The sequence below is a fragment of the Medicago truncatula genome, chromosome 3, assembly GCF_003473485.1.
Source record: "Medicago truncatula cultivar Jemalong A17 chromosome 3, MtrunA17r5.0-ANR, whole genome shotgun sequence".
Taxonomy (NCBI): Eukaryota; Viridiplantae; Streptophyta; class Magnoliopsida; order Fabales; family Fabaceae; genus Medicago; species Medicago truncatula.
In genome coordinates, this window is record NC_053044.1 from 548,339 (window position 1) to 677,738 (window position 129,400).

A 129,400-nucleotide genomic window follows, 5' to 3' on the forward strand; every position below is an offset into this window, starting at 1 on the left:
TCTCAGGAAATTCCACAAGAAATGCGTAAAATTTACTATTAGAGTTATTTGATATTTATCAACCATATACTAATTTAAATTACACCATTTACAATTTCTTAAGCCAAACCCTACGAGCGCGGCGACAATAATAAATTAGGTAGGAGATAATTTCTTAATTCATATTTCAAATCAATGTTTTAAATCATCGATTGCATTTTTATTCCATTGGTTTATGAACTTGATCTTGTTGTCGAGTTATAGAGTATGAAAACAGGAAAAGTGGTAGTTACCTTAGGATTTGCCTGTCATAGTAGCATTATCCGCACCAAAATCCTTAGGTATTCTTGCGCATATTCATTCTCAAGAAACTCTGCATGAAATGCGCTTCTCGTAGTGAATGTTCTCATAATCTTCCAAATTTTATAATCTCGGAGAGGGATAAAATTGTATACTTGAAGATTTTAAGAATGTAGGAGATAATAAATTTTCTTTTGAATAATGTCGTTAACAAAATATAAGTTTGGACCAAACTTATATTTTCTTTTGAATATTGTCAAACCGTTAAATATCCTATTCAAAATGTACTCGTGAGCTTAGTTCAGTTGGTATCGACAATGCATAATATATGCAAAGGTACGGAATTCGAACCCCGGCCACCACCAAAAAAAAATATCCTTGTCAAAATGAAAGTTTCAATATAATATAATTTCTGCTTGTTATTTGTTATTCTTAAGTTCTTAAATAAATAAAAAAATGAATTATCATCAAAAGTTTACTCTATGGTTTAAACTATGTATATAACAATGTGTTTTATTAATTGAAACCATTTGTACTTTATGAACTTCTAGTTGTCACAAATAATTAAAACGTGTATTCCATTAGTGGAGCTTCTATTTCCCCTTCCACAATGCCTTCAGAAATATACTTCCAAACATTTTCTTTGTTTATAGAAAATATGGAGGGAGAAAGTAGTTCCCTTCCATCAATACAAAATATAATAAATAACAATCTTCTAACAAAAGTTATATAGTAGGTCCAAGGTCCAAACACAAATAGTAAGTTACACAATGTACATTAAGCATGCTACTAATTAAACTAGAAAATAATCAACCTCATAGTGTAGATGTTTAAAACACCAATCCAACAAGTATGGTCTTTTTCTAGCAGAGATTCGATGTCGGTCTTGCCTAATGTATTTTGGCAGTTTGTTGACATCCCCTAAACATACTGTGCATTTAATAGATGAAAGATTGATGGCATACAAAGAGTTTCTTTCAAAACCCCACCTTTCAGGGTTTGTCAATGCATAGAAGTATTCACTAGAAGCATATAATAATGCAATGTCACCCAAAGTTTCCAAGTTGACAAAATTCTTGATTGAGAAGTCGATCTTGTACACATTTAATATTTCTTGAGATGTAATATGAATCACTAAAAGTTGTCCATCACAACTAACCAACCTTAGGTGTGAGGTAGATGTTAAATCGGGCATACTCTTCAGTTCTAAAAATTTTATATTTGTGGAATTCAAGTCGAGTACACCTATGTTGGCCTTGTCAGTGACAACATATATAGTATTCTGCAAAACAACAAAGTCAACAACCTTCAATGGATTTCCCTTTGTTGAATAGGTAGCCCAACCAAAATTTCGAGATTGGTAGACATGCAAACTGCCAGAACTTTTACATAAAGCCACTAAGATAAACTCCTCTATGCCTTTGCCAAAAGCAAGTAAGACATGGTAAGCAAAAGTAGAAAATTTTACTTTAAAGGATGATGTATTGATTTCCATCTTTCTTCTTGTAAATAGATTCATTAGCATAAATGAATTATTATGCGTTGTCATGATCAAATATCCACTAGAAGACCCACAATAGGCTAAGCGCCAAAAGTGATTGATTACCTTCGAGTGATAAACTTTTCGGTCAGGTAAGCTGATGAAGGAAAAATATTTCTCATAATGGGAAGACTTTTGAACAAGTAATGGTTCTTCAGATGCCAAGAAATTTCTCCAATAAAATTTATGAAATTCCCTCCAATTCTTGCACACACCAGCAAATTCAAAGAGGTCGTCAAAATCAAGTTTTCTAGAAATCATATCAAGCAAATCCCAAGGAACTAACAAATTATCAGCTACCTTCTTCTTTTTTGACCCTACGTATCACAACAATGACAATGTAAAGTGATATTTATAAGCATAAACTTTTTTTCATATTTCAGAAAGATATGTTGTTTTATCGTTCATCTTGTATTATCATAGAAAACAAGGAGACAAAAAATATTTATTTCCACATTATTAACGGACAAAAATGGAGATCCACATAAAATATAATTATGTACTATCCTCTTTTTTTAATGTCAGTAGTTTATTTTTCCATTTCGGTGATCATGCCCCTTATAGAAAATGAACAATAGATATTCATTTTTATCCTCTAATGAAAATTAACATTCTACCAGAAATAAAGCTTCCTGATATGAGACAGCAACAGAAAAGAAGAAGGTGCATATCCATTTTTTAATTGAAAAATACAAAGAAGCTTGATATAATTGGTTTTGGCAAATGGACATGCGGCTAACGATCCTAAAATCAAGGAAGCTTGGAATGTGCATATAAAGAGGAAAATGATGATCGATAATGGGTATGAAGAAAATTGATGAAGTCTCTCCTCTCTCCCTTTTGGACTTGGTCTTCTTCTATCTTTTCCTTTCTCTTTTATCTACTAAGGACACCAAATCTAATTGGGTTGTCATATACAAATTTTATATTTCATTCAATAATTAATTTGCAATCATCCATTTCTTAGAATGAAACCAGCACTTAAAACTTTGTTCGATTGAAGAAGATGGAATTGAGATTCTGGGTTTCTATGGTTTTGAGAGAGAAAAGATATATGAGTAAAAGACTTGTGTAATTTCATTGAATGAATTGTCATATATTTACAACACATGAGTGAGTATATATACAACTGGACGTTGTAACAAACTCCTCTAAAAAACTAACTACCTTTGTTAACACGCTAACCAAGGTTTATTACTAGACTCTGCTTCTGAAGACATCAGAAGTTGCATATCAGAAGCTGTACTTCAGAAGCTCCACTTCAGAAGCTAAAACTAACTATACTGAATTACTAAACCAATAGTTACATTGTCAATTGTGGGAACTCTTACTGACAATTCGATTATTGACTAGGATATTTTATCTGTTTTAATGTAGAGTTATTCTATTTAGTTTCCTATTATTAATAAGATTGGGATAATAGAATTATAAATTTCAAACTCTTAGAATTTCATGATTTAGTTACATCCCATATCATTATTGTTTGGGATAAAATTATCAAATGATTACTTTTACAAAACTTCGAAGTTTTAGGAGCAGCTTTGTCAAGAATGAGTCTGCTTCTTGCTTTCACTATAGACTCTATTAAGAACGACGCACCTTCTTTCTTTCACAATTTAGTTCTTCAATTATTCAATCTTAGACTTACATATTAAATCAGTTTCTATCAGTTTGTTACATGAAATAATTCTATGATCAGTTTAGTTCTTCAACAATGCTATTAGAACAACAGACCTAGTTAAAAAGAAAAAAAAAACTACAAAAATGCAAACAAAGAACACACAAGATTTGATCAAGGAGTTTGCCAATTATTCCTAAGTCTCTGAGTGCATAGTGAATGCACCTTTCTATTATTCACTTTTAGAGTTACAAATTACAACTTGTGTTTAAATATTACAGTCCAGCTTACTGGAGTACCCGTGTAAACCTTGAGTGACCTATCTGCTTATCAATAATTTATGAACCGAACCCAGCAAATGCGAAATGTCACAATTGATATCTTTAATCGTACAAAACACCATTGGATTAGTCCCTAAATTAGTACTATTACACTCAATATAAATAAATAAGTTTATGGCAGAATATAGCACAAAACTGCATAAATAAATATATTAAAATTTATCAAGATATGACGACTACTAACCAGTGTCAAGCTGAGGTCGAAGTGTGTTTCCATATGTCTTAGGCAAGAAGTTGTTGAATCCCAAAATTAAATCTGTATGCCCTTTAAACAAATCCTTGACTCTTTCCGCGACACCACTTGTATCAATTCTACAAGCCTTGAAATCCTTCATAAGTTTTAAAAACTCGGCATACTTTTTTCTATTCTTACCTAGAAACGTATCTTTTACTTTTTTGAGAAACGATAATGCATCTTTAATCTCTAATCGACGACTTTCGTCATTATCATGATCCGATGGAAGTTTGATTTCATATTCAGTTGTCACGAAGGTGTTGAATCTCAAAATTAAATCTTCATGGCCTTTAAACAACTCATACACTCTTAATTTGACAACCCTAGTATCAATATTTTCACCCTTGAAATCCAATACAATTTGTGCAAAAGATTCATACTTTTCCATACTCTTTTGTTTTACTGCTGCGAATAACGCTAATGCATCACCACGGGTGCGCTTCTTCATGATGCAGGGAATTATTATTAAGAAGATAAGAATAATTCAGTTTAATTCAAAACAAAACTGAAAAATAAAATACATGAAAAGAATATTGCAGTGAGGGAGAAGAGAATAAAGCAAATACTATTAGGATTTCAAAGCTAATTTGACTTGAGTTCGGGTAGAGCTGAGGTTAGGGTTTCAAAGCTTATTTGACTTGAGTTCGGGTTTATCACCGAAGCCAACAAATCTATATAGGCCTCAAACAAAATTTGGAAACGAGACCTTTTAAAATTAAAAATTAAAAACAAACTTTGAGGCTTTTTCAAGCTAAATAGTCTTTTATAATATTATTATTACTATTAATGGAACTAGCGAAAAGATAATGTTTGAAAATTATGAAGGATATATTTTTATGAAATTTTAGTTTTGATTGAAATTAAAAATATAAATGTTTTTTGGTTTCAAATTATAACAAATCAAACTAACTATGCTTATCTATTTCAATGAAACAAAAAATTATAATCTAATTTTTTTTTAATGACACCAACAACAATTTTTGTTATAGAAAAAATTGTTGTTTAAGGATATAATTGGGATAATGAAAGAGTAAATATAAATAAACTTTTTCGTTCGTTACACCTTTTAAATGATAAAGGAAAAAATTGGACATTTGTGTTTGTTACACTTTTATTTTAATATTTAAATTTATTTTTATCTATGTGTTACATGTGTTATTTTTATTGAAATTGAGAGTATTTTTGAAAAGAAAAAAGTAAGGCCAAAAGTGCTAAAAGGGGTGGTTTTCTTTATATATAGTAAAGATAACAATAAGATCTAAACAAATATTTCTCTCTCTTCCCTTATCTAAACCCTAGTCGTCACAATTTTTCTTCTTCTAGATCTATCAAAGACGGGTGACTTACGTTCATTTTTTACTCAAAATCACCCCTCCGAATTATTTTTCTGTGCTTTAATTAAATAAGTGATTTTCACATATTTTTTCATTTTTCATTTGTTTGTTCTTTAGCCTTTGTCGTCTAGCATGACTCTGTTTATTTTGATTTCTCGTCTTTGTGCGGTGTGTTTTTTATTTCTCATCTTTGTACGATATTTATTTGATTCAAGTTGAAATGAAAGATTAGCTATTATCAATTGCAGATTCAATCAATGGTTTTTGCATCGACAACGTTGTAGATCCAAAAACATGATAATTTTAGTAGCTTGAATATCGTCATATATGTAGACATAGGTATTATGATGATTTATACTATCAACCTATGAGCTTATTCACAGATTTATCCTTTTTGTTTTCAACGACTTTGAATTTTTTTTTAAAAGAAGAGACTTTGAATTTTTATTGTATCGATATACTTTATCAACTTGAATGAATAGATATCATTTACTTTTATCAAAAAACAATTAATATTAATTAAATGCCCTTAAAAAAATTAGGCTAAAGTGCACTTTTTCCCCTCTAACTCTCAAAAACTTGCAATTTTGACCTCCTATGTACAAAAACTACAATTTTGGCCCCCTAAGATTTAGCCTATTTGCATCTTTGGTCCATTTGGCCAATTTTGACTAAGTGTACGCTGATTTGGCATGCCACATGTGTAATTAACCATTTTTAAAAAATAAAAATGTAACCTATTAAATTGTTGAATTAAAAAAATGAAAAAGGAAAAGCACGTGAGAGAATTTGTGTTCCTCATTGCACAGGTTTTCATATGAACCAAACAAAATTCTCCTTCAATTCTTCAGCATCCTTTCCAGCCACCCACAGTTGTGATTTTGGCCACCCTTTGACAAATCAAATACATATTATTCATCTTCTCTTCATTCTCTATGTCCTCCTAAAATTGATTTTTACATCTGAGACATTTTTTAAGTTTCAAAACCGCCACATTGTGTTAGATCTTGATCACCACAAAAGGTTTTTCACCAAACCACCACCATATATGTCCTCTCCTTCATATCCCCTACAAAAACCACAACAAAATTCATGATTGGATGACCTTGCTCCGATGACCACCGCACCGGAAAGCATCACCACCGCGTCGAATAGAGTGAATACATATATTCCACCATCAGAGGTTAAAGGTGATAAAAGCAAGTCCGTGTTGTTTGATGCGTGTAGGCTTTGCCAAATCGCTGCGGTCTTTAGAAACGGTGGAGAATTGGTCTAATGTAATGATGTAATAATGAAATTTGGTTAGTAGTTTGTCGCATATGCAAAACCTGGTTGTGTAAGACACTTTAAAATCATGAACAATTGATTACCTTGCTCTCCTCTCTAATGTCCGATCCATGGAGGTCTTCATGTGCAGTATTGTATGGGTTATGGTGATGGTTTCAAATGGGTTTCTCATGTCTTTTAAGTTTGTTTATGTAATGATGAATTGGAAGTCTTGTTGGTAGAAATTACTTTTCAAGAAGAAAAAAAAGGAACACAAAATTTTTGTAATAATTTGTTTTTGAAAGAAAAAAATTTAGATTTTTTTGAAGATGATGAAGATTGATGAAGGTTGAATGAAGTTGTTAAGATGAAGGAGATCAATGATGTTGCTGGGTTTTTGTGGAACCACATGTGCCTCACCTTTTTCCTTTCCTTTTTATTTGTTTTTTCATTTTTTTAATTCAACAATTTAAAATCTGACATTTTTATTTTTTAAAATGGTTAATTACACATGTGGCATGCCAAATAAGCGTTGACCAAGTCAAAATTGGTCAAAATTATTAGGGCTAAATCTTAGGGGGTGAAAATTATAGTTTTAATACTTAAGGGACCAAAATTGCAAGTTTTTGAAAGTTAGGGGTGGAAAAGTACACTTTAGCCAAAAAATTATTATTTAAACTAAATAGTAAACTTAATGCCTAAAGAAATGTGAAGTTCAAGACAGCTTCCTTGCTTGCCACCACTTTGGACCAGCCCTGTACATAATAGCACGCCTATCAGAATATTTACAATTCTGATAAAAAAAAGTTATCATGTTGGCAGCTAATATTAGGCTATGAAACTATTTACCAACTCAACCAACCATAATTGATTAATTTTCTTATTTGTATTAAAAAAAAAAAATAACTTTTTATGGAAACTAGCAAATGAATTATCTTTGAGGTGTGTTATTTGAACAACCAATTGAATGACAACGTTTGTGACAACCACTAATTTACAAAGGAAAGTAGATAATGACGCGGAAACCAAAGCAATAGAGAGAGAAAGTAAAAAAATAATGTGAGTGTGAGAGATAAAGTTGTCACATAGGTTGTCACAAAATGGTTGTCAAAATATCATTTCTCATTATCTTTTGCACGGGCTGATTGTTGAAACGTGGGTTACGCATCAAAGCACAATTGCAATGTTTTTTAGGGATCATCAAAGCACATTTGCAATATTATTTGCATTGAGAAATAAAAATAATAATAATGATAAAAATAGTTTGTTTTTAAATGAAAAAAATAGTTAAATAGTTCTTATTAATTTTTTTTTTAACAGTGAAAATTATTAATAACTAAATCTCTGTACAAGATACACAGAGATTGGCAACACAGAAACTGCATATCAAAAGGCGTCATATACAGATAGAACACCTAAAAAAAAATACATAGACACCGTACATCATAAACACCAATAAAGACACAACTTCACTTAAGGCTATCACCAACACACACCAATAAAAAACAAAACCTCCAAACCCAAAGCCAACACCAAAACCCAGCTAAAACGCCAGAAACCAGCATAAACAGAATAATAACCAGCGAACTGTCGAATCAAATCACTAAGGCACTCCTCTACTCTTGAACCACTAGAGAATCTGCCCAAAAACTTGAAACTAGACAATAACTTCCTACCTCGAAGCAAAAGCGATTGGTCCACCATTATTGAGATGACAAATTGCTAAGTTAGTGAAAAGGTTGAATAGTCATGCAAACCAAACCAGCTTAAAAACAAACCAAAATCGAACCAGCCAAATAAAGCCACAAACCAACACGAAAACCACCCAAAATCAGCACAAGTAAACATCGACGAAGATGGACTTAGACCTGAGGTCACCACAAAACAGTTCGTGGAAACAATAAATCAGTATTGTGAACCACTAAAATGTTGAAGAAAGAAGCCAACAACAACATAACTCCCCGCATTAGCACGACTCCAACATCACTATAAACAGCACCACCACTCCAACATCACCAACCAAAACTTCTCCCTGCACAAAAATTCTCATGTTCCCTCTTAATACTCACGCACAACACCTCCCATATAGCCTCAAAAACATATAGATTCCACAACACTTCCCATATAGCCTCCAAAACACCACAAGCCCAACACCAATCGAAACAAAATTAAATGTTCCGTTACACCAAAACGAGATGTGGAAGCTAACCTCAAGAGTGGAAACAACCCAGAATAAACCAAAACCAGCAAAAACGACCCCGGGTCTGGCGAGCCAGATCACCTAACTAGAAACCACAGACGACGGAAACACACCAGTAAACAGCAAAGAACCATTGTGGACAAAACACAATCGGGATCTTCCAAAACAGGTTCTCAACATTTAACAGCCGTGTAAACCCGTTTTCAGTGGTTGGACACCATTCGACCATCTCTTTGAACCTAGATGGCAAGAACGAAGACTAGGACAATGCTCGTGTATCAGTCTTCAACATGGTTACACGTTGAGGTGTTATGGGAGTATATATGGACCATATCCTCCATTATTCTTGAACTATGGTGGTGCGGAGGTCCATAGCCACTCATCACACCACGCAGAAATCGCTACATCTTAGTAAGAAGGTTTAGACAAAATGAAGAGGGCTGGGAAATTTACTTAGAGAGCACAGATGATAGGTTGTTAGTCTTGTTTGTTGACAGAGATATTTCTTATTAAATATTATAAAGTGGTAAACTAAAAATTTGTCAAAATATTACAAATATTAAAGATTTCATTATTGATAAAGATGACGTTTGATGACAGTCAGTCATTCACTATTTTTAGAGTCTTTTTCATGATATTTTGAGTTCACAAACAAGTTTAAACAGCAAAGAAAACAAGAAAAATAGAAGATTTTGAAGAAAGCAAAATCGTGTCACGATTGTTGAAAACGTGTCACGATTTGGAGCACAGAATGAAGTTCATTCGACATTGGTTAAAACGTGTTACGATGGTTATTTCGTGACACGATTTTAGGGACATATGGCACAAGGAAAGAAATGAAAGCAAGAGAAAATGATCAAAAAGATCGCAAAACGGAAGGTGCAAAAAGAAGAAACAATTGGGCTTTGACCAAAAATTCTTGATGTTGACCCAAGAGAATAGAAAACTATCATGCGGCCAATTAGAAAAGGGAGGAGGAGGTCACTTTGGCATATAAATATAAGAAGCAGCTCCACAAGCAAAAGGAAGTTGGAGATGAGGATTCACATGACGGCACATAAAATTCACGTTTTGTGAATTGAAAACATTCACGCATCACGAGAAGGGAAGAAGGCATATGGATAGGGAAAAACTCATAATCAATAGCGATTGAAAGAATTGAGGAGCAACGTAGAAAACGACGAAACTCTAACGGTTTATTTTATTTACTATATTTTTTATGTATTTAACCATGTCTTTTGCTGTGAAACTCTATTTATTGTGAATGACAATCTAGTTTTTATTCAATTCAATTGTTCTTAATGCTTTTTATATCCTGATCAAATATAAACATGATTTAGTGAGAATGAATTACTACTGACCATAGCTTTCTACTTAGACATAATTGAATTGTTTAAATAAACAGGTTTAGTCTAGCAATGGATATTCGTTTGTTAGTGATATTAGGTTAACGTTCTTAAAACATTCAAAGATTATTAGACCACCTAAGGAATTAGGGGCTGTAGTTTGAGAAGAGGGTCCTAACTCAAGGGATTGATTAGGACTATTTTGTTAACTATCGTGGAACTAGAAAATCATTTATAAGAATAGGTGTAGTATACCAATTAGGGAAACATATATGATTCGAAAGACCTAATCTCATCTCTCTCTTATACTTTCCAAAACTATCTTTATATTCTGTTTATTTAATTTTATGCAAACCAAAACTACTGCCTCGGGCATTAAAATAATTTACACATCCTAAATATTAACCTTATTGCTAAATTGAGATTAACACAGTCCTCGTGGGAACGATATTTTTACTACTTCGATAGTATTTAGTATACTTGCTAAAATATCTATCAACGTTAACGATTATATTCTAAGTGACATTTGAGCTTAAAGCTCCTTATATTTTCTCCCAATGTTAACCTAAGGGGGTGTATTGGATTAGCATTTTTAAGGAAATTTTTGCTTAAAAAAGTCTCGAAGATTTTAAAAGACTTTGTGGATTTAATGACTTTCATGATTTTAAAAGACTATCAAGATTTACAAATTGGATTTCAATGGATTTCCATCAAAATCCAATTTATTAAATAATCCTTCGAAATTTGAATGATTTTGAATACCACAAGACTTTTTTTAAATGATGAAAAATCTTGATTGAATACCTCAAGACTTTTTAAATACCACAAGACTTTTTTTAAATTACAAAGAGTTTTGATTGAATACCACAAGGCTTTTTCATAATTAAAAAATCTTTTAAAATCTCTTAGAACCCTAATCCAATACATCCCTTAAATGTGTCTGATTTTCTAATCTTGGTGCAGTATGTCGACATGTCCAAAACATAGATTCCAACAAAGAAAAGGGATATAAGTTTGGTTAGGTGGATGGGGAGGAAGAATTGAGGAGTGGAGTAGTAAAAGTGATCTTAAGTTTGACTTACACATCCGGCTAACACCAATTAACAATTAAACTAATAACATTGACAGTTAAAAAATCAAATACATCAAAGCAGTTTTTTTCCAGACAACTGTATGAGAAATATGAGAAATAACAATATTCAATATGAGAAATAACAATATTCTAACAAATTCAAATTAAAGTATAATTTAAGAAATTATCACTGTTAGTAATAAAAACTGAAATTATCACTGTTAGTAATTTAACAAATTCAAATTAAAGTATAATTTGAAGCAATGAACCTAATTTATGGTGGCAACAATTCAATATGTTCAGCATGTGGTGTAAGATAGGTATATTTTTGATTCCTATGAACCAAATCATAAGGAGAACAACAAATCTTAAATGAAATGCAGAAGGAGAAAAAATAGGAAATGTTAAACTTTATGCTTTCAAAACAAAACATAACCACAAAAGATGGTACAGTCGTTTAACGATATCAGCATCCATTTCAAAACCATACACCATGACATGTTTTTCAGTCTAGTCAAATTATTGGAAGCAAAAAAAAAAAGGGAAACACAAAGAACATGTTCCAAATACAACAATCACAAGCTACACTGTCTACAATAACCATGTTACTCATCTAGAGAATAATCCACCTCATATTGTTGATGTTTAAAGCACCAATCCAGCAAGTAGGCATTTTCCTTTGGAGGAACTCGAAATCTATCATGCTTAATGTATTTTGGCAGTTTGTTATCATCCCCTAAACACACTTTACATGTTGTGGATGAAAGATTGATGGCATACAAAGAGTTGCTTTCAAAACCCCACCTTCTCGGGTTGCTCAACGCATTGAAGTATTCCCCGGAAGCATAAAATAATGCAATGTCACCCAAAGTTTCCAGCTTGATATAATTCATGGTTGAGAAGTCTATCTTGTATACATTCAATATTTCCTCGGAAGCAATATGAATCACTAAAAGTTGTCCATCACAACTAACCATCCTGAGGAGTGAAGTAGATGTTACATCGGGTGTACTCTTCAGTTCTAAATATTTTATATTTGTGGAATTCAAGTCAAGTACACCTATGTTGGCCTTGTCAGTGACAACGTATATAGTATGATGCAAAACAACAAAGTCAACAACCTTCCATGGACTTTCCATTGTTGAATATGTAACCCAACCCAAATTTCGAGACTGATAGACATACAAACTGCCAGATCTTTTACATGAAGCGACTAAGACAAATTTCTCCATGCCTTTGCCAAAAGCAAGTAACACATGGTAAGCTAAATAAGAAGAATTGACTTTAAAGGTTGATGTATTGATTACCTTCTTTCTTCTTGTAAATGGATTCAATAGCAGAAAAGAATTATTGTCCCCTGTCATGATCAAATATCCGCTAGAACAGCCAGAATAAGCAACCTGCCAGAATTGATTGATCGTCTTGGAGTGATAAACTTTTCGGTCAGCTATGCTGATGAAGGAAAATGATTTCTTATCATGGGAAGACTTTTGAATAAGTAATGGTTCTGGTGATGCCAAAAACTTTTTCCAATAAGTTTTTTGAAATTCCCTCCAATTCTTGCACACACCAGCGAATTGAAAGAGGTCATCGAAATCTAGATCTCTGGAAATGACATCAAGTATATCCCAAGAAATTTGACAACCATCTTCTATGTTATTCATTGCTTCCTCTGTGTATCACAGCAATGACAATATTAGGGGGTTCAAAAACATAAGCTTATTTCATATTTCCGAAAGATATGTTTTTTTTATTGTTCATCTTATATACTATCATTAAAAATAAGAAGATAAAGAAATATTTATTTCCAATTATTCCCAAACAAAAATGGACACCAACATATTAATACAATTATGTACTATCCTTGGTTTTTTAATGTGAGTAGTTTATTAATTATCCCATTTTCGTGATCATGTCAATGTATAGCAATTGAAACATTAGATAGCCATTTTCACCCTCACATGGAAATTAACATTCTAACTGAAAGCATAAAATATTAATTAACATTCTATCAAGAATGACCCGTCTTCCCTCCAGAATAGGTCGAAAGAAATATTTTCACGGTGAAATTACAACTTGTTTTTATTCTAGAACTAGAGACAGCAAGGGAGAAATTGGAGATATGAGTGTCAAATGAATCCTAAGGTTGATATATACATGTAATATGATAAATTTTTTGATTGCAGGTTTACAAAATATTTTCTGGATGCAAGGAGCTTATGCGATATTTTCTGAACTGCAAACCCCTACTTTTAATTCTCCAAAGATATAGCCTTCATCTGTTTGATAAATGAAAATATTTCTATTCTATCATCAACGTATACAACAAAAAATAGAAATACAAAAACGCAAATAAAGAACACCTGAGATTTCATCACAAAGTTTGGCCAATTGTGTGCCTATGTCTCTGACTGCAAAATTGATACTTTACAATTCTATTATTAAATTTCACTCTTAGGGTTAAAGATTACAATTTTTGTTTAAATTAATACTATAGCAAATTTACAAGATTTCCCCTAAGGCAATTTCTATGGTACACTCAATAAAATTGAGTGTACCGGTACACCCATATATGTTAAATGAATAGTTTAATAAGTCATTTTTTTTTAGAAAAAATATATTTTCTATTGGTTACAATTATAATAATTATATTTTATTTCTCAAAAATGTCGGCAAATCAAAATTCAAATTTTTTTAATTTTTAATACCCATAATAGTGAATATTGATTATTTTTTTGGATAAAATGTTAAAAAATTAGTATGATTCTTATAAATGATGAAATGACGTTTTTTCTTATAAAATAATATTTTCTAAAATATAAAAGTTGATAAATATCTCTTTATTACATAAAAATGATCGATAACTTATTGATTTATGAAATAAGTGTAGCAAACTTAATCCCTTAATCTTATACTCACTTCTCTCAATACAATAACTATGGACCATCTTTCAGAGAAAAAAAAACTATGGACCAATTTATTGACACTTTATATAGCTAGATAACTAAGTTTGTGGTAGATTATAACAAAAAACTGCATAAATAAAAATAAATAAAAAAATAAATAAATAATGGTATGCTACTAACCGGTGTCAAGCTGAACTAGAGGTGTGATTCGATATTTCTTTGCCAAGAAGGCATTGAATCCCAAAATTAAATCGGTATGCCCTTGAAACAGCTCATTCCCTCTTGCCGCGGTAACACTTATATCAATTCTTCCAATCTTGAAATCCTTAACAATTTCTAAAAACTCATGATACTTTTCCTCATTCTTACCATCAAACATATCTTTTACTTTCTCGAGAAATGCTGATGCATCTTTTGTCTCTAACATACGACCTTCTTGTTGATCAACATGGTCGTCGTCACGGTCTAATGGAAGTTTGATTTCATATTCAGCTGGCAAGAAGATGTTGAATTTCGAAATTAAATCTTCATGGCCGTCCAACAACTCGTACACTCTTAATTTGACATCCCTAGCATCAATTCTTTCAGCCTTGAAATCCTTCATAATTTGTAGAAAAGATCCATATTTTTCCCTTTTCTCATATCCAAACCTACGTTTTACTGCTGCGAGTAACGATAATGCATCACCAACAGAGAGCTTCTTCATCTTGAAGGGAATTATTATTAATAAAATAAGAAAAAATTAGTTTAATTCAAAACAAACTGAAAAATAAAATACATGAAAAGAAGATTATAGAAGGAAGAGAAGGAGAAGCATACCGTTGTATCTGCGGCGACAGAGCTGAAATGAGGGTTTCGAAGTTTAATTGACTTGAGTCGGGTTCATCACCGAGCCGGCCCAACAAATCTAGAGGCCTTAAACAAAATTTGGAAATGAGGCCCTTTAAAAATCAACAACAAAATTAGAGACTTTTTCAAGATAATTTTTTTTTTATAATATTAAACACACAAATAAATTATAAATACTATCAAAAGATTGATTATTTTTTTTAATAACGAGAATTGAACTAAAAGATATATTTACATATCATCCACCAATTATGCCATGACACAACGAGAATTGAACCCACGACAATGTGGTTTAGCCAACCATCATTGACATTATTTACGGTTTCATTAATTTTTTAGTAAACTAATTAATTAGTAAAATTTATACCATGTGGTCCACAAATTCTAGCATAACTAACAAAAATGTTGAAATTCATCGGTCAACGCACTATGTAAGGTTCAAACTTCCGCTCATGTACTTGTGTGTGTAGCCAACATTAGCCAACCATAAAAAAAAAGTATATTGTATCATAAGGAAATGTAAAGCTCAAGGAGGTTGCCTTACCACTAATACAGATTAAATTATACACCAAAGAAGTTAGAAGTTAAACCACATCTATGATACTACTTACCATCTGAACCCACTTTAATTGGCTAATTAATCAAATCAATTTCAGTTTTTGTTCCCAAAAACTCAACTTGATTATTTTTTGTTATGGGAATAATCAATTTGATTATAAATGCACCAAAGTCATAAGCAATCAACATACTGACAAAAATATTGTGCCAAAAAATACAAACAACAACAAACCTGTATAACAAATAAACAGTAGCTTCTTCTTCATTTGGTCGAGCAAAGAACCAAGTGTCTTTTGCTTTGTCCCTGATTCTAGTTTCTTCTGTATGAATGTTTTTTCTTTATTTTGTTTAATAAAAAGAACAAAGAAATTGAAGAGGAAGATTCTTAAAAGGTAAAGTAAATTCACTCCTTTTTGCATGCAGTAACAAAGTGGTGATAGTTATGACTTGTATCATAAACAATACACGCGTTTTGTCTAGAGCAATCCTATATCTCTAGAAAAATAACACCAAGAATTCTTCAAGAATAAAGAATGATATTTTTTATATCCTAAATAAATATGTAGTTTTTTACTAACTATATATTTTTTTTTTGTCCTTGTGACTTAACTCGGTTGGTTGGGACAATGCATAAAATATGCAAGGTCTGGTGTTCAAACCTCGTCCACTACGAAAAAAACTATTTTTTTTTTGTTAAGCCTTCGATTTCCCGAGAAAAAGAGCTTTGACAGAGTTTGATTCCTATATAGAATAAATTTTGGACAAAAGCCCACACATATAGGGTTAAAACGGGCGCTGACACTAACTTAGCGTCAGACTAGCATCTGGGTCAGACGAGGTTAAAAATATTTAAGCTAATATTTAGCGTCGGCTTATGTGCAAATATAGCGTCGGTCAATCCAAGTTTAAGACCGACACTAAGTTGAGTTAATAAATCCAACATCCAAAAAGTCAAGCAAATCATGTAGAATCAGCAAAACCGACTCTAACTAATCATTTAGAATCGTGCTGACTAACGCTAAAGTCAATTTCATATTAGTCAACCAAATCGTATATAGTCGGTCTCACCGATGCTAAAAATATTCATTTAGTCGGTCTGGCCGATGTAACTTCCCAAATTTTATTCCAAGCTGTTATTTAAAAATATTCATTCTTTATAAAAATAAGTCTATATTTTTTTTTATTTACTATTAGAAGAACACTAATAGAGAATATATCTATAAGAGAACTATTAAATTAAACTAATAGAAAATTATCCTTTAAAATTGATTATTTTTTAACTGAAGAAATCTACATCTGTGTTTTCTAATTAATTGACTAGAAAATATAAAAAACTTCAAAGATAGTTTAAATTACAACTACAATTCAATAAAACTCTTTTTTTTTTCTTTTTCTTTGAAAATCCCAAATTTGTCCCGCACAAGATTCATCACACATCAAGCTTCATATTTCATCTTTGGTACCTAAAGCATTTTATCAATGTAAGGGTCAATTTCCGGTTTCACGTGGAATCATCTAAACTCAGAAAAATGCCATAGATTAATTATAAAAATACTCATCACTAAAAAGGGTTAGAAATTTCCAAAAGAATTAAGTACACAAAAACTATTTTGTAAAAGTTTATCCATGAAGTGTGATGTAGTATTTTTCTATCAATATAAAGTAAGTATTGTATATGTATCGTCTCCACAGGAACTGGTGCAATATTCAAGCCGTTCAACAATCTATACTGTTCCAAGTGATGGAGTGTTGATAAGTTTTGTTTCATAAACTAGAAAACTATGAAATTGTAAACAGTATGAGAGTTAACAGGGAAATGAATATGCTGGGATTAAACTTCATCAACCTAACTTATATGTATTCTCATGATTAATATTGCAGATTCTAGTTATCACTTGATATTCTCATGTATTGCTCGGCAAACATTATTCATGTCTAAATAAGTTTGCGGGTTCGATCGTATCGGTTAATCGACGATTTCTCAGTCTATTATCTAATATGATAGCATTAAGTTTCAATACTTTAAATAACTATCAAACCTAAATCTATGTCTAGAATTTAGAGTTCAATAGACCGTATTGTTTAATGAAACGACCCATAAGCAATAAGTTTCAATACTTAAAATGAATATCAAAACACAAATCCAATTCTAGAATTCATCTTTGATAAATGATTATTTTGACCTAGATTCAATATGTATTTTTCAATAACAAATCAAGTCCTTAAGATTAACATGGAAAACAAGAATAACACCCACATCATGAGATAATATAATCATATAATATCAGAATCAATTAGAATACATATTAGTAGAGTATATTACATTTAATCCCAACAAAAGTGTTTAGCTACTCATTTTCATGGTAACCTTACAAGGAGAAAAAGAAAAAAAAAAAAAGGACTAACCAAGCCATGATGTCTCAATGATCTTGCAAGTCCTCTCCAATCCTTGTAGCTCCTTGTTCCTTGATGTTCACTCTGGTTTCCCCTTGGTTTTTCTCTCTAAAAATAATATTATCCCCTCTGGTTTGAGGTTTGGGGTTATTCATATAATTTCTGGAAAATTGCAGCGTGGCCTAGCCACGCTCACGTCGCTTAGCCACACTGAGCTTTCTTTCCCATTGGGTTTCTGCCACATCAGCACTGGATGTCCAAAACCGCCTTAGTTCGCCTAGTCACGCTTCATGGCTTTGACTTTGCTTAGCCACGCTCCCAAATTCAGATTTCATTTGCTCTCTGACTTGCATTGCTTTGACATGGCTTTGACTTTGCTTAGCCACGATGACAGCATCTAATTTTCTTCACTTTCTTTGATCTTTTTCTCTTGGCAAGCAAATCCCTACATAATTGGTTGGTATTAGACATAAAAAGCATAAAGTAGTATTTATCTATTATTTTGGAGCTTTTCATTGGATAATTTGTAAAACAAGTAATTAAAGTGCTTAAAATATATATGCTATTTAACTAATTTTTGGCACTTATAAAGTGCATGATATGCAACACTTAAATGATCCGGATATTGTCGTGTTAACACGCTCAATGGTCCATGCAAGGCCCACCACCTAATGACATTAGCCCAATAAAAATTAGACCACTAAATGGTCTCTACAAGGCCGTAGTCCAATAAAACTAGACCACTAAATGGTCTCTGCAAGGCCTTAGCCAAAATACTTCATGATATGATATGCGACTGAGTGTCATCACCAAAACCAAAAATAAAACCTTGAAATGCAACCCACCAACCTCTAATATTTTATGAACCACAAGCCATTTTTAGAATTATATATAGTTATCAACATGCCAAATCTAATAATCAAATTCTCATAACAATCAACACAATATTCAATCAAAACAAGAAGTCATACATAAAAATTACATAAAATCATCAAATAGAATAAAACATAGAAAAACTACTACCATTTCACAACACTTATCCGGCCTAATATGATGGTGTGGGGAAAAAAAACTTACCTTGGGAGCTCTTCTTCCTAGCCAAACTCTAGAACCCACGAGGTTCTCACAAAGGAAAAGGAACACAAGCTACAAAGAAAATAATCCTAAACTTAAAGATTGGAGTATGAAAATAATTAAGCAAAAGAATGACACCTTAGGTACCTCAGAACTTGCATAAATTTTGAGAAGTGAAGATAGGAGTGGCTTGATAGACTTAAAAGAATCATTTTGGAAGGAAACGATATTGATTATGGCTTTAGATGTATTTAAATGTAAATTGGCAAGGCTGAAGAATGAAACGCATGGTACACTCAAGTAAAATAATTTGGAAATGAAAATGGAGATTAATTAGGATATTATGATATAGAAAACGTATGACCCTGTAAGGATATTTTGGAGAGAAGGTGTCCTAGGTAGGGTTATGTAGCAGACCGTCAGAGTTATTTCAAAGTATCTTCTCTAATTGTGTTCTTTATTAAAGTATAGTGAATAAATCATATTTAGATAATGGTAAACTATGATTAGTTGGTTGGTTAGGTAGTTAAGAGTTAGTTAGACTAACTCACACTATAAATAACTTTAAATATTGTACTCTCTAATTATCTTTTTCATTCTAATTCAATATGAATTACAAGGATTATTCCTTTGTTTCTATCTCTAATGTCCACTTCTCCTATGAAGTTCATCTTCATCTCTTTGATCCTATCGCTTTCTAACATATTAGAGATATATGTTAGTCATATAATTACTAGTTAGTTAGTGCCTATAAATAGGCTTAAGGTATCACATAGTAACTAACTTTCTCATTTGTAATATTCATTTTCCATCAATACTAAGAACTTTGATCTATTTCTCTCATTCCTTCCATGGATGCCAAGTTTTCTAACATTCTTTATGGCAAAATTAGTATAGATAGATATGTGGCGGTTACTCTTAAACAAAATCAACATAAAAAAAGGAAATACAAACTGAGTTTATCTAATGTGCCACTCATAGCAAAACTATAGGTAGTATTGAAACGTGCGAGATGGATTCCTAATAATTATCAAGGTATAAGCTAGGCTAACAAGTGAACATGACTGACGAGGGAGATGTGTCCTTAATTGACTGAGCAAACAAAAGGGAACTCATTGTCATATAAGTAGGAATAATTTGAGTAAAAATAGGCACCCATGTACTAAAAGAAGAGGTACTTACAAAAATGATAAAATGGAACAAGTGCAAAAACAATATTTTTGGGTCCACTTTTAAACATTTAAAATATCTGACTCATATATCAGCTAAAGGAAAACTTGAATAACAAAACCAAAAGTGCACTGTAAACTAAAATATATGCATGCCTGCTAGTGCATTGGAATGATTTGGCAACTAAGATTTCTATTAATTACTATAGTCAACCAACCAAGTAGATAACTTAAATAAATAATTTGACTAAAAGGGGGATTTATAATTTGACTAAAAGGGGGATTTATAATTAAATTCTAAAACTCCTTACACATAAAATAAATTATTGAATAAATCATAAATCAAGAAAATCATTTAGAAATACATATATAAAATATTGAGATGCTACAACTGGCGATAAAGTCAACATTACGACGGTAAACAAAAATCCATTAGAGTCAGCATAACAGAAGCTAACTAATTTTTTCCGATATGAAGCTTCACTTTATACTCTATTTTGCCTGTAATGATAATAAACCAGTTAACACATTAAATCAGCAACAAAAAGTAATATTGCATTAACATAACAAACATGTTCGGTTTAACGGTTGTTGTGATACTACAAAGTAGTCTAAAATTACAAAATAACAAAGTTATGACTAAAACAACTATCCCAGTCATAATGCATTACCAACAAAATGAACTCATCTAGTTTCGCAAAAAAAAAATATATATATAAACACGTTCAAAATAAGTCGTTCTAATACTACAAATTAGTCAGTGATGCAGTTTCAGTCGGTGGCGCATGAGGATGACATGAAGCTGGAGAAGAATGAACATGTGTTTTGTGGTAGAGTTTAACCTGACAAATGAGATTCTGAAAACATGAAAATCTATTGAAATTTTGAAATTAACAAGCCAATCCACACTTTTTAAGGTAGTTTTTTGAACGTGTTTTTGAAATTAAAAGATTGTAAGGTAGTTTTTTCTTCTTCTTCTTCTTACATGTGAAACTCAAGGGAACGCCAAGCTTAATTGACTGTAATCTTAAACATCATTAATTGTGATCAATTTTAAATCAATAATTTAGAGCAATTGATAAATCGTATATTTGCAAGTGAAGGAAATCCAAATAGCATTCATTCATTTTTATCACCTTTGTGATTGATTATTTCTTGATTAGTGATATGAACTAGGCAGGTTTACATTCAAACAAACAAAAAAAAAAACAATAACTACTTTGCTTTCACTCTCTGCTTGTTATTTGTTTTATTTATTCATTTATTTAGCCAATAATTTAGACTTGATAATGATGAGTCCTCTTGAAAAGTCCTTATGTTGAACTTCAACCAATCATGTCTATGTTAACCTTGCTATGCATAGTCAGTCCCAAGTCTGGATGAAATGAGAGGGTTGTATTTCTTAGGTTCATTATTAACAGAAAATCACTCATCCAAATTATTTTTCTTTCTGTTTTAATTAAATAAGTGATTTTTACATTTTATTTAGTTTTTTTTCGTTTGTTTTTGGGACATTGTCGTCTAGCACGACTTGGTTTATTGTGAATTTTCGTCTTTGTGCACTGTTTTTTTGATTTCTCTTCTTAATGTGTTGTTTATTTGATTCAGATTGAAATATTAGCTTTCATCAATTGCATATTCAATCAATGACTTTTGCGTCATAGATCCAAAAACATGAAAATTTTGGTAGCTTGAATATAGTCATATATGTAGACATATGTACTCTACCGTTTTATACAATAACATGGATGCTATGAGTTTATTAACATATTAATCTTTTTGTTTTTAGCGACTTTGAATTTGTATTGTATAGATATACTTTAACAATTTGAGTTAATGAATATCATTTACACAAAACAAATTAATATTTTTAAATCCCATAAAAAATATTATAAATTATTTAAATAGTAAATTTAATGCCTAAAGAATTGTGAAGTTCAAGACGGTAGCCACCCCTTTTGGACAAAGCCCCACTTGTTAGGATTAAGATCATTTTTATTTGGCAAAATAAATGGAGTTTGCAATTTGGAGAAAGATATATACAAAAAATAGATGGTGGATCCTATCATTAAGTGGGTCCCACCATTATTATTTATATTTTACTTTTTTAAAAATTTTATGTATCTTTATCTCTCCAAATGGAAGAAATGGAGAAAGACATAAATGGAGAGGATCTTAACTCCACTTGCCAAATCAAACCACAAACCAACAAGAAAACAGATCGTGGAAACAAGAAATCGTTCATGTAAACCATGAAAATGTTGAAGAAAGAAGCCAACGGCAACATAACTCCCTGCATTACCACTGCTCCAACATCACTATAAAAAGCACCACCACTCCAACATCACCAACCAAAACCTCTCCCTGCACAAAAATTCCCACACTCCCTCTGAATACTCACGGACAACACCTCCCATATAGCCTCCAAAACATTCTCACATACAACAGATCCCATATAGCCTCCAAAACACCACAAGCCCAACACCAATCGAAACAAAATTAAATGTTCCGTTACACCCAAACGAGATCAGGAAGCTGGCCTTGGGAGTGAACACAACCCAGAATAACCCAAAACCAGTGAAAACGGTCCCGAATCTGACGACCCAGTTCACCCCACTAGAAATCACAGACGACGGAAACACATCGGTAAACAACCGGGATCTTCCAAAATACGTTCTCAACATTTAACAGTCGTGTAAACCCATTTGCAGTGACTAGACACGATTCAACCATCTCTTTGAACCTAGACGAAAAGAATGAAGACGAGGACAGTGCTTGCGTATCAGTCTTCATCATGCTTACACGTTGAGGTGTTGTGGGAGTATATGGCCCATATCCGCCAGTAATATTGAACCATAGTAGTGCGGATGTCCATAGCCACTCATCGCACCACCGCAGCAGTCGCTACATCTTAATAAGAAGGTTTGGACAAAACGAAGAGGGTTGGGAAATTTACTTAGAGAGAGGGCACATAAGATAGGTTGATAGTCTTTTTTGTTGACAGAGATAGTTCTTATTAAATATTATTATAAAGTGGTAAACTAAGAAAAGTGGATATAAGCTAGGTTAAGTTGATGGGGTGGAAGATTTTAGGAGTGCAGTGATAAAAGTGGTCTTAAGTTTGACTTGCGCATCCGGCTAACACCAAATTAACAATTAACATAATGACATTGACAGTTGAAAAATAAATTACTTTAGAAGTTAAACTTCTAGACAACTCTTATGTTGTGTGGGTTTTTAGAAACATGGGCAGAAAAAGGCACCCTTTAATCAAATAAAAAATGTGAGAAATAACAATATTCTAACAAAATCAAATTAAAAGTAGAATTTAAGAACTTATCACCGTTAGTAATAAAAAAAAAATAAAAAAAAATTGCCCTTGTGAGCTTAACTCAGTTGGTAGGGATATTGCATAATATATGCAAGGTCCAGGGTTCAAACCCCGACCTCCACCAAAAAAAAAAAAAAAGCTTATTTTTCAATTTTGAGGCAATGAAGCTAAATTTATGGTGGCAACAATTCAATATGTTCAACATGTGATTGAAGATAGGTATATTTCTAATTCCTTTGAACCAATTAAAGTAAAATCTTAAATGAAATGCAGAAGGAGAAAAAATAGGAAATGTTAAACTTTATGCTTTCAAAACAAAACACAACCATAGAAGTTGGTTCAGTCGTTTAACGATATCAGCATCCACTTCAAAACTATTTATCTCAATCGTTCTCTAATGTTGAAACCATACACCATGACATGTTTTTTCATTCTAGTCAAATTATTGGAAAACAAAAGGGAAACATAAAAAACATGGTCCAAAAGCAAATATCACAAGCTACAATGTGAATAACCAGGTTACTCATCTGGCGAAAGATCCACCTCATACTGTAGATGTCTAAAACACCAATCCAGCAAGTAGGCATTTTCCTTCGGAGGAACTCGAAATCTATCATCCTTAATGTATTTTGGCAGTTCGTTATCATCCCCTAAACACACTATACATGTTGTGGATGAAAGATTGATGGCATACAAAGAGTTGCTTTCAAAACCCCACCTTCTCGGGTTGCTCAATGCATTGAAGTATTCCCCGGAAGCATAAAATAATGCAATGTCACCCAAAGTTTCCAGCTTGATATAATTCATGGTTGAGAAGTCTATCTTGTATACATTCAATATTTCCTCAGAAGCAATATGAATCAATAAAAGTTGTCCATCACAACTAACCATCCTGAGGAGTGAGGTAGATGTTACATCGGGTGTACTCTTCAGTTCTAAAAATTTTATATTTGTGGAATTCAAGTCAAGTACACCTATGTTGGCCTTGTCAGTGACAACGTATATAGTATGATGCAAAACAACAAAGTCAACAACCTTCCATGGACTTTCCATTGTTGAATATGTAACCCAACCCAAATTTCGAGACTGATAGACATACAAACTGCCAGATCTTTTACATGAAGCGACTAAGACAAATTCCTCCGAGCCTTTGCCAAAAGCAAGTAAGACATGGTAAGCAAAATAAGAAGAATTGACTTTAAAGGTTGATGTATTGATTACCTTCTTTCTTCTTGTAAATGGATTCAATAGCAGAAAAGAATTATTGTCCCCTGTCATGATCAAATAACCGCTAGAACAGCCAGAATATGCAACGTGCCAGAATTGATTGATCGTCTTCGAGTGATAAACTTTTCGGTCAGCTATGCTGATGAAGGAAAAGGATTTCTTATCATGGGAAGACTTTTGAATAAGTAATGGTTCCTGGAGTGCCAAGAACTTTTTCCAATAAATTTTATGAAATTCCCTCCAATTCTTGCACACCCCAGCGAATTGAAAGAGGTCATCGAAATCTAGATCTCTGGAAATGACATCAAGCATATCCCATGAAATTTTACAACCATCTTGGATGTTATTCATTACTTCCCCTGTGTATCGCAACAATGACAATATTAGGTGGTTTAAAAACATATGCTTTTCACCCTTCGAAAGATATGTTTTTTTTTTTTGTTCATCTTATATACTATGAGAAGGTAAAGAAACATTAGATAGCCATTTTCACCCTCACATGGAAATTGACATTCTTATTGAAAGCATAAAATATTAATTAACATTCTATCAAGAACGACTCGTCTTCCCTTCAGAATAGGTCGAAAAAAATGTTTTCTATCGCGTCTAAACATGTGACCTAATGCAAGTGTTCATAGCTCTTTCAATAGCAAATATTGGTGGAGACAAGGGACATAGGAGATAAATATTAGCAATATTGGCCAACGACTCATATTTATACGAGAAAGAGACAAGGGACATTGGAGATAAATAAATGGCATATGAGTATGAATTGGATGAGAAGTATGCTGAGTTGAAAAACAATAATAGAAGGAATCCTAAGGATGAGACTAACTATGATAATTTCTACTTTTAATTGCAAAGTTTCACAGGAAACTATCAAGACAGTTCTTATCAGGAAACATTAGTTTCCCATGGACATAAAACATAAAATGCATGAACTATTTCTACCCTATCATAAATTTAGCTCTTCAACAATGTAGTTAGAACAGAAACCATGAAAACATACAAATGAAAACGCAAACTAAAAAACACACAGAGTGGATGCTTTCTATTATCTATTTGATGCATGAAAATATATCATCAACTTGTACAAAAGAAAACAAATACAAAAACGCAAACAAAGAACATCGGTGTGCCTATGTCTCTGACTGCAAAATTGATACATTACAATTCTACTATTAAATTTTAATCTTAGGGTTAAAGATTACAATTTTTGTTTAAATACTATAGCCAATTTACAATATTTCCCCTAAACCTTAAGGGACCCTACCAACTTATCGTTAAACTATGATCCATACTCAACAAATGTAAAGTGTAACAAACATAATCCCTTAATCTTACATTCACTTCTCTCAATACAATAACGATGGACCAATTTATTGACACTTTATATAGCTAGATAACTAAGTTTATGGTAGATTATAGCAAAAAACTGCATAAATAAAAACATAAATATATAAAATTTATTTACACGTGTGAAGTAGAATAATGGTAGGCTACTAACCAGTGTCCAGCTGAACTGAAGTTGTGATTCGATATTTCTTTGGCAAGAAGGCATTGACTCCAAAAATTAAATCTGTATGCCCTTGAAACAGCTCATTCACTCTTGCCGCGACAACACTTATATCAATTCTCCGAAACTTAAAATCCTTAACAATTTCTAAAAACTCATCATACTTTTCCCTATTCTTATCATGAAACACATCTTTTACTTTCTCGAGAAAAGCAAATGCATCTTTTGTCTCTAACATACGACCTTCTTGTTGTTCATCATCATCATCGTCTCGATCTAATGGAAGTTTGATTTCATATTCAGTTGGCAAGAAGATGTTGAATCTCGAAATTAAATCTTCATGGCCGTCCAACAATTCGTACACTCTTAATTTGACATCCCTAGCATCAATTCTTTCAGCCTTGAAATCCTTCATAATTTGTAGAAATGATCCATATTTTTCCCTTTTCTCATATCCAAACCTACGTTTTACTGCTGCGAGTAACGATAATGCATCACCAACTGAGAGCTTCTTCATCTTGAAGGGAATTCTTATTAAGAAAATAAGAAAAAATTAGTTTAATTCAAAACAAACTGAAAAATAAAATACATGAAAAGAAGATTATAGTGAAGGCAGAGAAGGAGAAACATACTGTTGTATTTGCGGCGACAGAGCTGAAATGAGGGTTTTGAAGTTTAATTGACTTGAGTCGGGTTCTTCACTGAGCCGGCCCAACATATCTTGAGGCCTAAAACAAAATTTGGAAATGAGGCCCTTTAAAAATCAACAACAAAATTAGATACTTTTTCAAGATAATTTGTTTTTTATAAGATTAAACATAAAAATAGATAATAAATACTATCAAAAGATTGATTAATTTTTTTATAAGAAAAAATTAGGTGAGTTGAGCTCCGGCACACATCAGGGCAAAGTTCAGTGAGAGCGCTTAAAGATATATTTACATATCATCTACCAAAGATGCCATCGCACAACGAGAGTTGAACCCACGACAATGTGGTTTAGCCAACTTCAGCGAACCGTCATTGACATTATTTATGGCTTCATTATATTTTTAGTAAACTAATTAATAGTAAAAATTAATTAGTAAACTGTATACCATGTGGTCCGCAAATTCTAGCATAACTAATTAAAATGTTGAAATTCGTAGGTCAGACGCACTAAGTAGGGTTCAAACTTCCGCTCCTCTACTTGTGTGGTTCCAATTGTTATTGGCATTTCGTCTATTAAAAAAAATTATACTGTCGGACCTAAAGAAATGTAAAGCTCAAAGAGATTGCCTTACCACTAATACAAATTAAATTATACACCAAAGAAGTTAGAAGTTGAACCACATCTATGACTAATTTTCTTATTTTGTAATCAAATCAATTTCATTATTTGTTCCCAAAAAATTAACTTGATTATTTTTTATTACGGAAATAATCAATTTCATTATAAATGCACCAAAATCATAAGCAATCAAACACAGACAAAAATATTGTACTAAAACAATACGAACAATATTGAAAAAATTGAGGAAAAACAACGAACCTGTATGACAAAGAAACAGTGGCTTCTTCTTCTTCATTTTGGTCGAGCAAATAAACAATGGATTCTAGTTTCTTCTGTATGAATGTTTTTTCTTTATTTTGTTTAATAAAAAGAACAAAGAAATGGAAGAGGAAGATTGTTAAAAGGTAAAGTCAATTCACTCCTTTTTGCATGCAATAACAAAGTGGTGATAGTTATGACTTGTAGCATAAACAATACACTTGTTTTGTCTTTCAAGAAATAATATACAAATTGAGTTAAAAAATATATAGCAAGATAAATATTATACAAATTATAGTTTTTTTTTTCTTTGCTAATTGACAAAGGAATCATATTATTTCCCGTTAACCCTTCGATTTCTTCAAAAAAGAGTTTTGATGATCGACAAGTTCGATTTTTATATAGAATTAAGTGGTTATAATCGTCGAAACTTTTACTTCCTCTGTCATCTCTCTAACTTTTACTTCCTTTGTCATCTCTCTAAACAAACTTTTCCACCGCCTACCTCCTTTCATTCAAATCTTAACAACAGGATGTAGAAACCGTGTGTGGTGGTGCGATGAGAATCGTTCTTCTCCGCACCACCCTTTCCGGTCGTTAATCTGATGTTGCTTCAAGCTTCCTCCGGTTCCTTTTGAGCGGCGGCGTTTGCTTTGGAGGTGGTCCTACTTTCAGATCGGCGCTTGTTTTGCTTGGGTCGGTCCTCACCACCGATCACTTGGTTGTTCCGGTAGTGTTTGTTTGTGTAGCACCATAGGGATTCCGTTTGTTGATGGCGCCGCTGCGGTGGTGAGTTGGTGGCAGTGCCGTCTCCTCTTGTTCCGTTTTGGCTGGCTCGTTGGTGGTTTTCTCCGTTGATCTTGTCTCTGTTGTTGGTTTCTTGCTGTTTTCTGTATCGTTTTTTAGCTTTTTCGTATTGTTTGCTTCTGTGTTTTAGATCAGAGACTTCAGGTGGTGGTTGTTATGGCCTTGTTTTGGTTTCCTAAACCCGAAAGGGTTTGGTTCTTTTAACTCGAAAGGGTTGTTCGGGTTCTTTGCAATCGGTTGATTTTGTACTCTTGTGCTTGCTCTCTGATGTTCCAGGTCTGTTGAGATCTGCAGGCTTCAAGTCTTCAGGGTTACGTCCTCTCCAGTTACCTGTTATCCATCTCAGTCAATGTGATTGTTATCGAACTGTTAAGCTCGAAAGAGCTATTATACCTGATGTTTTGTTCAGGGGGTTGTTGGTACGTGGATCTTGATACCGTGTTGGCGGTCGATCCATTTGTCTCTAAACCTTATTTGATTTTATGGATGTACACTCTTCATATTATTTTTTTGTAATATGGTTTCGTGCTCGTACGCGGGCATGCTGGGTTGCGTTCGTGAGGAGTTCTCTTTCTGTTAGGATTATTTAGGGTAGGGCTACCTGGGTTGTATTATTCCCAATTTGGGTTGTACCTGGATCAGGCCTAATGTCCCCCAGTCTCTCTATCTCTTTATTTTTATTTATTATATTTTGGTTTCTTGCCTAAAAAAAATAAAAAATCTTGGTAGATTTTACTTATCTAACTACTATCATATTTAATATTATTATTTTTAAGATATTACTTCTTTTCTTTTGTTGGTTTATTTTTGTATACCTCTAGAGAATTTTTGTTAATTTATCATGAACAACCACCAAAAATTAATTAGATAAACAAATTTGTTACTGGAGAAAGTTTATTTGTGTGGCTAACTTTCCTTAGTTGTTGCATGCATTAAAGCCAAAATTCTGTAAGTTAGTGTTATACACAAATTTGAATAACAGTTTTGGAGCAATCTAAGTCTATTTGGTTCAAAGTATCAAGATTTGAGTCAACTAATTTCGAAGGTTAGTACATAATGCTCATATTTACCGTACGAAATTCAAATTTTGCAACTTCTACGAATTTCCATATGATAACTCACTACAAGAAAATTGCATTTTGGCATCAGTCAGAAACCCACGCTAATAGGGTTAAAACGGACCCTAACACTGATTTAGTGTTGGACTAGAGTTGGGGTCAGGGCAAGGCTAAAAATATTGAAGCTAACGGGTAGCGCCGACTTATCAGCATCCAAGGCTAAAATCGTATCGGTTAGGCCGAGTTTAAGACCGACTCTACACTAAGTCGAGTTAATAAATTCAACATCCAAAAAGTCAACCAAATCATATAGAGTCAGCCCAACCGACGCTAACTAAATCATTTAAAGTCATGCTGACTAACGCTAAAGTCAACTTCATACTAGTCAACCAAATCTAATAGAGTCGGCATGGCCGATACTTAAAACATTACGAAGGTAAAGCAAAAATCGATTAGAATCGGCGTAACATAAGCTAACTACTTTTTTTTCCCACGTGATGCTTCACTTTATACCATGGTTTTCCCGTAATGCGAATAAACCAGTTAACACATCAAATCAGCAACAAAAAGTAATATTGCATTAACATAACAAACAGGTTCAGTTTAACGGATGTTGTGATACTTGATAATTCTTCAATAGTTTGTATTTTTACATTCATTTTTAAGTAGTTTTAAGTTAAGTTGAATCAATTCAGAGTGCTTTTAAAGTCAAACTGAGCAAGAAAAGAGGATTTTGAAAATATCCAATTGTGTTGGTTATTCTTGTTTATAGTTCTCTCTAACCAAACAAATTGTTGGAGTTTTTGTTCTCTATTCATTTTTTAGAGGTTGAGTTGAGGTAGTGAACTTATACCGGTGCAGAAGCTAGATTAATTCAAGCAATCAAAATTTTAAAGCATGCATATCATCTAGGCATAATGGAGGTGTATCTCATTCCATATATAGCAGATGCTCACTATATCACGGATCAGCATGTTGCTGTGTATTGGTGTGATCTTGCTTTACTCATGTGGTGTCCATACACCACATTTATTCATTACTTGCCAAATTAAATACATTTGCCACAAAGAAAGATTCAACGTACGACAAAGGAATGGTCAACGAAAAAACAATAGAGGAAGCCTAAAAACATGGACACACGTGGAGGAGCCTTTGCATCATAGAAGGCGTGTGTATAAAAGCCGAAAATAAACGAAGAAAAGGGGGATACGGCTTTTAATCAATTTTGAGTGGAGGAAGCGGTGACCTAGCAGACAAAACATAGAGGAGGCGGCTTTCAACATCATTGAAAGAGATTTATCAAGAATCGTTCATGGATTGTTTTTGTAATTCTTCTTTAATCTTTTTCTCTTGTTTATTTGCTATGAGTAACTAAACCCTCCGTTGTTGGGGATGAGTAGACCTAGATGAATACATTTGTCATGTGATTGGATTATGATTATTGATGAAACTTATTGAATTTTTTTTTCTTATCTCCATGCTTAATGCTTTTATTGATTGATCACCTTTAAATTGATTTACAGATTATATTGTGAAACGGAAGTTGAATTTATAAACGCTTTGACATATGAAATTCTTGCCTTTGTAATCTAGGAATAGATGCAAACCCTTGAAACCACTTGAGAATTCTTGTTCATTCATGCTTAATTCTAATCTTAAATTCACTAAGGAATTAGAAGTTGTTTTAGAATTAATGGTTTTGTCACTAAGGAATTAGGGTAAGAATAAATTAGAGAATTCGGTAATAATTCGATAAGTTGATTCAATAGTTATATTCGAGTTACTAACTTAAGATAGTCATCTAGCGAACCTCATCCTCGACAATTTCATTATTATAAAGTTCAAACAAATTTTCTTCTGTTTAATTTACATTATTGCTATCAAACAAATCTCGTACCTTTTTGTTCAATTAAGTAACAAGTATCATTCGCCACGATCCTTGAGTTCGACACTCGGTCTTACCGTTTTAAATAACTGCCCCAATCATAATGCGCATTACCAACAAAATAAACACGTCCAAAATAAGTCGTTCTAATACTACAAGTTAGTGATTTCGCTGCTGATTAAGTTTTCACGATGGTAATATCTTTTGTTTGCCCCTATTAGGATTTTCCTTTCCTTTGTCATTGTCACCTTTGTCAGTCTTCTGTTGTCATAAAATATAAAAGTCATTATAAATTTATAATATTGAACAACAAAATATTTTTTTCCCAGGTTTATTGAGTATTTGATATATTTGGTCTATATAATAATTCAAAATTATTCAATGAATTTGAACAATGAATACTTGCTTATATATGAGAACGAATGAAGTATTTCTTAGGCCCAAAGGTTCAAATTCAAAACAAGAAACTTACTTAAGAAGCTTTTTTGAAAGTTAAAAGACATGACAATCATGCAACATAGCATTTAATTTATTTATTTGTAAAATCAAACTCCAGGAAATTATTTCCATTCGATGAAATTATGCCTAATAGATACACAAATCTGCCCCTCACAAGATAACATTCTTATTAGCAACATTGAAAAAATGATGTAAGAAGCTCATATGCATTTATATATTATTAAAATTTGTATGTTTCTTCAATTCATAACTGTGCACTTTTAAACTTATCAACTAAGAAGCCTCTTAAGGATGTAACTCGAATCATAGATTGATATGTCGAGTTCATTTGTTGAAGGGAAACATTTTCAAGATCAACAAGTACCTTATGGCTTACTTTTTTTGTATACAAAAGAGGGCAAAGTCAAAGTAAAATAGGAAACTAGAAAATCAATAAGATGTTACTAGGCATGCAAATCCCGGAAATGTGATGAAACAAAAAACTCATTAGAAAGAGTTTTCAAAACATGAAAATCCATATAATCTATTTAAATGCTGAAATTAGCAAGCCAATTCACACCTTCTTTTTTTTTTAATTAAACCATTGTTTTAAAAGTTTGTAAGGTACGTAGGTTTTAATCTTCTTCTTAGATATGAAACTCAAGGGAACGCCAAGCTTAATTGACTATAATCTTAAACATCATTAACTGTAATCAATTTTAAATCAATAATTTACAGCAATTGATACATCGTATATTTGCAAATGAAGGGAATCCGAATAGCATTCATTCATTTTTATCACCTTTGTGATTGATTATTTCTTGATTAGTGATATGAACTAGACATGTTTACATATGTACAAACAAACAAAAAACTATAAATTCTTTGTTTTCACCCTCGGCTTGTTATTTGTTTTATTTATTCGTTTATTTAGCCAACTAGAGATCTTCTCATCTTTTTTTTATAAACTCTCCATATCTTTGATCTTTGTTGTGTTGCATAATACTATATATGTTGTCACCGACAATGTTTTATTATAAATCATATTTCGATGAAAATCACACCAATAAAATACTTGATGTGTGGAGTAAGTAATAATCAAGCAACCAAACAAAGTGTATGGAAGTTATAAACACAAGCAAAAGTAGAAAACATCGAGAGAAGAGAAAGAGAGAACACGTGAAATTTGTTTACCCGGTTCGGTCCAAAACTGACCTAGTCTGGAGGGAGAGAGCAGCCCTTCGTTCCACTATAATGATGAGTAACTTTACAAAAAAGATATCAATGACTTACAAGAATAAGTCTCCCACCTAATTCTACCCAAAGTCTCAATCTCTTCACGTGACCAAGAGACTAAATCCTAATAGTGTTTCCCAATGTGAATCAACCTGAACCCTAGTGTTTGTTGCCAAGAGAAAACTCTATACAAACCCTAGTTTCATGTTGACTTCTAAACCCTTGTTTCAACCCCCTTTTTACTCTAATACAAAGTCTATATTTATAGTAAAATTATCCCTTATAAAAATGGAACAAATCTGGCCCGAAAATACGTTTCTGTTTTATTTCCTGCTCTCAAATTCGGCCACCGAGCTATCCAATTGGGCCACCGAATTAGACAGCATCAGAACTCCAATTTCTTCAATTTTGAGTCACTTTCACAACAACTTGTAAGTAGAGTAAAAGTTTAGGTCTTTTATGCATCTGATGGACTTTTTACATCAGTTGGAAATCACATTTCACATCGGGTGGCAACTGAAGTAGGGTGGCAACTTAAATAAAGAAAAATGGAATTATAATGAAAAGTTTACTCTGTGGTTTAAACTATGTATATAACAATGTGATTTATTAATTGAAACCATTTTGTATTTTATGAACTTCTAGTTGTCGCAGATGATTAAGACGTGGATTCCACCATCAGTGGAGCTTCTATTTCCCCTTCCACAATCCTAATATTTGCGTGGTTTATAGAAAACATGGAGGGAGAAAGTAGTTCCCTTCCATCAATACAAAATATAATAAAAAACAATCTTCTAACAAAATTATAGTACACAACTTATCCAAACAAGTTTATTTAGTCAAATTATTGGAAAATAAAAGGGACATGGGGAACAAGGTCCAAACACAAATAGTAAGTTACACAATGTACATTAAGCATGCTACTAATTAAACTAGAAAATAATCCACCTCATAGTGTAGATGTTTAAAACACCAATCCAACAAGTATGGTCTTTTTCTAGCAGAAATTCGATGTCGATCTTGCCTAATGTATTTTGGCAGTTTGTTGACATCCCCTAAACATACTGTGCATTTGATAGATGAAAGATTGATGGCATGCAGAGAGTTGCTTTCAAAACCCCACCTTTCAGGGTTGTTCAATGCATAGAAGTATTCACTCGAAGCATAAAATAATGCAATGTCACCCAAAGTTTCCAACTTAACAAAATTCTTGATTGAGAAGTCGATTATGTACACATTTAATATTTCTTGAGATGTAATATGAATCACTAAAAGTTGTCCATCACAACTAATCATCCTTATGTGTGAGGAAGAACTAACATCGGGAGTATTGTTAAGTTCTAAAAAATTTATATTTGCATAATTCAAGTCGAGTACACCTATGTTGATCTTGTCGGTGACGACGTAAATAGTATTATGAAAAACAACAAAGTCAACAACCTTCCATGGATTTCCCTTTGTTGAATAGGTAGCCCAACCAAAATTTCGAGATTGATAGACATGCAAATGGCCAGAACTTTTACATAAAGCCACTAAGATAAACTCCTCTGAGCCTTTGCCAAAAGCAAGTAAGACATGGTAAGCAAAAGTAGAAAACTTTACTTTAAAGGATGATGTATTGATTTCCATCTTTCTTCTTGTGAATAGATTGATTAGCATAAATGAATTATTTTGCGTTGTCATGATCAAATATCCACTAGAAGACCCACAATAGGCTAAGTGCCAAAAGTGATTGATCACCTTCGAGTGATAAACTTTTTGGTCAGGTAAGCTGATGAAGGAAAAAGATTTCTCATAATGGGAAGACTTTTGAACAAGTAATGGTTCTTCAGATGCCAAGAAATTTCTCAAATAAATTTTATGAAATTCCCTCCAATTCTTGCACACACCAGCAAATTCAAAGAGGTCGTCAAAATCTAGTTTTCTAGAAATGATATCAAGCAAATCCCAAGGAACTAACAAATCATCAGCTACCTTCTTCTTTTTGGACCCTACGTATCACAACAATGACAATGTAAAGTGAAATTTATAAGCATAAACTTTTTTTCATATTTCAAAAAGATATGTTGTTTTATCGTTCATCTTGTATTATCATAGAAAACAAGGAGATAAAAAATATTTATTTCCACATTATTAACGGACAAAAATGGAGATCCACATAAAATATAATTATGTACTACCAGAAATAAAGCTTCCTGATATGAGACAGCAACAGAAAAGAAGAAGGTGCATATCCATTTTTTAATTGAAAAATACAAAGAAGCTTGATATAATTGGTTTTGGCAAATGGACATGCGGCTAACGATCCTAAAATCAAGGAAGCTTGGAATGTGCATATAAAGAGGAAAATGATGATCGATAATGGGTATGAAGAAAATTGATGAAGTCTCTCCTCTCTCCCTTTTGGACTTGGTCTTCTTCTATCTTTTCCTTTCTCTTTTATGCACTAAGAACACCAAATCTAATTGGGTTCTCATATACAAATTTTATATTTCATTCAATAATTAATTTGCAATTATCCATTTGTTACATTGTCAATTGTTGTAACTCTTACAGACAATTGGATTATTGATTAGGATATTTTATCTGTTTTAATAAGATTGGGATAATAGAATTATAAATTTCAAACTCTTAGAATTTCAGGATTTAGTTACATCCCATAGCATTATGGTTTGGGATAAAATTATCAAATGATTACTTTTACAAAACTTCAAAGTTTTAGGAGCAGCTTTGTCAAGAATGAGTCTGCTTCTTGCTTTCACTATAGACTCTATCAAGAACGACTCACCTTCTTGCTTTCACAATTTAGTTCTTCAATTATTCAAGCTTAGACTTACATATTAAATTAGTTTCTATCAGTTTGTTACAGGAAATATTTCTATCATCAGTTTAGTTCTTCACCAATGCTATTAGAACAACAGATCTAGTTAAAAAGAAAAATAAAACTACAAAAATGCAAACAAAGAACACACGAGATTTGATCACGGAGTTTGCCAATTATTCCTAAGTCTCTGATTGCATAGTGAATGAAGTACCTTTCTATTATTCACTTTTAGAGTTACAAATTACAACTTGTGTTTAAATATTACAGTCCAGCTTACTGGAGTACCCGCGTAAATCTTGAGTGACCTATCTGCTTATCAATAATTTATGAACCAAACCCAGCAAATGCGAAATGTCACAATTGATATCTTTAATCGTACAAAACCCATTGGATTTGTCCCTAAATTAGTACTATTACACTCGATATAAATAAATAAGTTTATGGCAGAATATAGCACAAAACTGCATCAATAAATATATTAAAATTTATCAAGATATGTCGAGTACTAACCAGTGTCAAGCTGAGGTCAAAGTGTGTTTCCATATGTCTTAGGCAAGAAGATGTTGAATCCCAAAATTAAATCTGTATGCCCTTTAAACAAACCCTTGACTCTTTCCGCGACACCACTTGTATCAATTCTACAAGCCTTGAAATCCTTCATAAGTTTTAAAAACTCGGCATACTTTTTTCTATTCTTACCTGGAAACGTATCTTTTACTTTCTTGAGAAACGATAATGCATCTTTAATCTCTAATCGACGACTTTCGTCATTATCATGATCCAATGGAAGTTTGATTTCATATTCAGTTGGCACGAAGGTGTTGAATCTCAAAATCAAATCTTCATGGCCTTTAAACAACTCATACACTCTTAATTTGTAAACCCTAGTATCAATATTTTCAGCCTTGAAATCCAATACAATTTGTACAAAAGATTCATACTTTTCCATACTCTTTTGTTTTACTGCAGTGAGCAACGCTAATGCATCACCCCAGGTGCGCTTCTTCATCACGCAGGGAATTATTATTAAGAAAATAAGAATAATTCAGTTTAATTCAAAAGAAAACTGAAAAATAAAATACATAATACATGATAAGAATATTACATTGAAGGAAGAGAATGAAGCAAATACCATTGTATTTATGGCGTCAGAGCTGAAGTTAGGGTTTCAAAGATTTATTTGACTTGAGTTTTTTTTTTTTTTGAGAAATTGACTTGAGTTTTTAAAAGCTGCATATGAAATTTTGGAAACGAGACTTTTTAAAATTTAATTAACAACAAACTTTGACGCATTTTTAATGCTAATTAGTTTTTTATTATATTAATTAATACTACTCTATTAATTGAAAACTATGTGATCTAAAAATATATCACTCTCTCTTCCTTACTAAAAAAAAAAAAAAAGAAATCTCTCTCTTCCCTTTTTTAAACCCTAGCCACCAAAAAATGAAAACCTAGTCGTCACAATTTTTTCTACTTCTAGATATATCAAAGAGGGGTGACTTAGGTTCATTATTATCAGAAAATCACCCATCCGAATTATTAATTAAATAGGTTATTTTCATTTTTTTTTTTTAGTTTTTTTTGTTTGTTTTTGGGACATTGTCGCCTAGCACGACTTGGTTTATTTTGAATTTTCTTCTTTGTGCATTGTGTTTTTTATTTGTCTTCTTAATGCGTTGTTTATTTGATTCAGGTTGAAAGACTAGCTTTTATCAATTGCAGATTCAATCAATGACTTTTGCGTCGTCAACTTTGTAGATCCAAAAACATGAAAATTTTGGTAGCTTGAACATAGTCATATATGTTGACATATGTACTTGTCATTTTATACTATGGCATGGATGCTATGAGTTTATTAACAAATTAATCTTTTTGATTTTAGCGACTTTGAATTTGTATTGTATCGATATACTTTAACAATTTGAGTTAATGAATATCATTTACTTTTGTCAAAATAATTAATATTTAAATCCACTAAAAAATATTATAAATTAAATAGTAAATTTAATGCCTAAAGAAATGTGAAGTTCAAGACAGCTTCCTCGGTTACCACCCCTTTTGGATGAAGCCCCACTTGTCAGAGTTAAGATCATTTACATTTGGCAAAATAAATGGAGTTTGCAATTTGGAGAGAGATAGATACAAAAAAATATATGGCGGATCCTATCATTAAGTGGGTCCCACCTTTATTATTTATATTTTACTTTTTCAAGATTTTATGTATTTTTATCTCTCCAAATGGAAGAAATTAATGGATAAAGACATAAATGAAGAGGCTCGTAGTGGGTCCTACCACTAAATGGGTCCCACTACTATTACTTATTTTCAAACTTCTTTATGTCTTTATCTCTCCAAATGAAAGAAATTAATAGACTAATAAATGAAGAGGATCTTAACTCGCTTGTCACCCCTTTCGACTAGCCCTGTTCATAACAGCACACCTATCAGAATATTTACCGTCCCGATGAAAAAAGTCATCATGTTGGCAAATCATATTAGGGTATGAAACTATTTACCAACTCAACTTATAAAAAAAATCTCAACTTTTTATGGAAACTAGCAATAGACATGTGCTTCGCACGGGCTGATCGTTCAAGCGTGGGTTACGCGTCAAAGCACAATTGCAATGTTTTTTTAGGGGTTGTAAAAGCACATTTGCAATATTATTTGCATTTAGAAATAAAAGATGTATAATGATAAAATAGTTTTTTAAAATGAAAAAAATAGTTAAATAGTACTTATTAAATTTATTTTTGAACAGTGAAATTTATTAATAATCAAATATTTGCACAATTTATTAATAATCAAATCTTTGCACAAGATGAACAGAAATTGGCAACATAGAAACTGCATATCAAAAGACGCGATATATAGGCGGAACACCTAAAAGAAAATACATACACACCATACATCATAAACACGAATAAAGACACAACTTCACTTAAGGTTGTCACCAACACACACCAATAAAAAACAAAACTTCCAAACCCAAAGCCAAAGCCAAAACAAAAACCCAGCTAAACCACCACATACCAGCAGAACAAAATAATAACCAACGATCAGCCCATTAGACTCTCGAATCAAATCATTAAGGCACCCTACTCTCGAACCACTAGGGAAGACACCTTAATCTACCCAAAACCTCGTAACTAGAGACTAACTTCCTACCTCAAAGCAAAAGCGATCGGCCCACCATTATCGACATGACAAATTCCTAAGTCAGTGAAAAGGTGGAATAGTGGCGCAAACTGAACAAGCTTAAAAACAAACCAAAGTCGAACCAGCCAAGAAAACAGATCATGGAAACAAGAAATCGGTCATATAAACCACGAAAATGTTGAAGAAAGAAGCCAACGGCAGAATAACTCCTCGCATTACCACAGCTCCAACATCACTATAAACAGCACCACCACTCCAACATCACCAACCAAAACCTCTCCCTGCACAAAAATTCCCATGCTACCTCTGAATACTCACGGACAACACCTCCATATATAGACTCCAAAACATACTCACATACAACAGATCTCATATAGCCTCCAAAACACTACAAGCCCAACAACAATCGAAACAAAATTAAATGTTCCGTTACACCCAAACGAAATCTGGAAGCTGACCTTGGGAGTGAAAACAACCCAGAATAACCCAAAACTAGTAAAAACGATCTCGAATCTGACGACCCAGTTCACCCAACTAGAAACCACAGACGACGGAAACAAATCGGTAAACAACCGGGATCTTTCAAAATACGTTCTCAACATTTAACAGCCGTGTAAACCCGTTTTCAGTGGTTGGACACGATTCAACCATCTCTTTGAACCCAGACGACAAGAACGAAGACGAGGACAGTGCTTGCATATCATTCTTCATCATGCTTACATGTTGAGGTGTTGTGGGAGTATATGGCCCATATCCGCCAGTAATATTGAACCATGGTGGTGTGGAGGTCCATAGCCACTCATTGCACCACCGCATCAACCGCTACATCTTAATAAGAAGGTTTGGACAAAACGAGGAGGGTTGGGAAATTTAGTTAGATAGAGGGCACATAAGATAGGTTGTTAGTCTTTTTTGTTGACAGAGATAGTTCTTATTAAATATTATTATAAGTGGTAAACTAAAAAATTGGTCAAAATATTATAAATATTAAAGATTTTATTATTAATAAAGATTACGTTAATGATACTATTCCAAGTAACATTTGAGCATATTGCTCTTTATATTTTCTCCCAATTTTTACCTAAATGTGTCTTATTTTCTAATCTTGGTGTAGTACGTCGATGTGCCCAAAACATAGATTCCAACAAAGAAAAGGGATATAAGCCAGGTTAGGTGAATGGGGTGGAAGAGTTGAGGAGTGCAGTGATAAAAGTGGTCTTAAGTTTGACTTGCGCATCCGGCTAACACCAAATCAATACAAGAAAAACGTTGATTTGGGACGGAATTTTCCGTCGCACAACAGTGTAAATTTCCGTCACAATTGAAATCTGGGACGGAATTTGAGACAAATTATTTTAGTCGCAAAACCTACTGTCTCAATTTGTTGCGGACGGAATATTTTCATCCGTCACACATTTGGGACGGAATCCAAGATTGAATGTAATCTTTTGTTTTTCACAAATATTTATTTCCGTCCCAAGCTTGCGACAGATATTAAAATTCCGTCACATTATTGGGACAGCGTATTTAGATTCTGTCCCCATGTGCAATTTTTTTTTTTTTTTTTTGAGTTTGTGATGACTATAATTCTGATCTATTTTTTAAAATGTTTGTTGGGACAGGTTTATATACGTATAAATTATGTCCAACATATGATATTTGTAATATTCTCCACAATGTTAATATCTTTATCATGCACATTAAATTGTGTCAATCATCAAATTCAACAATTCATACTAGACTACAAATCATTAATAAACATAAATTTTATAACCATCCAAAATAACAATATATATATATATATATATATATATATATATATATATATATATATATATATCAAATTTTCATCACTACACCCAAAAGGTTAAAGTTCTAGTAACTAGAATAAAAATTCTTCATCAAATTCTTCATTTTCCATTTCATCATCAGTTGAACCTTCATCTTCCAAATTTGTGTCATTAGTTGGGTCCTCGTCTACTTCTTCAAAATTACTATCATTATCTAGTAAGTCGTGAATTTGTTCAACTTTAGGAGTAACCGGTAACACTTGCACGTTCTCAACTTTTTGGTAAGCATTTGTCTAACTTATTTCACAGCCTCTTGCATTGATTGTGCTTCTTGCTTTTGTCTTGATAACCACCAACCAGTTTGTATTATCACGTTCTTTTTCTTCAGGATATGGTGTTTAATACACTTGAATTGCTTGTTGAGCCAACATAAAATATTGTATGAGAAAATAAAAGGTATTTATCATCAAGTTAATTCTAGCAGAACCACACAAAAGACAACACCAAACTAGAGTCTAACAGAAACTAAAAGACTACAAACGAAAACAAACGAAAATTAGTGACAGAAAAGTGACACTTTAGTTCAACAAATTAATAAACAAACACTCAATATTGGCTAGTGACTCGAGTATGCAAACAAAGCTACCCAAATTCATCATTGTACAACCCATATTCAATGCTACCATTTTATCTAGTCAAAGCTCTAATGGTAATATTGTTATTGATGTTACTCTGTTCAACATTTGAATTAGCACATATATTAATTCAAAACAGGCCCCCGCACAAGCTATACAAGTAAAAAGCCAACACTTACAAAGCAATGAAAAAACGCACAGCATAAGAAACGTAAAAGAAAAAAGATATGAAACCACTTCATGGATATTCCATTAGTGAAAAATACTAAAAAAACTACAAAATAATCTAACTGACCATGATAGAAATTAAACCATTGGTGCAAGTCACCAAGTCTTTAAAACGGCTGAAAGCATGTACGAAAAGTAACCATCCAAAACGATGGCACTCAGATATACGGTTGGTAACAGACGACTTATTTTCAACATTTGCATCAGTTGACACGAAGAACTCTTCAAATACACGCTTATAATACCTGGCACCATCAAAGTTGTAAGATGTAAAGCAAACTATAATCAAAGTAAACAACCTTATACTGCAAAAAAAAAAAAAAAAAACCAGGGAATGACGAACTTTTCTGAGTCAGCCTCTTGATAGAGGAAATGACAAACCTGAGATTGCACAGAACCAGGGGCGATTCCCTTCATAGCTATGGGGTAGCATACCCCAAAAGAAGAAGAAAAACTTGAAAATTGGTATAGGTTTATATGTAGATACCCATTAATATATTATTTGGCTACTCCAAATAATTTTGTTGGTTTAAAGAGAGATGATATTGCATAAATATATTGATAATATATTTAGTCTAGTGTCAATTATGGATAAATTTAAGTTATTACAACTCTATAAAGCTCAACTATTATAAATAACAATTGTTTAACTTTTATTTTATTCGTTGTCATTTCATTATATATAAGTAAAAAATATTGTAAATTTATTTTACTTATTGATTAAGTTTAATATATTAGTTTTCAATCCGACATCACAATCTCACTCTCGCGTCTCTCTTTAAATTCAAATCGAGATCTGCCGATGACAACGGCGACGCCGACGAAACTGTAACAGGGACGGTTGAGGCGACGTTCTTCGATCTCAGCCGCCATCATCATTTGCACTCTTCGATTGTCAAATAAAAACGATCACGGCCGAAGAATGATTGTCAAATAAAAACATAACTCGGTCTGTCTGTTCTTCGATCTCGTCGTATTGTTTTGGTTTATGTATTGTTACAGATTATTTATTTAGATTTTTTTGAATTTTAAAATGAGTTTAAAAAACAAAACAAGTCACTAGAGAGAGATGAAAATTGCAGACCATGGCTTTCCAATCTATGTTGCGGATGACAGACTGAAGAAGACAAAATGGGTTAAAGAAAAAATATTACACTAAGGAAATGTACATGTGCACTCTGCGTTGGAGCTTTTAATCACAACCGTCTGTTTTGATCCAAAGGCTATTATTTATTCTTACCATTCTCATATAAACATATCATTCTCACTTGATATGCCCTATATATATATATATATATATATATATATATATATATATATATATATATATATATTATATTTGACCCCCTCGTAAAAATTGTACGTGCTTCGCCAACATGGACGGAGAGAACAAATAAACCGTGAAATGGCGGAGAAGGGAACGATGTTGCCCGAGTTGAGAAGGAGTTAGCGATGGAGACAAGAGAGCCTTCAGTGGAGTAGATCGAGAGAGTGAGATGTAAGTTTGGGATATTAGGGTTTCAATGGGAGAGAGATGAACGAGAGAGAGAAAGTTGAATGAATTGGTATTGAGTTTTCCGATACTTTTTTCTTAAAAGATTTTTTTTTTCATTTAAATTAATAATTAATATATCAATTGTGACAGAAAATTAAATAACATTCCGTCATAACAGTGGCACCAATATTCCCGCCTTTGATTTCCACTAAATTTTGGATTCAGTTGAGACGGAAATACTAATTCCGTCCCAAATTTGCTACTAAAACTTCAATCCGTCTCAAATTAGTGGACTTCGATGGACTTTCCATTGTTGAATATGTAACCCAACCCAAATTTGCGACTAAAAAATAGGAAATGTTAAACTTTATGCTTTCAATAGTTCTATAATGTTGAAACAATACACCATAACATGTTTTTTCAGTCTAGTCAAATTATTGGAAAACAAAAGGGAAACATAAAAAACATGGTCCAAACACAAATATGACAGGCTACAATGTGTACAATAACCAGGTTACACAACTGGAGAAAGATCCACCTCATAGTGTAGATGTCTAAAACACCAATCCAACAAGTAGGCATTTTCCTTCGGAGGAACTCGAAATCTATCATGCTTAATGTATTTTGGCAGTTCGTTATCATCCCCTAAACACACTTTACATGTTGTGGATGAAAGATTGATGGCATACAAAGAGTTGCTTTCAAAATCCCACCTTTTTGGGTTGCTCAATGCATAGAAGTGTTCCCCGGAATTATAAAATAATGCAATGTCACCCAAAGTTTCCAGCTTGATATAATTCATGGTTGAGAAGTCTATCTTGTATACATTCAATATTTCCTGGGAAGCAATATGAATCACTAAAAGTTGTCCATCACAACTAACCATCCTGAGGAGTGAGGTAGATGTTACATCGGGTGTACTCTTCAGTTCTAAAAAAAATTTATTTGTGGAATTCAAGTCAAGTACACCTATGTTGGCCTTGTCAGTGACAACGTATATAGTATGATGCAAAACAACAAAGTCAACAACCTTCGATGGACTTTCCATTGTTGAATATGTAACCCAACCCAAATTTCGAGACTGATAGACATACAAACTGCCAGAACTTTTACATGAAGCGACGAACACAAATTCCTCCGAGCCTTTGCCGAAAGCAAGTAAGACATGGTAAGCAAAATAAGAACAATTGACTTTAAAGGTTGATGTATTGATTACCTTCTTTCTTCTTGTAAATGGATTCAATAGCAGAAAAGAATTAGTGTCCCTTGTCAAGATCAAATATCCGCTAGAACAGCCAGTATAGGCAAAGTGCCAGAATTGATTAATCGTCTTCGAGTGATAAACTTTTCGGTCAGCTATGCTGATGAAGGAAAAGGATTTCTTATCATGGGAAGACTTTTGAATAATCAATGGTTCTTGGAATGCCAAGAACTTTTTCCAATAAGTTTTATGAAATTCCCTCCAATTCTTGCACACACCAGCGAATTGAAAGAGGTCATCGAAATCTAGATCTCTGGAAATGACATCAAGCATATCCCAAGAAATTTTACAACCATTTTGTATGTTATTCGTTGCTTCACCTGTGTATCACAACAATGATAATATTCGGTGGTTTAAAAACATGCTTTTTTCATATTTCCGAAAGATATGTATTTTTTTTGTTCATCTTATATACTATGAGAAGATAACGAAACATTAGATAGCCATTTTCACCCTCACTTGGAAATTAACATTCTAACTGAAAGCATAAAATATTAATAAACATTCTATCAAGAACGACTCGTCTTCCCTTCAGAATAGGTCGAAAAAAATGTTTTCTATCGCGTCTAAACATCTGACCTAATACGAGTGTTCATAGCGCTTTCAATCACAATATTGGTGGATGCTAGGCCAACGACACATATTTATACGAGAAAGAGACAAGGGACATAGGAGATAAATAAATGGCATGAGTATGAGTTGGATGAGAAGTATGCTGAGTTGGAAAACAATAAAAGAGGGAATCCTAAGGATGAGACTAACTATGATAATTTCTACTTTTAATTGCAAAGTTTCACAGGAAACTATCAAGACAGTTCTTATCAGGAAACATTAGTTTCCCATGGACATAAAACATAAAATGCATGAACTATTTCTATCTATCATAAATTTAGCTCTTCAATAATGTTGTTAGAACAGAAGCCATGTTCTGAAGAAAAGAAATATGAAAACACAAACTAAAAAACACACAGAATGGATGCTTTCTATTATTTGATTTCAAGCTTAGACTTACAGATTACAACTTGTTTTTATTCTAGAACTAGAGACAGCAAGGGAGAAATTGGAGAAATGAGTGTCAAATGAATCCTAAGGTTGATACATGTAATATGATAATTTCTTCGATTGCAGGTTTACAAAATATTTTCTAGATGCAAGGAGCTTCTGCTACATTTTCTTTTAATCAAGACAGTTTTTACAAGTGAACATTAGTTTCCTATGGACATAAAATGCATGCACTCCAAACCCCTACTTTTAATTCTCCAAAGATATAGCCTTCATCTGTTTGATACATGAAAATATCTCTATTCTATCATCAACTTGTACAAAAGAAAATAATCACGATTACGCAAACAAAGAACACCCGAGATTTCATCACAAAGTTTGGCCAATTGTGTGCCTATGTCTCTGACTGCAGAATTGATTCATTACAATTCTATTATTAAATTTCAATCTTAGGATTAAAGGTTACAATTTTTTTTTTAAATACAATAGCCAATTTACAAGATTTGCCCTAAACCTTGAAGGACCCTACCAACTTATCATTAATCTTAATCCCTTAATCTTACACTCACTTCTCTCAATACAATAACGATGGACCAATTTATTGACACTTTATAGCAAAGAACTGCATAAATAAAAATAAATATATAAATAATGGTAGGCTACTAACCAGTGTCAAGCTGAACTGGAGGTGTGATTCGATATTTCTTTGGCAAGAAGGCGTTGAATCCCAAAATTAAATCCGTATGCCCTTGAAGCAGCTCATTCCCTCTTGCCGCAGCAACACTTATATCAATTCTTCCAGCCTTGAAATCCTTAGCAATTTTTAAAAACTCATTATACTTTTCCTCATTCTTACCATGAAACACATCTTTTACTTTCTCGAGAAATGCAAATGCATCTTTTGTCGCTAACATATGACCTTGTAGTTCATCATCATCGTCGTCACGATCCAATGGAAGTTTGATTTCATATTCAGTTGGCAAGAAGATGTTGAATTTCGAAATTAAATCTTCATGGCCGTCCAACAACTCGTACACTCTTAATTTGACATCCCTAGCATCAATTCTTTCAGCCTTGAAATCCTTCATAATTTGTAGAAAAGATCCATACTTTTCCCTTTCCTCATATCCAAACCTACGTTTTACTGCTGCGAGTAACGATAATGCATCACCAACTGAGAGCTTCTTCATCTTGAAGGGAATTCTTATTAAGAAAATAAGAAAAAATTAGTTTAATTCAAAACAAATTGAAAAATAAAATACATGAAAAGAAGACTATTGTGAAGGAAGAGAAGGAGAAGCATACCGTTGTATCTGCGGCGACAAAGCTGAAATGAGGGTTTCGAAGTTTAATCGACTTGAGTCGGGTTCATCACCGAGCCGGCCCAACAAATCTAGAGGCCTTAAACAAAATTTGGAAATAAGGCCCTTTAAAAATCAACAACAAAATTAGAGACTTTTTCATATTTGTTTTTTATGATATTAAAGCACACATCAGGGCAAAGTTCAGTCAGAGCGCTAAAATAGATATTTACATATCATCCACCAAAGATGCCATGACACGAGATTTGAACCCACGACAATGTGGTTTAGCCAACTTCAGCCAACCGTCATTGACATTATTTACGGCTTCATTAACTTTTTAGTAAACTAATTAATAGTAAACATTAATTAGTAAAATTTATACCATGTGGTCCACAAACTATAGCATAACTAACAAAAATGTTGAAATTCGTAGATCAGACACACTAAGTAGGGTTCAAACTTCCGCTCCTCTACTTGTGTGTGTAGGGTTTCCAATTGTTATTGGCATTTTGTCTATTAAAAAAAGTTTATACTGTGTGACCTAAAGAGATGTAAAGCTTAAGGTGGTTGCCTTAACCACTAGAAGTTAGAAGTTAAACGACATCTATGATACTAGTGGCGGAGCCAAAAAAAAAACTCGGGTGAGCCACAAAAATTAATTATAATATATAAACACAAATTATAGTTGTAAGAAGTTGAAATGACGGAATTCGACTAAAAAGTTAGGGCGGTTTAACAACTAGTATATATTATGAAGCTTTTTTTGTACATTACAACTGTTAAATGAGAGAATTTTCAGTTGACATGACAATATGCCAAGTATAAGCATCACAAAAATCACATATGGCACTTATGAAATCGCGGAAAACTACAAACGTTGAAAAATTGTTTAAAGACTCGAAAATATACCTATAATTGAATAATTTAAATTTTTTTAGTAGGCCACTACACCACTTTGCGTGTACTTAGATCAACCGAAATCTAAAATCGATACAAAATTGTATAAAATCTCATAGCCCATGTAGGGCTCCGCCACCTACATACCATCTGAACCCACTTTAATTGACTAATTTGCTTATTTTGTAATCAAATCAATTTCATTATTTGTTCCCAAAAAATTAACTTGATTATTTTTTATTACGGAAATAATCAATTTGATTATAAATGCACCAAAATTATAAGCAATCAAACACAGACAAAAATATTGTACTAAAACAATACAAACAATATTGAAAAAATTGAGGAAAAACAACGAACCTGTATGACAAATAAACAGTGGCTTCTTCTTCTTCATTTTGGTCGAGCAAATAAACAGTGGATTCTAGTTTCTTCTGTATGAATGTTTTTTCTTTATTTTGTTTAATAAAAAGAACAAAGAAATGGAAGAGGAAGATTAACGAAAGGTAAGTAAAGTCATTTCACTCCTTTTTGCATGCAGTAACAAAGTGATGATAGTTATGACTTGTAGCATAAACAATACACGTGTTGTCTTTAAAGAAATAATACACAAATTGAGTTAAAAAATATATAGCTAGAGGAAATATTATACAAAATCATATTTTGTTTTTTCTTTGCTATGGAATCATAATTTTTTTCCGTTAATCCTTCGATTTCTTCAAAAAAGAGTTTTGACAGTCGACAAGTTCGATTTTTATATAGAATAATTCTTGGTTAAATTATACTTATCTAATTATTATCATATTTAATATTATTATTTTTAAAATATTACTTCTTTTGTTTTGTTGATTTATTTTTGTATACCTCTAAAGAATTTTTTGGTAATTTATCATGAACAACCACCAAAAATTAATTAGATAAACAAATTTGTTACTGGAGTAAAAGTTTATTTGTGTGGCTAACTTTCTTCAGTTGTTGCATACATTAAAGCCAAAATTTTGTAAGGTTAGTGTTGGACACAAATTTGAATAACAGTTTTGGAGCAATCTAAATCTATTTGGTTCAAAGTATCAAGATTTGAGTGAAGTAATTTTGAAGGTTAGTACATATATAATGCTTATAGTTACCGTAAGAAATTCAAATTACGCAACGTCTACGAATTTCCATATGATAACTCACTATAAGAAAACTGCATCAGTCATAAACCCAGACTAATAGGGTTAAAACAGACCCTAACACTGATTTAGTGTCGAACTAGCGTTGGGGCAGGGCAAGGCTAAAAAGATTGAATCTAACGGGTAGCGTTGACTTATGAGCATCCAAGGCTAATATCGCATCGGTTAGGCCGAGTTTAAGACCGACTCTATTATAAGTTGAATTAATAAATTCAACATCCAAAAAGTCAACCAAATCATGCAAAGTCAGCTCAACCGACGCTAACTAAATCATTTTGAGTCATGCTGACTAACGTTAAAGTCAACTTTATACTAGTCAACAAAATCGTATGTAGTTGGCCTCATCGATGCTAAAGTCAATATTCAAAAGCCGACTAAATCTAATAGAGTCGGCCTGGCCGACACTTAAGTCAACATTACGAAAGTAAAGCAAAAATCGATTAAAGTCGACGTAACAGAAGCTAACTACTTTTTATTCCCACGTGATGCTTCACTTTATACCATGTTTTTCCTGTAATGCGAATAAACCAGTTAACACATCAAATGAACAACAAAAAGTAATATTGCATTAACATAACAAACACGTTCAGTTTAACAGTTGTTGTGATACTACAAAGTAGTCTAAAACTATAAAAAGTAACAAAGTTACGGATGAAATAATTGCCCTAGTCATAATGCATTACCAACAAAATAAACACGTCCAAAATAAGTGGTTCTAATACTACAAATTAGTTGGTGTTGCAGTTTGAGTTGGTGCTGCAATATGAGGCGGTGCATAAGGATGATATGAGGCTGGAGACGAATGAAAAAGTGTTTTATGGTAGTAATTTGCGCCCCTTAACTTTCACGAAGTTGAGATTTTGACCCCTAAGAAAAAAACTACAAAATCGTTCCCTAAGTTTTGCAACTGTAGTGGTTTTGGCCCCAAGGCCAAAAAAAAACATAAAAACAATAACACGTGGCACCTCGCTTAGGGTGCCACGTCAGCATAGACCGAGTCAAAATTGGCCTTGGGGGCCAAAACTACCACAGGTGAAAAACTTAGGGGCGGTTTTGTAGTTTTTTTTCTTAGGGGCCAAAATCGCAACTTTGGAAAAGTTAGGAGGCTAAAACTGATATTAAACCTATTATAATTCAAAATTATTCGATGAATTTGAACAATGAATACTTGCTTATATATGAGTACGGAGGAAGTATTTCTTAGGCCTAAAGGTTCAAATTCAAAAGAAGAAACTTAATTAAGAAGCCTTGTTGAAAGTTAAAAGACATTTCACAATCATACAACATAGCATTTAATTTATTTATTTGTCTACAAATTGTAAAATCAAACTCCACGTAAAGGAGATTATTTTCATTCGATGAAATTATGCTTAATAGATACACATCTGCCCCTCACAAGATAACATTCTTATTAGCAACATTGAAAAAATGATGTATAAAACTCATATGCATATATATTTCCACCGTCTCAAATTATAAGAAAAAAAAATAAAAAATCACACTTATTAAGAAAACTAAAACATAAGAATTTGGTTTTTTGTGTTTTCTTTGAAAAAAGTTTTATAGGAAGATATAAAAACAATTTTCATTGGCTATTGGTTATGGAAAAAATGAAAGAGAGAGAAAATTGAATGTAATTTGCATTTAATTTTATGAGATTAAACAAAAGTTTTTCTTGGAAAAGAGATTTTTTTTTTTAAATAAAATAAAAAAAAATTAAATAGGATAAAAGTTTGTCTTTTTTACTTATATTTTGAGATAATAAAAATGAGTTTTTTTTGCTTGTATTATGGTACGGAGAGAGTATATTATTTAAACTTGTATGTTTCTTCAATTCATAGATGTGCACTTTTAAACTTATCAACTAAGAAGCCTCTTTTGTATGGAGTGGAGTAACATGAACATTAATGCTTGCAACTGGCAGACTGTGATGCAATATATTCAATGTCAATACAACACGAACACTAGTACTCATCATGTGAACAAAATGGTCTTGAGTATTACGCAGTATAAGATTTGTAAGAAAATGAATGCTAGAAGATTTCAGCACATTCACCAATCAGTTCAGGAACTCCTTAACCAAGTCACAAAGATTGTTTACATTAGTGGGTTGAAATAAAATAAAAAAAAAGTCGAAGAATCTAATGTCAAGCTTGTGAGGCCTTTGGCTTTTGTTGTTTGTTTTTTGTGAGATTAACTATTGTTTCTTTGTTGTTAGGCTTCGTGTTGTCATGTAGTTTGTAATAATTGTTTTGGTTAATGAAAGTTATCTCTATTTACCAAAAAAGCTAAGAAGTCTCTTAAAGATGTAACTCGAATCATAGATTGATACGTGAGTTCATTTGTTGAAGGGAAACATTGTCAAGAAAACTAGTACCTTATGACTTACCTTTTTTTGTGCACAAAAGAGGGCAAAGTCAAAGTAAAATATGAAACTAGAAAATCAATAGGACATTACTACGCATGTATACCCCGGAAATGTCATGAAACAAAAAACTCATTAAAAAGAGTTTTCAAAACATAAAAATTCATATAATCTATTGAAATGCTGAAATTTGCAAGCCAATCCGCACCTTTTTTTTTTTAATTAAACCATTGTTTTAAACGTTTGTAAGGTAGTTTTTTTTTTCCTTCTTCTTAGATATCAAACTCAAGGGAACACCAAGATTAATTGACTATAATCTTAAACATCATTAACTGTAATCAATTTTAAATCAATAATTTATAGCAATTGATACATCGTATATTTGCAAATGAAGGAAATCCGAATAGCATTCATTCATTTTTATCACCTTTGTGATGGATTATTTCTTGATTAGTGATATACTGATATGAACTAGACAGGTTCACATTCAAAAAAAAAATAAAAAAATAAAAAAATATATAACTATTTTGCTTACACTCTGCTTGTTATTTGTTTTATTTAGCCAACAATTTAGGCTTGATAATGATGAGTCCTCCTAAAAAGTCTTTATGTTGCACCTCAACCAATCATGCCTATGTTAATCTTGCTATACAATGTCGGTCTCAAGCCTGAATGAAAGTAAAGGGTTGTATTGGGCATCGATAGCCAACATAAAACTTTATCAAATCTCTATGACATGGATCGCCACCTAGTAGGTTTTTGTAGTTCTAGTGAGTATTTGATTACTTAAATTTATATACATTTTTAAATTAAAAAAAAAAAAAACTATTTTTGGGTCAAAAAATAGTCATGTATACATGTTTGAAATAGTAGTCTATATAGAAGTTTTATGTAAATAGTGACTCCAAAATCTTGTTTTTTCTTCATTCCTCTAAATGAGTGATTCACTTCAAACACGAATGGGAAAATCAATGAATTATGTTACATAACTTACATTCATGAAAATTGGTATTCTCTCTTTCAAAATTGCTCATTGCCTTAATTCAACGTGAATTAACTCACGTTCGGCATTTATCAGTGTGAGTTAACTCACGCTGGTACTTTTAAGATCGGTTGAACAGACTTAAAAAGTTATTGAACGGGTCTTAAAAGTGCAGTGTGAGTTAACTCACGCTAAAAAATGTCAAGCTGAGTTAATTCACGCTAAATTAAGGGAATAAGCAAAAACGAAAGGGAGAAGAGCAATTTTTACATTCATATGCATACCAAATCATCAATTTGTAAAAATAACAGTCGCTTTTTTCATTAATGATTGAGATTACTCATTTTATACTCTAAAATGAACAAATCACTTTAGAGTTGTTAGACCATATGCCAACAATATACTTGAATTTTAACCGTACTTCTGAATTATACCTCTATCTCTATGAACCTGCTTATCAGAAGAGTTTGAACTTTGAATAATCCCTGGTTTTAATTGTTACATAATCTACTACATTTTTTGTCACAACATACTTTACAACATAAGGTACATGAATCTCAGCTTAAAAACAGGAACAAGTCTTTGAAAATTATATGTACAATATGTGCCACTGAAGAACATGTGCATAACTGATCATTATGACCTTGTTACTATATTTGTCAAACATCTCTTACCTTCAACCTTAGCTCTGAGTGTGAAAGGAGTGGCTTTTTTGGACTTAAAGGTACACTAGAGAATTTCTGAACTAGAATTCTGAACAATGGTAAAAACACTATGTATAGTGCTCCAAGAATGAAAGGTGATGCAGCGAGCCACCCATATAACTGCAAAAGTTTGATAAATTAATAAATAAATAATTTTAAAATTTGGTCATTGCACAAACTTTGGAAAGAAAATCAAGCACAAATCCTGCATTGCAAAAGGCAAATTGATCGTAAGTTTGTAACATAAAGGTATTTTTGTGGAATAGAAACATTAAGCAAGCTCGTGAACCAGAAAATCAAATACTTTAGGATATGGTTAAAGAATAAATAGGACAGCTAGGGAATACCACAAGAAAAATGATTGTGTGCATTCATTAAGTGGCAAAATCTCGGTCCTACATAGATTAGATATAGTGTCTAATAAGGAGTTTATAAAGCTCTGGTACACCTCAGTCCTCACCATACAAGTTAGTTTTGTGCAATTATCAGTTGTTGGATCATCCACCATATTATCCACACACCAAGTTCGATAGTGTTAGGCATGAGAGGATATACTAGGAAAGCAATGCCTATTATAAACCTTAAAAATCAGTTTAGTGGGGTTGAATTGAATTAGGCACAAAATCTAATGGATTTGGATGGGGGTCAATAACTCTACCACGCAGTTTTAGATCTCAACTGTCTGATCTCAAATTACAGCAGATATCATTTGAAGTAAATTTTGTTATCGTTCAATCTAAACCGTCTGATCTCAGATTAACGGTTTGGGATTGTTTAATGCATGAAACTGCGTGGAATTACTGCAGGCAATATGGGTCCAAAACCTAATATTTGGTATTAGAATATTAATAGGAATCCAAACAACCACCTACGGTCTACCACATATAAAATATACCATTCTTTATTCAATACAGGAAAGGTCGAAAGGATCAAGAGTTCAACTTCAACCTATGTACAATGTGCATTTGGTAAAAAGAAAAATAAATTGGTTGTGTATTATGTAAACATCTACATACATAGAACTAAAAGTATTTTTAAAATAAATGAACTGGAAAATATTATGGTATAGTGGCACCTACCGCATGGACAACACTTAATATGACCTCGTGTGAAGCTTGACCGGTAAGAACTTTCTTTAAAGCATCAGATGTTAAAGGGAAATGAGGCCCGCCAGACATAAATTCACCGAAGCGTAGAAACGGTACAATCAGACTGAAATTCCAAATGATTAAACTATCAATATCAATGTTTCTCACGAGAATAGTTATAACATCATAGAAATGCATCAATTATGAAACACAACAAACATTGACATGAGAATGTGGGAAAGAACCCATATGTCCAAGACATGACATAACAATGAGTCAATGACACTAAAAGACACAGGATTGTAAAATTGTGGTTTCAGTATTAACACGATTTACCATATATAATGTAAACTCAAAACTCCTAGGATTTAACAACAACAATCAAAGCATCTTCACTAGGCAGGAATGATTACACAGATCAATGAACGCCATAGTTCTCTATCAAAAACAAAATTTACGATAATCTAAGAGTAAGGTCGTTTTACTGAGTTTTTTATCGAGTTTTCTTAGGTTTTCCTAATTGGACTGTCTTCCATTTGTTCTACTTATCGGGGGAGCCTCTATTCATCCTCCTTGGATGCAATTAAATTAGAAATTGTTTGTTTTCCACAAGAAACTAAGAAGGCATCCTCCTAACAAAATGTATCGTAAAGAAGTTTTTTAAAATATAACTGTATAAACTATTTTGATTGTAACATGATCAACAAAATACAAACATTACGATTAGCAAAGAGAATGGAAAGTATATTCAAAGATAGCTCTGATTTCTGAAAGAATATTACCTCAACTCTATTGGAGTAGCCATAAAGTTCGTGAGCATCATAGTTGGAGCATGACAATATGATCCAAGCAATGCAATAGCCATTCCGCAGAGGAATACAGTGACACCTATTTGAAAAACATTAGCCTCATATTTAACATATTGCAGAAGAACCGACATATTTCACATCCATATATGCTTTCTCGGATCCTCTACAGGGGGCTGCACTTACTTTCTTTCACTTAATTTAACAGATATGCAGCGTGCTGCACTATGCAGTCGCTGTAGAGGATCCGTACACAGTTACAACTCTCTTTTTTTGTTCAACAGCTACAACTCTTGAGTTGATGAAAATACAGTCTGTGAAATTATAACTACACACACACAGAAATTTTTCTTAGTTGTGGTTGGCTACATGAATCATACAATGTCATAACTGGTCCTGTTTGGATAAACAGCTTATCGTGATAAGTGCTTACGTATAAGCTTACATAAGTTATTTCTATAGAAAATGATAAAATAAAGTTAAATTGTTTTTGTTCATGCTATAAGTTAGTTTCATAAGCTATCTTGAAGAACTTATGAAATTAAGCTTAAAGAAACCTATGAAAACTGCCGTAAGCTGTTTTCATAAATTCTCCAAAACAGTCTCACAGAACTTATGCTAGTAGATAAGCTCAAATAAGTCAATCCAAACCAGCCCAATGTCGAATCATATAAAGACAAAAAAACCAAACTGGTTATGCTAAATGGCTGCAAATACTACACAAGACATGGTTATGTGGCTCTGCATTCCTACATAAATGACGGTATAATTCAAGGTGGGTTAATTACAACATACCACATATAGGAAATACTCCCAATGTAATGCCAAGAGCAGCAGAGAAAGCCAACTGATTTGGTTCAGCTCCTCTGAAAAAACATAGCAAAATAATCTATTTACAATTATCTTTAGGACAAAGATTTCAAAGTGAAAAACATCACAAATTATGCTCAATAAAGACATTTCATATCTAACTTTTCAGTGTAAAGACATAATAATTACATGATATCAAGCATAAATAAGAGATCTTACACAATAATTTATTATTTTAACATATATATATCCAGGAAATTATGGGCACATTTGTTTCAGCTTATTCTTAAAAAAACTACTTTTTCAAACAAAAAAAAAATCAACTTTAGAAGTTCTAACAGAATTAAAGAAAGTGGTTTTGAGTGAATTGATTTTGTAAAATTGATTTTAGCTAAAATTAAGTTGAAGCTAAATGGATTTCTGTTTGGATACATTTATGTAAAAGTGAGCTAAACAATTAATTTGACTGCAAAAATCAATTCAAGAATTTAAAGCTACAATTTCTAGCTGCAGTAGAATCAATTTTGAATGTAAAACCAATTCTTCTCTAGAGGAACAAAACATATCAAAATCAACTCTGCACCTCTAGAATCAATTTTGGTTACTCCAAAAGTGGGACCAAACATACACCGTTTGGATTGACTTATTTTTCAGCTTATGTAAAACACATTATGCAAATAAATAAGCTTTTATGCATTATTCAAAAGCTTCTTGAGGTAGTTTATGAAAAAACAACTTATGAAGATACAATTTTCGTTAGTTTGAACTTAAGAATTAACATATAAGCTTATTGATTTGAATAACTATTTTTCATAAGCTCAAAAATAAGCCAACCCAAACACAAAATAGCTTCTACTTTCTTAAAATTTCCTAAAAAAATACATTTTCTTTATTCCCAAAATCACTTTTTTTTATAAAGAAGTGATTTTCAACATGAAAACAGTAACACAAAATGGCTTCTACTTTTCTTCAAAAAAATTCCTTTTTCATACTAAAATCACTTTTTTCTATAAATCTCTTTCTGATACTAAAATCACTTTTTTCAAATAAATATCAAAATCACTCTTTTTTTGTTATAATTTCTAACAAACAGCCTCTATACTTCATAATCAGCATCAGTTTTAAAGCATAATTGAAATGATAAACAACCTTCAAAAAGTGTTAGAATCCATAAACAGATCACTATAACCAATCATTACAGAAATAAAATGCAAATAATTCAGTGATTGATGAAAAAAGTGAAGAATTTGAAGAGTACCTGTGAAGAATGGAAACAAGAGGATCAGTGATTTTCTTCTGGAACCAATTGGTAATCGCCATCTTCCCATTCGCCATCTTCGTTCAAAGTTTCAAAATTTATCAAAGTTTCGAAATTTAGCTTCAAAATTGAAAAGGGTATTCAAGATTTATCAAAGTTTCAAAATTTAGGTTAAAAAATGAAAAGGGGGGGATTCAACAAAATTGAAATTAAATGCTTCTAAGCAACAGAATCTGAGTTTCTCTCTCACCACAAGAAACCCCCAACTCCAAACCAAAACACATCTAATTATTATTATTTATTTTTTTAATAATTTTTATTTTATGATATAGTATAAGATAAGACAAGACATATCTATATTTTCCTTTCAAAAAAAATGACATATCTATATTTTTTGTCAAAAATATTATATTTAAATAGGAAAAAAATACTATTATCAATGTGTTATATATTTTACTATAGCTTATTTGTTTTTTTTTCAGAAACCAAAATATTATAAATTAATTGCTTTTAAAACTTAGTTTGTGTCGATCCTTCGTTTTCCATACGAAAAAGATTCTTCTAATCTAAAGTCTGACTAAAGATAAATAAAGTTGGATGAAAAAATTTTAATCTAAGAATCAAATTCTAATTCACTTAAACAATTTATTTTTTAGTTAAGTAATCATTTATACTTGATCTCTTGATTGGTATGGTCACCTCTATAGAATAATTTTTAAAATAGTTACATGATATAGATTAGTATAGTCACCTCTGTAGAATTGTTTTTAAAATAGTTACATGATATAATTTGATTAAATATATGTGTAAAAATATCAATTAAATCATTTTTATAATTTTTTTACATCATTTTTTTTAGGGGTTTACATAATATCTTTATTATTATGGTATATTTTATATATTTGAGATAGAGGAAAAAGAAAAAAAGAAAAAGAAAAAAAAAGGCCCAAATATCAGTATATTAAATAAAATCAACTATAACCTACATGGATTAAGAGAATCTTTCATGGATTAAGAAATTGGGTGATAGGGTGTTGCAATTGCATATTGGTGACGGATTGTAGAAAAAAACTGTAACTTTTTTTAAAGTTTTAAACAATTCTATCTAACTTACCCAACAAAAAATTAATCATATATTCTTAAAAAAAAAAAAAAAAAATTAATCATATATCTAACTTACCCAAGAAAAAATTTAATCATATAAAGTAAATTTGTAGGTAAAATAAAAATTAGTTGCAGATATCATTTTCAAATTTACTCATACGACAAATTTAATTTTGTTTGGAAAATTTTATTTATTTATTAAGTAAAAAAAAAAATTATAAACCAAGAGCAAAATGACATCAAAAAAAATAGTGTCCAACTAAGTTGGTACCCCTACTTTAAATTGTTGTCAATTGCTCATATATATTATTAAAAAAAGGAAAAATTACATAAAAACTGGGTGACATAAAACCTAACCCAGTCAGCAACCCTAACGGACAAAAAGAAAAAATAAAAATAAAAATCCACAAGGTGGATCCAACCCTAAACAATTCTAACATTAAGCGCGGGTCTAAAGTTTGTCGAATGAACCGCTCGTCAACACGAATCGGATCACGTACCAGCAACTCCCTGCAACAACGACAACAAGCATTGACAACTCTTTCAAGTCCATATAGTCCCATGTCAATTGGTAGGTAGATAACCACGGACTAATGCTTGAAAATGGGGTGAATTCGACGGCCAACACGGTAATTAGTGAATCCACGTGCACCAACTGATAAGCAAATCAGCCATTTCTAGCCTATCGAACCCCACGCGAAGCAACACTGGATATGGAAAAACATAAGCGGTGCAACCACGACGAGTTTTGGAGCAGAACCTGAACAGCACCACCGTGTACCAATCTGCGGCGGCGCCGTGAAAGGACCCGTTGTAACATACACGAAGATGGTGGTTTAACCCAACCACCGACACGTTTCAGAAACCAAACGCAAAACCACCAGAAAGCCGCCGGCAGTTCTCGAACCACTACTCTTCTGCACCCGAATCCGCGAGACTGGAGAGAAACGGGGTCTAGCCGGTGATGCGGAGGCGTAGCTCGTCGCACCACCAAGGTTTGCAACTACATCGTAAAGGAATTGGAGGGTGAGGGAGGGCGGCGGATCTGAGTGTTAGATAGAAAGCAAAGCGGGTTCGTTCCAATCACTAAATGATGTATTAGAACAAGTTATTTATTAATTGTATTCAAAAGAAAATGTCAGAAGTGGGATTTGAACCCACGCCCTCATTTATTAAGTAAATTATCCATAGTATTTAAAAGTCTAAAAAGATAAACTCATTTCTTTGTCTCTTCTTCTATTTGGGAAAAGGGAATTAGGTATTGTATTACTGCGATCTTAGGGTGCTCCACGTGCATCCTATATGGACATATCACACGTGAATTATCACTTTGCCATTATAATAATGCATGCATGTGTATATACCATGACTGTTTTATTTTGACAAATACGATGAAAAATTATGCTTTTACATTAGGAAAATTATTTTTAGACACATACACTCTATCTGCTACTTGAGAGGGTGGAAATAGAGGGTAATATGTGATTAAACTCTTAGGTTGATGATGTGATGGATAAATGAGAGAACAAAAATAGGTTAAATTATGTTTTTGGTCCCTTAACTATTTAATTAATATCGTTTTGGTCCCTTAACTATTTAATTTTGGTATTTTTGTTGTTGAATGTTGATGGAGATGATATAAAGATGAAGAAGATGAGAAGTAGGTGAAGAAACCCTAACATTTTTTAATTAAAACTAACGTAAAGGACCAAAATGTGTAACAGAGAGAAAATTAAGATACCAAAACAAATCAAATTTTAATTAAGGAACCGAAGCGATATTAATTAAATAGTTAAGATATCAAAAATGCAATTTAGCCAAAAAAGAAAAATGTTAAATAGAAGTACGAAAATGAAAGATTTTCAAATATAAGAGCTCTTAATATTAAAAATGAAATCAACAAGTTTGATCATAACATATCAACCATACATCTTTTTTTGTTTGTAAATTAATTTTATCTTCTCCCAACTCAAACTTAAACATAAACTAATATATTAAAAAAATAATAATTTAGTTGACATATAGCAACATAAAATTTGAGTCAGTAGAATTTGACTTTAGTCATTTTCAATTATAAATTAAAGGTTGACGAACATCTTTAATCTCTTATCTTAAATTTAACGGTTCATATTGATCTTCTAGTCAAAAAAAAAAAAAAATCATATTAGTCTTGTCTTACATTTTCAGATAAATAATGCTTTAATAAATAACTAGTTTCAAAATCTTAAACCAAAAATAAGATTGTGATAACCAGAACACATTAACTCAATAAATGTCCCATATAGCAAGGATCTTTGATAACCAATTGAAGTTAACCTAGATAGTGTTGAAACAAATATCTGTTCGGTAACAATGCCATCAACCGTTTTTCTCCTCATGTGCAAAACATATATAAACTTTTTCATCAATCAATGGGTGGTAGACACCAACAACCTCAATACCTTTTATTCTCAACAATTTTGAACTAGCCCATGTAAAAGGTTTCCTCACAAGTGATGGAACAAAATTGAGAATGCTTGGTGAATAAGAAAAGTGAAACTACAAGAATGTGAGTGAAAAAGAGAGTTTTTTATGAATCTTATTGATTATAAACAAGGGAATGAATATACAAACTCTTTTATGTTAGCATCCATACACATTCGAATGTAACTAATCTGCTAAAAACACTCAAAGCTTAACAAACTCTTAACTACTTCTAACTTCCCATTATGCCAATTAGATTACTTTCCACACAACCAACCTAACAAACAATAAATTGTACAATCTTAAAACTCCTTCTAATTCATATTTGCTACTTTCTTTATTCCCATAACCCTTCAAGCCATCAAACCTTGCTGTCTTCAACGGTTTGGTAAGGATATCTGCAAGTTGCAACTCTAACTTGCAATACTCAATCTCTAATCTGTCTTTATTCACTTGATCTCTTAAAAAGTGATATTTCATGTCAATATTCTCTCTCTTACCATGACTCATAGGATGATTAGCTAAGTCAACTGTTGATTTGTTATCAACAAGTAGCATAATCTTCTCATTTTCAATGACCTTTATCTTATTTCCTAGGAAAACATTTATACAATTACTATTTTAATAAAATCATCAACAATATATCAGTGATCCTATGATCTACGTGTACAATGTAGCATCTACAAGCTCATCATTTGCATTTTTGCTTAGCTTTGCTCTAGTTTCCATTCGAGTGATTGCAGGATTGAAGTTATTCTTTTTTAATCCTTTGAAAATGTCTTGAACAGTAAAATTAATATCATCACCTACATTCGTTCAATGTTTTTTAAGCGAGAAACTGAGCAAATTGAACGTACGGTGGTGAATAAATGCTTGCTTACGAAAGGAGATGCTGAATTATTCTTTTTTATGTTTCTTTGTCCCACATCGACAAACACTAATAGTATGATAAAGTTTATAAACTACAAAATTCTATATACTTCATCGAAATATTAACTTATTAATAGTTCTTTACCTGCAAATATGCCTCGTTTTGGTTTTAGTCCATATTTTAGCCATTAATAAATTAATTACATACTATCATTGACTCTTTGAAAACAAATGAATGATCCTATTGTAAGAACATAACGATCAAAATGTACAACGATTAACATATTATGAGTGTGTTTTTTTTTTTATCATTATGCTATTGTGGAGATTGACAATATATGCAAGTATCTAGTTGACTTCTTCATCCTTGGATAATATGTTCTTTACATGGATTGATGCAATTTGAGTTATGTCCAGTGTAGGGTGGGTGTGAGGTCTGATTCTGAACAATCATAGAATTTCATAGTATAGATAATTTCCTGAATTAATATGTATTGTCTTTTGTTGTGGTAAGTAGTTTAATTTTCAGTAGCTGTAGTGGGAGATATTATTATATAATCTGATTTGAAAACAAGCTAAACAGTTTAAGAAATTGAGTTACGAGTGTTGCATGTTGCAATTGGAAAGAGACCAACTCTTCTTCCTTTTTCTCCAAGCACAATATCAATTTGTAAACAAGAGAATAATGAATCACAATGTACAATGAATCTTTGAAGAAGAGGTATACATTCTTGAAACAAATGTTAGGCTGGTAATGAATAACCTTCTTCGAGACATTGTGTTTTGCCATCCTGCATTAGGCGTTGAAGTAAAGTTGGGTTACTCGTAACAATGCCATCAACATGCTCAAATAATAGCTTTTGCATGGATTCTGCATCATCAACAGTCCAAGCATACACTCTTTTTCTCCTCCTGTGCAAAACTTTCATAAGCTTTTCATCAATCAATGGGTGGTAGACACCAACAACCTCAGCACCTTTCATCCGCAACAATTTTGATCTAGCCCCTGTAGAAGGTTCCCTCATGACTATATAGCCAACCTGCATCATTCCAAACCAAGTTGCGTGGATGTTGAGGTTGACAATAAAAACTACATAAAAGCAACACGTCTACAATAAAATTCCAGCTTGTAGCCGCATAATGATGGAAATGACTTCTCTCTTTTTTTTAGGGGGAAATGACTTCTCATTGATCAAAACAAAATTTAATCAGGCATAACAAATGTAACGGCTTAAATTCAGTTCTTATAATCATGCAGAGTGTGTTCACACAAATCTCATTTCCACTACCTCACCCTCAACCATTCTCCAGACAAGATAACCTTCATTCTGCTAACTTGCTTTGAAAATCAAGCTTTCCGTTTAAGATTAAGTCTGTCATGAAAATCACAAAAACGCGCCTAATGTTTGGAGAGATGATCTTCTCCTACATGTACAGACAGTTATTTATTTTTACACTGAGAATCATAGTTTGGATCGATGTTGGACTGGGTTATACTCAATTTTTAACAAGGTTGTCATCAAACTCATGGAAATCTCCAAGACTCAACTCGTGAAGTTGTGAAAGTTAACTTGTAACAAAAATAATGAACAAAATGTCTAATATAGTTTTCTAAACACAATTTGATACTATGTGCATACTAAATATTCAACATTCTACTAGACCAGACCAGGCACCAAACTAGAGCTTCCATGCTTTTCTGAAAGAGTCTTGTTATATCCCTAAGAAACATTCTGTCATGTGTCTTCTCTTCTGTTGGTATTTTTATGGATGAAACTGAGAAACAAAATACATATTTGATGACCAAACTAACAAACAGAAGACATATTTGACGGCCAAACTAACAAACAGAAGACGCATTTGAGGATCAAACTGACTAGCAAAAGACGCATTTGGGATGTTCTTGTAATTTTGATACATTTAGAGACTATAGTGACACCTCCTGACATATTCAAAGACCAAATTGGTTGTTTACTCTATAAACTGCATTTGTTTCTTTCTCTATTCTTCTTCATACACATATTAGCCATTAGCTTGATTACAGTGATAGGTGAACAAACTTTTACCAAGAAATCTTAAGTTATTGTCAAGCATTACTTCATTCACTATTTATATTAAATCAATGGTAACAGCTTTAAAGTTAATGCTGAGTAGGTTTATAAGTTAATATATTCCAGCCAAAACCCACACGTTTTGTACACTTTTTTGTTCTTATGTTCCCCTGCCAATCAGTTGTTTAGAATATAAGGTACATTCCTTTTCCCTTGCCATTTTAGATTGAAAAGAGGCCTAAAGAAAAACATAAAAATATAGTGAAACTATGACATAAGATGTTAGATATAGGACTCCTAAGGGAAGAAGTTATAGAATACTAGTTGTTTATTTAATAGTATTATAAATTAGTAACTGTTACTTATGTGCAGTAATTGCTGTCTGCAGTAGTGCCTGTCTACTAAACTAATATGTAACTGCTATAGGAGTGAGTTAGTATTATAAATAAGATGCAAAGGAAAAGAAAGGTATTCAGGGATTGGGATAAAGGATTGGTAGGGAGAGCCCAAGCTCTCGAATTCTTGGAGGGGAGAGAACCAAGACCCTCGAATTTCTTGGGATTATATTGTAATCTTACTATTAGTTTATATTTTGATATCAGTTCCTACCATAAGACAACAGAAGATTTTCATATATTGGTAAAACATCCAGGCCATAAAAACATGAGAAATTTTGCAAATAGAGCTAAATGAACTGCTTCTTACCGCAACTTCTGATGAGAGTTTAATGACATCCCTTGCTAAATTGTCACTTTTAGCCCATACGAGACAGTTTCTGCACCCTGTCTCCTCCACCTGGAAGAGATTGTATTGACATTTGGAAATTACATTGCTGCAAAATTAGAAAATATTTTGAAGAAAATATCTTATATGATGTATTATCTATGCATGGAACTTAGTAAAAGAAGTTCTGCCATCAGGCATTAACACAAAGCATGCTTGCTAGTGTGATGTTAAAAGGACAAGACACGCTACATTGGCAGAGCTAAAAGTTGTGCAAAGCAGGCAAGGGTTCTCACATTTTACTTTGATTGATGTTGGTAAAGAAGTTAGTCCATAGGTTGCCAGGTTCACCATTAAGACCACCTCATTATTTAATTCCTTCCTCCATTCACAAGCCATAGAAGACCCAGTAAATTGAAGACAAGGAGGCACAATATGTAATCAATATTAAAATCATGCTACGACGACTAATTAGGAGCTATTATTATGTTAGGTTTTCCAAAGAAAAATAAACAAGATGGTGGTAGAGATCTGTTAGTATTTTTTTTTTTATAAGCAAGGAGTCTCTGTCAGTACTTACTAGGCCTCCTATTAATAAGGTTTATGTAAAGGCCAACCTAGCCTAGAACTTACGTTGTAATTGAATGAAAGGAATAGGAGAAGATTAGAAGGGACGTCGGGTTATTTTAAAATTGGTTTTGAGTGGTTGAGAGAGGAGGCAGGCTCTCTAACTCCTGTCTATATATGTAACTTCTGTAACATCCATCAGTAACTACCCATTCTAAAGTTCTCTGTATTCTGTCCCAGTGAACACTCTGTGTTTCTGGCCATTTGCAGCAATTAATCAGTCTTCACTCGGTAATTTATATCCCTGTAGATTCCAGTTCCAACAATCTCATGTGTGTCACTTGATTTTAAATTTAAGCCAAGATACACAGAGGTTCACATTGAGATGAACACGAGGAGGAACTCAATCCATCATAGCGGAGAAACTAACATTTTAACTTGAGTCAAGACATAAGGGGGTTTTGCTTAGGCTTTTGTTCACATTTCATATGCCGAATATTGGGAAAAATCCCCAGTTACTGACTATTCCTAGAGCATTCAAGAGATTCTAGGCTCTCCTGGTTGCCCAAAAGGCCCGAAGTCTATACAAAGAACAGGATATATCAATCTCTAAGGCTCCCCTCTTATTTATAGGCAACATGTCTTTTACCCGATTAACTAACTTATTAGGCTATTAGATCACCATAGGCCCATACCTATGACACTTAAAGCTAAAAAGAGAAGTGAGATAGTTTGGCATTTGGTTGAAAGTTTCTATTACTAACAATGAGGTTTTCAACTAATATTTCGCACACAGGTTGAAATAGCTTTTGCAAATCAGTTTTTTCAAAAGCTCTCATATTTAACTTCTCCACAAGAGAGAAAGGAACATGTATAAAAAAGAAAAATAAGAATGCAAAGCAGAGCTAACTTCTACATGACCTGGAGGTTGTATCAAAATGTAACTTACAATGGGGTAGGGACGGAATAATTATACTTACAATAGAGAGAACATCATTGGCGAGCCCTTTCTCATACAACGGGGGTCCAACTTTAACATCTAGAATTATCTGCCGCACAGAACTTGCAGTCATCTAGAAAAATATAGTGTAACTACAGTTAATAAATATTATGATATAATGTTGAGAAGACAAGGTAAAACATATATAGAAAAAATTGTCAACAGTGACAATATTAATACAATCACGGACAGCATGCATACAAAATGGGGTCAATGGTATAGATATGAATTCTGAAACGTACAGTCAGAGCATCTTGAATTGTGGGTATAATTTCATCATTAATCTTCTCAGTAGATTGGCGTGAAGCACTAAGCTCTCTTATCTACAGAAATAAACTGAACACACTTAGTCGATGTTACAATTTTTAAGCCTCTGAATTCTCAATAAAACAAAAAAAGAGGATAAAAGGAAATGATTTAAAAATGTATGTATCAAATATTTCAGAATAAATGATCAAATAGTTCTTTTCTCTGTTTCATCAAATGAAAATATCAAGGTTCCAGAGGAAATCCCACAAACTCTGAAGGAGCTTATAGTTCACTAATCAACAATTAAGAAAAATATAACATGACAAATTTAAAGCTAATTCAACTGGAGCACTGTCAAAATTTCTAGTCATGAACTAATTATCCCGTGGGTGAAGGCAAATGAATGGCTTCATGGTAACAAGCCCTCTCATGCAAGAGATCTTTGCACTTGAAGCATGAAGAAGGCATATGCCCATAATAATGAGGGACATAAGAACCAAATTCTAGACTTCATGGCAACAGAGATTCAGACACAAATGTTAACTGTTAAGAATTAAATATACATAATGTTAAACTTTTTGGTGATGACAAATGAATGATATTTTATATCTAACATTGTTTAAACCCAAATATCACTCGTAATTGTGAAACATTACTAAACTACCATTAGTTACAATGGTGGATTGAAAAACTTCATGGCAATCACAGCAGGTAGATATGCTGCCCAAAACGCATCAGCAAACAACTGATAAATAGACAAACTCAGTAATATAAACTACAAGAAACAGAAGTTATGGTCCAAAAATATATGAGGTGGTTTCAGTGTAGTCCTTGAATATATTGAAACTTCAAAAACATTCTTAAGTATGTCTTCCACTAGTAATTTTATACACCTAATTGACAAACTGAAAACACATATGATAACAAAACTAACTAATTGAAGACAATAAATGATGTTCAAGTGTCACCTGTTTTGAGCTCATGTAACCAACTCTAGAACTAGTGTTTCCAGACAACCGCTGCAAATCCCTGCCTGCATCATGTGAGAATTAAGCCCAAAAGTGACTATAAAGCTACTTCTACCAGTGAGATCAATCAAAATGAGCAAAATCAAAATGAAGTAGCTTCTATAAAGCTACTTCTACAAGTGCCTCTAACATACTCCCAAAATGAGCAAAATTTAACATAATCAGGACTTTTATAAAATATTCATAATCACAAAGACGTATTTGAGACCTGAGAGTGCCCTACAAAGTCGGAGACGAATTTGATGGTTTACTCAAACAAATACAAACTGTGAAAATAAACTTTAACATATGTACCTGTCATGTAGAGCGAACAAAACTCCATCTGAAGAACGAGAGACATCAATCTCAATACAATCAACTCGAGATTGAAGAGCAGATCGATACGCGGCCATCTACAAAACACATTTACATTTCAACTAAAAAAATAAAAGAGTGCAAATTCTGACACCTGATACGACACTGACAGATTGACACCGGTATTAATTTAATAATTTAATCATAAATGCATTTGCCTATAAAAAAAAATGTAATCATATGTGTCGGACACAGATACGTGTTCAATTTCAAGTGTCATGCTACAGAGTGTATAAACTTACGGTGTTAGGTGATGCGTTGGAAGAATCACCACCGTGAGCACAAACAAGAGGAGGATTATTAACCCAACCACATCTCTTGAGTTGAATCTGATGAAAACGACGGAGACGGAAATGGAAGAAGATTGGTGGCAATATAGCTACAATGATGAGACACAAAATCATCACCTTTCGTGAACATAATCTTCTTATTGAGATTGATTTTGATTTAGAGTTTCTTGATCTTAAAGAATCTCTTGTTGATCTATACAACATTGTTGTAATTTGATTGGTGGTTGAATGAATGAATTCTATATCTCTAATTTTCTGTTGTTTTTCATTACTTTAACATAATTCCCCAATTCAGACACTCACACTCGTTAATCCTTTAAATTGGAATGGCCAGGAATGAATAAGCATACTCTCACTTCTCACCTAACCTTAATATTTAGACAATTTCACCGATTAAAAAGAAAAGAGAATTGTTGTTGACCATTGCATTTCGGTTTCCACACAAGTAATTTACCTTTTTGTCTCCTCGGCAATTAACTGCCGAAGTTTTGTAAATTCGGCTGCAGTTAACTGCCGAGGAAATCTGAACTAAACCAGAACGCAGAACCAGAACTTCCCCATTTTCCAAAACTTCACAAAATTCACAATTTTTCTCCAATCTTCACCAAATCCATTTTCACGAATTGCAAGCAAATCAATTGCACATTATCACAAGTAAGTTGTGTCAATCATTTTAATCATAATGTTAATTTGTTTAGGTTGATTTTTTTTTTAAATTAGAGTAGTTTGCATGTGGTTAGGGTTGATTTAAATATTGACAATTTGATGATTGCATGTGTAGTTTAGGAATTGATAAATGAATGTAGTTGTTGCCCATGTTGTTTAAATCATAATGTGGCTTTGAATGGTGGCAAAAGAACACATTTTGATTATGTTTGATACTTTGCACACAAAGTGTTTGATAAAATGTCTCAATGACAATTTTATTGATTATTTAGTTAGCTTAGGTTATTTATATGATGTTGATTGTAATTCGAAAAAGTGTGCATTGAATTAGGTTGAATGTGGTTTTGATTTTTCAACGAAGATGAATGTTTATATTTTGTTTAGGTTCTGTTTAGGTTGAATGTGTATGATAATGCATTTGATTATTTATGTTTGAATGTGAATGATAGTGTGTATGATAATGTTTAGGTTCAATGTGCTAATTTAATAAAGTGGTTGAATGTGAAAGTTTAGGTTATGTTTAGGTTTAGTGTGCTTGATAAAGTGGTTGAATGTATAAGTTGAATGATGTTTAGGTTATTATGGAAATGATGGATATAAATTTTATTGTAATGATGATTATATTGAATGATTTTAGGTTATGGAAATGATGTTCATTGTTATACTTTTAATGAGTTTGATTATGTTTATGTTTAGTTTAGGTTTAATGTGTTTGATTAGGTTATGGAAATGATGCTAATTTTATTATTTTTTGTGTAGATATGGCCGACCAGGACCCCATTGATCCATCTAAAATGATTTGTGGTAGGCGAGCGATGACCTAGAGCCACCGGAGGGAGAGGCAGAGCGCCCACATCCCAAAGAGGGGTAGAGGTCGGAGGGGAGATGGTTCAGGGAGTTCTCAGGCTACACAGCTTGAGGAGTCACAGGTTATTCACCCGTCTGGGGTGGAGTACCTGAACTATCAGGATCAGGTACACCACGATACGACTGATGGTGGGTATGACCAGGATCATATACCACAGCAGCAGCATGTAGGAGACGACGATGACATTGCAGCAGCTGCTGCCCCGGAGGTGTTACCTGTGGACCCTCCCTTTCCTAGAGGACCGGCAGACTTATCTTTGCTGCACACTTATGCCAGTAATGTGGCGTTGCCACTTTGGTATAATTCAGATAACACAAGTGTAATTTTTTTAAATGCTTTTTCTTTATGTTTAATTATTTTCTTTATATGTGTGTTTGTTTAATTATTATATCCACTTTTATATGTGTTTTTTTTTTAATTCTTTTTCTTTATGTTTAATTATTTTCTTTAAATATGTGTTTATTTTATTATTATATCCACTTTTATATGTGTTTTTTTTTTTAATTCTTTTCTTTATGTTTAATTATTTTCTTTATATGTGTTTTTTTTTAATTCTTTTACTTTATGTTTAATTTTTTTTTTAAATGTGTGTTTTTTTTAATTCTTTTCTTTATGTTTAATTGTTTTCTTTATATGTGTGTTTGTTTAAACTATGTTTATTTTTCTATTATTTCAGGTTCGTAAGTTCCGTGTGGTCAAACCAATTAATCATGGGCCTAAGATCTTGAGTCTCGGACGCCCTAACGGGAATCAGGATTGATTTTGGGATCCGCTTAGGCAGAGCGGGTTACATGACTTGGTCTACCTGGGCTACGCCACTGTGCCTCATGCCCTGTTGATGACTCTATGCGAAGGTGGCATCCCGAGACCAGCACCTTTCACATGTCCCTGGGGGAGATGACTGTGACATTGGATGATGTCGCACGTCTGACACATCTTCCGATTGAGAGGCGGATGTTGAGCCACGAGAAGAAGATGGCGAAGCATGAGGGAGCCGCACTACTTATGAGGCACTTGGGTGTGCCGCAGCAGGATGCGGAAAAAATTTGTGGGCAGGAGTACGGTGGGTACATTAGCTACCCGAAGCTGAGGGAGCTATATGCGAAGTACCTTGGCAGGGCCAACGTATTGGCTGGTACGGAGGATCCAGAGGAGCTGGAGGAGCTGGTGAGGGTTAGGTCTTATTGCGTGCGGTGTTACCTTCTCTACTTGGTCGGATGCTTGTTGTTTGGCGATAGAAGCAACAAGCGCATCGAGTTGATATATCTGACAACCATGGAGGACGGCTACGCTGGGATGCGTAATTATTCCTAGAGAGCGATGACACTCGCATACCTCTACGGCGAGTTAGCTGAGGCGTGTAAGCCTGGAGACAGAGCTCTTGGGGGGAGCGTGAAATTGTTGACTGTAAGAAAACTTATATTTTATTCTTTTGTTAACTTTATTTTTTTGTTAACTTTTATTTTCTTTGTTATATTTTCCGTGTGTAATAATTTATAAATGTGATTTGTTTGGTTTGTGCAGGCATGGTTTTTGGCGCATTTTCCTGGTTTTTACAGAGTTGATCCCAACACTGAGTACATTGACAACCATCCGGTTGCAGCGAGGTGGAAGCTCCAGAAGGGTCACGGGGAGGGGGTCACGTATCGGTCACTGCTTGATCGTATACAGTTTGATGACGTATGTTGGAGGTCGTACGAAGAGCACAGGGAGATCCAGGACTTTGAGGAGGTTTTCTGGCTGGATTATGTGTGGTGTTCGTAGGGTGTACCGTCACTTGCCCGAGAGGGTTTTGAGGCAGTACGGATACGTCCAGACCATCCTCAGACATCTCACGGATGTTGTAGAGCTGCCATTGCCTTACATTGTGCAGGTGTTCGTCGACTTCTGCACTCACACGCTTAAGGTGGACGATTGGGGTGAGCAGGCAGGAGAGCAGTCATGGCGGATGGCTGATGGCTATTAGCTATGGTACACTAGGATGTCTCACCCTCAGATTTCGCCACCTCTTCCTGGAGATCTTCCGAGGCCTGCAAATGAAGAGCAGATCATTGCAGAGCAGTGGGAGCGGTACGAGGCGAGAAGCTCGCCTGACACCTACGACATGGTTAGTGCCGCTGTTGCCTACACTGATGCACAGTTGGCCCAAGAGGTCATGAGCCCCCAGCAGTGGTTTCAGGCCATGAGCCATATGAGGGAGCAGATCGCGCCGATTTTGACCAGGAGGCGAGGCTAGAGGCCAGAGGCCGAGGAGGAGCCACCATCAGTAGGACCAGGACCAGTAGAAGGATTTTTTTTTTGTTAGGACTTGTTTTTTAGTTTTTCATGACATTGATTTGTATATTTGTACTTTGATGACATTATTTTTAATTTCATGGGATTTTTTACTTTGTTTAATGTATAAAAATGTTGGTTTAATTAAGTTGTGCATTTGCGCCAATATTTTTTTGTTATTTGAACCGTTATGATGAATTTCAAACGTTTGTGTAATTTGAACCAAATGTCGGTTTGATTTAATTATGGACAATTGTAAAAGATATTGTATTTTTCTTGTTTATGTCCGAGTTTCAATGTTGTATGAATTATTTTGCCTTTCTAAATGCTCTGGTTTAATTACAGGTAAAAATTGGCCGAAAAATGGCTTGGAAATGTTTTAGAATCATGCAGAGCTCACTGCCTGCATGATCAGATTTCCTCGGCAGTTAACTACCGAGGTTTTCCTCGACAGTTAACTGCGGCCGGATTTCCAAAACTTCGGCAGTTAACTGTCGAGGGCGCAAAAACGTCATTTACTCGTGTGCCGCAGCCTTCTACAATGTGGGAACAACAATTCTCAAAACAAAATGGTTAAATATGTTTTTGGTACATATAAATTTGACTAATACCTCAAATTCATCCTTGAATTTTAAAAAATCGACCAAATTTGTTCATGAATTTTACAAAATATCTATTTAGTCGTCCATCAAAATGGTCCCTCCGTCTAAAAGCTCCGTTAGTGGTGATGACGTGTCCTCTTGCATGTTGTGTTGTCATGTACACGTGTCAACAAAGCAGCCACGTGTACAAGGACTAAATTAATGGAAATGGTAAAAATTTGAGATTTAACTTTTCAGAGTCATTTTTTATATGTTTCCAATTATACCCCTCTATGATAAGGATCGGTTTGATACTTATTGTGATAATTTAAGGACTGATTTGATGGATAATGTTATAATTTAAGGTCTGATTTTATTGATTTTATTTCAGGGGATGAGTACAAGAAAATTGTTAAGTGTGGTTGTTTGCAACACAAGCCTTGTACTCTTGCCTATATATAGGCTGAACTCTTACTGAAATAACAATGAGAAGTTTACCATTCTAACAAGTGGGAGCCTAACAGGGTCCTGAATTCTCCTCCAAATTCATTAAGAAACGCAGTTTCATTTGGAGAGAGAGAGAGAGAGAGAGAGAGAGAGTAAAAAGAAATTAGAGAGAGAAAGTTTGTTACGGCAGTGATAGTTAGTTACGGTGGTTGTTCAGTCAGTTATGGTGGCTCTGGTCATCTTCTTCCTCATTTTTCAAGCAATTCTTCTCTACAGCTTCAACAATGACGGAATCATCCTCATTCCTTCAACCTGCAATTCCCAGGTTCGATGGTTTTTACGATCATTGGTCTATGTTAATGGAGAATCTTCTTCGTTCCAAAGAGTATTGGAATCTCATTGAACATGGTGTTACCATTGCTCCTCCAAACGCAACACCAGAACAGAGAAAACTTGCAGATGAAAGCAAACTTCGTGATTTAAAAGCAAAGAATTATCTTTTTCAATCAATTGATCGTTCAATTATGGAAACTATTCTTGTTCGTGATACTGCTAAAGATATTTGGGAGTCTATGCGTAGAAAATATCAAGGCTCTACAAAGGTGAAGAGAGCTCAATTGCAAACTCTTCGTCGTGAATTTGAAGTTCTTTCCATGAAAGAAGGTGAATCTGTGAATTATTACGTTGGAAGAACTCTTGCAATTGCAAACCGTATGACATCACATGGTGAAAGATTAGAACAAACTATTATTGTGGAGAAGGTTCTGCGTTCTATGACTCCAAAGTTCAACTATGTAGTTTGTTCAATTGAGGAATCCAATGATATTACTACTCTCAGTGTTGATGAACTACAAAGTAGTCTTCTTGTCCATGAACAAAGAATGCAGACTCAACAATCAAAGGAAGAAGAACAAGCATTGAAGGTTTCTCAATCTGGTAGGGGTTATGGAAGAGGCAGAGGAGCAAGAACTAGTTCCAGAGGCCATGGAGGAAGAGGAAGAGGCAGAGTGAATAAAGAATTCATTGAGTGCTTTAGGTGTCATAAACTTGGGCACTATCAGAGTGAGTGTCCCAATTGGGAAGAAAATGATGCCAACTATGTTGAATTTGATGATAGTGAAGAAATGCTTATGATGGCTAAGCAAGAAAACACAACAACTCAAGCTGTTAATGAGGTATGGTTTCTTGATTCTAGATGTAGCAATCATATGGTAGGAACAAAAGAGTGGTTATTTGATTTTGATGATAACTTTAGAGCATCAGTAAAGCTGGGAAATGATTCAAAGATGCAAGTTATGGGAAAAGGAAATCTGAAGTTGTTCATTGGAGGCATTGTTCAGGTTATTACTGACGTTCATTGTAACGCCCCAATTTTATTTAATTATTTTTAGTTGATTTAAAGTCTTTTATATGATTTTTAAATGATTTACGTTGATTCTGTTGTGTGGTATATTTTATTAAATGACTATTTTTATTATTTAATAGAATAAGTGAGAAATAGAATTTAATTGGAGTTTTAGGGGTTATATGAAAATTAAGTAAATTTAATGGGAATTAAGTGAATATTGGGGAGATTATATTTATAAAAAGAATTAGAAAATAAGAGAGAGGGCAGTTTTCACGTACAACAGAGAAAAGGGAGAAAAGTCAAGAAAAGGGAAGAGGACCAAGAGGGGTTGCGACTTCGATTAACTAAGGTAAGGGTGAGGCTAACTTGCAATGATTTTAGTTTATATAATTCTGATTCTGTTTTAACAAAGGTTATGAATAAATTTGGAGAATTGGGAATTAGGGTTATGTTGAGAATTGATGAATAAATGATGGAATTAGGGTGAATTGATGTAGAAATGATGAACAGACCTTAGATGTTTCATGTATTGATGTTTAGAATTAGTTTTAAGGTTAAAACAATGGGTTTGGGTGAATTTTTGAGAAAAACTGCAATCTGCCTGTACTGATATTCATCGCTCGCCTCCCGAGTGATGATCCTCGCCACAGCGAGTGATGAAGATCATCGCTCGCCTCGCGAGCAGGAGTTACTCGCCTCGCGAGTTGCACCTCGCAGCTCGCCATGGCGAACAAGTTTACTCGCCGTAGCGAGTTTGACCAGAGAGCTTGCAAGATTTCGTGATTTTGAGCTGTGAGTTTAACCCTGGATGTTTTTGAGAGCCTGAACATGTACTATAATGATTAGGCAAAGTTTTAGACTGAGATTGAACTCGGAATAGAGTCAGAATGGATTCTTGAGTGTTTTACCCTAAATCGCCGTGGCGAGTAGAGGCTCTCGCCTCGCGACCTAATGCTTGACAGACTGCCTTGTTTAGGTTTCTTGTGGCTTGTCGCACGAGTGGTTGTGAGTTGAACTTTGGGATAGCGATGAAAGATGTATAGGATATAAATGATGATATGTGAAGCTGGTTATGAGGAATTGAGGTTATTAATATAATAAAATTGTATAAGTATTACTTAGATCATGTGCAAATGCTAGACATCGTTGAATTGCATAAGATATTGTTATATCATGCTGTTGTATACTGTTGTGTTGCTGTTGATTGATTATGATTGTTGATGATTGCTGGTTTATGCTTAACTACATTCAATTAGAATATACAAGGTGTTGGTTCGAGTTGTAAGTTGCGAGTTGTCGTTCTAAGTAACGGAGTCATAGGTTGTTGATGTTGATCAAGTTGGGGAGTATGTCATAGTTATTATGCACGGTCGTTGTCGTAGATGAGTTGTATGCTGATATACACACGTTGAGTCCTTTCATGATTAGGAAACTGTTGAGGGCTCATGCCCTGGAATGCTTTGTCATTCAACTGTTGAGGGCTCATGCCCTGGAATGCCTTGTCATTCAAATTGTTGGGGGCTTATGCCCCAGAATGCTTAGTCATTCAACGTGTTGGAAATAGTACCACGTCGTAGTTGTCGTTGATGTTGTTATGGATCGTGTTGATGATGTTGTTGTTGATGTAGTTGATGGTGTTGTCGGTGATGTAGTTGATGATGTAGTCGTTGATGTTGTTGTGATCGTGTTGTTGCCGTTGTTGTTGATGGAGATATTGAGTCGTTGTTGTCGTTGTTGGTTGATTTAGTAAGAGTTGTTAAAATTGAAGAAGCATGAATATTATTATTGAATATATGTTGTTAATTATGTTATTTAATTAAGTTGATGACTTATATATCTATTATTATTGTTTGTGAATCTCACCCCTTCTACTTGGAATTGTTGCCCTTCGTATGGGTAACTTGCAGGTATTGAAGCATATTAGAAGTGGTGGCTCAAGTGTCTTAGGGCTCTGATACGTAACGGGATGGGAAATTGTTGTCATGTTTTCATTCCTTATGTATCATTATGAACCTGTTGATGTTGAATTTAATCTTTAAAGATATTTTTGTTGGGGCCATGTGCCAAGGATTTATTGAAAGTTGTTTAACGTTGAAAAATATTTTTCCGCTGCGATGACTGTTATGATTTGACAGAACTATTATGAATAAATAGTATTTTATTCTATTTAAGAAATTTTGAAAGGCAGTGTAACACTCCGTTGTTGATTTAACTCTGATTTTATTTATTAATATAACTGTTGGGAAGTCGGGGTGTTACATTCATTACTTGCCTGGACTTAGTAACAATCTATTGAGTATAGGACAACTTCAACAAAGAAATCTCACAATAATGTTTCAGGAAGATATGTGTAAAGTGTTTCATGAAGAAAGAGGATTAATCATATCAACTCAAATGTCAAGTAATAGAATGTATATCATATCTGCACCTGTAATCATCCCTATGTGTTTGAAAGTTTCAAGTGAAAGTGAAACTCAGTTATGGCATGACAGATATGGACATTTGAGTTACAAAGGCTTGAACACTTTGGTAAAGAAGGAAATGGTGAGGGATTTGCCTGAGCTAAAGAAGGTATCTGACATATGCTCAAAGTGTATGGTGGGAAAGCAACACAGGGAACCTATCTCAAAGACTGCAAAATGGAGGGTTGTAACACCCGTTTTGATTATTTACTTATTTCAATGAGTTTAGAGTATATTTTTTTATATATTTCAGCGATTTTAGATGATTTATACGATTGGTGTGATTTACGTGGTTTTATGAGGTGTTATGACTTATTTTATTGTTTAATAAAATAAGATTTGAAAATAAAATAAATATTGAGTTGGGGGGTTGTTTTGAGATTTTAGAGAGTTTTGGGGGAGAAAGAGAAATAAGATAGAATAGATAGAAGAGATATAAATAGGAGAAGACCTAGGTTTAGAAAAGTTTGTACGTACGATCAGTTTTGGGAGAAAAGGGAGAAAAAGTCAAGAGAAGAGAGAACCACCAAGAGGAGGGCTGCGATTTCACTTTCTAAGGTAAGGGTGAGACTAGCATTTAATTCTATTAACTATATAACTATGATGATTAGATTTAACAAGTGTAGGATTGGTTTTAGATTAATCGATGATTAATCGGTGAAAACTTGTTAGATTGATGTAGAAACTGTTTACAGACATTAGATAATTCATAGGATGTATTCTGGAATCAATGTTAGGCTTAAAAACATGCATTTAGGTGGATTTTCGTGAAAACTGCAGTTCTGCCCGAGCCAACATTCATCGCTCGCCTCCCGAGAGATGATCCTCGCCATAGCGAGTGATGAACTTCATCGCTCGCCTCGCAAGCAACCTTCACCCGCCTCGCGAGTTGCACCTTGCACTCGCCATAGCGAGCAGATCACTCGCCATAACGAGTTGATCAGTGAGACAACCTGATTTTGGGAATTAACTTCTTAAGTTGAACCTTAGATGATTTTGAGTGCCTGAATGTGTATAATAATGATTAGGCAATTTTCTAGATTGAGATTGAACCTGGAAAAGTTTAAAAATGGATTTTTGGGTGAACAATGTCAAATTCCCGAGAGCACCCAGTTTCTTGTTCGCCAAGGTGAGCTGCTTGTTCGCCAAGGCGAATAGCCAAATTTGTGAACTCGCCATGGCGAGTAGAGGTCCTCGCCTCGCGAGCTAGTGTTAGACAGAACGCCTTGTTTAGGATAAATGTGACCTTGTCGCACGAGTTGTTGCGAGTGATCCTTGGGGTAGAAATGGAGGTTGTATGTGATGTTAGTAATGATCTGTGAAGCTGTATACACATTACATGAATTCTATATGATGTTGAGATGTTGTTGAATTGCATTGATATTGTTATATCATGAACTGATTTATGTGCTGCCTATGTTGCTGTTTGTTTATTAACTAAGCTGCATGAGTCGGTATAAGATGAATGATGATGTTCCAAATTGTTGGATTTATATAAGAGGTCGATGTTCTAAGATGCTAATTTGTAGAGTCCATGCATACTCATACATTGTTGGGGGCTTGATGCCCTGGAGCCCTTGCTCACCACGTTGGGGGCTTGATGCCCTGGAGCTTTAGCTCAACTAAGTTGAGGGCTTGATGCCCTGGAATTATTTTAATACTTAATACGTTGAGTGCTTGATGCCCTGGATTGGTACCACATGCATATAAGAGGTTTAAGTTGCATAGTCAAGTCGAGGTCGCATTGTCGAGTCTAAGTTGATAAGTTTTCAAGATGTTATGTGATGATTCTATATATATGAGTTGTTATTGAAGTGTTATATGAATATATTATTATCTATGATGATATTATGATGTTTTCATGTTGTTAAATATAATTGTTGAATTATATGCTTAATATTATTGTTTTGTGAAATCTCACCCCTTCTGCTTGGAAATGTTGCTCTTCGTATGAGTAACTTGCAGGTCATCGAGCTTAAGTTGCTATTGATTGCTGTCGTGAGTGGTTATCCCTCACTGTGTCTTTAGATGCTCTGATACGTAACGGGATAGGAACTTTTGTGGCTCTTTTCTATTCCTTACGTATTGCTTATGTTTTTACATGACTATAATTTAGTTTGGATTTTTATGAGATGTTTTGATGAGGTCTTCGTACCAAGACTATTTATGATGTTGAATTATATCCGCTGCGAAGTTTTGAATAATTATGTTGAAGGATAAATTGTTATTTATCTTATTTATGAATTTTAAGAAGTGTAGCATTCCGTTTATGTGATGAATACTCTGATTATTTAAATGAAATTTTTATGTTGGGAAAACGGGGTGTTACAAGGGCCATTATGAAGCTTGTAGTGATTCATAGTGATGTGTGTGGTCCTATTAATCCACAGTCTAATGGTGGCAACAGGTACTTCATAACTTTCATAGATGATTTCAGCAGAAAGACCTGGGTTTAAATCTTGCAGGACAAGGCAAGTGTTTTTGAGACATTCAAAAGATTCAAAGTTGCGGTAGAAAGAAAGTCAGGATGAAAAATTCAGTGTTTAAGAACTGATAGGGGAGGAGAATTTACATCAAATTCATTCAATGAATACTGCACTATTGAAGGGATAAAGAGGCAACTGACAACTTCTTACACACCTCAGCAAAATGGTGTATCAGAGAGGAAGAATAGAACCATTATGAATATGGTTAGATGTTTACTTGCAAGAAGAGGTTTACCTAAACTCTTTTAGCCTGAAGCAGTTAAATGGGCTACTTATGTGTTGAATAGAAGTCCCACTCTTTCAGTTAAAGATATCACTCCTGAAGAAGCATGGAGTGATAAGAAGCCCTCAGTAAAACACTTTAGAGTGTTTGGATGCATAGCTTATGTGCATATTCCAGATGCTCATAGGAAAAAGCTGGATAATAAAACCATTAAGTGTGTTCATCTTGGTGTAAGTGAGGAATCTAAAGCTTATAAGCTTTATGATCCTGTTAATAAAAAAATCATTGTGAGCAGAGATGTTGTCTTTGAAGAATCTAAAGGTCGGATGTGGAATGAAAAATCCAATACAAAATTTATAGCTATTGAAGGTGATGATGAAAATGGTGGAAACAATGAAGAAAATGTTGAAACAACTGAAAATAGCAGTAGTGAATCTTCAAATGGTGAACACAATGGTGAGGAAAGTGATGAAACAGATGATAATGTTGAGACACCTCCTGCAAGATAAAGAAATAAACCTAGCTACTTAGATGATTATGTAACTGGTCAGGAATCAGAAGAAGAGGCTGAGTTACAAAATTTAGCAGTATTCAGTACCATCAGTGATCCAGTTACATATGAGGAAGTTGTCAAGCATGAAGAATGAAGAAATACTATGGGTCTAGAGATTGATGCTATTGAGAAGAACAACACCTAGGAGCTTACCACCTTACCTCCAGATGCTAAGAAGATAGGTGTTAAATGGATTTACAAAACCAAACTCAATGAAAAAGGATAGATAGAGAAGTACAAAGCCAGACTAGTAGCTAAAGGCTACTCTCAGCAGTATGGTATTAACTATAATGAAGTGTTTGCTCCAGTTGCAAGATGGGACACTATAAGAACTATCTTATCTCTTGCAGCATGTAATAACTGGAGTGGGTATTAGTTAGATGTAAAAACTGCTTTCTTGCATGGAGAATTAGCAGAGGATGTATATGTTGAGCAACCTATAGGATATCAAAAGGGAGATAGCAGTAATGTCTATAAACTGAAGAAGGCATTGTATGGTTTGAAACAGGCACCAAGAGCCTGGTATAGTAAGATATAATCTTACTTCTGCAAGGAAGGATTTGAAAAGTGCCCTCATGAGCATACTCTATTTGTGAAGCATGCTGAAAATAAGTTCCTAATTGTCAGTTTATATGTTGATGATCGTATATATACCGAAAATTGTGAAGCTATGTTTGAAAGCTTCAAGCATTCAATGAAGAAAATTTTTGCTATGACTGATTTGGGAAAAATGAGGTACTTTCTTGGTGTGGAAGTAACTCAAAATGATAAAGGAATCTTTATCACTCAACAGAAGTATGCAAGAGAAATACTGACAAGATTTGGTATGGAGCAATGTAATATGGTATGCAACCCTATTGTCCCTGGTAACAAGCTGTCTAGAGATGAAAGTCGAAAAAGTGTTGATTCTACTAATTTCAAACAAATGGTAGGGTGCTTAATGTATCTGCTTGCTACAAGACCTGATCTGACATATGTTGTTTGTCTCATAGCAAGATACATGGAGAAACCAACAGAGCTTCACTTTGCTGCAGCAAAACGTATTCTAAGATATCTCAAAGACTCACTGCAATATGGAATATTGTATAAGAAAGGTGAATTAAACTGTGAATTAGAGGGTTGGTCTGATTCTAATTGTGCAGGAGATTTGGATGACAGGAAGAGTACATCAGGGTATGTGTATAAGATGGGTTCTAGAGCAATTTCTTGGTCATCTAAAAAATAAGCTATTGTCACACTATCAACTACTGAAGCAGAGTTTGTAGCTGCCTCATCATGTGCTTGTCAAGGGATATGGCTGAGAAGAATACTTAATCATCTGTGCCAAACACAGAAGAACTGCACCAAGATTTATTGTGATAACAACTCATCTATTAAGTTGTCAAAGAATCCTATTATGCATGGAAGATGCAAACAGATAGATGTTAGATATCATTTCTTGAGGGATCTTTCAAAAGATGAAACAATTAAACTGATACACTGCAATTCAGGGATCAAATGGCTGACATATTTACCAAGTCATTAAAGCTGGAAAGTTTTTGCAAATTGAGAGCTAGACTTGGAGTGTGTGAAATGAAGATGATAGAATCCTAATTGTCTTTAGTTCTTTGCTTTTTCTATGTGTTTTTTGTTTGTTGTTTTAATCTGAATATGCTTGCTAGAAGTTCATATTAGGGGAGTGTATGTTAAGTGTGGTTTCTTGCAACACAAGCCTTGTACTCTTGCCTATATATAGGCTGAACTCTTAGTGAAATAACAATGAGAAATTTACCATTGTAATAAAAATATGGTATGAGATGACCAGTGATTTCAAATGACATGCATAAACAAACACCACTGAGGGGTCCTGCTCCACAAAATCCAACTGCTCCTGGAGTTATTAGAGTTCCAAATCCAAATTACGGGCCAACCACCTCTATACAACCCCAATACATGGAGTTTATCCCAACTCTAAGATTTTCAAAGCTGTGATGCTTGTTTAAATTATGTTTTTGGACTAGTTTCATTAATGCTTTTTGGACATGTTTACTTTATGCTTTTTTGGATGTGTAATGACTTATGAACATCAAATGACTTGATGACTATGTGATGTTATATTTTTTGCTATGTAATGACTTACACGAACATCAAATGTATGACTTATGATTATATGCAAATGTCTGCTTTTTTACAATCAAAGTGTCTGTCTTTTACTTTTTACTTTGTTCAGCAAATGTATGCACCAAGGATCATAGTGATTTATGTTGTGAAAATTCAAGGACTTATTTGATGGTATTTTCACTAATTTGGGGATCGATGCGATGGATAGACATACAATAGAAGGACCAATTTGATTGAATTTTTTTGACAGAAGGGTTGAATTCATTCATTGACAACCTCTTTTCATTACAACATTACACATACTTGGCACAATACAATAACATTTTAAACAACTCAATCAAACAAATTACTCCTATCAATATCTTAATAAACCTAAGCTCACTTCCTACACAATCAACTTTATCCATCAACCTTGCCCTCCAAGCCTTTTCTCTAACACTATCTTTTGGCTTCTCCAAGCCTCTTATCTAACACTATCAATATCTTCCACTGATTTTTGAATTTCGAATTGAATAAAAAAATTAGGGTTTTAAGTTTTTTGAATTGGGGAAGAACTTTGGCATCAATTCATGAAAGAAATTTTGGGGATTGTGAACTCTTGGTGACAAATTATAACATTAAGGTTCCAAAATTATATATTTGGGGAAGAAAGAGCCGTTAATGAGAAAGAATCGTTGAGAATTTTGCAATTTTCTGAAAATCAATCAATTTGGTCCTTGACAATTTTCTGAAAATCCATCAATTTAGTCCTTGGCAATTTTCTGTAAATCAATCAATTTGATCCCTGCTTGCGTGGCATCTAACGTGGTAAACCTTGTAAGAGGTTAACGTTACACGTCACCTCCGTTAACAGACCAACTTAACGGAGGGACTAATTTGATTGACATTTTGTAAATTCAGGGGCTAAATAGCTATTTCGAAAAATTCAGGGACGAATTTGGCTGATTTTTTAAAATTCAAGGACGAATTTGAGGTATTAGTCTATAAATTTTCTAATTTTTTTTCTTTTAATTCTTAAAAATATAAATTTAATTTTTAGTCTACTAAAAGTCCTCGGCTCTGTTTGGCAAGACCAAAAAACTAACTTATCTATACTATATATAAAGAAAACAACATCTTTCAGCTCTTTTGGGCCGACTTTTTCTCTTTTCAAAAATGCCCTCAATTTTCAATACAAATAACACTTATAGCAAATAGATGAAAATAATATTAAATATTAAAAAAATGTAACAAACACAATATGAATATACTCCATCTGGTCACTATTATAAGTAAAAGTTTGTTTTTTAGATTAATTCAATAAATGATGTATGTAGTCTATATATAGACCACATACATTATTTAATGAATTAACCTAAAAAGTCAACTTTTGCTTATAATAGTGACCGGAGTATATATATATATATATATGGTTTTCTTTTATCCTTTAACAATTAAATAGTGTAATAAACTAGATAAGGATATTTATACTTACTTTTTCATTATTCCAATTATACCCTTTTTTCCATAATAAAGATCGTTGTTGGTGTCATTAAAAAATAATTAGATTATATTTTTATTATATTGTTGGTGTCATTGAAATAAATAATCATGATTATTTTGGTTTGTTATAACTTGAAAGCAACAAACATTTATATTTTTAGTTTTAATCTAAATCAAAATTTCATAAAAAAAAAAAAAAAAAACTATTAACAATTTTCAAACCTTACGTGCCCGTTTGGTAACCTTATGGCGGATAGCTTATAAGTTTGTCTGACAAAAAAATCTTCGTTTGGTAACGATTTTTTACAACGAGCTTATAGTTTCTTTTAGAAGCTTATAACTTATTTTCCATACGCCATTTCAAGTAGCGTTTGAGCTTATAGCTTATAATCTTTTGTCCCATTTTTACCTTTATTTGGTCCCTGACTATGCACCTCGTTGTTACAAAGATCCTCGATTCAAAATTAAATACAAAGAAGTCCGTGAATGTGTACTTATGTTATCACTTTAGTTCCTCACATTAAATAATTATGTTAAGTGATGATGTGACACGTGTTTTACGATGACATGACACATGAGGTGTCACAGAGACTAAAGTGAAAGTAGAAAATGATCAATTTAACCCATGAACCAAAAATCAATATCCCAAAATTAAATATCTAAATCCCTAAATGTTCAAGAACTTCCTTAGAAAAAACTTAAACTACAAATGATATTTGATCAAATATAATATCAATACATTTAGTACTCCATTCGATCACATTTATAAGAAAAAATAATATTTTAGATTTATTGAATAACTAATGTATCTGGTCTAATACATTAGTTATTAAATGAATTTAAAAAGTTACATTTGCTTAAAAAAAAGTATTACTAAGTACTTCTTGCGTCCATTTTTATAAAACTACTTTATAAGAAAGTTTTCTCAGTAAATATAAGATTATCTACGAATATGATACATTTATTACTCTTGGCCAAACACACCACTTATTAATATTATAAATATACATATGAAAAGTTGACATTAAATATCTCTTAATGACACTCATTAAGGATTCACAATTAATAAACTATCGGTAGTTTGCTCCCTAGTATTACGAGAATTTCTTTTCCCTCCTCTACTGACACACGCGTTTGACTCTAGTAGATACTCAAAAGTCCTTTCTGTCTCCTACATTAATCATTACTGAGAAGCGTGTTTCATTTTCATATTCATCAAACCAACTCATTCATGGCTTCCCTCACAGATCGATTCAAGTATGACGTTTTCATCAGTTTCAGAGGCGAAGATACTCGCTATGGTTTCACCGGCTATCTCAAGAAAGCTCTTGATGACAAAGGAGTCCGTACTTTCATGGATGACGACGAGCTTCGAAAAGGCGAAGAAATTACACCATCACTTCTCAAAGCAATTGAAGACTCTATGATGGCCATTATTGTTCTCTCTAAGAACTATGCTTCTTCCTCTTTTTGCTTACAAGAATTTTCAAAGATCCTTGATTCTATGATGAAAGATACCGGTCGTTTTGTTTTGCCGGTTTTTTATAAGGTGGATCCTTCTGATGTACGAAAGTTGAAAAACACTTATGGTAAGGCAATGGCTAAACATAAGACCAGCTTCGATATGGATAAATGGAAGTTATCTCTTCACCAAGTTGCTAATTTGTGTGGCTTTCATTATAAAGGGTATATTTCTATCTTTTGTTTTTCATCACACTAGTCTCTAAACGAAGAGTATTTTTATTGATAGATAGACGAAATCGCAATAATTATAAAAAATTATTAGATAAATAGAATTTGAGTTCAATTTCTAGTAGCAACAATTCTTGGTCAGACTATATTTATCTCTCGGTTGAACTCTGGATTGTTCCCATCGGAAATTGAACTCAAAACAGAGGACATTTTTAGTTATTTAATAATTAAACTTATGTGCACTTTCGACCCTCCCTATATCGTAATGTGCGATTTTAGCCGCTTATCTGTTGTTGAGCAATTTTGGCCCCTTACGATTTCCTCCTTTATGATTTGGTAGGCTCTCTCATAATTTTCTTCCAAATTTACGTTGTGGTGACATGATTTATTAACGTGACACTAAACTCATGACTTTTCTTTAAAATTAAAAAATAAAACTCCAAAAAATGCCAAAATGTCTGACTCCCTAATTAAAAGTTTGGTTCGCTCTCAAGTATACTAGCTGATTTTTGTCATTTTTTAATTGTAAAGAAGAGCCACACAACTATGAGAGTTGAGTGTTACGTCAATAAATGATGTCACATTAACATATATTTTGGGAGAGAAACTATCAAATAAGGGGACAAAATTCCTAAAAAACGTGGGGGCTAAAATCCTACAACTGCGATAGATGGAGGGCGAAAAATACAATTAAGCCTAATATATAATCAGTGTTAAAAACATGACATATGCACTTGAATGACCTCTTATCTCTTATTGGACAGGGATGCGTATGAGTATGAGTTTATTGAGAAGATTGTTGAACAAGTCTTAAGAAATATAAAACCTGTTTCCTTACTTGTTGGTGAGTACCTAGTTGGACTGGAGCACCAAAAGCAACACGTGACTTCACTTTTGAATATTGGGTCTGATGATACGATCCACATGGTGGGGATCCTTGGGATTGGTGGAATAGGGAAAACTACTCTTGCTCTGGAAGTTTATAATTCGATTGTTCATCAATTTCAATGTTCCTGTTTTGTTGAAAAAGTCAGAGAAAATTCTGACAAAAATGGGTTGATACATCTCCAAAAGATCCTTTTGTCTCAAATTGTTGGAGAGAAGAACACAGAGATAACAAGTGTTGGACAAGGAATTTTAATATTACAAAAAAGGCTTCAACAAAAGAAGGTTCTTTTGCTTCTAGACGATGTTGACAAAGAGGAGCAATTGAAGGCTATTGCTGGAAGTTCCGATTGGTTTGGTCCAGGCAGTAGAGTCATCATCACGACTCGGGACAAAAGGTTGCTAAAATGTGGTGGGGTTAAGAGAATATATGAAGTGAAGGGATTGAAGGATGAAGATGCTTTTGACTTGGTGGGATGGAAAGCTTTAAAAAATGATTATAGTCCAAGATATAAAGATGTTTTATTAGAACAAAAGTATGGAAGAGAATTGGATGTGAACGAATTGCGTAGACTGAAAGATTTGAAGAATGACAAAGGTTTTTCAGGTTATGCGAATGTTTTAAAACGTGTCGTAGCATATGCTTCTGGTCATCCACTTGCTTTGGAAGTCATGGGTTCTCATTTTTCTAATAAGACAATAGAACAATGTGAAGATGCATTAGATCGTTATGAAAGAGTTCCTCATAACAAGATCCAAATGACACTACAGCTGAGCTTTGATGCCTTGCAGAAAGAAGAAAAGTTTGTTTTTCTTGACATTGCTTGTTGCTTCAAAGGATGGAAATTGACAAGGGTTGAAGAAATACTTCATGCTCATTATGGTGATATCATGAAAGATCACATTAATGTGTTGGTGGAAAAATCTCTCATAAAAATAAGTGATTCTGGTAATGTGACATTACATGATTTGGTAGAGGATATGGGGAAAGAAATTGTTAGACAAGAATCACCCGAAGATCCCGGGAAGCGAAGTCGGTTATGGTCTTCTAAAGATATAATTCAAGTTTTACAAGAAAATACTGTGAGTATATTAATGATATGGATAGTTTGGCTTTTCATCTTTAACTTATTACTTACCGTAGCTAATTCTCAAGTTACCCTTTTGGCTTTCTGCATTATCATTATTATTATTAATTGTCCCAATATCAAATATTTTTACCTTTATACGAGTTTAATTTATATGCATCGTGAGTGTAATTTTTTTTACACACACCTCCAATGATGTGTTGTCACACCATTTAATGAGTTAAACACACACTTTAATATGTTGTCATTAATTGATGTGACAACACATCATTGAATGTATTGGTAACACTGACAATGTATATTCTACCGTATATTTGGTTGACTTGTCCTTTTTTTTTATAGGGAACAAGTAAAATTGAAATCATACATTTTGGCTGTTGGATTAAAGTACAATGGGATGGACAAGCTTTCTTGAAGATGGAAAATCTCAAAACACTAATTTTTAGTGATGATGTTTCTTTTTCTACAAATCCTAAACATCTTCCAAATAGTCTAAGAGTGTTGGAATGTCGCAATCGCAATTGCAAGTATCCTTCGTCGGATTTCCATTTTTTCATTTGCAATCGCAATATCAATCGCAAACATCCTTCATCAAATCCATTTGAGTGGAAGGCCTTTCTCACAAAGGCAAGTGTAACATATTTGTATCTCTTATTTTATATTAATACATTTGGTTTAAGATTATTCATATACTTCTCATTTATTTGTATGTTTTTCCATTTCCATTTTCTTGCAGAAGTTCCAGAATATGAGAGTTTTAAGTCTTGATAACAGTAATCTTTTGGCACAAATACCTGATATATCTGGTCTCCCAAATTTAGAAGAATTTTCAGTTCAAAAATGTTGGGAACTAACTACAATTGATAAATCAGTTGGTTTTTTGCGTAAACTTAAAATCTTGAGATTTATAGATTGCACCAAAATCCAGAGTGTTCCGCCTCTCAATTTGGCTTCATTGGAAGAACTTGATCTTTCACGTTGTTATAGTCTAGAAAGTTTTCCTCTCCTGGTGAATGGATTTTTTGGAGAACTTAAAATCTTAAGGATTATAAAATGCACCAAAATCAAAATTATTCCATCTCTCATGTTACCTTCTCTAGAAGAACTCGATCTTTCAGATTGTACTAATCTTGAGAATTTTTTACCTGTGGAAGATGGGTTTGGTGATAAGCTTAAAACCATGAGTGTTAGACGTTGCATCAAGCTAAGGAGTATTCCACCTCTCAAGTTGGATTTGCTAGAAACACTTAACCTTTCATGTTGTTATAGTCTTGAGAGTTTTCCACTTGTGATGGACGGGTTTCTTGGAAAACTTAAAACTCTACTTGTTAATAGTTGCATCAAGCTAAGGAGTATTCCACCTCTCAAGTTGGATTTGCTAGAAAAACTTGACCTTTCATATTGTGGTGCCCTTGAGTGTTTTCCACTTGTGGTAGACGGGTTTCTTGGAAAACTTAAAACCTTGCTTGTTAAAAGTTGTCACAACCTCAAGAGTATTCCACCTCTCAAGTTGGATGCACTAGAAACACTTGATCTTTCATGTTGTTATAGTCTTGAAAGTTTTCCACTTATAGTAGACGGGTTTCTTGGAAAACTTAAAACCCTACTTGTTACTAGTTGTGGCAATCTCAGAAGTATTCCACCTCTCAAGTTGGATTCGCTAGAAAAATTTGACCTTTCTTATTGTGGTAGTCTTGAGAGTTTTCCATTGGTGGTGGATGGGTTTCTTGGAAAACTTGAAACCCTTCTTGCTGAAAATTGTCACAATCTTAGGAGTATTCCACCTCTTAAGTTGGATTCACTAGAAACATTTGACCTTTCATGTTGTTATAGTCTTGAGAGTTTTCCACTTGTGGTGGACGGTTTTCTTGGAAAACTTAAAACCTTACTTGTTACAAGTTGTCACAATCTTAAGAGTATCCCACCGCTCAAGTTGGATTCTTTAGAAACACTTGACCTTTCATGTTGTTATTGGCTCGAAAGTTTTCCACTTGTGGTGGACGGGTTTCTTGGAAAACTTAAAACCCTGCGTGTTACAAGTTGTCACAATCTCAGGAGTATTCCACCTCTCAAGTTGGATTTGCTAGAAGAACTTGACCTTTCAAATTGTTATAGGCTCGAGAATTTTCCACTTGTGGTTCACGGGTTTCTTGGAAAACTTAAAACCCTTCTTGTTACAAGTTGTCACAATCTCAGGAGTATTCCACCTCTCCAGTTGGATTCACTTGAAAAACTTGACCTTTCAAATTGTTATAGGCTCGAGAGTTTTCCACTTGTGGTGGATGGGTTTCTTGGAAAACTTAAAACCCTACTTGTTACAAGTTGTCACAATCTCAGGAGTATCCCACCTCTCAATTTGGATTCTTTAGAAAAACTTGACCTTTCATGTTGTTGTAGTCTTGAGAGTTTTCCATTGGTGGTGGATGGGTTGTTGGATAAACTTAAATTCTTGAATATCGAATGTTGCATCATGCTTAGGAATATCCCACGGCTCAGGTTGACTTTGTTGGAACATTTCAATCTTTCATGTTGTTATAGTCTTGAGAGTTTTCCAGAAATATTGGGAGAGATGAGAAATGTACCAGGAGTCCTCTTGGATGAAACTCCCATAAAAGAATTGCCGTTTCCATTTCAAAATCTTACACAACCTCAAACATTATGTAACTGTGGATATGTCTACTTACCAAATAGGATGTCAAGACTGGCTGAATTTACTATCCAGAATGAAGAGAAAGTGAACGCAATGCAATCTTCACATGTAAAGCATATTTGTGTCAGGAACTGCAAACTTTCAGATGAATATCTGTCAAAAAGTCTTATGTTGTTTGCTAATGTGAAAGAATTACACCTAACTAAAAATCAATTCACAGTTCTTCCTAAATCTATCGAAAAATGTCATCTTTTATGGAGGCTTGTCTTGGATGATTGTGAGGAACTTTTGGAAATTGAAGGGATTCCTCCATGCTTAAAATCTTTATCTGCAATAAACTGCAAATCGTTGACTTCGTCGTGCAAAAGCAAATTACTAAATCAGGTTATGATTATATTTTTTTGTGTTATGCATTTGATATGATAATTGATATTATTCTTGATATAGTTAAAAATTTTACATTAATTATTTATGACTAATAGGAATTACATGAGGCTGGAAATACTTGGTTCCATTTGCCACAAGCGAAAATTCCAGAGTGGTTCAATCACCAATGTTTGGCAGGATTGTCAATTTCTTTCTGGTTTCGTAACAAGTTTCCTGCCATTACTCTCTGTGTTGTTTCTCCATTGACATGTTATGGTTCTCAACATCGTGTAAAAGCGACCATCAACGGCAATACATTTTTCTATACACATGGTTCGAAGATAGGTACGGCATCACATAAGGATACATACCATTTGCATCTTTTTCATATGCAAATGAAGTACTTCAATGATAATATGGACAAAGCACTTTTAGAAAATAAGTGGAATCATGCAGAGGTTGACTTTGGATTCCCATTCATGTATAGTGGAATCCATGTATTGGAAGAGAAAAGTAACATGAAAGATATTCGATTCAGTAACCCAGAGATTGATGCTAACATTGTGTTACACCCGGGATGTTAAAGTAAGTACATCATTCATTTTACCCAAATTGTCATAAAGCTTTCTTCTTGTAGTGTAGAATGTTAATTTGTTTAATAATTTTTTGATATATTTTTCTACGTATTTACAATTATATATAGGTTGGAATATGCATTTTCTTAAATACAGACACAGGAGCATTTCTGATTTGTTTAGTCATATGAGTTGTTCGGTTAGATTACTGCATCTGCGTTAAAAGTCTCCAACTTTTCAAAATATTTGCAACAAGGTGGAAGTTCTTGCCACGAGGTGATTGTTTTGTTTTTATATTATCCATTTTAAAGTTGCATTTTTAACTGTAGTGTGTTTTAATTTCGGAAACTTCTCCTATGCTCATCTAGCGCATATGAAGTATATACTCCCTGAAGGAATTGACATTGAAAAGGTGGTGGTTGTTGATAAGAAGAGCTTGTGTATGAAGCCTGATTTGAAGATCACTCCAATCAATCTGCTAATATGGCTCTTCTGCGATATTTTAATGCCAAGCTGATTAATTTCTTAAATCTGCATCCTAAGGTAACTTTTTTTTTTATTCAGGGTGTTGCTCTTGTTAATTGTATTTTCTATATTTGAAGAAGTGATTTACACTATCTTAACAGTTATGTGGAATGTTATTCAATCGTTAGCTTCGATTTGGATTTTTATTTAAATTTTAGACGTTCAGAGTCTGCAGTTCTGGAACTACATCGGTTGTGTCTGAGTTATATTATACATCTGAAAAGGTCCATCAAAATCCATGTAATAGTGGCATTTTTTTGTTAACATTGCATGGGGATTGTGCATTGTGGAATTCTAGATTACTACTGTGGTGTCATTTAGATTGTCATTCTCGACACAATACTCTATGCTAGTATGTTGTGATTTGTGATTCTATATGGTAGGTAGATGTAAGCATGTTATACTTCGTTGAAAATGTGTTGATGATAATAAAAAAGTATTATGAGATTTAGTTGAAAATGGGTTGATGATTATGTATGCAGGCATGTTATACTTTGTGGAAAATGTATTGATGATAAATGAGATTTTGTTGAAAATAAGTTAATATATGAGGTTTTGTTTGCTACTAGATAAGCATACCTTTTTGTGACTGCTTTCCCACGATTCTGATTCAGTTATATTTATTTTTGTTCTTCTTAGTTAAGACGACAAAATTGAAAGTTTGACTTATGCAAAAGAATTGATCTAATTACTTTAATCTTATTTTTTGCTTTCTATTGTAGACAAGGTTGCTGATATTCTAGAGGTCAGACTACCGTCCTCGTAAACTTAGCTCAGTTGGTAGCTAAAAAGCTTGTAACTTGATTTTCAAAGACAGGCCCGTGAATTTGTCAACGGAGATTTCATCAACTTCCAATGAAATTTAACTGTCGCTGAACAACTTACATTTATTCCATCTTTTAAAAGACGTTTTTCTCGGAAGAATGTTGCTGACCAGACTGATCAAGTTCAGTGTTTTTCATCATCTTAAACTTCTCTGCCATCCGATGAATCTGACTGCCTAGACAACCAAGAAAGTGAAAGCACATGGCAGAAAGAACGTAAAACTTTTTCTGATTGTGAGTAGTCTCAACGCAGAAAGAATCATTGTCAATGTATTTTCAACCATTTTCTGATTGTGAGTAATCTCTATGCAGAAAGAGTCAAGCAGAAAGAATGTGCATAAGATCTCCCCTCCACATTCTGTTTGCCGCACTGAAAGCCCTGATTTAAAAATTGTCTCTTGTACGGATAGTTTGTTGACACACACACCTGCACAGTTGGCGCCTGAGAAATTGTTGCTCGGTTCTGATGTTAAGCTTCAAATAGTGATTGCCTAAAATTTTATGTTGTGTTTTAAGCCTGCAAAACGAGTGTTTGACTTTACACTCACAGAAGGCAGTGATGATTTGGACAATAGAGTAAACATATCTAAATCTAGCAGAGGGTATTTTGAGGACTGCAAATTTTTTGATTATGTTCCTTACTTCCAGTGGTATGCCATTTTGTTTAAATGGGGGATTGTTGGAACACTATGTGTGTTTGAGGTGAATTGAAAAGTTCCTAATAGTCCTATATAGGAGAGTTTACATACAAAACTAGTGTTTATATAACGGAGGTATGACTCTAATGTTATGGAGGTAACAGTAAATTGAAATGGTATGTGGTAAAATGGTCCTAATGTTGTTTGATATTATCTCGTGTGGTCCACCACTAGGTTTTTCATCCGTATCTATGTGAATTGTAATTTTTTAAAAGCTATGCTTTATATCTTCTACAAAATTATTGTGAACCACCATAATTTTGACACACTTAATGTGATACCAAACATACACGATTTTTTTTTTTTTTGAAGAAAAACATACACGCAAATATTGACAATGTCTTTATTTTCTTTATATTATTATTATTATTATTATTATTATCTTTGTAATTTTTTTTATCCGACTCAATTACCAACTAATCCGAGCACCAATACCACTCAATATCCATTGACAAGGCTCATTTAAAGGCAAAGTTTTAGTTTTGGGGTAACAGGCATTTTGGTCTCTAAATTTGTAATGAGTAGTCACAATAGTCCTTTGATGAATCAAAATTTCAAAATAGTCGTGATTGTGCACTTCGTTAATCAAAATAGTCTATAGTATTCGTTAATACTGTCATATCAGTCCTTCAATATACCTATTTATTTTCATATCAGCCCTTCTAAGTACTTAATTATTGTAATTTCAGTCCATATATGAAAAAAGTTATTGTGAGTATTGAGATATTATTTTAACATCAAAGACTATTTTGACTAACAAAGTGCACAGTTAGGGACTATTTTGAAATTTTGATACATTGAGACTATTATGACTACTCATTACACATTCAGAGACCAAAGTGACTATTATTCCTTTTAGTTTTAGTGTTTGTTTGGCACAACGTTTGCAAAATAGAGTTTGATGAAAATCACAGCAAAAAACCACGTTAACGTAGAAGCTAGTATTTGGAGCTTTTAAAAATCACGGCAAAAACGCATCGAATAACATGCAAATGTGCTTTTGTATGTTGCAAACAGGAAACCAAACCCACACTTAAATAGATAGACTAATCCATAGAAAATAAAACATTCACTTCAAAACCATATTTATTCTTATTTCTCTATCAACCATTCGTCCTCTTTCGTCAAATTAATTTATTTTAATCTTTCTTTTTTTTGTCTAAAAAGACAAGTTAAAGTGCAAATGACATCAAAAATCAATAGCACCCGCTTATTTCCTAGTTTTTTTTTTTAGAGTAGTGATATATTGACAACCATTTGTGACAACTTTGTTGACAACTTTTATTTTCTCTCTTCTCATTGGTCCAAAACAATAGAGAGAGAAAAAGGAAGAGAGAAGAATAAAAATATAATGTGAGTATGAGAGAGAAAGTTGTCAAAAAGTTGTAATAAAATGGTTGTACAAATATATTTTTTTTTTTTTTTTTTAAGAATAAACCATGATAACATATATCATACTACAGTGAAGAATAGGCTATCTATCTTCATGGTCAGGATGAGGTGGTGCAGTGAGGCTATCTCATTATCATTATCAGGCACACACACTGCACTACTACTCACTCATGTATCTTCTTCATTCCTCAACAAAACTTCTGTGCTGTTTCAATTTCATAACCACAACCACAACCACAACCAACCTTTCTTCTTCAAATTCAAATTCAACAACTCTTTTTCTTCTTCTTCTTCTTCTATCTCTCTTACCCACCATCATCTCAAGCCATTAGCTGCTCGACGAATACAAAATTCAAGTTCAACGGAGGATGAGAACAATTTTCATGATTTTGTAGTTGTTAATTTTTATCATTTTGTCTTCATCAATGACCCACAACAACTAGTCGCCAAACACCTCTCTTTCGTGGAATCCGAGGTTTTTTATTTGAGCTTGAATTAATTTTAATTTTCCATTCAACAAATGCTTCTAATTTTATTGTATTTTTACATCATGTATAGCACTCATAGTTTTGATCGAAAATGTGTCTGGTGTCCGACACGAGAACATGTATGTGTCAGTGTCGTGTGTGTCTGTATTGTGTCTATGTCAATGCTACATAGTGTACAACACATATGGCTCTGCTTTTATATAGTATATTTCTTTATCTTAGATATTTGAATTCAGTTAGAGTCCGTTTGTTATAGATTAAAAATAAGTGATTTTGAAAGAAAAATAATTATGAAAAATAGTGGAAGTTGTTTCGAAAATTTTGATATTGAGTAATTTAATAAGTTAAAGACACATGACTTGTCATACCTTATTTATTGATGGCAACACATCATCATGTGTAAAACTGAATGTATATAAATTTTACTCATTTAGATATTCATTGTTTTTTTTATATTTTTTTTATGACTTTTAGATGATCATTGTTAAAGATTTAACATAATAAAAATCACGTATTTTCAAATATATATATATGTTGTCTGTGAAAATATATATTGTTAAGAGAATCACATGGTTGTGGATAAAACTTGGTTGTTATTGTAAAAAAATCTATAACAAACTCGTGCATGATTACATGAATTCTGGTATCATGAGCACAGTAGGAAGTATTGCTGGTGCTAAATTAGTTTCTTAATGAATGCTTTCACCAATGTGTGGAGGTTCCAACAATGGTTAAGTTTATGTTGTCAGTTGTCATGACAACAAAGAAGGAAAGTAGTGGTGGATGGATGCGGATTCCCTGCAGTTGGGGGAATTACACATTCAACTCAATTTTAGCCCTTAGATTCATTAAGCCATTAAGTGAATCTAAGGACTGAAATTGAGTTGAATGCGTGACTGTGGGGTTCCTCGACTGCAGGTAATCCGCATCCGTAGTGGATGAATTTTCAAAATTTTTTTTTTTTTTTGTTGTTGTCAAAGTTCATTGTAAATTCCGTCTCTCCCCATGTATAACTTTTAGTCTGTTGACAGGGTCTAGACATAAATGGAAGAATCTATTTGAATGAACAAGGGATTAATGCACAGGTTAGTTTACACGATCAAGCACTAGTGATCCGTTGTCTCACGAAAAAAAGCACTAGTTTTCTATGCAGTGTTTTGCAGTTCAAATATGTCCTTCTGATGTGATATATTACTACAGTATAGTGGGCCATCGAAAGATGCTATGGCGTATGTCAACTGGATAAAAGAGGATAGCAGGTTTTCTGATATCCTGATTCAGATATCTCCATCAGAAACTGGACATACCTTTCCAGTATTGAAGTTGCGGTATAAACCTTCATTAGTACAGGTAAGCCATATTTACGCCTCTTTTCTACAGATTTAAGCTTATCCGCATTGCCATGGCTGTCCACTTTTACTTTTTCCTTTATCTCAAGGTATGTTTGGATTGAGGGTTATGGAGGACTTGGGCTATATTTTGGTATATATTTGAGATTTCACGAAATTGATAGCCCTCCTCTCCCCGCCCCTCCAAAATCCTCCATCCAAACATGTTTGTGCCGTTACATTATATGATAAATAGCTGTGGCTTTACAACAACACTATTGACTTATGACTTTCATTTGTCTGCAGTTTGAAGGTGGCACATCGAATCTACCATTGCTCGATCCTTCAATGCGGGCATTACCTTTAGCTCCTTCAGAATGGAGAGAAAGATTAGAAGCCATCAATGATGCGCATTCAAAAGATTGTCCTAACAGAGATTACATTATATTGGATGTGAGAAATGGTAAACGTTCTACAGTTTCAAAATGAGTCTACCTTTATTTCCTTAATTTAATTTATCCCATTTTCCCCCTTTTCTGTTTCCTTGTAATATCCTGATCTGGGTTCAGAGACTCTAGCACTTGAATCAAATGCCTTATGTTAATTACATCTATCCTTAGAGAGGACTTTCCGAATGACATGTTCATAGAGTTATCATTACGAGATAGTTGCGCATCACAATATTTGAAAAAATTGTTGATTCACAATCCTTTCTGGGAGACTTTTCGAATAATTTAACGAGTGCACCCTTGATGGCTAGAGAGATCTCGTACATGTTGCGGAGGAACTTTGGCCGATAAAGGCTAGGGACTGAGTGGAATGGTGAGGTACCTGTTTGTGAAGAATTAGCCAAATAAAAGGTCTTACCCACCAGTCACCACAATGTGAAACTGCTCAAATTCCGATCGCCAGCAAAGGCAGAAAGAACTAAACATCCTTAATGGGTGCTGCAATTGGCCTAAAATGAGCTGAGTTGGCAAGAAAGGCATCTACAATATATTATGGATCCGCCCATGAGTATATTATAGTCTAACACTGTCTAATGAATGACTTCTTTTGGCAATGCATGATGGTCTCAAAAGGAGAGTTCGTTGCTCATTTTATTTGTGTACTATTTTAGAATATTCATCTCCGTCATAGTTATAACTTCTGATTCTGAAGATAGTATTGCTGCCGTTATTCAGGTTATGAGTGGGACATTGGACATTTTCGCGGGGCTAGACGACCTAATGTAGACTGCTTCAGGAGCACTTCATTTGGACTTTCTCAAGAAGAGGTTCAATCATATTATGATATCTCACCGATCACATGTGGGCTGATTTGGGATTTGATATGATCTCACGATAAGTTGAAACATGCCATCGATGTAGAATTTTTTTTAGTCAACATAATGCTATAAAATTTTGGTTTTTATGCAGTAAATATTAATACTGATATTCACCAAAAAAAAAAAATTTAATTTATTACATTTATTATAATAAGAATGCAGCATTCTAGGCTTCTAGCTGCCAATATGGGTTTCATTTAACTTAATTTTTTCATCTGGTTCAATGTTGTACTGGGCTTTTCGTGCATCTTAGGTTGGGATCCATGCATCATTGGTCACAATTTTTGAGGATTTCTGTTTCCTTAATGGTTGTTAATGTACTCCTCTTTAATATGCCCTTTTCAGATCACTGCTTCGGACCCTTTATCAAATGTAGATAAAGAAAATACAAACATATTGATGTATTGCACAGGAGGGATTCGCTGTGATGTGTATTCTACAATACTGAGGTAAATTATTACTTCATGATTTTTATTTTTCTCCCTTGCGTTAGTTTAGAAACAAAGAATCAAATTCATATCTTTATTATTAGGATTAGGATTATTGATTAAAATTTGAATTAGCAAATCATATCAGTTAGCATTTAGTGTATTTATTCTAACTGCTATTACAAATTACATGAATAATACTACAAACATGTATCTGATCATGTTTTGGACAAATTACATGAACAATACTAACATAATGTATTTTATTTAAAATTAAACAAATAACTAAAAACTCGTGAAATATTCATAATTAGCAATAAAAAGTCAAGTCTTAATCAAATCATACATTTAAATACCAACAAAAGTTAAGCAAATAAAGAAGCTTAAATCTCTAACACTTAAAGTAACCAAATATTAAAACTTATATGAATGTTCTACAATAGAAATCAAAGATCATCATCATCACGATTAAATTATTCATCTTTGTCACTTTTATCACTAGATTTGTAGATGTCTTCCTCCTCTTTAGCATCAAGAGTTTCGATTTCTTTAACATCTACCATCCTTCTTGTGCCATTGCACTAGATGCACTTGCAGCTGCCCTCTTCGCTGCTGTTTGCCTCCTATTGTAGATCACAGGCTTATTAGACCCACTTGCGTTAGTCCAAGTTAAAGTATCATCTTCATAGGAGATACATCAACTTTTCGCACTCAAGAGACAGATCATGAACAAAACATGTAGATTTTAGAATTTTGCTAATTTTGATATATTGCTCTGATGCCATGTGGCAGGCAGCATGGATTTCAGAATTTGTATACCCTGAAGGGAGGTGTTTCTAACTATATAAAGAATGAAGGTCCAGCGGAATGGATAGGAAATTTATTTGTATTTGATTCCCGATTGTCTCTCCCTCCTCCTGTTAACCACCCTCAGGCCATTACGGAAGGTGGGACGACGATTCCAGTTTCTAGAGATGATAAGTTTGCAAAATGCTACATATGTAATGCAGGAGTCAGTGAACTCAGACATCGGAATTGTGCAAATCTTGACTGTAATTTGCTTTTTCTGTAAGACTCCTTTTTCTTTTGCATCTGTCTTCTTTTTAAGCTTGAGAATTCAAAATTTGATTCATACAAGTCAAACATGTTAACCTTTGTCTTGCAGATGCTGCAGCGAATGTGTAAAGGATTTAAGAGGATGTTGTTGTTTGACTTGTACTAGTGCCCCTAGGCTTAGACCTGTTTTAAATGGAGAACGGAGATACAAGAAATGGCACGTCTATCGTGACATGGATTTACCAGGCAAGAATTTATACTTGATCTTCAAAAAACAGTGATGTTGAGGAATTACCTGCGCTGCTTTCTTGTCCCCTCTTTCTCTCTCTCTCTCTCTCTGTGTGTGTGTGTACAAATCCAAATGTGAGGAGGGATTGAGTTACTTCACGTGTAACTCTGAGCTGAGTTACATTTCTTAACAAATCATTATAAACATGAGTTTTCACCAATCCAAATGTCAAATCAAATATTCTTAATGAGTAGATCAATTATAATAATTCTCAAAATAAAAATTTAAACTGCTCAAAAAAGTGGGGACTAAAATCACACAAATGCGATACTTGAGAGTCAAAAGTGCAACTAAAGACACACACATTTACCTTTTATTCATGATGTGCATTTGGATCTGAAGGGAACTATACAACTATTGATAAATTTCCATTAATTTAGCCATTTACCATTTTTCAGGGGAATTGAAATGTTCTTGATTGAGTGGATGAAGTATCATCACCAGTAAGTTTGTGCTTGATCGGTCATATGCAAGGCAACTTTTAGGACAGATCCATGGGATTATGATCTATTTTAATCTGAACAAGAAAAATAATATTGAAATTTTATGAGTTCAGAAGAGTGGTTAGAATTTAACCTCGACAATGAAGGAGGTTGATATTGAAATCAAGGGCCAAGATTTGGAAGAGTTACTATTGAAGTTAATATATTTTGCTCTTAACATTGACTCACCAATGATCAATATTGATAGTAGAACCTCCATGTTACTATTTATTTGCACTTTGTAGTGATTTAAATGTTTATTATTGTTGAATAAAAGGTCTTTTCAACTGCAAAAGTGGTGCAGAAAGACAATACACTGTTAGTTGATACACATATTTAATTGATTGTATGTTTAGTTTTACTCGGACAAGAGTTGATGATCTCGAGTGAATTGATTATGCAGAGTTGATTAAGACTAAAATGATTTGTGTTTAAATAATGTAAAATTGATTTGAATTATAAATTTTTATATAAAAGTAATTATTGAATCGTTAGCTACAACTATAAATACTAGTTTCGAGTAGAATTAAATTTGGAGTTTTTTTTTGAAAGGTAGAATTAAATTTGGAGTTAAAATCAATTCAATTAATAAATTAATTAAATTTGATCCCATGAAAAAAAAATTAAACTTCACTTTAATGGAAACAATTTTTTTTTTTTTTTTGCATTAACCCTCCTATTCTCAGGGAAAAAGGGTTTTAGTAATCCGGAGTTCATCGTGAGGTAAAGATAGTCTGACACACATGAATCAAACTCGGGTTCTTCGAACACAATTCACTACAATGGAAAACAATGTTTTTTTTTTTTTTGACAAAAACAAAATGATATTCATTCATTCAAATTGATAGAATACATCAAAATCAAGATCGCTAAAAACGTAAAGGATGAATCTGCGAACAAACTCACAACACCCAAGTTAATAGTATACAACGGCAAAATGCCTACAAATAATATGATATAATCTAAATCACCAGAATACTCTTGCTTCTGGATCTACAACGTTGATGTCCAAATCATTGATTGAATCTGTGATTGACTGAAGCTGATCTTTCAATATGAACCAACGAACACCGCAACAAGATTCCAAATCAAACAACGATGAACAACACAAGGTCGCACTTAGACGACGAAATCACAAACAAAAAAACGCTTGATATTTGTGAAAATCACTTATTTAGATCGAAAGAAGGGGAAAAAAAAGATGCAGAAGGATGATTTTAGGTCAAAGAATGACCTAAAACCACCCCTCCTCGATGAGTGAAAGGGAAGGAAAACTTAGAGAGAAGTTAGAGTTTCTCTCACTAAAAAAAACTAGGGCCGACTTCTGTTCAATACAATGGAAACAATGTTGAATACTAATAAAAACTTTATTTTGATCTTATTTGTTAAAATTATTTTATAATGTATATGACAAAATTGATATCTTTTTTTATATACGATTAACAACAATTGAAAAGAGGATTAATATGTCCGTCTTTCTACTAGTTTTAATATAAATCACTTAAGGAGTGACCACACCAAGTCGACTTTTAGTTTGGTTACTATGCTGCAACCCTTACATTAAAAAAAAGAAAGAAAGAAGATGACTGCACTAAATTCACTTTTAGTTTGGTCATCCCCAAAATCCAAATAGAAACATTAGTATGATAACTTTGCAAATTTCATTGTTTAATAACTCAAAATGTTTTCGAAATTTGGATGTTCGAAAAAGGATGGATATTCTTAAAGAAATAAAGGAAAATAATTTGTGACATCAACCTCATGTTTTGAATCCTATCTAAGTTGAATTTAAGTTTTTTATTACTACATTCCGTGAAGGAATTTGCAAGGAATTAGTGAACATCATTCCATTTTTCTAGTTTTATACAATTGAGAGAATACAACTTTGAAATTGATTATTGATTATGATGCACAACAAGGTGTCTTTCCATTCGGTACATATAAATCATCCCATTGGCCATGATAGTAAAGATGAATTCTATAAAACGAAGAATCGAATAAATGTTCATATATTCCTTTCAAATTTCTTCAACAAAATTTAGCAAAAACCCATACCCAGTCTATATTGGATTCAAAACAAAGTGTTACGCCATGTGTCACAAAAAAAATCATTACAAAGTGACATGACTTAATATTTGAGGGTTGCTAAATTCTGTTTCTCCCTGCATGTCTTATGCTAGAAAAGACTTTTTATGGTGGTAATATATTTCATTTTAGCCTCTTAACAGCAAATGAAATTGTCACCAAAGGTTATTTAAATAGGGAAAACATTGAGATCAAGTTGTCATCTTATGTCCTAAAAACTCAAGAATTAAAAATATATCACATCAAATTAATCCCTTTTGAAATAATATTTTATAGATTAATTTGTTATAAAAATCAGTTTGTGAACTATCAAGATGTCTCAACATGTGTCTTAAAAACTCAAAGATTAAAAATGTGTCACATTCAGTTAACCTTTTTAACATTATATCTGATTTAGCTCTAACTTTATAAAATCAACACCAAATAGAAGCCGGAGAAACTACAAATATTCATTAGCGGCGGTGATGGGGGGGTTGCTCGCGGCAAGTATTGGACGAAGATGACGAGTTTTCCTTTTTTTCTCTACATTATGAGCTCTTTTCGAAGAAACTACAAATATTTGTTGGATGATTGAGTATTTTTATGCTTAAAGAAGAAAGATTGATTTTGATTTGGGTTATTGAGTTTACAAGAAAGAAGCTTGAGTTATGTGAAACCCGAGACACTCTTCCCATTTTTCATTTCATTTCTAATTGGACATAATATTATGTTAGACATATTTGATTTGAGATGATATGTGAGCAACTAACTATTCTTAACACGTCCAATAAAGTTTTAAATTTGGAATGTGTATGATTTTCTGATGATATAAAAGTAGTTGGTAGTATATATATTATTTCAATCATAAATCTTCATTCAACTTCTTCTCATGGAAGTTACACAACCAGTTAAGCACTAATTAAATTCTATATGGTCTAACTTGCATGATAGTTTGCTTACAAGTGCACTAAACCTTAAAACCTGAGTTCGTTAAAACCATTCATTTGTGTGCAATTCACACCTTTACTGTGATTGAACAAGAAAAGTTCTGTTGAAACACAATTTATCAATAACAGAAATGCATGACTACTGTGGACTATGTAAATCGAAATGCACAGCGAGAGAAAAAAACAACTCTAACTAACAAACAAACTAGTGCAAATAACATCAATTAACAATGATCCATGAAGTCACCAATAATAATCAAAACAAGCATAAATAAGATTCCACTCTATATTTTCATATTCTTTGCAAAGATGGAAAAGTAATCCCTCAACATATATATATATATATACGATTCCGCCCCCAAATCAAGAGAAACAACTACAAGCATCATGCTTCAGTGAAGTACATATTTCAATCAAAATATAAGGGAACCTGAGTTACGTTTTGTCCCCTTGGCAATAGAGGGTGGTTGAGAATATGCTTCTTGGCAAAATTGTGATTAGAGATGAGAGAGTTCCATGACTTGCATACGCGTTTAAGTCGAAAAAGTTGCTTCACAGGTAGTCTAAGCAGGATTTCTTCCACAAGTTTGAACGGAAGAGTTGGTATTGATGATTGTGATGTTAGGGTTTTGTTAATGCCTTCCTTTGTCGATGAAACAACAACAACGGATCCCTGGTCGCCCATGCTATCTCCTTCTCAATGTTTAGTTTTGAGTGAGAAGAGAAAAAAAAAAACATCAACTATGATTTTCCGTGTGTAGATGAATTGTGTGAGATCTCTATTTATAGAAAAAATTCACAACAAACTTTGTGAACAAGTGATTTACATATTAGCTCTTATACAAAAATATATTATATTATGTGCCAAAATATATTTCAGACCAATCACTAAAATATATTAGATTGCCTACCAAAATATTTCAGATTGTATTCCAAAATATTTTAGCAAAACTTGGGGACTAAGAAAACACTTTCTAATAATAATTAAATTAATTATTTAATTTATCATCTCCAAATAATAATAATAATATATATATTCTGGTGCTTGTTTCGTTCACTTAATTATACACCCCATAAATTAGAGGTACACCCCCACTATATAAACACTACTAATGTGAGGGATCCATCCGACGTGAAACTTCTACTTTTTTTAATTCACACTAAACTAGTTTTACCCATTGTGAAAATTTGTGTTTAGTCAATTACTCAATTTTCACATATGTTCCAACAAGCAATGTAAAGTAACTTTTTTTCCCTGGATTTTCTATAGGGTGAAATACTATTCTATCCTCTTCTAAGAACAAGTACCCTAAGTAGGAAGACCAGCTTCTTTAAATATGTCACTAAAGAAAGAAGTAGAAACAATCTTATAATTATTAATGAAATAATCACATTGATATGTAAGTAACATAGAACTCTTTTTCCTAGATTTTCCAAAGGATTAAATATACCTGATCTTCCAATGGAAGGGTTCCACCACAGAGCGAACCGTTTAAAACATAGGATGACATCGTAAGAGGAAACAATCATATTATAAGTGTGTACCTACGTTGCATGTTGCATAGGTATAGGTACGTCAAGTGAGAAAAATAAAAATATGAATTTTGTTGTATTATACAACATTAAAGAGCTAAATTCTTCGATTCATAATAAAAATATCACAATAAAAGTCAAAAACTATATTGTTACGTCAACAAAGAAACTCAAATATATAACTAATTAATGTGATATTTTTATACGAATGGAGTACCGACACTTCACTATTTTAGCGATTCGCGATTCCCATGCTTCAGTGATCAGTGTTGTTGACATGTGAATGTGCTTCTTGGCAAAATTGGGATTAGAGATGAGAGAGTTCCATGACTTGCATACGCGTCGAAGTTGAAAGAGTTGCTTCACGGGTAGTCTAAGAAAAAGAAGAAAAAAAGACAACCCTGTGGATAAATACTTTTTCGTTTTGGACGTTATGTAGAGAAATACTTTTTTTTAGAGGAATACTTGTTACAATTCTAAATAAAAATACTACACACAAATAAAAAATAAAATAAAAGAGAATATTTATGTTTTTAAAGTTGTGATTAAATATTTATGTTTTTAAATTTCTAGTCCCTCCAATCATTTTTAAGTGTCGTTTGGAATATTAGCATCAAATTAATAAAGTGTATTTTTCCACATTTTCTTTCAATTATACTCTCATTTTAATCCACCAATAAATTCTTACTTTTTTCACACACTTTTCTTTTCTAATAAATTTAATATGTTATCTTTCTCTCGTAATAAATAATTTTTAGTTACTAATTACTATCTCTTTCTTCAACAAGAAACAAACTTTGTTTCTTAAAAAAAAAAAAAACTTTGTTTGAAAAAATAAAATAAACTTTAGTTTTCCAAATATATAACATTAATTAGTTTTATTGAAAATGATAAGAGTAATTGACAAAGGATGTAATTGTCAAATCGTACATTTAAAACATCAAAACGACAGTTAAATATAAACGCTAAATCCGCATTTAAACGACACTTAATAAAGAACAGATGGAGTATCATTTTATGTAAATGTGTCTAAATATTTTTGATTTGATGTGATTAAATATAACACGTTTTTTTTAAAGAGTACAATCAATGATTGATAAAATGGGATCCACCAATAAATGATGAATCCAAGTAGTAAAGTATCCATAGACCTCTCAAACAAACGGTCATGAGTATGATTCTTAACTATTGTGTATGAAGAAGATTTTGGTTGCGTCGACGGTGAACATGGTAACAAAAAAAATGAAATGGGCTCCACCATACCATTTCAAATTAAAACAAAAGTTGGTATAATTTTTCTGCAACGAGCAGTGCTATTTAGAACGACTCAATAACCCCACGACAACACACGACTAAATAATAAGCCGATATCATACAATATACGGGGGAGAGAGAATAAAAAAAATCTTGTACATTATTCATCCAATGGGTTTAACTGGTGTCGTGCGTTTTCGTGCTTGATTGATGTCGTGCCAACAATGTGACAACCAAGTGAGTGGGAAGTTTTAGGGTTAAAGAAAGTGTATTTAATCTTAGTCACGATGTGATCACCATCACAAAGGCTTGATTGTGTCTTCAGACTTGCTTGAACGTGCCTCTATAGCATCTTCAGAGCATGGTGTGTAATGTCCCATTCTCCTTGTGAGACCCACTCACTATTCTAGTCCAGAACAATTTTATTTCAACTTAAAATTCAAGAAAAATATAAAAGTGAATTTAAGGTTTTATTATAACTAAAAAAAATTAACATGAAATACATTACAATATAACATTTAAGTGATAAAAATAAAAAACATTTTTTTAACAGATTATACATTTAATAAAGTTAAATTTTGTTAAGCTGAAGTCCAGTGCATACTGCATACTACACAATTGCTTGACCATATGAAGACGAGTCTCACTTGTCTCATATGTTTCTTTCATGATGACATGTCTTTTATTATGACTAGAATTGTCTTAAACATAACCTCTTCCTTCTTTAATATGTTTTCTTCCTCCTTAAGTTGTCCCAATTTTACCTAAGTTGTATTTTTTTTTTTTTTTTTTATCCATTGTATCATGCACGATCATAGAAGACGTTTCAAGTGCATTTTGCTTGCCCTTTTCTTTTTGCTGCCTTTTGTCCAATTGAATGCTCCATAATTGGATGACGTCTGTGGGTTAGGAAATGATGAGTATGCCCCTCTGGTCGAAGTCTTTGTTATTATTATTATTTAAGAACATTCATTCACTTAATTTTCGAAGGAATATTATATGGTATTTAGAGCATTGGGTTTGTTGACAGCTCTTCAATGGGTGCATGAGTTACAGTTAGGGTCTATAGAGTTCGAACTTGATTCCAAAAAAGTGGTTGATAGCTTTGGAGCTAATAGGCATGATTCGACGGAATTTGGAGCTATTATTAATGACTGTAAAACTTTGTTTAATCACTTTTATGAAAACTCGAGTGTAGAGTTTGTTCGGAGACAAGCAAATGAGGTTGCCCATGAATTAGCAAAGGCGGCCACGTTATACTCAAAAGAGTTTGTTATTTTTTTTTAGATAGACAAAATAATAATAATCATTAAAAACTCATAAACACAAGTATAAAAGTTGAGGTTCGAAGCTCGATCACGACATCCAACCAAGCAATTTTGGTTTTTTTTTTTTGTCAACTATGCTAAGACTTAACTACGAAAGAGTTTGAACTCAACCCAAAAGAGTTCACACTAGAATCTCCTCTCTATTGTATGTTTAATTATTATTATTATTTAGGTTTTTATGCATTACTTTCTGGTCATTATTATAAGCAAAATGTTAGTTTTAAGTACATTGAATAATTGATGTATCTGATGTATATCATATAATACATACATCAATTATTCAATGTATCTTAAAATTGACTTTTTAATTATCATGATATTAATTGTATAACTTACAATCCAACAATTAAATTTAAAAAATATATATCGAGTAAAATGATATTAACCATGTAATATTAGTGTAACATTATATTGGTGTAATTTGATCCCTCCTAATTAACGGTGTAATGGTATTATTAGGAAACGTGTGGATTTCCCCAAAGGATTAGATCAATGGTTTGGGTTGGGACAACGAAGAAGTATTGTGAAAGATTTCATGAATCGATCCTTGGCACCAACATTTCCCCGTCTCAAACAATTTAACTGCTAACATTTACCTAAAAAAAATGTGACAATATTCTTACAAGAATTTATAAAATAAGGGTCTTGCTAACCATTGCTCTCATGACAATGGTTAAGGAATCTACAAATAGAAATTTTGTCTTGAATAAATAAGATGTTACTTTTGATTAAATAATGATTACACAACTTTTCAATAAAAACTTATATGTTTTGGATGCTTAACCAATGCCCTTAAAATAATCGCATTGGTTAGCATTCTCCATAAAATAATCGCTAAAAAAAAATAGCATTTATAAAACATGTAAATTAGTATTTTGTGGAGACCTTTTTTTGTAAATAAATAAGTTTTAGAAAAAAAAAAAAAAAAAAAACTTGAGCTGCTTTAGAATGAATGTGAGTGTGTGTGAAATTACTTCCTTATTGAAAAATAATTGCTAAGGTTATAGTCTTTGAAATTGTCTATTGGATGGGTTTGACGCATTTAAGATTATATTTGCCGAACTACTATAGTTTTTACGAAATTTATTTTTCAAAATGTATATTAACAAGTTTTGGATAAACCAGAGCAACGTTCTGTGTTTTCTGAAATTTTAGGGGTTTCGGATTATATATTCTAAATGGGGTATTTTGGGAATTTTTAAGGGTGTGCGAGAAGTGAGAGGGTGGAAAAAGAAATAGTCTACCAATTATCATGTGTTAAATCCACAAGAAAGAGATAATGGAAAATATGTTGTATAAAGATTTCTTTTTAGGCCCCCTAAAATTATGAAATTGCCCTTAATAATATGTCTGATATATAGCAATCGGAGCATCACGTATTTAACTATCAAATGTTCATTTTAAAAAAAATCATTCTGTACCTCTAATAGAAAACTACCATATGTTTATTTTAAAAATTTACATTTTGTACACCTGATAGATAACTAAAAGATGTTCAAATTTGTTCAAAAAAAAAATCTCATTTTCTACCTTCAGTAGATAACGACCGGATGTTCATCTCGTAACTCAAACCAGTCGAACTACAATTGTCCACATAGGCGAAGGACCAAAATGAATGGTATTTTGGTAATCCAAAGGGCTTCTCAAATGTGGCAACCTATAATGAACTTATCTGAGAAGTCAACATATTTTATCCACGATGACCTTAGTTCTGGAAAAGTTATGTTTAGTCATGGTTGATTATATGATAAGATTATAAATATCTATTACATATTGATATTGATGTGTAATGACCAAAGATGTTGAATGTACTACCTGCAAGGTAGTAAGATTCTCAACTTATACCCGTCCATTTGTAACCATAAATGATAATATTATAAATATCTAATACATATTGCTAGAGATGCTAGAATTTTTATAATGAACATCCGGTAGTTATCTATCGGATTTTTCTTTTTTATAAGTCAAGAGCAAAATGACATAGAAAAGAATAGTGTCCAACTTAGTTGGTACCCTACTCTAATCTATAGTCAATTACTCATATATATTATTAAAAAATAAAAAGGAACAATTGCAAAATAAAACTGGGGGGACATAAGACCTGACCCAGTCGACAACCCTAACGGGAAAAATAAAACAAAAAAAATAAATAAATAAATATCCACAAAGTAGATTCAACCCTAAACAGTTATAACAATTAAGCACGGGTCTAAAGTTTGACGAGTGAATCGATCGTCAACACGAAATCGAATCACTTGCCATCAACTCCCTGCAACAACTACAGCAAGCATTGACGACTATTTCGAGTATTAACCCACATTTTTTTTGGTTACATATAATGTGAATTTGAAGAATACGGCTATTTACACCCCCAACATAGATACTCAGTAAAAAAAAATATCATTATATTTTTGTTTATATTTTGGATGGGAAAAAATAATAAGTAGTTAGAGACAATTTCTCCAAAAATAACACTAACTGAACCTTTAAAAAAGCATTGAGATCTGTATAAAATGTAACCAACACAATTACCCCTGAAGATAATAACATCTTCACTTAAATTAAAAAGTGAATTATTATGTAGTTAATATAAAAATAATAATGTTACAACTCAATAATAAGATAAACCAGGAAGAACTACCTTGGCAAAATTTCCTAGATTTAATTGCTTTATTAGAACTTAATACTCCATATATGCTCATAATCATATTCAGAGATAGCTTTAATATAGCAAATAATGAAAAAATAACACATACGCAAAACACTAATACACCCTTGGTTTCCAATGATACTTGGTTTTCCAGTACCTTCTCAACCTCATACCTGCATTATTTAAAAACAAAAAATAAAAAAGTTAGTTTATTAAATCAATAACAATCATCCTGATCCAACTATCTCAAAAACTATCCTTATTTATTTTAAGATACATAAATGGTTTTAAATTAATTATATCTTTAACACAGTTTGGTATAAGAGCACTTTGAGCTTCAAGTGTAGATGAAAATGTAGGTGGCAAAAATAAGACTCTATACTACTTGGTCATAGAGATTTTGCTTTGGTATCATATTATAAATTAACTATTTCAAAAATTGTCCCGGAAGGTGTCGGCTAGTGGTATATGTTGTGACGCTGAAGAAAGTCTAGAGTTCGATTCCTGCTAGTGTTACTAACGAATCATCCCTTACCTATAAAATAAAACTATTTACTCCGTGATTTTTAAATTATATATCTCTAACAGATACATTAATTGTTTCAATGACTTGTGAACAGCTTGGTCTAGTTAGATCACTAACTTCATTTGTTTTGATGTCATTTTTCTGTTATTGAAGTGTGGGTGAGACTTCCTGTATGGTAAGGTTGTTGCCTTGGAAACAACCTATCCACTTGTGTGAGACTGCTTACATCATGCAATTGCCTGCTGCCCTTTTTTCCTATAATTGAACTACTGATGTCGAATTCTCTAGAGGATCAAATCGATGTTACTTATCTTATAAGGATTCAATTGATGTCAACCCAATCATTCCAAGACAAAATAGCAGTGTTGTCTTATAACATGTCAGTTATCATCGATGTTATCCGAACTGGATTGGAGATCACACCAACAAGACGTTTTGGTCATAGTTCAATTGGTTTAATCATGTTTGAATTGGATATCTAGTAAATTAATGATTAAAAAGTAGTAAAAAAGTTTTTATTATAACAAACCAGTTCAATCAACTGCGATTGAACCGCGGTTGAATCCAATAATTCGGTCTGGTTGGTTCTGACAACAATTGTTATTATTGAAAACCATGTCTAATGATTAAAAAAAGATCAAGAATGGATATTGCGCTAATATTGTTTACGCGATAAAGGCCTTACAGTCAGGAAGAATTGGAAAAGGTTGTAAACTCTCACCTCAGAACAGCGTTGTCCCTAAGTATATGATCCAATTGCATAGAAAAATGAGACTTCCAAGAATCAAGATCGCTAACATCTTTCATCTGCAATGCAAAAAAGTTTGTTTCTAAAGTTATTATACAAATTAAAATAATAATGATCTTTAGTACTTTATACACAAATATTACCAAAATAATGATCAAGGAAGAAATTTAACATACCATATTATTTTGTCTGTCAATGAAGCTTCTAATGTCTTCTTTGATCATCTGTAGAACTATATCTTTGTCTCCTATATCTTTGCTATACTCTTTGAAAATGTTAACATATCTAGAATTTAAATCCTCCAAATACTGCTCCAAAACCGATAAATTCAAGTCAAGATAACGAACTTTCTGCATCAAAATCTTGAGGACAGTATCCCCCGGCATCCTGCCAACTTGTTGCCGTGTTTCTTCGATCGGTTCAGGGACATTTCTATTTACAGTTTCATCTTTAGAAGAAGAAATTTCTGTAGTGTAAGAATTGATTTTCCAAACATCGTCGTCATTGTCCTCAAACGACTTACGATCAGACGTTGCTATTTCTACCTTCTTTTCACCATTTTCTTGAGCATGAATCAAATCCTCAAGCATTTTCTCAACAGCATCAACGCCATAAACTTCAACCATGCTCAATGTGCAGTAAAATTCTGATCCATGGTGACTTTGAAGATTCAGTTTTAGATATCGAACCCATTTCGGTTCCTGAAGAACAAATCTTTGAGCCTGCTTCACATTTGAGGCAGTAAAATTTCCAAGAAAGATCCAATTATCGGTCGGATAAACCAAACTACCATGCAAATCAAAATCTTTTAAATTAGAAGAATAATGCTCAAAGTTAGCTATTTCTATTGTATCTACTAAAGTTTCTTCTGAAAGTTCTATAACGACGAATTTCTCTTCCGAAGAACACGGATTCCGAAGATATTTGTCTTTGTTTCTGGTTAAGATATTAGAAGCTCCTTTAGCTTCTTTGTTAGAAGCTAACACTTTTGCACCTTTTGATGATGAAGCGTAATTGTATTCATCACCACCTGGCTCTACTCTATGTATTACACTTCCGGATGGACTAGTACTCCAACTAATTTTGGAACTAACTGCCCTGCTCTTGAACTCGTCGAGACCGAGCGGCACGGCTGCAGACAAGCGATCAAATTTTTGCACATCATTTTCACTTTTCGCAGAAGATTCAAATCTTTCAACAACTTCATGTTCCTTTCTATTGTGTGGAATGTACTTTTCTCTATCACTGTGTTCAAAACCGTCTATATTTTCTTCACCGAAAAGCGAGTTGCCAATAAGATCATCGGTTTTGGAACCATCAGAGTAGAAAGTCTCGGAAGGAATGCAGGCTTCAAGCTCTTTAGTCAAATATTCCTCATCAGATTTGGCGTTTTTACACTTCCTTTGCTCATCTTTGTTCCAGTTTGATACCGCAACCGGAAATTCTCCAGAAACATCTACACATAAATAATATGCGAACTAAATAAGCATGAATTTAATTTGTGGTAAAAACATGCGACGAGGAATAGATATGGTAGATACACAAGCATGAAAAGCAAACAAGAACGTGTTTTTCTTTTTGTCACAACTCATAGCATGCACTTAAACTAAAAATTAATTAACCAAAAACAATAATCTTTCATCACCAACTGCAATGTACCTTTCACTATGTGTGTGTTTATTCTCGCAGTGGCACCGTGCGATGAGGCTAAAGCTTGAATTTCTAGCTTCGTGAAATCACGGTGAAAACAACATTAAGACGTGAGAATCACAAACTGGACGCAGAACCAAACAAGTGCTACATAATTGGAGTGTAATGTGCTAATCAGCCAAGAATTTAGATAAGTTGAAATTCTAGTTTTAATTTTTTCCTTAAGGTTAAAATCTTCAACTTCATTTAAATTATTTGTCAGTTGTGATCATTATTTTCGTAACATTATTTAAAAAAAAACTTCTGCAGTAACACTAACACACAAAATGAACCTCTGCTAGTTTATGCTGTTAAGCAAGGATGGTACATACAAATCTAGAAATAAATTGTCAGATTTGATTCAACTACTAGCATATCAATTGAATGTAGAAAATCTTGAATTTTTCATTTTTTAGCTTAATGTAATCACTTGTGAAAACACAGTTTTGTGTATTTTCTCTGTTCCTTTTGGTTCTGCCTTGTTTTCTAACAATTTTAGCCCCCCCAAAAAAAAAACAGTAATCAATTTGACCAAACTCATTCAATCTACAAGTTATTATTAGAATCATAAAGCTTCAAATGCAATGGTATTAATATGAAACACATGGATGGCCTGTCCCCGTCTCTAACAAATTAACTACTTACTTTTTTACCTATAACAAAACATGTACGAACAAGGAGGTTCGGGTTCGATCCCTGGACTAACATTTTTCCCTCCTCTAACAAATTAACTACTAACATTTGTTTATAAAATAAAACAAGCATGGATAACCGAGACCCGACAACAAATCAATTTTCAAGATATATTCCAGAAAAATATCACATAAGCCAACTAAGCAAAAACTTGCAACACAATCACAAAATCAAGTCCATGTAGTCAACTACCAAAACAAAACCATACTTAAACACCTTTAATAAAAAAAAAAAAGGTCATCGGAAAGAAAAAGATACCTCCATATCCGTTGCCACAACTTATCCATAAGCTGAAGAGGAAAACCAATCCCCACAAAATAAAAACCAAAGACAGAGAAACTTTATAAAGACAATTTCTCCCACTTGCAGCCTTCTCTAAAGATCTTCTTTGTTGAAGAGCTTTACGCGATCTCTGCATTTTACATCAATCCAATTCACTTCAACTTTCCTACAAAAAAAAAAAGTCACACATCTTTTTCCATCAGTGAAAAGCTCCATCAAATATAAAAAAAGTGTTTCAAATTTTCATATGACTTTTGACTTGATCAAAGTGTCACAGATATAACAAAGGCTCAAAAATCCATGTAAGATCACAAATACAAATATAAAAACCATTTGAGGGGAGAGGTCAACCCGTTAAATGAATCTCAAACACCTCGAAGGATTAGTCACTCCAGTTATGCGCTGAGGACACCTTAGTTTATTGAATGAAGTTGCTTATGAATCTAAAGAGGCAATATAGCAAAAATACTTATATTTCATTTCCACCAATGAAAGAGAAAATCAATTGTAAGCAAATCTTCAAAGGACACAAATATCACAAAACGTAATAGTAAAGTAAAAGAATAACCTTTATAGGAAATGGAGCAAAGTGTCACCAAGAAAGATAATGACAAAACTTCAACAACCCAATTTTCCAATAAACAAACTCAATCCAATCTCATCAACAAAAATAAGATCCAAAAAAACTAAAATTGACACAAATTCAATTCAAGCAAAACAACATGCAAAATTTGAACTTTACCAGAAAAAACAATAACCATGCAATACAATGCTGAAAAGGGTGATGAAAAAGAGACATATAAAGAACAGAAAAAGTCTTAAAATCTCAAAGGGTATTCAAAAAAAGGTGAAACATAAGAAATTCATGAAGTTGGATCTAGATCATATAAATAGTACTATAAGAGTTCAAAAGAAACATTGAATTTCTAACCTTTTGAGATTGATGATGATGATGATGATGATGATGATCTTCAATTGAGAATCATTGAGATGAGCGAAACATGCAAAGAGAAAACAACAACGCGTGGAAACAGCAATCCAGGTTGTCTTGTCCACTGTCTCTACTTGTTCTTCTTCAAAATTCAAAAAATGAGTCTTTTTTTTTGCTTCTTGTTTATGTTTTTTAATAGAGCAACATAAAACGTTACTGTTGCTGAAACTAAAGTATATTTAATGGTAAATAAATTATTTTTTTGAGTTAGGTAAATAAATATTTATTCTTTTTTCTTTGACTAAAAATATTTTTATTTAATTAATTAGCTAATACTGAGATTTCTTTAAAAAGTATAAGTTAGACTTTTCTATTTCTATTGATAATTTATATTATTTGATATAGACCAATATTAAATTAGTTTAAATGAATTTGGACTCGATATCCACCGATGAATATTAGTCATATGCAAAAATAGTGGATACTTTGCATCGATAACATTGTTTCAAAGAAAAAAATATTTGATAAATTATAAAATGATTTTGAAATTTTATGACTAAATTATATAATTTATCTATATTTATAATTTGATGACTAAATTGATTGAATCAAATTTTTTTTTTTTTTGTGGTGGTCGGGGTTTGAACCTCAACCTTGCATATATTATCCATTGTTCTCCATAACAACTAAGCTAAGCTCACGAGGACAATTGAATCAAATGTGTATTATTAAGTAGAGTGCCTAGTTTGTTTAAAAAAAATAGAGTAACAATTTAGAGTAAGATGGTAATTAGACTCTATTCATTTAGATATTTGGATAAGATAATAAAATATGATTAGGTGTGTAAGACTTAATTGTTGTCAAATATAGTCAATGTATTTGGATTTTATAATCTAATTTTTATTAGTGGGTTTCTTCTATTAGTGGGTTTCATTTTAAGGATAGGAGAATACTTTTAGATTTATTTGGAAAATATATTATTTTCAAATATATTTATGCCTTTTTTTTTAATAAATCAAAATGAGATATCAATAAAACCACAGTGGTTCAACCTGCACACCTTGTGCAAAAGGAGAACCACCGAAATTTACAGAGTCAAAGTGTCACTAAAGAAACAGCGGCAAAAAAAACAGAAAATAAATTACACCTGAACACCCATACACATAGTCGGATGTGTCCACCAATCAGTAAAACTATAACAAAAGGATGCTTGCTTGGATTTCAACCATAAGAACGTATTTAGCTTCACTTTTTCAATACGAGCAACGGAAGTAGAGGTCGTATTTTGGAATATACGGTGATTCCTTTCCTTCCATAGAACCCAAACTGTAGCAAACCAAATTGTCGTAAAGAATAAATGAGTAGATCTTGGCCATCCCGCCATTTTAGTAAATTGCATAAAGTGATGTCGCAACTGAAAAGGCATTACCAAAAAAATTCCTAGCCAGTTAAGAACATTATACCAAAGCTCTCTAGATGTGTCACATTGAAGAAATAAATGGTGAGCCGATTCCGTAGTAGCACACCCAGCTGTCGCGCACAAAATATCGTCGGAATTAAGAATACTCCTCCTCGCCAAATTGTCTTTCATCGGAAGTCTGTTGTGTAAGAGACGCCAAGCCATCAGAGACGCTTTTAATGGAATTTGTTTATGCCAGACATCGTCAACGAGAGACCTATCAACATTGTCGCTTGAGTGAGTAATAAATCTATAGGATTCCCGCACGGAGTAGCCATGAACAGGATCCAACAGCCATCTCCAAGTGTCATTAATAGTTTCCTACAAAACAACATTAGATAATAACATAGAACACTCCCAAACACTTTCATCCTCCCAAGCTAACAGTCGGCGTCTCCACACCCACGCCCTTCCTCCTTCCATCCACCCAACCTCTACATCTCCTCCACCGAACACTCCTTATTGACCGCCAAATCAAAAAGGCCGGGAAATTTAAATCTCAAAGGCATTTTCCCCACCCAACAGTCATACCAAAACAATGTATTGTGACCGTTACTAACTACCCTACAGAGATTGTCGTCGAACCAACTCCCTACACCCTCACCCACCCCATCACGGATACGACAAACCATCCTCCACCAATGAGACCCACGCCTATCCCCTTCATTTATTCGCCCTCCCAACTCCCCATAACGGGCTTTCAACACGCTATACCACAGCCCCTCCCTCTCATTCACCAACCTCCAACACCATTTCCCCAAGAAAGATAAGTTAAAAGCTCCCACCTTTCTAACCCCCAATCCCCCTTCCTCCTTTGGTAAACAAATCAAATCCCATTATATGCAAGAGATTTTCCTACAAACCTCAAGCCCCTTAAAGAAAATTAAAAATAGATTCGATAGAAGAAATGACACCTGCAGGGGCTCTGAAAAAGGAAAGAAAGTAAACCAGAAGCGAGGACAGGACAACCTTCAGCAATTCCAAACGACCACCAAATGACAAAAATTTGTTACTCCAAGATGTCAAATGCGGTACTATACGATCAAGAACAGGTTTCCAGAAAACTCATCTTCCTCGAATCCCCACAAATGGGCAGGCCCAAATAAACAAATGGAATAACCCCCTTTCGACAATTCATCACCAAGGCGGCCTCAGACAACCAGGATTCATAAACATTTACACTTGTCAACATACTTTTTTGAAAATTGACTTTCAAACCCGACACCTCCTCAAACAAAAGCAAAACCGACCGCATAGAACAGACATTCAACTAAGATTTTTCGCCTATAATTAGAGTATCATCCGCAAACTGAAGGTGAGTTACCCGGACATCATTTGCGGCACCCACACCATAACCAGTAAATAATTGTGTCCCCGCCACAGCTTGCATCAACACGTTAAACCCTTCAACAACCAACAAAAATAAGAAAAGTGACAAGAGATCCCCTTGACGAAAACCCCTCTCGATAACGAACTCTTCCGCAGGACATGCATTAACTACTTTACCTTATCCAATAACTATTTTTAAATTTCATTTCCAACATTTATTTTCAAAAGATTATACCTTACCGTAAAACCACAACCTCATGTTGACCAAAACAAATGCTTTTATATAGAAGAAAAAAAAGGCAATGAGAAATTAGTGACAGCAAAAAATTATTTTTATATAGAAAAAAAGTTATGTTAGTTGGGCTCCCGAAATTCATCAATAGTGTGTTTATTCTAATAGTATGTTTGGATGAGGTAATTGGAAAATTTTAAAGAATTTAGAATTCCAAGTAATTCAAATGATTCGATTAAATTATTTTCATTTCTCAATACTTTTGTTTGTATGGAGTAATAAAAAAACTAATTGTCATATTTTTGGACAACTTTTGTAAATTTTAATTATTTTGGGCCAATAACATTTTTTTATGACGTGACAAAAAAATTTGTATAAAAAAATATTTGCTTCAAGTTTTTTTTTCCTAACATTAATTTAAGGATTCAAATTAAAGTTCGGTCAAATGTTAGGAACATAAATCATTATAGTCCATAAATTTAATATTCATCATCTTCAATCTAAATATTCATAATTTCAAAAGACTTTTTTTCTTTTCTTTTCAGAGCTACTCATTTCAACACTTCCACTACTATTCCAATAACCTTATGGACAAATGCTCAATAAAAATCGAAAGCAAAGCAAGATAAAGTATTAGTGATCTGGCATGCCGGCTGTTAGGTTATTTGGAAGGAAAGAAATTATAGAATATTTACACACACGACACTTGATGTGGTGAATTTATTGGATAATGTAAAGTTTTTGTTTTTTTTTGGTTGAAAGCTAAACAGTTCACTACCGCCTTTAGTTACACTGACTGGTGACGGCACCCTTTGTTATGTATGAGTGTGTTTTTTGTTGTGACATCGGACAGGAACTTTGTATTTTGTTGGGTGATTCTCTTTTGCATACTTTATACGAGATGAATCACTCATGGTGATTTAATTCCATTTTGATTTGTTTAAAAAAAAAAAAAAATAAAGTATTAGTGAAATTAAAACGCTTGTACAACATTAAAAAAAAAAATATATATATATATATATATGTACTCCCTTGTCCCATTTTACTGGTCACATAGCTTCTTTTTTTTTCTCTGTCTTAAAAATAATTATTGTCGAACCATTATTATTTTTTTATGGAGAGATTGTCGAACCATTATTATTATCATTTAAGATTTTACAACTCCACCTTCAACATCAACTCCTTTCTCTCTCACAACCTCCACCTTCAATATCAACTTCATCTCCCATCACAATTTAAGGTGTGTTTGTTTTAGCTTTAACAAAATAGATTTCGTGTTTAGAAAAATTGAGATTTTTTTTAAAGATTTAGAAAAAAAAAAAAAAAAAACTGAAGCTATTTGTGTTTGTTTAGTAGCCAAAAAAGTAATTTAATTTAATTTTTTTTTTTAAATATTTCATATGCTACCTTCGTTTTTTTTACCAAATCAAAATTAACTATTATTATTAATCAACCAATGTTCAATACAAGAAAGATAAAATTCAAAAATACGGTGATTAGTCCAAGAACAGGCCGCCCTAACTAAAGTATGAGCAACCATGTTCGTTTGTCTCCTAACAAATTTCACCTCGAAGTTGGAATGTAAAGATAACTGATACTATAAACAACAACATAGAATTCCGAATCACCATGGCCCGGAGACGATAGAGCTTGCACTAGAGTAGATGAGTCAGACTCGAAGATAACTCGGTCACATCTGTTCACATCAGCAAAGTGAATGACATCGAGTAAGGCTCGGTCCCATCTGTTCACATCAGCAAAGTGAATGACATCGAGTAAGGCTGCTGCCTCCCCCTCCATAACTGTCATATTAGCCCGCTGCCATTTCGTTTGAGCCCGGAAAAATTGCCTAGAGAAGTCTCTAACACAACACGCAAAAGATGTAATATGGTTACGCTCATGGAACGCGGCATCAAAAGATGTAATATATGTTACTCCCTCGGTTTCAAAATAAGTGTCGTTTTACCCAATTGCACACAGATTAAGAAATGAAATGAAATAATCATTAGATATAACAGTTTTACTAAACTGCCCTTACTTTATAAGAAAAAGACAAACTTAAAGTTGCATTGAAAATTCTGTAAGAGAAAAGTTAGAGTATTTATTGAGGGTAAAGTTGGAAGAAAAAAATTAAAGTTGTATTGAAAATGTAAAATGATATCATTTTTAAACAAATTTTTTTGGTTAAAGTGACACTCATTTTGAAACGGAGGGAGTACCTTCTTGTATTTGAAAAAAAATGGATTTTGGAAAAAGCTGTCCCTAATAGCTTTTCATTTTAGAGTCAAAATAGTTTTTTTTTATAAAATGATTTTTCTAAACAAATGACAAGTGATTATTTTTTGAAACAAACGGGTAATTCATCACTCCTTTTCTGATTCTCTTCAAATTTTCCAATACTTGAAACTCAAAACCTCTCAATTTTTCAACCTTTTTCTCAAAATTACCAACTTTGATTATGCATAATTTCAAGTCAAGCTACACTCATGATTTTTCTAGCACCAAGTTCTACATCAGGTCCTGCTTCTGTTTGGTCGCTGTCACCAAGTTCTGTACCGGTTCCCAACTTTCTCTTTGGCTGGTTGATCAATGCTTCTGTTTTGCTGGATTTCTCCATGTATGATGATGATGATGTTGGATTGATTGATGCTTCTGTTTTGCTCTGTATATGATATGATGATGCTGGATTGTGTGATACACACAAGAAGCTTTGGTTCTGTTTCCTCACATGGTCTCGATGATGATGTTTCGATTACACTTACGTAGAGATGTAAATTAAGTATTAGATGAAGTTGCATGGATCTATGCCATATCACCATCAGTTATGACATGAAGTTGCAAGGATGGAGCAATGTGGTAAAATTATGAAGGAAATAATATTATTAGGTGTAACATTCTATAGCAGGAATTGAATAATATTCTGTACCAGGCATGGAATAACATTATTGGTAAAAATATCGCAGTTTATCATTCTCAGGAATGTAATTTTATTGCTGGATATAAACAACATTTGGTTAATGAATGAGTTAAACTCTATTTATGCATAAAGTGGTTTTGGAACAATTTTAGTCATCATTGGTGTTATAGTCAACAAAGAAAGAAGAATGTTATTATATATGGTCTTCACATGCTCATTTTGTCGTAATTTGCTAAAGTGATCTTCTTATGACGAAACTGAAGCCCAAATCGCACAATTGATATGCTAGCCAAAAGTGCAATTATGCCTAATATTAATCAAAGTGGCGTTAATTACCACTCTTTACAAATTGTCCCAGAGGAAATTTGAACTCGACATTACAAGGTTAAGATTTTGCCACTGAACTAGCACCTCAAGTGTTAATCTCAATGCACGGTTTATATCACCACATTCTCAACCAAGAATATTACACTTAATTTTATCATCACATTATAAAACCAAGTTTACAATCTCTATTACTTTTAGGAAATTTTCCGGCTAAAGATCATAACTAAACAAGTTACATGTTCCTAACCTTTTAACAAAATACTGTAGTAATACCCTCACAACAATATGTTGGCCAGATATAGAAATAACAGCAAGTATGATATGATACCATATACAAGAAGCCACTGTGTAGCTTCGTAGATTCGACTCCAACACACATAATACATATATTACATTCATACATACATGTTTCCGTACCCAAGGATTTTTATGATATTACAAACATTATTGCAATTTCACACTACTTCAAATCAAGTAATCTGTCGAATCCTTCGTTCATCTCATACTCATCACAGGCCTCAGAGTTATAGTAGAAGCAGCTGGAAGAGATGGCCGTACTACAGGAATACGTCTCACTACTGAAAATGCTTCATTGAGACGTGCAACACGATCCTTGAGCTGGGATACCTTCTGCGAAAATTGTTATAAGAGAACCTCAGAAACTTAACAATGTTGTGGGATTTCTCAAAGAATGCAGCATATTAATATCATTATCAACAAAAGCAGCCCTCAACGGCTGAACAGGTCTCAAAAAGGCACTAAAAAATGTGCTGGTCTAATAATCACTGTACAATAGAATCAAGGAAAAAACTTTTCTACTCAACAGTATCACATTTTTGGAATCAGAATTTACAATCTGGAAATAAGTAAAAGAGAACAGAACAAAATTAGATGAAGGAAACTGTGTTAAGACTGAAATAACAGATATACAGTGGAATGGGCACCCTGCTGGCCACAAGAGCAAATGCTCCTACAGAGCAAATAGATTATTTTCTCCATAAACAATTTGAAAATGAATTCCAGGGTAACTTTCCACTCACTCCCCCATACTACTCAAATAACCAACCTCTTAGTCAAATAACTGTCCCTTAATCAAATAACAGTCCCTTACATCAATTGCTGCTCGTCCCATTCTCTCTCTTCCCCATATTATCATTTGTCCTCTGTTTCTTATTCTTCCTCCATACACTCTTCACACTGTGGGCCTGGGCTGCAGACTTGCAATTGGATTGTTACCGTGTCCTCATTTGGGATAGGTGTTTATGTGGTTTAGGTGCTGTCTTCCACTATAGACATCATAGACAGTTATGCAAGGGTAATATGCATAGTTATAGATATTAATCGTGAAAAAACGGCGCCTAAAGCATTTATGGTACATGGCTTACCCTCAGCTATGTCATTCTACTGTAGGGCAAGTGTATTGCAATATGTAACTGGCACTAGATTGAAATTAGCTAGGGTAAATAAGGTGTGCCAATTTATGGCATGGCCACTAAATGAGCATAGGAAAATTGTCAGAGTGCATTTTGCAGTATCTTAAAAGGCTCAACTGATCATGGCCATCTTTTACCGACAGATCAGTCACATCGTTTTACAGGTATTTTGCGATGCCAATTGGGAATCTGACCCTGATGACAGGTGATCTACTTTAGGGTCTAGCATAATTTATTTTCACGGTAGTCTAAAAAGCAGAATATCGGATGCTAGCCATAAGAACAAGTGAAATAATTTGGATTCAGTCTCTTCTTACTGAATTACAGGTTCGTGTTTCAGTTCCAATCAACTACTATGACAGTCAATGCATTGTCTCCTCGTGTCACAATCCTGTTTACAGACAAGGTGCTGAATAAATCCCTGGCTGTGACTCGTATACTAGCAGAAGAACAGATACCAGATATATTAAGCCTCTCCGATTAGATGACACTTTGCTCTCTGTTTAGCGGCTAATTTAGTGTTGATATTAAATTATAAAAGGTGTCTTTCTGCCTTCTATCATTTATGCAATACTGTCATGTATTTGTACATAAATATATGATGAGATAAGGGTTAATTTCTGTTATATGAGCACTGTAAATTGAGTACTAGCAAACAAATATTTTCTTCTTGTGTCAAATCATAACCACCAATCATATCAAACCATATTAATAATGAAAATTCTTTGCTCTTACCTTTTTATCTATACCTTAACCTTAAATTAATGAGATTGAGTAAATTGCTTAATCAAGCAACTACTTTAATAAGCTATTTTGGAAAGCTAACCGAAATACACAAAAAAATAGCTCACACACATATCACCATAAACTTTATTATTGTTCTTACCCTTTTATCTATACCTTAAATTAACATGATTGAATAAATAGCTTTATTAAGAAATCACTCAGCTATACTGGAAAGCATACCAAAATAAGCCAAAAATAGCCTTTGCACATGTCATCATAAAACTTATATTTAAACTTTAAAAGGTACCATAAGATAATCTCAAGTAAACTCTTGTAAATTACCATTTAAATGCAAGGACTATATAAGCAACTGTGTAACACAACACTTCAAATTGAAGGCGGGCTGAAGGTGTATTTGGTTGTGAATGGACTCGTGTTACATTTAATCAATTTCATTTTCTCATATTATTAGTGGTGTCTACGTGTCAGTGACTGTGTATCGAGATCGTGGACTCGTGTGGTTACACTTTTTTTTTCTTCCACAAACAACTTATAAGCTATGTAACACAATTTCAATTTGAAGGTGTATTCGGTTTTCAACACGTATTAGTGGACTCGTGTAATTACATTCAATCACTTACATTTTCTCATATTATATTATTGGTGTCTAGGTGTCCAATTCATGTGTTTACATTCAATCACATTCATTTTCTCATATTATATTATTAGCGCCTATGTGTCAGCTATGTATCACATGGATTACTAAGGGTGTGTTTGGATTGAGGGTTTAGGAGGGGGAGGGTTTACTTTTCTTTTTTAAATTATAGACTATATAACATGTTTTTCTAAAATAAATTAAGTGTGATTAAAATATTATACGATCCTTTGTCATGTTATTATTTTAATTTTTCAAAAACATTTCATAGTTTCCATAATTTAAAAACAATAAGTAAACCCTCCCCTCCCTTCCTAAACCCTCCACCCAAACACACCCTAACACTTCAAATTAAAAGTGTTGTTTCCGGTATCTTTCTGACACATATTACAGTCAATCACTTCTATTTTCTGTGTGACTATTGTGTCTTTGTGTCAGTGTCTTGTCTAATGTTGGTGCTTCATAGAACATAAACAATGAAATATCGAAAAATAGATTAAAACAGAAAGATTGACCTTATCATCAAGAGCAAGATTAAGCTTCAAAGTTTGAGTCTTTCTCTTCATTTTATACAACCTCCTTCCCAATATAAGAAGCCCAAAAAACGCAGCAGCTGCAGCAACAGACAAAGGAATCGGAACAACCGAAAAAGGACTCACCCAATGTTTCAACACTTCCAATGGTACCTTCCACCACACCAATCTCTTCTCATCCTCCTTCCTCTCTTCCTCCACCACCGCCGAATCAATACCACTTTCAACAACCTCATCAACAACCTCCTTATCATCAATTACAGCAACAGCAACGTTGTTAGCACTAACAACGTCGCTATCAGAATCAGAATCATTCCAACGACGAAGATTATTAGGGTAAATCTGATTAGCAACGTATGAATCATCGAAATTACGATCAATTTCGGAATTGGAACTGCAACTACTAGAAATCGAATTGGGAATATTATGAATCTGAATCGGATTGATTGAAAAATGATCAGATCTGATAATTGAAGAATCTGAATCAGAATTTTTCAATTCAACGATTGGATTTTCATTTTCATTATCGTTGTGGATAAATTCCCAATCACCAGCTTCGATTTCTTCATCGTTTGTTCGATCCATTCGATGCAATTAGAAAAAGTAACGGTGGTGGAAAATTAAGAGAAGAAAGAAAAGAACATTCGAAAATTGGAAAAATGAATAACCCTATAATAGAAGGATAGAACAAAGAGAAGAAGTTAAGTATATCTTCTTCTTGTTGAGTGTCAGTGAATGATGTGATGACCTAAAACTAAGGACACTTGCTATCCATTCAACTTATTGAAGTTGGTATCTACAAAACCGTATTTAATATCTTTGCCACCATTTTTAGATAGATTTAACAAGTATCCCATACTCTACTCTACTGTCTGTGGTCCTATTTACAAAAAGAAAAAAAATGATTTTATAGATTCATTGCATAATTAATGTATCTTGTTTAGAATATAAACAAAATAACTTATTTATGAAAAAAGTCAAATATTTATTATAAATAGGACCGGATGTGAAATACTCGTCACAGATTTCAAATTTTAAATTTCTTTTTTTAAAAAAAGTTAAATATTATTTCTCTTGTTTCTATTTATAAAAAAAAAAAAACAATAGAATTTTTAAATTTATTGAATAATTGATGTATTTGGTCTAAATTTTAGATCAAATAGATAAATCATTCAATATATCTAAAAATCCATTGTTTATTATAAGATTCATATTTAGAAAATACTTCTTAGAATTTCCCTTATATTTATATCAATAGACAAAATCAACCAAAATTTTTCACTTCACAACACGGCAAAAAAGAAAGAGCTTTGCTCGGTTGACCTTCTTATCGAAATAGGAATCCTCTAAAATAAAATTATTGATAAAACATGAATATCCTTGATTCATTTTATAAGAGATTTATATCACTAAATAGGATTGGTTAAATAAAATTATCTCATAATATTTTATTATAAATCATATTTCGATCCACCTCATTAATCTTTTCTAATATATTTTTAATTTTATTTTTGTTATATCTTCATCTACCTCTTGTCTGACACACATTTTTTTTTACCTCTTGTCATCTGATCTACTATCTTACTACACAATTTACATGTCTTCTCTCCATGTGTCCAAACCATTTAAAGCTTATTTTCCATCAATTTTTCTACTCCAATTCTCTCTTCAATGTTGTCATTTTTAATCATAGGTCTCTAGTTTTACCACACATCCAACGCAAAATCCTCATCTTTGCTACGCGTACTTTATTATCGTGTTGGTTCTTAATCTTTGAACACTTTGTTCCATATAATATCGTCAGTCTAATAATTGTTCGATAAAATTTTTCCTTTAACTTAAATGGAATTTTCGTATTACATAAAACACCTGAGGAACCCCACTTGAGTTGGCTTGATGGTGTTGCTTGTAACCTTAGAATGTACTTCTCTCGAGGTTTTTAAAATGAGCAGTTTTATTTGAATATCCATTTTTTTGTTCAAACTTGTGTTGACACACTAAAATATAAACTCAATATTTGCTGAGAGATGAAATCACTTCATGTTTTATTCAAAGAAAAAGCATGGCTTAAATAGCCTTTACAAGAATAAAAGTCACGTTACCCACTAGCAGCCTAACTAACCAAAAAATAAGGACCTGAAAAATAGGTCACGTTATTAACTAAACAGAGAGAAAATAGCCACTATTAATTAAAACTAATTTTAATGAAGAACAGGTCCATCAAGAATAAGTCCAACAATCCCTCCTTTAAGCTGAATACGGGGAGTAAATCAGCTTACTTCTATTGCAGACATCAGCCCCAGCATCTCTCGTAGTTTGATAAATTGTTCCTTCTTCAATGGTTTTGTCATAATATCAGCAATTTGATTCTGGGTATTACAGTACTTCAATTTCACAGTTCCTTCATTCACCAAGTCTCTCAAAAAATGAAACTTCACATCTATGTGTTTACTTTTGCCATGGAACACGAAATGCTTTGACAATTGTATTGTTGAACTGTTATCACAGTACATTATGCTGCCTTCTTCTCCTTTATGCCCAAGTTTTTCGAGTAGCCTTGTAAGCCAAATGTATTGACATGCGCAAGAAGCCGCGGCAATATACTCAACTTCAGTGGTAGATAATGTAACTACAAGCTGCTTCTTTGATGCCCAAGAGACTGCACCTCCTGCAAGAAGAAATACAAAACCAGAAGTACTTTTCCTGTCATTAAGATCTCCTACAAAGTCGTTGTCCGTGTATGCCACCAATTCTGTGATGCTTTCTCCTTTTTAAAGAATTCTCATTTCAATTGTGCCATTGATGTATCTTAATATCCTCTTTGCTGCACACCAATGTTCCTCAGTTGGAGATGACATATATCTGCTAATCAAACTCACCCCAAACATAATGTCTGGTCTTGTTGCTGTCAAGTACATCAAGCTTCCAACAACTTGCTTGAACATGGTTGAATCGATCTTGGTTCCCTTCTCATCCTTGGAAAGCCTTGTGCCTGGTACAATAGGATTTCCAACTGGTTTGCTATCAGACATGCCAAACCTTGCCAGCACTTCTCTCGCATACTTTCTTTGACACATAAATATTCCCTTTGAATTCTGTATAATTTCCATGCCAAGAAAATAGCTCATCTTTCCCAAATCTGACATGTCAAATTCATGCATCATTGACATCTTAAATTCCTCACAAATACTTTTATCATTCCCAGTATAAATCAAATCATCAACGTAAAGACTGACAATTAGGATTTTACCTCTCTCCTTTTCTTTTGTAAAGAGTGTATGTTCAGAAGCACACCTTTCGAAACCCTCTCGAACGAAGTAGGATTCTATGCGACTGTACCATGCTCGCGGAGCCTGTTTCAGTCCGTATAAAGCTTTATTTAGCTTATATACCTTTTCTTCTTCTCCCTTCTTCTCAAAGCCAGTAGGTTGTTGTACATACACATCTTCCTTAAGTTCTCCTTGAAGGAATGCACTCTTGACATCTAACTGGTATACTTCCCACTTGTTTTGAGCTGCAGTTGCCAGGATAAGTCTTATTGTATCAAGACAAGCCACCGGAGCAAACACCTCTGTGTAGTCAATCCCATATTGTTGCGCATATCCTTTGGCCACCAACCTAGCTTTGTACTTCTCTACATTACCATGTTCGTTAAGCTTGGTTTTAAAAACCCATTTAACTCCAATAGCTTTGACTCCATTCGGCAAGGTTGTAAGTCTCCACGTGCCATTTTTCTCTATCGAGTCAATCTCTTTAGCCATCGCATCTCTCCATTTTTTTTTCTTTCGCAGCTTCATTGTATGTGACTGGATCTTCTTCTGTTATTATCATCATTGCTTCTTCCTCCTCTGAAAGTCCTTCTCCGGTTGTGTATTCTGACATCCATGCAGGAGCTCTTCGAGATCTGCCTGTAGGCGAGTTTGGTTCGCTTCCACCTGATGAAGTTGCGGAGGAGTTTCCTCCTGTTTGCGAGATTGTGTTACTTGTATTAGAATCAGAGTCTTCTTCTAACTCTAACTCTTTGTTGGCATCTGAATTTTTATCTTCCCAGTCCAACACATCTGATTGTGCTTCTCCTTTGCTTTGTTCCCATTTCCAGCATGCATTTTCTTCAAATTTTACATCTCTGTTGATTGTTATTTTCTTGGTAATAGGATCAAAGAGTTTGTATGCTTTGGACTCCTTGCTCACACCAAGAAAAATGTGTGTTTTGCTTTTGTCATCTAGCTTTATTCTTTTATGATCTGGAACATGTACATGGGCAAGACAACCGAATATTCGGAAGTGATCCACTCTTGGTTTGCAGCCAGTCCATGCTTCTTGTGGAGTCATGTTTTCAAGAGATGTTGTTGGACATCTATTAAGAATGTGAATCGACCAATTTGCCGCTTCAGCCCAGAATTCCTTCGACATTTGTTTCTCTGACAACATGGAGCGCACCATATTCATGATCGTCTGGTTCTTCCGCTCAGCAACACCATTTTGTTGGGGAGTGTATGCTGCCGTTAGTTGTCGATTGATCCCATGAGTGCTGCAAAATTCTGTAAACTGCTTTGAGTTATACTCGCCTCCTCTATCTGTTCTCAAGCACTTGATGCTTGTTCCAGCCTCCTATTCAGCCCATGTTTTGAATCCTTTGAAGGCCTCCAATGCTTCTGATTTCTGATTCAAAAAATATATCCAAGTTTTACGTGTAAAGTCATCAATAAAACTTAGGATATACCTCTTATTGCTGTTGGAAATTGGGCTAATAGGACCACAAATGTCTGAGTGAACAAGCTGCAATTTGTGTGTTGCTCTCCAGAGATTTCTTTTAGGAATGGGATCTCGATGTTGCTTCCCTACGAGACAATGTGTGCACAGTTTCTGTGGAGTTTTCACAGTAGGCAGCCCTTCAACCATTCCTTGATATGCAAGAGTTCTGAGTCCCTTGTAGTTTAGATGTCCAAACCGTGAATGCCATAGTCTTGATTCATCATCGGCTTCAACTTGCATACATTTAGGTAGAGTTGACACCATCTTCGCAAAGAAATAGAACATTCTATTTCCACTCATATCTGAATGCATGATTGGTCCTCTACTAGGATGAAACACCTTGTAGGTGCCATTCTGAATCAATACAGTGAGCCCCTTTTCTTGTAATTGCCCAATACTTAACAAATTATTCTTTAGTTCAGGAATATAATAAACATTGGTAATTACCTGAACGATTCCATTTACCCATAACCGCACACTTCCTATTCCCGTCACTGCAATACGACTGTCATTTCCCAATTTCACTGTTTGCTTGAAGCCCTCATTCAGGTCTGTAAACCACTCCTTATTTTCACTCATGTGATTGCTGCATCCAGAGCCCAAGAACCATATTTCTTCTCTTGTTGCTTTCTTTTCTTCTACATATGGCATGAGTAACAACTCATCTTCATGCTCTAATTCAGCAAAGTTGGCCCTTCTTTCCCAATCTGGACATTCGTACTGGAAGTGTCCTTTTTTGTGACACTTGAAACACTCTATTGCTACTTTGTAAGCTGGTGATGATCTCCCTCGACCCCGTCCTCGATATCCTCCAAATGTGCTTCTGCCTCTTCCTCTTCCGCTTCTCTCCTCTTGAGTCACTTTAAGCACCTGCTCTTCTTCATTGATCCTTCTTCGGAACTTTTGTTCATGGACAATGAGTGAGCTTTGAAGTTCGTCGACTGAGAGGCAGTTGATGTCTTTTGATTCCTCTATCGAGACAACTATGTAATTAAACCTCTCGGTGAGAGTTCGTAGAATTTTCTCCACAATTTGAATATCTTGCATTGCCTCTCCATTGTTGCGCATGTTGTTTGCCACCGTCATGACTCTGGAGAAATATTCGACAATG

The 129,400-nt window shown here is 33.3% G+C and overlaps 10 protein-coding genes across 15 annotated transcripts; 3 read left to right on the forward strand and 7 right to left on the reverse strand.

Moving 5' to 3' along the window:
- Positions 1–11,663: 11,663 nt before the first annotated feature.
- LOC120579670 (uncharacterized) lies at positions 11,664–14,843 on the reverse strand. Its single transcript, XM_039832323.1, has 2 exons — positions 14,318–14,843; positions 11,664–12,903 (listed from the first exon to the last, which is right to left on the reverse strand). Exons 1-2 carry the CDS (start codon positions 14,841–14,843, stop codon positions 11,837–11,839), a joined length of 1,593 nt encoding a protein of 530 aa, XP_039688257.1. The 3' UTR covers positions 11,664–11,836.
- An 8,945-nt stretch (positions 14,844–23,788) lies between these two features.
- Positions 23,789–27,925, reverse strand: LOC120579360 (uncharacterized). Its single transcript, XM_039831360.1, has 4 exons — positions 27,787–27,925; positions 26,888–26,983; positions 26,247–26,785; positions 23,789–25,098 (listed from the first exon to the last, which is right to left on the reverse strand). Exons 2-4 carry the CDS (start codon positions 26,971–26,973, stop codon positions 24,032–24,034), a joined length of 1,692 nt encoding a protein of 563 aa, XP_039687294.1. The 5' UTR covers positions 26,974–26,983; positions 27,787–27,925; the 3' UTR covers positions 23,789–24,031.
- Positions 27,926–43,703: 15,778 nt separating this feature from the next.
- On the reverse strand, positions 43,704–47,033 carry LOC120579402 (uncharacterized). The gene is made up of 3 exons (XM_039831468.1): positions 46,913–47,033; positions 46,275–46,810; positions 43,704–44,925 (listed from the first exon to the last, which is right to left on the reverse strand). Exons 2-3 carry the CDS (start codon positions 46,795–46,797, stop codon positions 43,859–43,861), a joined length of 1,590 nt encoding a protein of 529 aa, XP_039687402.1. The 5' UTR covers positions 46,798–46,810; positions 46,913–47,033; the 3' UTR covers positions 43,704–43,858.
- Positions 47,034–52,758: 5,725 nt separating this feature from the next.
- On the reverse strand, positions 52,759–57,287 carry LOC11418373 (uncharacterized). The gene is made up of 5 exons (XM_003598044.4): positions 56,997–57,287; positions 55,724–55,794; positions 54,905–55,010; positions 54,114–54,246; positions 52,759–53,154 (listed from the first exon to the last, which is right to left on the reverse strand). The coding sequence occupies exons 1-5, from the start codon at positions 57,071–57,073 to the stop codon at positions 52,990–52,992; spliced, it is 552 nt and encodes a 183-aa protein (XP_003598092.2). The 5' UTR covers positions 57,074–57,287; the 3' UTR covers positions 52,759–52,989.
- A 4,681-nt stretch (positions 57,288–61,968) lies between these two features.
- Positions 61,969–68,060, reverse strand: LOC25488453 (glycerophosphodiester phosphodiesterase GDPD4). The gene is made up of 7 exons (XM_013603308.3): positions 67,648–68,060; positions 67,346–67,443; positions 66,992–67,052; positions 66,017–66,097; positions 65,755–65,847; positions 64,190–64,279; positions 61,969–62,473 (listed from the first exon to the last, which is right to left on the reverse strand). The coding sequence occupies exons 1-7, from the start codon at positions 67,897–67,899 to the stop codon at positions 62,177–62,179; spliced, it is 972 nt and encodes a 323-aa protein (XP_013458762.1). The 5' UTR covers positions 67,900–68,060; the 3' UTR covers positions 61,969–62,176.
- Positions 68,061–80,315: 12,255 nt separating this feature from the next.
- Positions 80,316–80,828, forward strand: LOC112420478 (uncharacterized mitochondrial protein AtMg00810-like). The gene has a single exon (XM_024780179.1). It carries the CDS (start codon positions 80,316–80,318, stop codon positions 80,826–80,828), a length of 513 nt encoding a protein of 170 aa, XP_024635947.1.
- A 3,432-nt stretch (positions 80,829–84,260) lies between these two features.
- LOC25488454 (disease resistance protein RPV1) lies at positions 84,261–92,636 on the forward strand. Of its 3 annotated transcripts, XM_024777668.2 has the most exons (9): positions 84,262–84,871; positions 85,642–86,845; positions 87,193–87,477; positions 87,587–89,884; positions 89,983–90,451; positions 90,570–90,717; positions 90,810–90,984; positions 91,689–92,024; positions 92,103–92,636. In XM_024777668.2, exons 1-5 carry the CDS (start codon positions 84,417–84,419, stop codon positions 90,448–90,450), a joined length of 4,710 nt encoding a protein of 1,569 aa, XP_024633436.1. In that variant the 5' UTR covers positions 84,262–84,416; the 3' UTR covers position 90,451; positions 90,570–90,717; positions 90,810–90,984; positions 91,689–92,024; positions 92,103–92,636. The 3 variants fall into 3 exon arrangements, with proteins under 3 accessions (XP_039688222.1, XP_024633436.1, XP_024633435.1); XM_039832288.1 differs by having other exon boundaries at positions 84,261–84,871; positions 90,598–90,717; positions 91,689–92,636; XM_024777667.2 differs by having other exon boundaries at positions 91,689–92,636.
- Positions 92,637–93,911: 1,275 nt separating this feature from the next.
- Positions 93,912–99,676, forward strand: LOC25488455 (rhodanese-like domain-containing protein 8, chloroplastic). Its single transcript, XM_013603310.3, has 9 exons — positions 93,912–94,355; positions 95,400–95,453; positions 95,569–95,718; positions 96,003–96,159; positions 96,881–96,972; positions 97,369–97,472; positions 98,244–98,519; positions 98,617–98,753; positions 99,195–99,676. Exons 1-9 carry the CDS (start codon positions 93,975–93,977, stop codon positions 99,212–99,214), a joined length of 1,371 nt encoding a protein of 456 aa, XP_013458764.2. The 5' UTR covers positions 93,912–93,974; the 3' UTR covers positions 99,215–99,676.
- A 9,289-nt stretch (positions 99,677–108,965) lies between these two features.
- Positions 108,966–114,103, reverse strand: LOC25488457 (SUN domain-containing protein 4). Of its 4 annotated transcripts, none has more exons than XM_024778211.2 (6): positions 113,924–114,103; positions 112,969–113,158; positions 111,988–112,050; positions 110,505–111,784; positions 110,302–110,387; positions 108,966–109,227 (listed from the first exon to the last, which is right to left on the reverse strand). In XM_024778211.2, exons 2-6 carry the CDS (start codon positions 113,126–113,128, stop codon positions 108,981–108,983), a joined length of 1,836 nt encoding a protein of 611 aa, XP_024633979.1. In that variant the 5' UTR covers positions 113,129–113,158; positions 113,924–114,103; the 3' UTR covers positions 108,966–108,980. The 4 variants fall into 4 exon arrangements, with proteins under 4 accessions (XP_024633979.1, XP_039687122.1, XP_024633981.1 ...); XM_039831188.1 differs by lacking the exon at positions 113,924–114,103 and adding an exon at positions 113,344–113,461; XM_024778213.2 differs by lacking the exon at positions 111,988–112,050 and having other exon boundaries at positions 113,924–114,101.
- A 6,272-nt stretch (positions 114,104–120,375) lies between these two features.
- LOC25488458 (uncharacterized) lies at positions 120,376–124,405 on the reverse strand. Its single transcript, XM_013603314.3, has 2 exons — positions 123,517–124,405; positions 120,376–120,817 (listed from the first exon to the last, which is right to left on the reverse strand). Exons 1-2 carry the CDS (start codon positions 124,117–124,119, stop codon positions 120,683–120,685), a joined length of 738 nt encoding a protein of 245 aa, XP_013458768.1. The 5' UTR covers positions 124,120–124,405; the 3' UTR covers positions 120,376–120,682.
- Between the last annotated feature and the right edge of the window lie 4,995 nt (positions 124,406–129,400).

What these genes read in the sequence shown, in the direction of transcription:
- LOC25488458 (XM_013603314.3), bottom strand. Translation starts at nt 124,119, where the DNA reads ATGGATCGAACAAACGATGAAGAAATCGAAGCTGGTGATTGGGAATTT. An exon ending in ATCTTGCTCTTGATGATAAG is followed by an intron (nt 120,818 to 123,516) that starts GTCAATCTTTCT and finishes CAATTTTCGCAG; the next exon opens with AAGGTATCCCAGCTCAAGGA.
- LOC11418373 (XM_003598044.4), bottom strand. Translation starts at nt 57,073, where the DNA reads ATGGCGAATGGGAAGATGGCGATTACCAATTGGTTCCAGAAGAAAATC. An exon ending in GGGAGTATTTCCTATATGTG is followed by an intron (nt 55,011 to 55,723) that starts GTATGTTGTAAT and finishes TTTTTCAAATAG; the next exon opens with GTGTCACTGTATTCCTCTGC. An exon ending in TATTAAGTGTTGTCCATGCG is followed by an intron (nt 53,155 to 54,113) that starts GTAGGTGCCACT and finishes AAACTTTTGCAG; the next exon opens with TTATATGGGTGGCTCGCTGC.
- LOC25488455 (XM_013603310.3), top strand. Translation starts at nt 93,975, where the DNA reads ATGGTCAGGATGAGGTGGTGCAGTGAGGCTATCTCATTATCATTATCA. An exon ending in AACAAGGGATTAATGCACAG is followed by an intron (nt 95,454 to 95,568) that starts GTTAGTTTACAC and finishes ATATTACTACAG; the next exon opens with TATAGTGGGCCATCGAAAGA. An exon ending in TCGTGACATGGATTTACCAG is followed by an intron (nt 98,754 to 99,194) that starts GCAAGAATTTAT and finishes ACCATTTTTCAG; the next exon opens with GGGAATTGAAATGTTCTTGA.
- LOC120579360 (XM_039831360.1), bottom strand. Translation starts at nt 26,973, where the DNA reads ATGTTGGGCCGGCTCAGTGAAGAACCCGACTCAAGTCAATTAAACTTC. An exon ending in CTGTCGCCGCAAATACAACA is followed by an intron (nt 26,786 to 26,887) that starts GTATGTTTCTCC and finishes TTTCTTAATAAG; the next exon opens with AATTCCCTTCAAGATGAAGA. An exon ending in TTCAGTTCAGCTGGACACTG is followed by an intron (nt 25,099 to 26,246) that starts GTTAGTAGCCTA and finishes TGCGATACACAG; the next exon opens with GGGAAGTAATGAATAACATC.
- LOC25488457 (XM_024778211.2), bottom strand. Translation starts at nt 113,128, where the DNA reads ATGCAGAGATCGCGTAAAGCTCTTCAACAAAGAAGATCTTTAGAGAAG. An exon ending in AAACACACACATAGTGAAAG is followed by an intron (nt 111,785 to 111,987) that starts GTACATTGCAGT and finishes ATTTATGTGTAG; the next exon opens with ATGTTTCTGGAGAATTTCCG. An exon ending in TTGACAGACAAAATAATATG is followed by an intron (nt 110,388 to 110,504) that starts GTATGTTAAATT and finishes TTTGCATTGCAG; the next exon opens with ATGAAAGATGTTAGCGATCT.
- LOC120579402 (XM_039831468.1), bottom strand. Translation starts at nt 46,797, where the DNA reads ATGAAGAAGCTCTCAGTTGGTGATGCATTATCGTTACTCGCAGCAGTA. An exon ending in TCCAGTTCAGCTTGACACTG is followed by an intron (nt 44,926 to 46,274) that starts GTTAGTAGCCTA and finishes TGTGATACACAG; the next exon opens with GTGAAGCAACGAATAACATA.
- LOC25488454 (XM_039832288.1), top strand. Translation starts at nt 84,417, where the DNA reads ATGGCTTCCCTCACAGATCGATTCAAGTATGACGTTTTCATCAGTTTC. An exon ending in AAGTTTTACAAGAAAATACT is followed by an intron (nt 86,846 to 87,192) that starts GTGAGTATATTA and finishes TTTTTTTTATAG; the next exon opens with GGAACAAGTAAAATTGAAAT. An exon ending in GGAAGGCCTTTCTCACAAAG is followed by an intron (nt 87,478 to 87,586) that starts GCAAGTGTAACA and finishes ATTTTCTTGCAG; the next exon opens with AAGTTCCAGAATATGAGAGT.
- LOC25488453 (XM_013603308.3), bottom strand. Translation starts at nt 67,899, where the DNA reads ATGTTGTATAGATCAACAAGAGATTCTTTAAGATCAAGAAACTCTAAA. An exon ending in CCAACGCATCACCTAACACC is followed by an intron (nt 67,444 to 67,647) that starts GTAAGTTTATAC and finishes TGTGTTTTGTAG; the next exon opens with ATGGCCGCGTATCGATCTGC. An exon ending in AACTCTCATCAGAAGTTGCG is followed by an intron (nt 62,474 to 64,189) that starts GTAAGAAGCAGT and finishes GGAATGATGCAG; the next exon opens with GTTGGCTATATAGTCATGAG.
- LOC120579670 (XM_039832323.1), bottom strand. Translation starts at nt 14,843, where the DNA reads ATGAAGAAGCTCTCTGTTGGTGATGCATTATCGTTACTCGCAGCAGTA. An exon ending in TCTAGTTCAGCTTGACACCG is followed by an intron (nt 12,904 to 14,317) that starts GTTAGTAGCATA and finishes TGTGATACACAG; the next exon opens with AGGAAGCAATGAATAACATA.
- LOC112420478 (XM_024780179.1), top strand. Translation starts at nt 80,316, where the DNA reads ATGACTGATTTGGGAAAAATGAGGTACTTTCTTGGTGTGGAAGTAACT.